The sequence below is a fragment of the Heterocephalus glaber genome, unplaced genomic scaffold (genome assembly GCF_053883595.1).
Source record: "Heterocephalus glaber isolate CG9 unplaced genomic scaffold, H.glaber_assembly_v1.0 deba00001600, whole genome shotgun sequence".
NCBI lineage: Eukaryota > Metazoa > Chordata > Mammalia > Rodentia > Bathyergidae > Heterocephalus > Heterocephalus glaber.
The window spans coordinates 25,013,831-25,158,009 of record NW_028258372.1 but is presented as its reverse complement, the minus strand read 5'-3'; the positions used below and the strand labels follow the sequence as shown (position 1 = coordinate 25,158,009).

General features: G+C 34.2%; 1 pseudogene; it reads left to right on the top strand.

Annotated features, from left to right (window-relative positions):
- The first annotated feature begins 58,207 nt into the window (after positions 1 to 58,207).
- LOC101696696 (26S proteasome non-ATPase regulatory subunit 5 pseudogene) lies at positions 58,208 to 93,572 on the top strand (annotated as a pseudogene).
- Positions 93,573 to 144,179: the final 50,607 nt, after the last annotated feature.

Sequence of the window (144,179 nt, the reverse complement as noted above, 5' to 3'; positions counted from 1 at the left end):
AAAAACAAGAAACAAAAGCAAGTGTAGACAAATGAAATTATATCAAACTAAAGAGTTTGTACACATTGAACAAAACAATGGCAGACTGCAAAGGCAACCAACAGAATGGTAGAAAATATTTACCAAATATTGATCAATAATGGATAAATTTCCATAATAGTATATAAGGAATTCACAAAACATAACAAAAATGAATAATTCAATTAATAATGGGAAAATTGTCTGAATAGACACTTCTTAAAAGAAGAAGTACAAATAGCCAAAAAATGCATCAAAAATGTTCAATATCTTTAGCCATCAGGGAAAAGCAAATCAAAATTTTAATGAGATACTATCTCACCATATTTGGAAAAGCTATTATCCAAAAGAAAAGGAGAGAGAGGGAGAGGGAGGGAGAGAGAGAAAGAGAGATAAAACTACTGTCAAGTATAGAGATAACACAAGTCTTATAACTATTGCTGGATGTAAGTTAACACAACTATTTTGAAAAACATTATGAATATTTCTCAAAAACTAAAAATTAGGGGCTGGGGATTTAGCACAAAGTCCTGAGTTCAATCCCTGGTACCAAAAAATAGAAATAAAAATTAGATCCACCATAAGTTGTAGCTATCCTCCTCTTTTGTATATATCTACAAAAAATGAAATCAACTTACCAAAAGAACACCTGCATACCCATTGCATAATGATTAGCATACATTAAATGAGAGATAGTGGTTATAAGCTCTTGCACATGCTTCTGAAAATACATGTAAATTGTCATTGCTACTTGGTACAAGGGTGATAATAACCCTGGGAAAGAATTACTTGTGAGCTCTCCCACTTTTCCTACTAGTATACTATATTTGAATACTGTGGTGATGATTCTTCCATATACACATATTAAAAATACAAGATGAACTTTATGTTCATTCTTTTTTCATTAATAAAGTACAGCTTTCCCATTTAGACATTGTGTATAGAAATGATTTTACACAATAAGAAAGTAAAATATCTAGGAATCTTCAAATTAGTAGTATTTAAGGATGATTACAGTGACCCTAACACATAATAGGTTTTTAAAATATACCTGCAAGTGTTTGATAGGACTCCTTTCAACAGATGGAACCCAATTTTTCTCTCCTTGAAAATGGAATGGATTTAGTGATTGAGTTTAAATAAATAAAATATAGCAAAATATGTTACTACTGAAATGGGATTATATAAAAATGCTGTGTCTTTCATCAGGTTCATTCACTTTTTCTCAGATCTCTTGCTCAGAGAAAACCAACTGCCATGTTACATTATTCAGCCTTTAAATAGACCGATATGTGAGCAACTAAAGTCATACAAATAGCCGGCAAGAAATCTGAAGAAAATCATATGAATGAAGTTAAAAAAAATACAATGTTCTGTACTTGATGCTTCAAATGAGACAAGAACTCTGACTGACAGTTTTCATGAGAAAATATAAGCCACAGGCACCCAGCATAGATGGGTGCTGATTCCAGACTCTCTGAAACCATAATATAATTAATGTTTGTTATTTTAATCTGGTAAGATTTATATATAGTTTGTAACATAGCGTTATACAACTAAAACATACAGACTTTATGTATTAATATAAGTATGATATAAAAAGGAATTAGAAAAATAGAGTTAGCAAGAGTAGATACACAATATCTTTCATGTGAGGTTGGAAATACTGAGCATTTATCACATTCATTATCAGAAAAGGTTATTAATAAACAAATTAATTTTAGTATCTAATTAAGTGAAGTAGAAATATGAAGGTTAAAGGTCTGAGCCTAGAAAAATTCAAATTATAGATTCAACTTGAATTGAAATAACACAGTCATTCACACTTTCACATTATGCCGAACAAGTTGGTCCAATAACATGGGCAAAAGCCTCATTAATTTGCAAGAATAACATGGTGCACAGCAAATTGCATCCATGAATTTGTGAACAGACATAGTTCATATAGTAATGAAGTTTTGGTATAGACTCACAGATGAAAGTCATTTTCACAGATTTACTAATGAAAACATTTTGTGTGTTTTTAAAGACAAAAGTACTGAATTTTAGATGACAAAGATTTTGCCATGCATGAAAGTTATAGAAAATTTTGATTTTAATGAGTACACTGTAAAATTTAGGTTCTATCAGAACATGTATGAAAACTTGGCACCATAAAACTATAAGTGAATCATAAAACTTTAAATCGAGTAATTTCTAATGAACAATGGAATAATCAGTTCATAAATTTTATGGTTCTCCAATTAGGCTTTGGTTGATAGACCAGGCTAAAGTTTAAAATTGAGGGCTCATGACGTCTAAAAAACATGAAAAATTGAAAGTAGCCTTTGTTAATTGATTCCCATTAACATACATGAACATAAATTTTCTATATTCAATAACATTTTCACCATATTTGCTTTATTGAATAATTTATAACACAGGAAATTTGATATTTATTCCTATTACATTATTATAAAAATTATATCACAATACTTTATTTTCTAAATAGAAAATTTTAGGAATCCATATCTTGAGGCCTATCCCGCCTTTAGAAGCCATAATTTTTTTTAAAAAAATGTATTTTATTAGTACAACTCAAATACACATAAAGATCACATTCATCAAAGGGAATTTGTACCTGTACGTGGTACATATTGATTGCTCTTTTTCTACCAATCCCTTCCCTTCCATTCAACCCCCCACCTCTCCTTATTTACAGAAGCCTTCTTTCTTTTATTTTCCTTCTTTTCTTTTTTCTTTTCCCTTCCATTTTCCTCCTCCCCCCTTCCCAGTCTCCCTTTCCTTTTGAACAATTTCTTCCTATATCACATTATCTATTATACATTTTCACATATAGTATTGCAGAATTTGCAAAGTTTCTGTGTTCCATGACAAATAATTTATTAAATTTACCAAAGAAAATGCCCATTTATTTGCATATAGCTGGCCATAATGTTATTTCAGGTTTACTAAGGTATCATTGACAATTAAATATTGTATATATTTAAATAATTCAACTTGTTGATTTGATATAATATATAGTGATTAATTGCAAGCTAATTAAAACTGAAGATCTACTTTTCATGCAAATTATAGTCACAGTGCTGCATATTAGCACAGTAGAACCTGTTTATCTTGCATAACTAAAACTTTGTACCGCTTGACCAACATCTGCCCATTTTCTTCTCAGCTTAGACCACCATTCTACTATGACTATAAGTTGACTAGTTCGATTATGTATTATATATATATAAATGAAACGATGCACCATTTGTCTTTTCTGTCTCTCTTTTTTTTTTCACTTAGCATAATTCCCTTTAGATTCTCCCATGTCATTGCAATGGTAGAATTTGTTTATTTGTAATTCTAAATAATATTCCTTAGTATATATGTACCACACTGTCTTTATCTTTTTGCCTGTTGACAAGCATTTAGATTATTTCCAAATCTTGGACACTGTGAATGAGATGGGAATGATAAGTTTTGGTGGTTTAAGTATGGTTTGTTTCCCAAGGGTTCACAGACTGTTGCTTGGCCTCTGACAATATTAAGAAATGGTGGAACTTTTGAGAGGTGAGGTGTAGTCATAGATAATTAGGTCATGGGGTTTCCATGGCTGGAATAGATTGAGCCCATCTAAAGGAACATTATTTCACCTTTGTCTGCTCTGGGCATCCTTGTTAAAGATCAGATCAGTTGACTAGATACATGTATTTGTATCAGCTGACCATTACACTGGGCTACATATTTGTTTTTATGCCAGTACTACAAGCTTGATTATTATAGCTTTGTTACATATTTTGAAATCAAGAAGTATTATGCTTCTGGCCTTGTACCCTTTTTTCAAGATAGTTTTGCTATTTGCGATTTTTTATGGGTTCCATATAAATTTTCAAATTGTTGTTTTTCTTTTAATTTCCATGAAAATATCATTGGGATTTTGATAGACTTGGCAATGAATCTATAGATCACTTTAGGTATTAAGGCTGTAATAACAATATTAATGCTAATCCATTAGCATAAGATATCTTTTCATTTATCTGTGTCTTTTCAATTCCTTTCACCAGTGTTTTATATTTTTCATTGTACAAATCTTTCAGCTCATTCAATTTGTTCTTAGTATTTTACTCTTCTTTGTATGCTGTTGTGAGTGAAATCATTTTACTAATTTCCTTTAATAACCCATTGTTTATAACAGCAACATGATTGATTTTTGTATTAGTTATAATAATTTTTCATTAAGTCTTTAAGTTTTTGTATGTACATAGCCATGTCATCTGCAAACAGATCAATTTTTCTTCTTTTCTACTTGTTTTTTGAAAATTTTTTTTCTTATCTATTGCTCTATCCAGAACTTCTAATGCTATGCAGAGAACAAGTGGTAGGAGTAGGCATCCTTTCCTTGAATTGGATCTTAGAGGTAAATTTTTTAGTTTTTTCCATTAATTAGCTGTGGAGTTTTACACTGAATGAAAGAATAAAATATTTCCAAGCAATTTCAGGACAAGATGATTTCATCTGTAAATTTTACCAAAACTTACAAAAATAATAATGGCATTACTTCTCAAACTCCTCCAATAAGTGTAAAGAGAATCCTCCCAAACTCATTGCATGGATAGCATATCTTTGGTAAGAAAAGGAGACAAAAATATGACAAAGAAAAAAATGTGGACCAGTGTCCCTGATAAAAGTAGGTGCAAAAATTCTCCAGACCAGATTGCCAAGCTGAATTCAGTAGTACATTTAAAATGATTACACACAGTGGCCAAAGTGGACTTATTCATGAGATGGAAAAACGTTTCAAAATATACAAATAAATGAAAGTAGTAAAACACATTAAGAAAATGAAAGAAAACTACATAATTGTATCAATAGGTGCAGAAAACAAATTTTCCAAAAAGCAATATATATATATATATATATATATATATATATAGCTGATTTCTCAACTTTACAATTTCATTTGTAAATGCATTTTCTGAAAATTGATGTTTTTAAAATAATGTTACTAGTTGTCATATAATCAATATGATTATATACTTTGAATAAATTTTGTCATATATTTCACTATAAAATAGCATGTAAATTCATTCCAATCCCAGTAGAAATTGCTGATAAGAAGGATTTAGAAACCTCATATAATGTCCTGCAAGACCTACCTCAGATTCTAGAAGTTATAAAAACATGCTATTGCTTTCTGTTCTTTGTTTGGTTTAATATCTGCTTCCCATGAAGAAATATAATAAATATCTCCAATGTAATTTGTTTTACTTGTCTTCTTGAGCAGTTAAGAATATCTTTGGTTCTGGTGTTGGATGAAAATTTTAAAACATATGTTAAGGGAAGAAAAATGTCAAAAGATATAAGGAATAGTGTAGGCACTGAACAACAGTAAATCAATTTGTGTCCTTTGAGTACATCACAAAAAAGACAAGAAAAGTAAAGTCTATATAAAAGGTTGCAGAGTTTAGACATCTCTCTTCAGACCAGATAAATGCCCAGATAATCTTAAATGTCCTAGGACATTCTAATATAAAATTTTCTTATCTTTTATGTAGAAATGCTAAGAATATTCACCTAAATGAATTATTTAGATTATTTGAGAAGAATTTATCATGATCTAGCAATCTAGCATACTGTTGGAAAAAACTTGTTACCTACTTATTATCAATATTAATTTGTTAGAATAAAACCTTCTGACAAGTTAGACTTAGCACAGTTTACTTTAATAAAGAACAATGCATTTATTGGGCAGTACTCAGAACCAGAGAGGTTCGCAGAGCTCCTGCCAGCAATATAAAGACCCAGCTTTCATATGCCAGGTGAGGAAGCTGAGAAATCTTATCACCGCCCACACCTGAGTGTCTGCCTTATTTGATAAGGTGTGATGAGGCATTCACTTTCTAAGGTTACAGTGTGATGAGCTGGCATAGTCAGGTTGCAGCTTGTTCCATGGGAAATCAAGGTATATGGGCAGCCTCAGGCCCAATTTAATTTAACTTAACAAATTAATACTCTTATGGTCGTCAGTAATATAAAATACATATTCTATATTTTTCAATTTTAAACAAATTTTATTTTAAATGACATATAATTGCACATAAGTGTGAGGCATGGTGTGTGATATTTCTGTACATGGGTTCAATGGGTAATGATAAGACCAGGGTAATTTGCCTATTTTTAAAAAGTATTTGTGAATAACCTGAAATGTTGAAAAATTAAACAAGGTAGTGACAGAATGGTGATGTGATTTTAAAGATTCTTGACACAAACCCATGTTCTTTTTGTGTGGCATAATACTTCCTTCTCTCTTTTTAGAAGCAAAAGAGAATTTATCAATTCATCAGCATTGCACAGCCTTTTGAGTTTGATCATGAGATTGTCAGAATGGATATAAATTGCCAAGATAGTTATCTTTTAAGTGTATAGATTTCAAATTACCCTGAAGAACGACCAGAACATTAAGGTAGGAATATACTTTAGATATGTCTTTGCAAATATGTGTGTGTAGGTTTGTGTGTGTATCTCTCATCAAAATGAATGACAAGCAAGATATGTCAGTTGTTGCAATGACAAAATAGACAGTATTATGAAAGCTTACAAATCCAGAATATATATTTATAAGAATCTTTTTCACCATCTGTCTCCAAAGTGTCAGACTCTCTTAAGTGTCTGCCACACGCAGCCAGTGATGGGCTGCTGTGATTCATCTGTACGTGTGCCACATGCCAGTTGCTTCACTGATACTAATTTGAGGATCCTGATTTCCAAAAATATCTATGCAATGGTATGAAGTATTTTTCACTGATATGTGTGCGTGTGTTTAAATGACTTATATTTTGGGCTGACTCCCATCTCCTACCTCCCAAAGATGCAAATTAAGCTGATCTATACCACTCACCCACTATATTCTTGTTTAAAATTTATCATAATTTTAGACTATGTCACTGCTATTCCAAAATTGAGTAGACTAATTGTTAATGGGGTTACAATTGTTGACTTTAAACTGTATTTAACCTTCAAGATTTGTTTTTTTAAAAAAGTTTGCTTAAGTGGAATAATGAGAGATTTGCCTTTATACAGCTTAAAGCATCAAAATCAGTAACAAAAAAGGTATTCTAAATGAAGGATGAACTGGAGGATGAGAATAAATGGAGTAGATAGTAAAAAGACAGATACATGTTATCAATATTTGATGAAGGATAGAAATGTAAAGCAGCACCAGTAGGAGATTGAAAAGTGTTTGGATTTAAACCTTTATTCCCGTGACTTATAGCATGTTCATAAATCCCGCAAACACAGTTTACTCCTTTGTAAAATAGTAACAACAAACTCATCAGTGGATTATTGTATCCCTTCCTTCAATAGGACATGACTTTCACAGTGCACAACAGACACTCCTCACCCTATGAGGCCTCTCAGGCCCACTCCCTCTTTCCTTAATAATAAATAGGGAATTGTAAATTACTTTTATTTTTATATTACATCAATATATTTTTGTAATGACCACAACCCTTTTCAAAACTAGACTTAATTAGAACTTAGTAAAATGCTATTTAAGTCCAAAGAACCTATTCTATCAAAGCTAGAATGTCAAAAAACACTGTGCATTAAAGGTATTTTAAGAATATTGAAGTCAGTGATTTATTAATCTCCAAATTCTGATTCTTAAATGAATAGGAGTCTCTGGCCCCTGTGTAATGAGTAGCCATAAGGTGGCAGGACATGGACACATTTATGTCTTCATGTGTCTCCGCTGAGTGTTAATTCATCTTCAGCTTGAATGAATTCGGAATACCAATTTCCTTTGCAAATGGAAAATGAAAGGAAATCTTTGACTATGTTTTTGTTGTTTCTGAGATAAAATGAGTTGGTTTTTATCTGATATACTGCATAGCAATTGCACACAGTGACAGATTGTTTCTTGAAGTTGTTTCCAGGTGATGCTCCTGACACGACAAAGGAACTCCAAAGAACGTACAGGTTTCATTTTTTCATAATGGTAACATGAACCAAAAGAGTAAAACATCTTAAATTCAATGCACTGTTTACCCTTCCCAACCAGTAGAATTAAGATAGTTCACTCGTGGCTTATTTTCTTTATTCCAAACTAAATTTGTGTTCAAATAAAAGCAGAGATAAACTATTTTGAAGATATCAATGTTACAAAAACAAGAGTAAACGACACTCTTTCAGCAAAGAAAATAATTGCATTAGTGAGTCTGAAATGGAGGGCTCTAAAGTTTATTGTAATTGAAAGCAAAAACGTCACGCTGTGATGTGAGGAAAATGCTATGTCAGTAATAATAAGAAAATCTTCATGGAAAATTTAAAACAAGGAGGTCATAGAGACTTCTATACACACACACTCACACTATAAATACATATGCATAGATGTGCAAATGTACAAGATACTTATATTTGCTTAATTCGATATTTTCTTGAATCGTACATGCATATGATAAATGAATACATATGGGTGTGTGCATGGTTATCCTTCATCAATATTAATAAAGAATAACAAGATGAAGTGCTGCATGAAATTCATCATTTTAAAAATCCCTAGAAAACATAGTAGACTAATATAGAACATATTTTACTATACAGTATGTATTTGGAGCATTAATACAATAGCTATCTTTTCTCTCATTGCACTACAGCATTTACCTTCAGCAGGCAGGCAATACTGTAAAATGTTAAGTAGCAAGCCTATATTAAATTATTAATTTTATACTGGAACTACCTAATGTAAAAGCTATTATTGTCTATGGTGTGGAATACAATGAAGAGAGAGAAAAGGACTTTTTATCGTGTCTCCTTCATGCACTCATTCTTATATTCAGCAAGCATCTACGGAGCCCTCCCACATAGCTCACCTCCTAGGTGCTGTGGCACGTACTTATGAAGCAAAGGCACACAGAAGGAGCTATGGTTCTTCTCTCGGCTGCCCCTTTGGACATACACAAGTCAGGAAAAATTCACTCAGATATATTGATATGGCACTTCATTGCTTTTTTTTTTTTGGTACCGGGAATCGAACTCGGGTCCTTGAGCTTGCAAGGCAGGAAGCGGAACCACTGAGCTAAATCCCTGGCCCCACCACTTCATTGCTTTTAAAAATTCTATTTTTATTTTCTTATAAAACAAGAAATGGCCTTCTAAATCTTTTCATTCTCCATACCACTTACTGACTTAGTGTCAAGATACTAAGATTACTTAAGGGAAACTTTAATTTGGGTGGGGGAAGTGATGAAGTTATCTAGTCTTCATAAATGCCCTGTATATGCTTCTGTGAGTGTAGAAGATTCAGTAAAGGGACATTCAAGGAAGTTAACATAGTTTTTCTTCATGTTTATTTTTCTTTTCTATTTAAAATGAAAACCTTTAGTACATGAAGAACGTGACGATTGAATGACATTTTAGAAATAAAATCATAAAAACTCTTAAGGAACTACTCTGAAATATATGCCTCAAATATATAGCTAAAGAAGAATTTTGTTCAATAACAAATGTTTGTTACCATTGAGTGTACTTTATCAAAAGCTAACACTATTTTAGTAAAACATTCTACGAGGGGTCAAGAAAATCAAACTTCCTTTGTTTATTTTTATTTTCATATTCACTTACAATTTGTGTGTGTGTGTGTGTGCATGTGTGTGAAACTGGGGATTGAACATATGGTCTTTGCACTGAGCTACATCTCTAACCTTTAAACATGTATTCATTTATTAATTTTAAGATGAGATCTCACTGAGTGGCCCAAACCGCAGACAAACTTGTGATCCTCTTGCTTCCTCAGCTTCCCACAGTGCTGGAATTGTGGCCTCCTCCACTGCTTTGGTTAGATTAATTCCAAAGTTTTTAAAATTCTTGATGCTAATTAAATAGAATTGGGTTTTTTATAGTTCTCTTTATGAATTTTTTCATGATTAGTGTACAGAAGTTCAAGCATTTTTGTATGTTGACTTTATACCCTGCTATGTATTGAATTCATTCATTTCTTCTTATATTTTTCCTGTACAAAATCTTTAGCGTTTTCAACAAATAAGATGGTGTATTGTGTATACACAGATGATTTCACCTTTTTCTTTCCTGTTTACATGTATTTTATTTGTTTTGTCAGTTTGTTGAAGTGGCAAAGACAGAGATACTTGTCTTTGTCCTGATATTAGGAGAAAAGTTTTCAGTCTTTCACATTGAATATAACGTTATCTGTGGGTTTTTAACAAAGGTCCTTTATTATGTGGAAGTGGTTTCTCTACTCTTAGTGTGTTGAGTGTTTGCATTATGAAAGTGTTTTTGCTTTCATCAAATGATATTTCTGCAGCAGTTATGATGCTCATGTTGAGTTTTTATTCCTTAATTCACTTAATGCAATATATTACATTGAGTGATTTTCTTGCATTCCAAGAATAAATCCCATTTGATAAAGATGTATAAGTTTTTTACTTTTTAACTGAATTCAGTTTGTATTTTGAGGATTTTTGCATCAATATTCCTAAGGAAATTCAATCTAATTTTCTTTCCCTATAGTAGTTTTGTTAGCCTGACACAAATCTATTTCACAAAGGAAAATCAACCTAGATCTTTCCCATAGTAATATATAAAATTACATGCCTATAGATTATAAATTTCAATGTGAAAACTATTTTTATTTATATATTAATTGGTACATTTTAGATATACAATATTTACATTTATCATCGGATGTTTGTTCCTGAACATGATGTATCATAGTTCTTATTATTTTTCCCTTTACCTATGCGCCCTTCACCCCCACCACCCTTCCCTATTTACATAGACTTTGTTTCCATTTATTTTTCTTTCACATAATTTTTCCTTTCTTTTCTTCCCTTTCCCATTGCCCTTCCACCACCCCTACTGCTTTGGACCTTTTCCTATTTCAAATTATCAATTATTCATTTAAATCATTTTCATCCTTATTTACACTTTCAGCTTCTCACACTAGAGATACTATTCAGTATTTACACATGTGTGTCTTATTTATTTCACTTAAGAGTATGGCCTCAATATGCATCCATTTAGCTATAAATGTCTCTAGTTTTTCATTCTTTATGGCTGAGTAGTACTCCGTTTTATAAAAAACCACATCTTCTTTATCCAGTTTCCAGTTGATGGGCACTTGGGCTCTTTCCAAACCTTAGCTATTACAAACTGTGCCACTATAAACATAGGTGCACATATATCACTGTGGTATGATACTTTTAATTCTTTGGGGAAGATACCCAGCAGGGGAATAGCTGGGTCAAATGGGACTTCCAGTTCTAGTTCCTTGAGGTATCTCCATACTGATTTCCACAGTGGTTGCACCAGTCTGCACTCCCACCAACAATGGGGAAGCGTTCTTTTCTCCCCACACCCCCACCAGCATTTGTTATTGGTTGATTTCTTGATAGCAGCCATTCGATGTGGGGTGAGGTGGAATCTCAGTGTTGTTTTCATCTGCATCTCTCGAATGACCATTTTTTAAATATATTTATTTGCTGTTTTTACTTCTTTGTCTGAGATATGTCTGTTCATTTCAGATGCCCATTTTTGAACTGGGTCTTTGAATTTGGGGAGTCTGATTTTTTTCAGTTCTTTATATATTCTAGATAGTAGATCTTTGTCTGAGGTACAGCTGCTAAAAATTTCTTCCTATATTGTAGGTTGTCTCTTAGCTCTGTTGGTAGTTTCTCTTGCAGGGCAGAAGCTTTTTAAAAAGATGAGATCCCAGTTGTTGATTCTTTGTGTTAGCTCCCATGCTACTGAAGTTTTGTTCATAAAGTCTTTTCCTATGCCAATGTCATTGAGAGTTCTACCTAACTTATCTTCCAACAAGTTTACTGTTTCTGTCTTGATATTTAGCTCTTTAATCCACTTCGATCTTAGTTTAGTGCACGGTGATAGGTATGGGTCTAGATAGTTTTAATCTTTGGCAGGTTGAAATCCAGTTTCTCCAACACCATTTATTGAACAGGCTATCTTTTCTCCAATGAGGGCGATTGGCTCCTTTGTCAAAGATGAGGTGGCTGAGTATGTCTGGAGTTGTTTGTGCATCTTCTAATCTATTCCACTGATCCTCAAGTCTGTTCCTTGCCAGTACCATGCTGTTTTTATCACAGTAGCTTTGTAGTATAGTTTCAAGTTGGGGATTGTGATACCCCCAGCCATGTCTCTGTTGCCTAGAATTGCTTTTGCTATTCTAGGTTTCTTCTTCCAAATGAGTTTTTGGATTATTTTCTCTAGTTCTGTGAAGTACATTGTTGGAATTTCAATCAGTATTGCAGTAAATCTATATAGTAGTTTTGGAAGTATGGCCATTTTCACTATATTGATTCTTCCGACCCTGGAACAAGGGATATCTTTCCATTTTCTTACATCCTCTTCGATCTCCTTCTTCAGAGTGCTGTAGTTTTCAGTGTAGAGGTCTTTTGCTTCCTTTGTTAGATTGATTCCTAGATATTTCATTTTTTTAGATGCTATTGTAAAAGGAATTATTTCCTGAATTTCTCTCTCAATGGGTCTGCTATTTGAGTATAAGAAGGTTATTGTTTTTTGAGTGTTGACCTTATATAAAGCTACTCTACTGAATCTGTCAATTAGGTCTAGAAGACTTTTTACAGAGTTTTTTGTGTCTTCTATGTAAAGTATCAGCAAATGAGGACAGTTTCACTTCTTCCTTTCCTATCTTTATTCCTTTTATTTCTTTCTCTTGTCTAATTGGTATGGCTAATGTTTCCAGAACAATATTGAACAGGAGTGGTGACAGCAGGCATCCTTGTCTTGTTCCTGATGTTAGCATGAAAGTTTTCAGTTTTTGACCATTTAGTATGATGTTGACTGTTGGTTTTTCATAGATAGCCTTAATCAGGTTGAGATAAAAACCTTCTATTCCAATTTTCTGTAGCGTTTTTGTCATGAATGGGTGCTGGATTTTGTCAAATGCCTTTTCTGCATCTATTGAGATGACATATGGTTTTTGTCCTTGACTCTGTTAATATAGTGTATTACATTTATTGATTTATGGATGTTGAAGCATCCTTATATCCCTGGGATAAATCTAACTTGTTCAGGGTGTATGATCTTCTTGATGACACTCTGTATTCTGTTTGCCAGTATCTTGTTGAGGATTTTTGCATCTATGTTCATTAGGGAGATTGGTCTGTAGTTCTCTTTTTGGGCTGGGTCTTTCCCTGGTTTTGGAATCAAAGTAACACTTGCTTCCAGGAATGAATTTGGAAGCCTTGCTTCCCTTTCAATTTCCTTGATGAGTTTAAAGAGTAATGGTGTTAGTTCTTCTTTAAATGTCTTATAGAATTCAGCAGTGAAGCCATCCAGACCTGAGCTTTTCTTTGTTGGTAAATATTTTATTACATTTTCAATTTCACTCATTGTTATTTGGGTGTTTAGAATTTCTATATCTGCTTCATTTAACATTGGCAATTCTGATGCATCTAGGAATCTGTCCATTTCTTCTGTGTTTTCCATTTTATTAGAGTATAGGTTCTCAAAGTAGGTATTGTTGATCCTCTGAATTTCTGCTGGAACTGTTGTGGCTTCACCTTTTTCATTCTTAATTACATGGATTTGAGCCTTTTCTTTCTTTTTTTTGATAAGGTTGCCTAAACGTTTATCAATTTTATTTATTCTTTCAAAAAACCAGCTCTTCAATTCATTGATTTTTTGTGTCATTCGCTTAGTCTCCATTGCATTGATTTCTGCTCAGATCTTTATAATTTCTTTTCTTGTATGAGCTTTGGGTTTGTTATGCTCTTCTTTTTCTAGGAGCTTGAGGTTCTGCATTAGGTTATTTATCTGAGTTCTCTCTGTTGTCCTAATGTGGGCAGTCACTGCTATGTATTTCCCACATAGAACTGCTTTCATTGTGTCCCACAGATTCCTGTATGTTGTACTGGCATTTTCACTTACTTGTAGAAACTGTTTAATTTCTTCTTTAATTTCCTCTGTGACCCATTGGTTGTTCAGGAGAGTGTTATTCAATTTCCATGTGTTTGTGGGTGTTTTGCAGTTTCTTATGTTATTGTTCTCCAATTTTATTGCACTATGGTCTGATAATATATAGGGGATAACTTGAATTCTTTTACATTTACTTAGATTTGCCCTATGAGATAGCATGTGATCTATTTTGGAGAATGACCCATGTGCCGCACTCTATAAACGTCTATTAAATCCACTTGTTCAATAGCTTGGTTCAGTTCTAGAATTTCATTGTTAATTTTTTCCCTAGATGATCTGTCTATTTGTGATATAGGGGTGTTGAGGTCCCCCACTACAATTATGTTATTTTTTATTTGTTTTTTCATGTCCATTAATATTTGTTTTGTACAGTTGGGGGCATTCATATTTGGTGCATAAATATTTAGGATTGTCATCTATTCCTCTTGGATTGTTCCCTTCACAAGGATATAGTGACCATTTTTGTCTCTCTTAATTAGTTTTGGTTTGAAATCTACTTTTGTCTGCAAATAAGATTGCTACCTCTGCTTTTTTCTGGGTTCCTGTCACATGGAGAACTGTTTTCCACCCTTTTACTTTCAGTCTATGAATTTCCTTTTGAATTAGGTGTTTTTCTTGTATACAGCATATTGCTGGGTTTTGCTTCTTAATCCATTCTGTCAGTCTGTTTCTTCTGATTGGTGAATTGAGACCATTAGCATTGATAGTGATAATTGAGTGGTATTGACTCATTCTTGCCATGATGTTTTATTGTAGTTGGCTCATTTCTTATTTTTCCCCCTTTCCCTTTAGTGCCTTACCTTGCGTGGTGTCTTTTGTCTGTTGGTCCCCATGGAGTTGTGAGCTTCATTGTCTTTTTCTAGGATATTGCATAAAATTGTTTGGAATGCTGGTTTGGTGTTCATGAAATTTCTCAGGTGTTCTTTGTTGTGAAAGTATCTAATTTCCCCATCGATTTTGAAAGATAATTTTGCTGTATACAACAGTCTAGGTTGGAAGTTATTTTCTTTTAGGGCTTGAAATCATGAAAGGCTTTCCTTGATTTGAGGGTTTATGTTGAGAAATCTGTCATGATTCTGATGGGCTTTCCTTTATAGGTAATTTGTTTCTTTTCTCTAACTGCCTATAGAAATTTGTTCTTCTATTGATTTTCTGGGATCTTGACTATTATATGTCTAGGTATAGATTTTTTTTTGATCATGGCTGGGTGGAGTTCTATATGCCTCACTTATCTGTGTGTCCAATTCTCCACCTCTGTCTGGGAAGTTTCTACTGTTACTTCTGTGAACAGTTTTATTATGTCAATTTTACTTTCTCCTGTTTTTTCATGGACTCCTATGAGTCTTATGTTATTCTTCTTTGCATCATCTAGCAGTTGCTGGATTGATTTCTCATGGTCCCTTACTATCTTTAAGAAATCTCTGTTTTCATGGTCCTTAACTGTGATCCTATCTTCTATATTTCATATTCTGTCTTCAGATTCTCTTAGTCTGGTCTGCATGCTTTCAGTGGAGTTTTTAATCTCCTGAATATCTGTTTGAATCTGTTTCATGGATTCCATTTCTTTCTTATGCTGGCCATTCATGGCTTCCAGCATGTTTCTGATCTCATCTATTTTCTTGTCTGTTTCTGCTCTAGAGCCTCTAATCATGTCTTTCACTCCACTCACCATCTCTGTATTTATCTGGGAGATTATTTTTGTTTTGAATTTTTCTAGATCCTCATGTATTGCTTTGTTACTTCCTGTACTATCAGTTTAGGGTGTCCAGGTGGTTGATTATGTGACTTTTCCACCTCATTTCCCCCAGAATTTCCTTTTTATGGCATGGAAACCTGCTTTTGTGCCTTGCTTAAATGCCTTCTCATTTTTGTTTTTGGTACTGTCCTTGGATTAATTCCTGGGTTGATATTTCAGAATTGCTTAATGCAGGTATCATTTTGCTTGTGTTTAGAACACTTGTGGAATGATTGCTTTTCAGAGGTGTCTTCCAGATATGGCTTGTGTTTAGGTTTTGAGGCTCTAATGACTCTGAGGCTATTTTATATTCCTTATACCAGGAAGGAAAACTGATTAGATCAATCACAACATGTTAAGCCAAATGTTACAATCAGCAATACCATAGCATCAAGCACAGCTTAGAAAATGACAATTTGTGGTAGTTATTAATCTGTCACATTTGACTATGTGAAGTGTAATCCCCTGTGCCTCTGTAGTGTGGGACCAGGTAACAGAAGAGCTGGAAGGCGGGGGGGTGGGGTGGAATTGGGCCTTGCAGGTGCCTGCACAGCTAAGTGGAACACCAGATGAAGGCAGAGCTCCAAGCTGTACCGGGACTTCACCATGCCATGGGCAGGAACCAGACCTGTGAAAACTTATAATAGCTTCTCATTATATAAAAAAGAGTATTTGAATAATCTTGGATAACCAGATATTATTTATCCATTACACAAAACGTACTATATAAAAAGCACAAATTAATTTCTGAAATTAAAAACATATATTCTGGACAATAAAATAATTATAAATAAAATTAAAAGGCAAACTAATTGTAGACAAATATACTCAAAATATAAATATCTGAGAAAGACTCTATACTCAAAATATGGGAAGAACTTTTAGAAGTCAATAATAAAAAACAACAGAACAACAAATCATGGGCAAAAATCTTCAATAGATATATTTTTCTTATTTCAAGTGAAATAAGAACCAAGATATATCATGTACAGGTATAAATTCCCTAAAATGTACCAGTAAACTTTAAAAAAAGATTTGAAGTAGATGGTTAAATGATTCAAATAAATGACAACATAACATCTTGGCAAAAATATGCAGCAAATAATCACACATTTCTCGTGGTGGTACAAAATGGTTCAGTAATTTTGGAGAACAATTTGAAAGTTCATTTAAAAAATTGTAATATCTATATCCTAACCTTGCAGTTCTAGTTCTATGTATGTAGTCAAGAAAAAATAAAATATGAAAATGAAACACAATATCCATAACAGCCTTATTAATAATACTATCAAACTGGAATGGTTTAGATTTCTATTAACAAGTGAATGGATAAAGTGTGACATATTTATATTTCATTTTAATATTATTCAGTCATCAAAAATCAAACAATATATGCAATATGAATTTATCTCTAAAATAGTAAAAGAAAAAAAAAGAACCCCTCAAAAAAAGAATACACAGTGAATTATTTAATTTTTTTAAGTACTTTTTTATTTTCTTTCTTTATTTAATTTTTTTTTGGTACCAGGGATCGAACTTGGGTCCTTACACTTGCAAGGCAGGTGGTGAAACCACTGAGCTAAATCCCCGGCTTCTTTTTTATGATTTATAGAAAAGATAAATCTATTTTAAGTCATTAAAATGAGAAAGTGGGGCACAGAACACGCCAAATCAGCCCACTGCAGACAGGCAGGTCTGCGGATGCCCTACCAAGGTTGCAAGTCCCGCAGAACATGCCGAATCAGCCAGTGCCTGACAGCAATCCACTGGACACACACCCCGCCCCCCGCCCCTCTGTACAGCCACATGGTTCCACACTACAAAGACGCAGAGGACACCTGACCACCAGACCACGGTACTGAGTCCTGCTGCTCCCAGCCCAGAGATAGGGGCTTCCTGACCACCATCCCTCCCACTGCTCCCAGCCCAGAGGAAAGAGCATTCGGACCACCTTCTGTCCCACCCCTCCTGTCCCAGAGGAAGGGGCTTCTGCCCCATCATCTGTCCCGCTGCTCCCGGCCCAGAGGTAGGGGCTTCTGAGCCACCATCCCACTACTCCTGGTCCAGAGGAAGCGGCTTCCTGGCCACCATCCCTTCCACTGCTCCCAGCCCAGAGGAAAGGGCTTTTGGGCCACCATCCCTACCGCTGCTCCTGGCCCCTGTCCCATCTCTCTCAGCTCAAAAGAGGTAATCCCTGCAGGTGCCAACAGCACCCCACCCCCAGTCAAAGTGAGAAAACACATAAATAAGTCTCAAAACCAGACTTCCAGATCACCTACAGCAACCCCAAAGGGAAATGAGATGGAACACTCTGATACTCAAACACCTGGACCAATGAACTGGCAACAAAAGGGGATCTGGAAAAAATGATATCAGAAATACTTTCTTAGATAACAGGAGAAATTGTGCTTCTAGTATAAGACATGATTAATAAATCTAGAGAGGAGCTCAGGAACATAATGGAATCTCAACATAGGAAACAAATGGAATCCATAAAATAGATGCAAATAGATTTCCAGGAGATGAAAAACTCCATTGAAAGTCTACATAGCAGAATGAGCCAATGTGAGGATAGAATTTCAGATATAGAAGATAAGATTGCAATTAATGACCAGGAAAATAAAAATTGCTATAAAATTATAAGGGAACATGAGAAATCAATCCAGTAGCTGCTTGATGATGCAAAGAAGAATAACATAAGACTGATTGGTGTCAATGAAGAAACAGGAGAGAGTGCAGATGACATAAAAAAAACTCTTCACAGAAATAATGGCAGAAAACTTCCCAAGCAGGGGAAAACAGCTTGACATACAGATAAGTGAGGCATATAGGACTCCAAATAGACTTGATCAAAAAAAAATTGCACATAGGCATATAATTGTTAAGATTCCAGAATCTCAACAGAATAACAAAGTTCTCCAAGCAGTCAGAGAAAAGAAACAAATCACATACAAAGGAAAGCCCAACAGAATCACAGCAGACTTCTCAACACAAACCATCAAGGCAAGAAGAGCTTGGAGTGACATATTCCAAGCCCTAAACAAAAACAGCCTCCAACCCAGATTGATGTACCCTGCAAAACTATCTTTCAAAATTGATGGAGAAATAAGATACTTTTATGACAAAGAGCACCTTAGGAACTTCGTGAATACCAAATCAGCACTCCAAAGAATTTTACACAATATCCTAGGAACAGACATTGAGGATCACAACCCCAGGAAGCAAAGCAGAATGAACCCATCTGACATGACAAGAAATTAAATGCAGAGGGAGAGAACCCAACAAAAAGAAAAAGTCATGGCAATGACAAGTCAATATGTTTCAGTTATAACCATCAATGTTAATGGTCTCAATTCACCAATCAAAAGAAATAGACTGGAAGAATGGGTCAAAAAGCAAAATCCAACAATATGCTACATACAAGAAACACACTTAATTCAAAAGGAAACTCATAGACTGAAAGTTAAAGGGTGGAAAACAATACTCCATGCAACAGGAACCCAAAAAAATGCAAGAGTAGCTATCCTCTTTGCAGATGAAGTAGATTTCAAACCAACACTGATTAAGAGAGATGAAGAAGGACACTACATCCTTGTAAAGGGAAGAATCCAAGAGGAAGAGATGACAATCATAAATATCTATGCACCAAGCACTAGTTCACTCAACTATATAAAACAAATACTAACGGACATGAAAAGTCATATATGCACTAATACAATTGTAGTGGGGGACCTCAACACCCCACTGTCACAAAGAGATAGATCAACTAGACTAAAAATAAGTAATGAAATACTAGAACTCAATCGAACTCTTGAACAAATGAACTTAACAGATGTTTACAGAGTCTTCCATTCCACAAAAGCAGAATACACATTCTTCTCAGCTGCACATGGGTCATTCTCAAAAATAGGCCACATACTCATACATAGAATGTGTTTAAGTAAGTGCAAAGGAATTGAAGTTATCCCCTGTATATTATCAGACAATAGTGTGATGAAATTGGAGATCAATACCACAGAAACTGGAAAAATTTCATGAACACATGGAAATTGAACAACACACTTCTGAATAACCAGGGTCACAGAGGAAATTAAAGAAGAAATCAGTCAGTTCCTTCAATTAAATGACCATGACAATACAACATATCGGAATCAATGGGACACAATGAAAGCAGTCTTATGAGGGAAATTCATAGCAGTGAATATGCATATTAGGAAAACAGAATGAGCCCAATTAAACAACCTGATGATGAACCTCAAGCTTCTAGAAAAAGAAGAGCAGGACAACCCCACAGCTCATACAAGGGAGGAAATTATAAAGATCAGAGGAGAAATCAATGCAATGGAGACTAAGGGAATGATACAAAAAATCAATGAAGCCAAGAGTTGGTTCTTTGAAAGAATCAACAAAACTGACAAACCTTTAGCCAACCTTGTCAGAAAAAAGAAAGAAAAGGCCCAAATCCATGCAATTAGGAATGAAAAGGGTAAAATTACAACAGACTCAGCAGAAATCCAGAGGATCATCAATACCTACTTCCAGAACCTATACGCCAATAAGGTGGACAACACAGAAGAAATGGACAGATTCCTAGATACATATGAATTACCAAAGTTGAAAGAATAAGACCTAAAAATTCTGAACACCCAATGTCAACCAATGAAATTAAAAATGTAACTAAATATTTATCAACTAAGGAAAGCCTGGACCCTGATGGCTTCACTGCTGAATTCTACAAGACATTTAGAGAGGAACTGCTGCCACTAATTTTTAAACTCATCAATGAAATTGAAAGGGAAGCAATACTCCCAAATTCCTTCCTGGAAGCAAGTTTCACCTTGATCCCCAAAGCAGAGAAAGACCCAACTGAAAAAGAGAACTATAGGCCAATCTCACTAATGAACATAGATGCAAAAATCCTCAATAAGATACTGGCAAACAGAATGCAGAAGATCATCAAAAAGATCATACACCCTGATCAAGTGGGATTCATCCCAGGGATGCAGGGATGGTTCAATATACGAAAATCAATTAATGTAATACACTATATCAATAGAGCCAAGGACAAAAACTATATGATTATCTCCATAGACACAGAAAAAGCATTTGACAATATCCAACATGGATTTATGATAAAAACCCTACAGAAAATTGGAATAGATGGTCTCTACCTCAAACTGATAAAAGTCATCTATGAAAAACCAACAGCCAATAACATACTAAATGGTCAAAAACTGATATCCTTCACACTAAAATCAGGAAGAAGACAAGGATATCCACTATCACCACTCTTGTTCAATATAGTTCTGGAAACATTAGCCATGGCAATTAGACAAGAGAAAGAAATAAAAGGAATAAAGATAGGAAATTAAGAAGTCAAATTGTCATTATTTGCAAGTGACATGATACTCTATACAGAAGACCCCAAGAACTCCACCAAAAGTCTTCTAGGCTTAATAACCAAATTCAGTCAAGTAGCTGGTTACAAGGTCAACACACAAAAATCAATAGCTTTCCTCTACACAAATGACAGACTCACTGAGAGAGAAATAGGGCAAATAATTCCTTTCACAATAGCATCCAAAACACTGAAATACCTAGGAATCATCCTAACGAAAGACATCAAAGACCTCTTCTCTGAAAACTATGGCACTCTGAAAAGAGAGATTGAAGATGATATCAGAAAATGGACAGACATCCCCTGCTCCTGGGTAGAAAGGATTAATATAGTGAAAATGGCCATACTTCTAAAACTGCTATATAGATTTAATGCAATTCCAATTGAGATCCCAGCAGCATACTTCATAGATCTTGAGAAAACAATCCAAAAATTCATTTGGAACAAGATGAGACCCAGAATAGCAAAAGCAATTCTAGGTAACAGAGACATGGCAGGGGGTATCACAATCCCCAACCTGCAACTCTACTACAAAGCTACTGTGATAAAAACAGCATGATACTGGCAAAGAAACAGACCTGAGGACCAGTGGAACACATTAGAAAATGCAGAAACAACGCCAGACACACTCAACCATCTCATCTTCAATAAAGGAACCAAACAACCTCACTGGAAGAAAGATAGCCTTTTTAATAAATGGTGCTGGAAAAATTGGGCTTCAACTTGCCAAAGATTAAAAGTAGACCTATATCTCTCACCATGCACTAAACTAAAATCAAAATGGATTAAAGATCTAAAATATTAAAATAGAAACTCTGAACCAGTTGGAACAGAGGTTAGGTGGAACTCTTGAAGACATCGGTGTAGGAAAAGATTTTATGAACAAAACCTCAGTTGCCCGTGAACTAGCACAAACAATCCACAAGTGGGATCTCTTCTTATTAAAAAGCTTCTGCACAGCAAGAGAAACCACTAGCAGTGTGAAGAGACAACCCACAATGTGGGAAAATATCTTCACCTGTTCTTCCTCAGACAAAGATCCACTATCTCGAATCTATAAAGAACTTAAAAAGATCAGACCTCCCAAATTTAAAGACCCAATCCAAAAATGGGCATCTGAAATGAACAGACATTTCTCAGACAAAGAAGCAAAAATAGCAAATAAATACATGAAAAAATGTTCAACATCACTGGTCATTCAAGAGATGCAAATGAAAACAATGCTGAGATTCCACTTCCCTCCAGAAAGAATGGCTGCTATCATGAAATCAACCAAGAACAAATGCTGGCAGGGCTATGGGGAAAGAGTAACCCTGCTCCACTGCTGGTGGGAGTGTAGACTGGTGCAACCACTGTGGCAATCAGTATGGAGATACCTCGGAGAACTAGGACTGGAAGTCCCATTTGACCCAGCTATTCCACTGCTGGGGATCTTCCCCAAGGAATTAAAAGAATCATACCACAGTGATACATGTGTGCCCATGTTCATAGCAGCACAATTTGTAATAGCTAAAACTTGGAAGCAGTCCAAATGCCCAGCAACTGGAGACTCGATAAAGAAAATGTGTTTATTTAAATAAAATGGAGTACTACTGAGCCATAAAAAATGAGAAATTAGAGACATTTATAGCTAAGTGGATGCACACTGAGGTGAAACTCTTAAGTGAAATAAATAGGACACACATGTATAAATACTGAATAGTTTCTCTGGTGTGAGAAACTGAAAGTGTAAATAAGCACTAAAATGTATAATAGGTAATGTGAAATAGGAAGAAAAGGGGCAAAGGGGAAGGAAGTGGGAGGGCTAGGGGAAAAGATAGAAGGGAATGGGATTAATACAAGAAAATGGAAAAATAGGAACAAAATCTTTGTAAATAGGGAGGAATGGAGGGGTTGAAGGGAGGCCTGGACAAGGGTGAAAAATAAAAACCAAGAGGGATTATGTAAAGGTGCAAATTTCCAATGATGAATGTCATTATACTGTATACCTAAAATGTACCAATGATTAGAATGAATAATCGATAATGTAAAATAGGAAGAAAAGGTCCAAAGGGGTAGTGGTAATGGGAGGGCAGGGGAAAGGAAAGAAGGGAAAGGAAAAATGATGAGAAATGGAGAAAAAGGAAATAAAGTCTTTGTAAATAGGGAAGGGTGGAGGGGGTGAAGGGAGGGCTAGGAATGGGGAAAAAATAAGAACCAAGATGCATTATGTAAAGGTACAATTCCCAATGAGAAATGTAATTGTGTTGTATACCTACAATGTACCAATAAAAGAATTTAACAAAAAAACAAAAAAACAAAAAAAGAAAGTGGGATACCTCTAGCTTGATGTTGAGGTAAGAATGAGAGATTGAAAAGAAGTACAGTGGAAATTTTCAGAATGATAAAAAATTTTCTTGGTTTTCATCATGATTACCTGGGTGTAAGTAACTGTCAAAATTTCTAAAGCCAATCATTTGAATGTGTGAATTTTCTTATATTTTATACTACAGAGGTGGTGGGAGAATTCCTTCTCCACTGTGGAGAAGTACGAATACTAAGTCTAACTCTCCTATATTCAGAAAACACTGATACATACTGGATATAATACTAAAGCACAATTTTTCAAGAACTCTGAGAAGTAACTGAAATCATATAGTTCAGAGGGAAGTTCAGAGTTGGAAGGAATTTTATCCAAATTCATCATCCGTTTGTGCAGTTGCGCCATGAGATGCCTCTACAGAGCTGCAGGATAGAGTGGCTCAGCAGCTGTTTAGCCAAGAGAATCAGGACAGGAACTGAGGCCACTAGACAGTCGGTGAGGTGGGCTCTGGAATGGAACTATCCAGGGAAGAAGGACCTCCACATCTGTGCTCACTCTTTTTGTGTAAATTCTTACCTGTACATTTTGTATAAAGACAAATGAACTTGCAATCTCAAAATGATGTTAGAGACAGGAAAGCAGGTTCCCCCCTGAGGATTCTGCAAAAGAAGATTATCCTGCCAATATTGTAATTTTGGTACCCATCTTGGACTTCTGAGTTTGAAACTATATGAAAATAAATTTGTTTAAAAATGGATCATAAGCTTAATGTAAAAGGTAATACTATAAAGCTTTTTAAGAGAAATTGTAGTAGAAAACATTTTCAATCTTGAGATAGACTAACATTTTAATACAAGAAAAATCTAGAGAAAAATAGTATCTTATATACTATATGTATACACATATTACACACATATATTTCTGAGATTTTTAGAAATTGAGAAAATCAAATGAGAAATTGGAAATACATAAAAAATGAAAAAAAAGTTTTGTGTCATTAAGTATTAAAACTCACATAAAGATAGAAAGTAAAACTTGAAAAACATCTCCTAACATCAAGTCAAGAGAATGAACACCAAATACTAACACAGAGCTGGGAAGTTTAAGAGCAATGTTTGTATGAACCGAGTCCTCAGCATGCAGGACCGATGCAGTCACAGTGTGCATAGTAGTTGTCATGTTTCCTATGTGGTTCTGTGGTCCCATCTGCTGCTAACAGTGAATCACCATTGCAAATAAAATAAATTTTCAGTGCATGTTGTATTTTTTGAAAACCCTATGAGTAGTGTTCCAAGAAGTAATATGCTTTGGGAGAAGCATATGTCTTTAAATTGGCAATTTCAACAAGTAATTTTGTACTTAATGTTATTAAACTCACTAGGAGATCAAAATGTTACATTACTAAAATACTATCCAATGCAGCCCACTGGTGGTTTTTACCATTTGAATACCCACTACTGGCTATAATTCTTAGTAAATATTTTAAAAGAAAATATTACAAAAATCAGATGTGTATGTTATACTCTGACATAAAATCTTAAAAGAACCTTAAATTTTAGGTTATCAAAGCAGTTTTCTTTTAATGGTAAAGCCTACTGATGGCAACCATACAACATAGTTTCATCATTTAAATACGAAATAACTTGTGTCTGCATCTTTATACATTAGCAATCCATTTACTCTGAATGGTATTTTCATGGACATTTGTAAAAGCAAGCAGTTAGGAAAAATAAACACATCTCACTCACTCACACACACACACACAAAGGATTTGCTTACGCTCTAGGATATTGAAAATAAAAATGCCCCTCTGTGAAAAGATTTGCATAAATTCCAGAATAATAAAAACAACATGTCCGTCATTGGTGCATATGTGCTTACATTTCAGAGTAATGAAAAGTAATGTCTCTCTGGAAGGGAGAATGGGCAGATTGGGCAACAGCCTCCTATGTAAAGATCAGTGCTTCTGACATCAGCGATCCTCTCCTGTAACACATTCCACTGTGTGTATACAGAAACAGGCAGACTGTTTTGCATTGCCCTGTTCCAGTAACTGACACAAAGTACTGCTCGTGGCTGCTGGTATTGCTGTAAATAACAAACCATCTTTCATATCTGAGCCCAAATCCTCTTGCCTTCTGACATACACAAATCAGTATCAAGCTAATATTTATTAGATCACAAGCAATCTCAATGTTTTCTGTTTTCTACCTTAACATTAAACTTAGGGTAATGGATTTTTTAATCTATAAAAAGAGAAAATTTGAAAACTGAGAATGAAGAGCTAATGAAATCGGAGCTGCACCAGTCAGACATAGTGTCCTACAAACATCAAATACAATGAGTTTCTCTGTGTAAAATGCTGTGGACCAGTAAGTAAAATGTGGGTGAGACATGACCCCCGGATTTAATCGTATGGAGGTCATTAGTGACTTTGGCAAGAGCTCTCATTGTGTAATAATACAAACAAAAGCCTGTTCAGTGTGGGTTCAAGAGAATGAGGTAGAGAAGAAATGATATGATTAAAAAGATATCCTTAGTTTAAAGTTGGGGGTTCTAGGTGTCAGTAAATTTAGAAAAATTTCACCTGTAAAGCCTTATTGGTAAGTAGTGATGCTGAGAATATCGGATCCTGTTGCTTCCCATTCTCTGTCCACTACAACATGTGCCTGACACACACAGAAGGTTAGAACTGTCAGGGTCTTAATTTTCTTGACAGATGAGAATTTTGAAGTCATTTGTGAATTAATAGTGTTATTCTGAATTATGATTGAAATGGACTCTACATTGGCTAGCTATATTTTTGTGCTAATGAAGATATATTAGATTTAAAATGATGGCTAGGTGATTTACATTTCGATTGACTGAGAATTTAGGGTTACTGCCTAGGGAGAACCCTAATTCTCATATATTATGATTGACTGCTCTTTTGATAGGATGATGTAATTTGATTTTAGCCTGGTCTTACAGTGGACTTTAGGGTTTTTTCCCCTTAACATTTTTAATGAGAGTAGTATTTATTTTGGTCCTTGCATAAATGATGTGCCAGAATGGCCATTTCATGCCACACAGCTGCTCTCAGTCCCAGTGAATTTTGACTAATGCAACATCTGCCTAGTCTGTCTTGCTCTTGCCCATGTATTAATACCCAGCTTAGTTCAGCTCAGAGAATCTCTCGAGCATACAACAAATAAGTTCCAGTGACTTAGAATCTTCTGCTTTACCTAACACAGGAGTTTTTGCTCTTTTGTTTTCCCCTTTTGGCTAAATTTAAATCTCTCATTTTTCTCAGAAAAGTTCAAATAATTAAGAATTATCTTTTTTTTTTTTTTGGAACGGGGATCGAACTTGGGACCTTGCACTTGCGAGGCAGGCAGTGAAACCACTAAGCTACATCCCTGGCCCATACAAATTATCATATATTTTTAAGAGGCAAATGTTTCTTTTTTCAAAAAACTTCAGATTCCTCTTTTATGAAAAATGTAACTGCTTTAGAAATAATTTCATAGGTATATATAATTTATGAGTTTACGTTAGTTCATTAAAAATAATTTCATTTCATAGTAAACTGGATAGACTTTATAAGTCATTCTAAAAATCACTGAATTTTGTGAATGTTGTCTTATTATATTTTAAGTATATATCGTTTTATTACACACTTTGGAACAATTCAAGACTTTAAACATTATGAAGTACGATTTTCTTTCATGAAAATTATATCCAAAGAAGTACATAGAAACCAAATAAAAATGAATAGAATATAACAGTAACTTTAATCTTCTATAACACAGATTCCTTATAAGGACTGTATATTTAACTAAACAAAAAAGTAAATAACATTAATGTTTCAGAATAATTTGGCATATATTAATTTCTGCTTTGATTTTATCTTTTAATCATATATTTTCTTTCCTGCCCTAAGAATTCAGTCAACTCCAAGAAAATCTTCTGAAGGACAGTTTTTTGCTAAAGACCAAAAGTTATTAGTAGGCAATCTGTCAATCTGGCTTTTGCATTTCAGTTTTCTCTGTGTGTTTATGAGATTAGGTTAGACTAGAGAGGTGAATAACAGAGGCATTCAGAAAGAAAGAAATTCAACTTATCTCTAGAGATTGAACTGTGTAAATACTCCTTGGATAGCCAGGACCCATAGGCCATGCCTTCTCAGTTCCCTGAGTTGTGGCAAGTCCTCCTGGTAAGTAGAAGCTTATGCGGAGGATGAAAGGCTAAACACTGAAGATGAGAATCCTCAACCTCAGGAAAGATCAGGAGCTATGAGAGAGTGAAAACCAGTGCTTGAAATTTTAGCAGAGCAATTAGACAAGAGAAAGTAATGGAAAGGATAGAAGTAGGAAAAAAAAGAACTCAAATTATTCATATTTGCAAACAATATGATACTATAATTAGAATACTCTAAAGACTCTACTTTGGTTCATAAATAAATTCAGCAAAGTTCTAGGATAAAAAAATCAACATTAAAAATAAATGAATTGAAGGGCTGGATTTAGCTCAGTGGTGCCACCACCTGCCTCACAAGCGCCAGGACCTGAGTTCCATCCCCGGTACCAAAAAAAATAAAAATAAAATAAAATAAAATAAATAAATGAACTGAAAAAGAAATCATGAAAATGAGTGCATTCAGAATAGCTTCCAAAAATTAAAATGTCTATACATCAACTAAACAGGAAAGTTAAAAAAAAAACAAAAAAAAGAAAAACCTCTACAATGAAAATGTCAGAGCATTGAAGAAATTGAAGAAGATTGTAGAAAATGAAAAGATTTCTCATGCCCATAATCAGCAGAATTAATATTGTTAAAATGGTCACAATACCAATCTACATAACCTCTATCTAAATACCAATGACATTCTTCACAGAAATAGAAAAAGCGATCCTAAAGTTGATGTCAAAACACAAAAGACCCCGAATAAACAAAGCAATCCTAAGCAAAAAGTGCAAGCCAAGAGACATCACAATAAATTTCAAATTACAGTAAAAATCATATTAACAAAAACACTATGGTACTGGCACTAAAATATACACCTAGATTATTAAAACAGAGTAGAAGGCCCAGAAACAACCCCATACAACCACAATCATCTGAAATTGGATAAGGAAATGTTGGAGAAACAGATAGCCTCCTTAACAAATGGTACTGAGAAAACTGGATATCTATAATCTAGTTTTCATGAAACCAGATCCTTATCTCTCAACCTGTACAAAAATCAATTCAAAATTGTCCAAAGATTTAGATATAACATCTAAAACTTTGAAAATGCTAAAAGAATACATAAAGGAAATACTGGAAACTGTAGGCACAGGCAAACTTCCTAAATGAGACTCAAATAGCTCAGAAAATCAAAAAATAGGATTACATCAAAGTAAAATATTTCTGCACAACAAGAGAAACAATCAAGAGAGTAAACAAACAGCCTACTGAATAGACGAAAATCTTTTCCACCAACTTTTCCAACAGTGGATTGACATCTAGAATATATGAGGAACTCAAGAAATTTAATATTAAAAATCAAATAAATGAGCAAGTGAAATGAACAGACACCTCTCAAAAGAGAAAGAACAAATGGCAATGAGTACATAAAATCTTTAGCCATTTTGGAAATGCAAATCAAAACTACAATGAGAATCCATCTCACTTCAGTCTCTCTGGCTATCATTAAGAACACACACACACAAATAAATCCTGACAAGGAGATGGTGTAAAGGAACCCTTGAACACGCTTGGTGATAATGCAAATTAGTGTGGCCATTATGGAATATAAAAATTCCTTAAAAACTGAAAATAGAGGTATCATTTGATCTAATTATATCATTCCTTGAAATATACCAAAGTAATTAAAGTCAGCATGCTACAGGAATTCCGCTTATGCATATTTTCTGTAGCACAATTCACAAAAGCCAAGACATTCAACAGCCTAGAATAAAGAAAATGTGATGTATGTACACAATGGAGTATTATTCAGCTATAAAGAATAATGAAATTTTGTCATGTGTAAAAATATGGGTGGAAATTGAGATCATCATGTTAAGCAAAATATGTCAGACACAGAAAGCCATATATTCCATGGTTTCCCTTATGTGAGAAAGCTGAAATACAAATAAATGAGTGAAATAAAGGAGAGATGGTAGGAAACAGGAACTTTACCATTTAGAGATAGGGACGGGGACAAAAGAGATAAGGGATAAGGAGGTAAAGGAATCAAAAATGATCAAGATATGCTATCTACATGTACCAATCCCTAAAATTCAGTACCACTATTATGAATTATAAAGAATATTTCATTCTAGTGTCATATAACCTTCATCATAATCATATAAACATAGATAAACCATTCTCTTTTTAAAGGATTCATAGAATTATACTCAAGAACTTTTGGGCTGGAGATAAAGCTCCATAGTACAGGACATGCCTAAGGTGCTCAAGTCTGAATTTGATCCCCAGCTTCACCAAAACAAACAAACAAAGAAGTGAAACACCTTGTCCAATATGAAAAAGAATAAGATTCAAAGTCTGTCCAATTCCAATGTCTTTCCCTTACATGCTACGATTTTACTTATTTTGGAAATACCTACTGTGTGTCATTTCCTAGTGTGGGTTTTCAATTGGAGTACTAAGACTGGTTTTTCTTTGACTATTTCTTCCTGTGATGCAGATAAGAAGAGGCATTTTGTTTGGTTTGGTATTTAAGCCTGTCAACCTCTCCATAGAACATATGTAATATTTTGCTACCCCATGCCTTATGATAAAATATTGAACTGTTAAGAAAATGTGCAATTTTAAAAACTCTGCCAGCAACCAAATGAGAATCTTAATTTTGGAGGGCCATAAGTAGGTAGTCTATGTTCATTCCATAAGAGTTGTTGCTTATTGGTGTACTCTTTTTTTCAGTAACGCAGCTAACATTTTCTCTCTGTCTTGTGAAAACATGTGTTAATCTCTCAGTTGGTTCCTAACTCATGATGTCATCAAACCCTGCCAGCTGTGCCTCAGTAGCAACGTTCAAATTCCTGTATGAAAACTCAGTCATTAGCTCTTCACGTGAACTTGTTTGGCTGCAAATGATAGAAATCAGAGCCTAAATCTAACCTTGGCCATGAAGATAGAGTTAATCAATCATATCATAAGACAGACTGGGACGCAAACTGGTATCAAAAACACTGAAATCATGATCTTTAATCTTCTAATCTCTCATCTGAGCTTATTTTTATACTGATTTAATTACTCTTACTGTATGGTGATTTTTCTACCTGTGGTGGAAAACATGACCATGATACTCCTCATACATGCATCCATGCTCCTGCCTTATAGGTCTTATAACCTGAAGACAGAGCAGTTAGATGTTAAAAAAAAATTCAAGAAAAGTATTCTGTTTGAACTTCAGCCAAATACAAGTTTGAACTAATTAACTGTAACTAGCCAAAGTAGAGTTTGCTCAGAATATGGCCATGCCTTAGGTGGCTGCCATGAATGTGAGGAGAAATAGATAAATAAATCCATCATATGGATTTCTTTCCCTTACATACTATCTCTCTCTCTCTCTCTCTCTCTCTCTCTCTCTCTCTCTCTCTCTCTCTGTCATTCATTTCTAAAATAGTAACAGTGTTCTGGTGATGAGGAAGAGAGAGGATGAAACAATAATGAAAACAACTAGAGCTTATACTTTTCAGTCTGCTAAATAGTTTAGAGGCAGTAATTCTTTTAGTCCTTACAATCTGCTTGTAAGATATTCCCTACAGAGATGAGAAAAGTATGTGACTTGACCAACATTATCACAGAGTTCATAAAGTAAGATAATATTGGAAATCAATTTAAAATTTGGCCTGAGTTGGCTTAATGACCCATTGCTTACACAGCCTCTCTTGATTCTACATGTCTTCTGTTAATTTGATAAAAATTGTGAAACTAAAAATATTGGGACATTTTCTTCTTTTTTCTGATATCTTTAACCTTAATGTACATGTAGTTCTTCACTGCATGAACCACTGAAATTAAAACTAAATGTCATCTGTAGCTGCACATATGATCTAGTTTGACTTTAAAAAATAATATTTGGAAAGCACAGCACTGTTTTTCTCATTTTATTTTTAATAAAAAATCCACTCAGAGGGATTTTTAAATTTTATTTCTCAAGATTTAATTTCTCACCATGTAGGTACAGTTGTTTCCTAGATAATTCACTAGTCTACGATATAAAAGTTTTCTGTGTAAAGCTGAAAACCATACAAATCAAAACATGTAATTATTAATATGTTCAATGGAAATATCACAAAGTGTCACTTCTGTGCCCGATATTCCATAACATTTGGCTTGGCAAACTGGAGTTTGGGCTTGCAATCCATACCAAGAATATAGTTTTTATTCTCTCTAGAATGATCAAAACAGCAAACATAAGTGTCACTAGTACTACGTGGTGGCTACAAGGAAAATTAGCCTTGGGATGAATCAAATATACAAAATAGTAAATTAAGAAGATCAAAAAAAGACAATTACTGAGTGATATCATTGAATCTTTATGAATAAAGTCACTCAAACTTTGACATTCTGAACATGAAAAATAATAAAGATTTTTACTGTGCAACTCAGTTTCTTTTCAAATATATCCTTGCTGTTTAAGGGCATTTGTGCTGGACTTGCCGGCTCTTTCAGTCAATATGTCCTTTGGCCATCCACACATTATTTTTCTCCACTGAAGCTAATTCCCTTTCCTGCCCAACATTAATTGGCTAATTGGCTCTGTCTGTTTGATTACCTGAGCAGTTTCTGAGAATGTTCCCTCCAGAGTTGAAAACAAATTTTTCTAATCTAATTAAAAAAATATTCACAAATTCAAATATTTTTGAGAGAAAGTTGGGTGATGAAATATTATATGTTTGCAAAGGTGAGAGATCAGGCCATGTTTCCCAATATCAAGGTCAGTCCAGTGACCCACAGAGAGTATTTTGTAAATTTAAAAATCTGTATAAATATAATAGAATAAAAAGAAAATATCAGAACACACGATGCATATAGTAAGGGAAATTATGGTTTTATAGCATTTGTGTAGGGGGGTAATAATATAAAATACATTTTTCACTGTGGGTAGCTTTCACAAATTAAAAAATATTAAAGCCAATAGTATATGCTTAATTTGAAATAATCAAAGTAAAAACAAAATATTACTTGAACCAAACAAAATACACATACAGGTGGAACTCAGCCTAGTTCAGATCATCTTGTGACTCCCAAATCAAGTTCTTCATGTAAAATCTAATTTACTTCCTAATAAAAGATGATCAAAAATGTATATTATGGGCTTTCTTTGCTCTAAGTGAATACAATCATCTTGTCCACAAGTAATATTGAAACAACAGTTTTTTCCTTCAAATAGATTCAATGTACATTGAAAATATTTATTTATTTATGACCATTAATAATTCTAAATTCTCAAACAATGACAATAAAACCACTTCGGTAGATTGATTTTACTTAAGGTAACATTTTAAATCAAATATCCTGGTCCTCTTCCTCTGATTCAGGCTCATCTTTCATTTTCATTAGAATGACAGGGAGTTTGGTTACTTCCTTACTGCTCTAGTTTTTTTATTTGAATTTGTTTCTCTCTTTGATAGCAACAAAGAGAATGAATACAAGCTTTTAATTATTTTTTTCCTGCATCTTTAGTGTGCTTTTCAGTCTTTCTATTCTGAGATAGCTGCTGACTTTACAACTTTTTATCATCCCTATTAGTTTCTATTGCTATTTTCTCAGCTCAAAGTTCTCGAAGTCCCCTCCTGGAAATGTCATTTAGAGACTACATTCCCTTATTTTATTTGTAACATGAACAGATTTAAAGAATCTGAGATAGTGATTCAAAGACTTTGGCTTGAAAATTTTAGCCTCTCAGAGCTTTGAGAGAATTCTCTTTCAGCATCATTCAACCTTGCATCCAGTGAATACAATGTTCTCAACTTGCATCATTCAGTTCACATGCCACATCAGTTGACTCAAGGAGTCTTTTATCATTATCATTAAATCCTTCATCTCCCCAGTTCTTCATTTTGTGTTTTCGTTATATTCCCTCTCATGCATCAGTAATCCCAAAGTTTCCAGACCCAGCAAGTTTCTGGTGCTCACTGAATCATCACTTCCTTTTCCTTTCCTGAGTGAATGGCTTCAGACACTGATTGTTTCATAGTCAATCTCACCCAGCAGAGCCCAGTCTGGTGTCCTGGTGGATCAAAGTCACATTCTAATATTTTGACTTCTCACTTGAAAAAAAAAAGGTGTGTGGGAGGGGCCAGGAGGAGGGTCGTATGTCATTTATGTGGAAGGTATCCCTTCCCGGCTACAACATTTTGAAGATGCTAATATCTTCAGCTTTAACTTCTATAGCCTCTTTTCCCATCCCTCAGATGCAGCTTATCTCATCTTTGTTGCTGATATTTCCCTTCTTCTCAGTGGGATCCATTTCATCTTCCTTACCTCAGTCTCCCACCAGTATCTTCTCCAACCTCTTTTCTGGCTGCTTGCCCTATTCTTCCCACTGTGCCACCATTCACTTCGATCCTGCCCCAGTCTTCCTCAGGTTCCTGGAAGATGAAGAGCTAGTGTTGCTTCTAAAGAACATGTGTCTCATGGACCTGAAATAGATGTGTGGTAGTTTGGGATGTGGATTTTGTTGAGGCAAATGACATCCATGGGTTAATCACAGATTACAGAATTAGAAGGCAGGGTCCTGGCAAAAGTGTTGCATTTCTCGATAGACAGATGTTACAGCTAGATAGTGACTCTGAAATGCAGTGACTCACTTCTTCGAGCTTTGGGTTCCAAAGATATTTCTGTTGTTCAGGGTTTTTGACTGTAATAAGTTGTAGACCTGTCACAAAGAAATGAGCTCCTCCTTCTCTGGGTTCTTAAGTCTCCCCAGTGTCCTTCTAGACATCAATCAGTGGATCGATTTAGTAATCACACACCCTTAATCACAGCATCACACACTTAATACACATCCTAGATCCAGCCACCTACAAAAAGCCACACCTGAGAACACATGAGACTTTGTGGGGGACATCTAGACACAAGTCACAACACATGACTTTTTCTTGACCAATCATTTTATACTTTGACTGAATTTATAATAATAAAATTAAAGAAAATCTTGTATCATATATCTACTAGTGACATGTGTTGAATTAATATTTTATTATAACTTGAAAGTTCTAATTAAACTTATGTTAGTTTGATACTGACAGTGAAATACATTATTTATAAAAGTTTCTGGAATATATGTTCATTTTATAGAAAAAAGTGATTTATTTTTATTTCAAAAAAGCCACGAGAGAAATGTTATAACTATATTATGGTAAAGGTCTCTTTTCCTGCTGATATAATTAGGTAGATGTTTCAACCATTCAATCTGGTTAATACTGTCAAATATTATACAGTTTAAAATATATCTTTGAAGAACTAAGCATTATGATGTTTGTCATTCTAATTTAATAATTGCAATGTAAAAATCAAGAGACTTGTAGAGTATAGAGTTGACCAGAAAGTGCCAATTTACAATTATTTTGTTAATGGTGGGCAGAAATAGTTTGCTTTTGCCCTCTTTAATTATTTCAATCTATAGATTTATTAATGTTTTTGTATTGCCATAGCTATGAAATATATACAAATAGCTGTTCACCTCATGGCAGACAGGAAGCGGAAAAGGCATAGGGAGGAGTCAGGGAAGGAGATAGAACCTTCTGGTTCGAGCCCACAGGTGATATGTCTCTTCCAACCAAGCCCTTGCCAAGAGTAAGGCAGCCGTAATGCCCCTGTGATCCAGTCACCTTCCCCAAATCTTGCCTGTGATAGCACGAGGTTATTGGAGAATATCAATATCTATGTCTAGATCAATATCTATATCTATGTCTATTCTGCTCAACCAGGGTTTCCTCTACTTTTTAGTCCAGGGAAGAGACCTTAAAACAATTTCCTTCTACGTTCTGATATCACACATCTCTGTCTCTTCCCTGCTGCTTTATAATTCCCAGTGAATACCCACTTGGGTTTACACAGGATACATGCTTCCTTCTGAGGTTACCTTGCTGTTCCTCAAGATCCTCTACACTATATCTGCTGGAGCTTTTGATTATTCATACCCAGGGCCTAACAGCACTTTTTGTCCTGCTCAGATACAAAAGAACATAGGCCTCCTTCAGGAACTACTTTCCATGTCCGTGATGCCAGACTTTGGTTGTAATAATATCTGGTGATGGATATGACTGTAATATCTTGACTATTTAGAAGATAATTAGGGCTACTGAAACCCATAAGCACACTGAGCCTCACTTAAAAACTAAGAAAAAAAAAATTCTTCAAAAGCTCGAGATCTGAGGATTAATAAAATAAAAATGCTTAAATTGTGGAGTCACTTTTGTTATTATTTCTTTCAGCAACAATACTACCAGTATGCTGTTTGTACAATTTCTCAGGTTCCACACACCTTTTCTGTACTGTTATTCATCATCAATTGTATTCAAAGTGTGATCAGAGACAATCCTATTGGTTATCATTAGTGGACCAAATGCTCTCCAAAGAATGTTGTGTGCATTGTCTTTTGTTGTTCTCAAAAGCAGAACCCTATCCTATTAGTGTGTCCCAGGACTATCCTTAATTGGAGACAGAGAAGATCTAAGTAACTCATTTAAGGTCACACTGAAAATGACTGAACAGGAATATGAAATCGAGCAGCAGAATTGCAGACTCATGCTCTTAAGCACTTTACCCTCTACAGTTTTGTTTCCCTCTATGTCATGGTCCTCTTGGCATCTTAGCTGAACTGTATAAAATTGTCTGTTAATAAATATTTTCTGACAGTGATGATGAAAACATCAAGAGATGCCACAGGTAGTTCTGGCTTCAGGGGGAAAAAAGTGACAACACAAAATAGCATTATTTAAAAAGGGTGATCAGTATTTTGTTAAGCATCTGATATAATTGAGTAAGTAGTCAAAAGGAAGCTCAGGGAACACGGGTCATGGTCACATGGGTGGACAGCAAAGAATATTTCTGGAAGAAGAGAACAGTTGAGACTGAAGGGATAAGTTAAATTTTTCCACACTAAAGGGTCTTCATAGAGGGCAATCATTCCTGGCAGAATGAACACAAAGTCAAACGTAGAACACAGCCTGCCTGGGGAATTGCAACTCTGAAGGATTGCTTTTCTACAACCATGACTAGCAGGCTAGAGTCTGAAGTGATCATCCTTTGGAGAGGCATTTTATAACTTTCTGTGAAACTCTCACCCTCTGGCAATGACCAAGTTTGATTCCTAGATGAAGATTCTTCCTGCCTTATGACCAGAGTTGAGAGATCCATGGGTGGGCACTTGACCCAAATTGGCACATTCGGCTCTTTCCTTAGATTTCTCAAACTGAAAGCAATGAAATGAAAGCATTGCCTTGTGGGAGTTTTAACTTTTAAATCCTTATAACATGAACACTCTGTTTTTCTCATGGAACAGGATAATTTGCAACATGAGAGAAGCAAGGATGAGAAATAAAGTAGAAAAATCTGTCTCCCCAGAAACAAACATACAAGAGGAATGATGGATACTTATTATTTTTATGTCTTATGCTTGATCAAAGAACATCATAAAACAAAGGGGAAAAATATTAAGATTTAGGACTGGTCATCTTGGCGAAAGAAGATACCATAAGATTCAATTCAAGTGAGTTGCATTTATCTTTATGGACATAAATTCTTTGGTGGCAAAATCAACTCACAATACTTGTAAAGAAATATAATCCATAAATCAGGCATATCCTTGTTACTCATAGTTGGAATCAAAGTACAAAGATTTTGCGTATAACTCATGCCCTGCACTTTTATTGCCTTCCCCATTACCAACATTTTCAGTGCAGTAACATTACTGTAATTGATGAACCTACATTGACACATCATTATAATCTATGGTTCATATTTATATTAAGATTTGCTCTACTTACAGTACATTCTATTGATTTAGACAAAAGTATGATGATATGAATTATTATTATTGTATGTTCATTGTCCCCAAAATTCTCTCTACATTTTTGTCCCATCCCCTCAAACCTCTAGCAACCACTATGTTTTTATTGTTTCCATAGTTTTGCCTTTACCAGACTGTCATATCATCAAATCATAGAGCATCTAACATTTCAGACAGGATTTTTTCACTTAATACTAATGTATTTAAATTGCCTCTATGTCTTTTCTTGGCTTGAGAGCTTTTAAAGAATTAAATAATACTCTATTATTTGAATATACCACAGTTTATTTATCCATTCCCTTACTGAAAGATGTCTTGGTTGTCTGCAAGTTTTGGCAATTTTAAGTATAAGCTATATTAACTATCCTGTGCAGGCTTTTTGGTGTGGAGATAGGTTTTCAAGTCCTCTGGGTAAATAACAAGAACTAGTGACACCATGCAATTGATGGGTCATATGGGAAGAATATGCTTTGTTTTCTTATAAACTGCCAACCTCTATTCCAAAGTGATTGCATCAATTTCATTCCCATAATCAGTGAGTAAGATTTCTTGTTGCTCCACACACTAGCCAGGATTTCATGTTGTCAGTGTTCTGGATTTCCCTCATTGAGTAGATATGAAGTAATATGTCTGCATTGTTTAATTTTCATTTATGTGATGACATCTTTTTATATTCTTATTTACCATTTTTATATCTAGAGAGCTCAGAAATAGACCAATAAGTAAATACATACTCTGTATGCATACTATATACTTTGTCAAGTGATGTTTCATAAAGGAAAAAAAAATATTATACAATGCAGAAAAATGGCCTTTCCTGTAATCAGTACTGGAACAACTAGATACCAATAAGTTAAAAAAAAGTAAATATTTTTTTCTCTTAAGTTCTTTTATTGGTACATTTTAGGTATATAATTTGTTTACATTTATCATTGGGTGTTTGTACCTGTACATGATATATCTTGGTTCTTATTTTTTCCCCATTATCTGTGCGTCCTTCACCCCCTCCACCCTTCCTTATTTACATAGACATCATTTCCATTTTTTCTCTTTTCTCATAGTTTTTCCTTTCCCTTCTTTCCTTTCCCCTTCCCCTCCCTTTACCCCTGTCTTTGGACATAAAAAAAAAAGTAAATCTTGATACACACTTTACACCTTTCACAAAATTAGCTCATAATGGACCACAGACCTAAGTGTGAAATTTGAAGCTATAAATCTCCTAGAAGATAATATAGAAGAAAGTCTAGATGATCTAAGTTGGTTGATGGCATAGCACACAACACCAAAGACTTGAACAGTGAAAGAATTGCTGAGCCAAGTATCATTAAAATTGAAGTTTTCTTCTCTATAAAACACATTTTTATGAAAATAACAAAAGAGAAGTCATATGCTGGGAAAAATATTAGCAAAAATATATGCCTCATAAAAGACTGGTATTTAAAATACTAAAAGAACTCAACACACAAGAAAACAAAGAACAGAATTTCAAAATGGCCCCCAAATTTGAAAAGATACATATCAATTATGTTATCTGAAACATGATTTAAATTGGTTTTCTTTTTTTAGATAGATTTGACTCTACTCAGTGGAGATAAAAGGCTTAGTGTCAACAGTTTGGGAAGTGCTCATAGAAGAAGCTAAGTGCTGTTATTGGAGTTAGGATACATAAGGCTGCAGAGCTTATGTTCCTCTTCAAAGGTTCAAATCCAAGCAGTAAGACTTATGCAAATGGATGGCTCTGCTTCTCTCTCACAGAAAAGTGGTGAGTGATATGAAAATATTGTTTTGTTTTGTTTTGTTTTGTATCAGGGATTGAACTCAGGCCCTTGTGCTTGTGAGACAGGTGGTGGTACCACTGAGCTAAATCCCCAGCCCAAGAAAATATTGTTTTATATTCAGGAATTGTTTCTTTTTCCTTAAATTCTTTTATTGGTACATTTTAGGTATACAGTACATTTACATTTATCATTGGGTACTTGTACCTGTACATGATGTATCTTAGTTCTTATTTTTTCCCCATTCCTTGTCCTCCCTTCACCCCCTCCACCCTTCCCTATTTACAAAGACTTTATTTCCATTTTTTCCTTTTCTTATAATTTTTCCTTTCCCTTCTTTCCTTTCCCCTCCCCTTCCACTTCCTTTACCCCGTTGGACTTTTTCTTCCTATTTCAAATTATCAATTATTCATTTTAATCATTTTAATCCTTATTTGCACTTTCAGTTTCTCACACTAGAGAAACTATTCGGTATTTACACATGTGGGTCCTATTTATTTCACTTAAGAGTATGGCCTCAATATGCATCCATTTAGCTATGAATGTCTCTAATTTCTCATTCCTTATGGCTGAGTAGTACTCCATTTTATGAAAAAACACACATTTTTCTTTATCCAGTTTCCAGTTGATGGGCAGTTGGGCTGTTTCCAAGCTTTAGCTATTACAAACTGTGTCACTATAAACATGGGTGCTCATATATCACTGTGGTATGATTCTTCTAATTTTGAGGGGAAGATACCCAGCAGAGGAATAGCTGTGTCAAATGAAACTTCCAGTCCTAGTTCTTTGAGGTATCTCCATACTGACTTCCACAGTGCTTGCACCAGTCTACACTCCCACCAACAGTGGATAAGGGTTCCTTTCTCTCCACACCCTCACCAGCAGTTGCTATTGGTTGATTTCTTAATAGCAGCCATTCTTTCTGGGATGAGGTGGAATCTCGGTGTTGTTTTCACCTGCATCCCTCGAATGACCCATGACGTTGAACATTTTTTCATATGTTTATTTGCTTTTTTACTTCTTTGTCTGAGATATGTCTGTTCATTTCAGATGCCCATCTTTGTATACTCAGTAATCTTTAAAGTAAGAGATAGAAGAGGCAGCATTGTCACTGAAGCCATGAGACTGGGTATGCAACTGAATTTGACAAGGAAACCTTATGTTTCGGGTGGCTTTGAAATGCATGCTAGTTTGTATGAGCACAAGATGGTTAGATAAGAATATAGTGTTTAAATCTCAGAGGTCTTAAGCCAGGAGGAAAAGAATCAAAACTCATAGTGTTTCAATGGTAATTATTGCAATAAGACTGCAGAGCTTGCTCATGAGAGCATATGGAACACAAATACATAAAGTAAGGTCAGCCCTTGCTAGCTCCTTATTAAAAAAGAATGTAAGTATCTCCTTAGATTAGGTGAAAGAGGTGTTTACTTAAAATTTAATATAAGTGAATGTATACTTTTAAATATTTTTACTGAAAACTCCTGATATTTGAAGTTAGCCATGATTTACATACCTCTTTCTTTCCCTTATTCTGGAGCCCACGTAAAATCTAATCATTGTGATTAAAGAAGTGAATCTACTGTGCCATTTTCACTTTCTTTATCAATTACTTTTAAAGCCTATTTCCCATTTACTGAGACCGCCATTTTACTCCCTGACTGCCTAGACTCTAATGAAAAGTAACAAGCTTGGGAAGAGACATAATTTTAATCACATAAGATTTCCAAGGCTCCTTAAATAATACTCCAAAGCAAACTGTAGAGTTCCCTGGGCCAAACGCCAGCTCTGCCAGCATCTTTCCCAGGTTCTTTCATTTGAAGACATTCCCTCACTGCACACTTCTGTCTTGACAGAACTCTTTAAACTTAGGGCAAAAAACTTTCACATGGAATAATTAAGCTGAGCAATGCCCCCTCCCCCCAAACTAATCTTTGGCACCTGTAAATGTCACCTTACTTGGAAAAGTGTCATTTCAGATTGATTACATTAAGGTTTATAGATAGGAATTTATCAAGGGTAAACTGGGTGACATTTCAATGCCGTCTCAAATATTCACACATACCCAAAAAGGGTGATGTAAACATACAGTACAGTGAGATTTAAGATCTTGGACTTGAAGTTTGGAGTCTCATGACTACAAGACAAGGAATGCAGAAGGCCACTAGAGGCTGGAAGAGACAACAAAATGCGGGACTGTCTGTCCCATGGAGCCTACAGAGGGAGCCACCAGCTCTGCTACGCCTAGGTTTTGGCCTACTGACATTGGCTTTGCACTGTAGGTCCTCAGAAGTGTGAAGGAATAAATTTCTTAAATTTTAAACCACTAAGTTTGGGGGCATTTGGGATAGAAACCATAGCAATCATATACACATGATATAAAAACCTGCATTTTATGTGCTCCTTTCCTGTTTGCTCATCATTTATATTTAATTGGTTTTTCTCCTTATAAACCTTTCACAATACTTTTTTAAGTCCTAATTTCAAGCTGCTTTCATTTCAAATTCAGCCTTTTCCTCTGTTCAATTCACAATATGAGATTTTGTGAAGGTTGTTCTAGCCTAGTGTGACAAATCCAGGACATTCCTTTCTTAATCCTAAATTACTGAGAATAATAGTGTTCAAGTTAAGAACTTAATTACTTAAACATAAATATGATTCATTTTTGTAACTTCCCAAGGAAAAAATTTCAAAATTGAAAAGAAACTATAGCAGTAGCCAAATTTGAAATTAATCATAATTTTATATAATAAATAATAATTGATTTTTAGAAGTACATAATTTATGTACAATAATATATATTTCTTTATAAATGCATTTTAGGTATGACTAGAAGACATACATGTGTGGGGGGTGGTTTCATTTTGAACAATTATTTTAAGAAAATTTTACAAATTCTATGAATTTTTCCTCAAATAAATTCAAGGGCCTTAGAAATTTGAGGAAGTATGTTTAGCATGGTCAATCAATTATTATGAAATAATAATATGCTTTTAATAAAGCCATATAGGATCATGGTTAGTGACACAAACATTGTAAAACATTTATGTGTCAAGATATTTTAGAGACAAAAATAGCCAATATAACTGAAATATTTGATCAATTCACTTAGTTGCAACAACAAACTGGTAGGAAACTGTCACTTAACTGGGTAGAGAAGTTGACTTTTTATGTGAAGAATGGTATTCATTAGGTAGTTATGCCTTTTTAAAAATAGATAATCTGTAATTTCTTCTTTCAGGAATTCCTCATAACAGGTGTTCTCAGAGGAGTTCTAAAACAGATGTGAAATCTCACAGAATTCCCCTAAGAGGTTTATCACAGTCAAACTCACAACCACTTGGAGAACATGCCATCATTCAAATTCTTAATAGTACAGTGACTACAAAATATACATGACTAACTAAAAATAATAAGCGAAGATCCCTCAGGAACCTGGCTACAGGGATCTCACCGGAATAGAAAAAAATTAATGACCCATGTAAATAGAACAATAATCAAATTTATGAATATAGGAAGACATTAATATAATTATATCAGAGGCACTGTATTTAGAAGAACATGGTACTGGGCTGGGGATTTAGCTCAATGGCACTGTGGCTGCCTCACAAGCACAAGGTCCTGAGTTCCATCCCCAGTACAAAACAAACAAACAAACAAACAAAAAGAACATAGTACTGTGGAGAAAAGTCAATTGTCTTGATAAGCAAGTCAAATCATTATTTTAGAACTAATAAAAATGCTTACCCTGTCTTATATGAAAAATGTATCTAAAATTTACTTGTATTACAACTTAACTGAAAAGCAGATCTATGAGTTTTTTGTGAAAGATTTTCACCAATGTTCCATTTGGAGCATTACGATGAATATATTCAACAGTATTTTAAAATCAATATTTATTTATTTTAATTATCTTTAAGTTATTCAAGGCCAAAAATGAAATATTGAAAGGGATGTTGAAAGATAAAATAACTTATGAAAATGGAACAAATTGAGGTGAGAACAAGATATACCCTTGACTCCTTCCATCTTTTGGTTAAAAATAACAAATCTAAAGTCATTTAGTGAAACACATTTCTAGTTCAACAAAATGCAAACATAATTTTCACTTCCAATGAAGCTTCTTGTATCTAGTCAGTTTAATTATCTATAACCCTTGAATGACATTTTTAATCCTTTGTGGCTTACTGAAAAATCTCTGTATAATATAACTAAGTGGTGTGTTCACTAAAATGTCAGAAATATTTTCAATTCCAAATATTACAGCATATTTTTAAACATGGTAATAGTACAATAACTGTGCCAGGAGGGTATAATTACCAACCATTTAAATGAACAATTGTCAAATTATTCAGGATGTTCATGCGTAATATCTTAATTAAGAAACAAAGTTATTTTAGGTCCACCCATAGATGAAAATAAAAAGGAATGGAAACAATGAAAAATGCAAGTTTAGAAAGCTTATTTAATATTTTTTACACATAACTGCAATGCCTTTGACAGGGCACTTCAAAAATCATTATCATTGACAGCATATTGCAGTTTACACAGGATTTCAAAAAAAAAATGTGACAATGACTGTACTTGACTCAGATCTTCATAGTAATTGTTGGAAGTATATAGAGAGCCTCGGTGTGCACCCATGCTCTGTTTCAAAAGTGGTAACTTTTCATAGTACTATAACTGCTACCTTTGGTGACAGTCTTACTTCTTCATCACCAGGCCCTACTCAGTTTTGTTCTAGAAATTGTAGGAACCATTCTCAGCACTTACGTAGGAGTTATGTGGGTAATTAGCGTTCCTCAGCAGCCGCTGCTGTAGATTTGAACAGTAGATGATATTGGCTACAGAGGGACAGCTTAGGCTAACATTGCCCCTTCTTTTTTTATTATTAAAATATGGAAAACTTTATTTTTTCTTTTCACTTTTTTATTTTAATTTGTTTCCTTTCTTAGTACAACTTGGCAGCACATAATGTCGACATCCATCTTAGGGAGTTGGTACATGTATATAATACAGCTTGTTTCTTTCTCATTTTTTTGATTTCCTTCTTATCCGGTTCCTCCCTCCACCTCTAAATTCCCTTTCCCTATTTCCATTCTTGTTATTGTTATTCTGAGCTCATGTTTATGATATATAGTGCACATTCATTGAGATTTTGTAGTTTCCTTTACATAGCATAGCTTAATTCTACTTATTTCCCCTTGCCCTTTACTTCTCCCCCCACTCTTCATCTCCTGGACTCCTTCTCACTTTCAAGAGATCTATCCTTCAAGCTATCCTTTATTGTGATCTTTGTTTGTAGTTTGCCTTACTCAAATGAGATACACATGCGATATTTAAGCTTTTATGACTACTTTATTTCACTCAGTATTATATTTTCCAGATTCATCCATTTTCCTACAAATGTCTTGAATTTACCTTTCTTTATAGCCAAGTAGTATTTTGTATAAATACCACATTTTCTTCATCCATTTGTCTGTTGGTGGGTATATTGGCTGTTTCCAAGATTTAGCTTATATGAATTGTGCTGATATGAAAACTGGTATTCATGTATTTGTGTAGTATAATGTCTTTAGCTCTTTGGTGAAGATATCTAGAAGGGGAATAGCTGAGTCACATGAAATTTCTAATTTTAGTTTCTTGAGAAATCTCCATATTGATTTCCATACTGGTTGCACTAATTCACATTTCCAGCCACAATGTAGGAGGGTTTCTTTTTCACCATAGCCACAGCAGCATTTGTTATTCTTTGACTTCTTGACAATTACAATTCTTTCTGGTGTAAAATGCAATCTTAGGGTTTTTAAATTGGTATTTCTCTAATGTCCAGAGATGTCAACATTTCTTTCTTAAATTTGTTGGTCATTTGTAATTCTGAGAAATGTACACCAATAATGAACTCAGTGAGAAAGAAATTATAAAAACAATACCATTTATGGTAGTATCAAGAAAAATTAATTACCTATGAATTAACCTGACCAAGGAAGTAAAAGACCTACACACACACACACACACACACACACACACACACACACACAAAACCACTTTAAAGATGATTAAAAACATCAGAAAATAGAAAGACGTCCCCCGCTCCTGGATAAGCAGAATTAATATTATTAAAATGGTCATACACCCAAAACTCTTATACAGATTTAATGCAACCCCAATCAAAACATAAGTAGCGCACTTCACAGATCTAGAGAAAACAATCCTAAAATTCATACTAGAAACCAACAGTGATAAAAAATAATGTCACAGTACTGGCATAAAAACAGGCACATGGATCAATGGACCTGAATAGCAGATACAGAAACATATCTAGACACATTCAGCTATTTGATTTTTGACAAATGGAACAAAAGCATATGATGGAGGGAAGATGGCCTGTTTAACAAATCATGCTGAGAAAACTGACTGTTAGCAGAAGATTGAAGCAGGTCCCATATCTCTCACCATATACTAAACTAAAATCAAAATGGATCAAAGATCTAAACATTAAAACAGAAACATTGAATCTTCTGGAAGACAAATAGGTAAAACTTGCAGTCATGGGTATAGGAGTGGAATTTTTAAACAGAAAGCCAAATGCACCAGAAACAATAATAAGAATCAACAAATGGGACTACATCAGATTAAAAAACTTAACAAAGGAATCACTTAGTAGAATGAAGAGACAATCTATAAAATCGGCAAAAATATTTGTCAGGTACTCCTCAGACAAAGGACTAATATCTAGTATATATAAAGAATTCAAAAAATTAGACCCCCTAATATAAAGGACACAATTAAGAAATGGGAAAGTGAAATTGCCCCTTCTGGCTCTGTTTGAAAAAGGCAAACTGAAAATTGTTGCCTCTCTGTTTACCTGCCACAGTGGCTAGCTGTCTTTAGCAAACCGACTTTCCCTTTAAACAACTACATTTCTTTTAATCTATGTTACATAGCTGAATTTGAAATTTAGGAGCACCAAATTGTCACAAAAAGGACTAAACACTGTAATACTCAAAGGATGAAATTATCACACTGGAAAATTAAAAAAGAAAAATCTAATTATATGTGGTTTACAAGAAACATTTTAAAGAAACTACCAATTGAAGATAAAAGGATATTTAATGATAAAATATTCAAATATCAACATAAGAAAGCTGATGTGCCTTCATTAAGGTGGACTTCAAACCAAAGAAATAAAGGACATTTCTCAGTGACCAATGCATTAGGTCAAAAAATATATATACTTCTAAACATGTATGTATCTTAAAACAGAACTTTAAATTCATTAAGACTTTTTAACAGAATTTAAAGCAGATACAAATAAATCAATAACCATGCACATGTGAAGACTTTGATAACCTTCTTAGAATTAATAGAACTTATCCAGAGAGAGATGAAAAAAGCAATATGTAAGATAGTATTAAAAAGCATGACCAACTAACTTGATATTTATAGAATACTATACCAAAAAATTAAAGAATATATATCTTCCATTGCATAGGAACATCCACTAAGATAGAATACGTGCCAGACTGTAACATGCATCTCAATATATTATAAAAGATTAAAATTACATGGAACATGCTCCCTGAGAAGCACACAACATGAAAAACTAGTAACACTGTAAGATACATGGCAGAAGAAAGTTTAGTAAAATCACTGCAAAAGAACTCATTAGTCAAAAAAAAAGTCAAAAGGCAAACTAGAAATATTTTCAAACAATGATAATTAAAACACAGTGTAGGGCCAGGGATTTAGCTCAGTGGTGCCGCCACCTGTCTCCCAAGCTGAAGGTCCAGAGTTCAATCCCTGGTACAAAAAAAAAAAGAAGAAAAAAGAAAAAGAAAAGAAAAACACAATATAAAGATCTTGGGGACTGCAACCCGTTTAATAGTTAGAAGAGGAGCATAAACTTAATGGTCTGAGGTACTACTTTAAGAAGATAGCAAAGACAAATAAATTAAATGAATGATACCAGAGTCACAGAAACATTTTATGCTGGGAGGAGGAAATGATAAACCTGGACACCTATCTTAATTCATATACAAAAACTGCTTTGAAATAAAAGTCCAGGAAACAAAAGTCATAAGGGAATATCTTTACTACCTTAAACTAAGCAAATATTTCTTAAGTAGAATAGCAAAAATTCTAATTATTAAAAAGAAATTATTTTGGGGCTTCATCAAAATTAAAATTTATCTTTGAGTTGTCACAAAGAAAATGAGTAAGCCAAAGCAAATGCATTTATAGTTCATATATCTTCAAAGGGTCCATATCAAAAGTACATAAAGTCACACAAAACAACAATTTAAAAACCACCCAGACATGAAAATAAGCAAAATATTAAATGAACAACTCAGCAAAGAAAAATATGTAAATAAACAATATATACAAAAAAGAAGCTCAATAACACCAACAAATAAGGAAATCCTTTATATTAATTGTTACTTTAATGGTACAAATTTTCAGAATTCAATGTGATAATGTGACCCAAGGAAACACATAATTAAGGCACATGAAGTCTCATTTCACATTCACCAGAATTAAAATCAAAAGACAATACAATTGCAACTGTCAGGAGCATATGGAATAACTGAATCTCTCATGCATCGTCAAGGGAAGGGTAAGGTGGCTTAAACAGATTTCTCTAAGAAAAGTGTAAGCCTATGCCTCCAGAAAGACTCATAATTTTTAAAATACCACAGTTATAAATAGCTAAGAGCTGAACCCAGAAAAAAATAAATCTCAACACCCACAACCATCAAAAGAATAACTATACAATGGAATATGATTCACAATAAAAATCAATTAACTAATGATGCACTTCACAATAAGGATGAATTTCAAAAACACGATGTGAAAAATGTTAAATACTAAAGAAAGCATACTCTATGAATACACAAACAAATATATGCAGTTTTGTATATATTGCTGGAGTTTTACTTATAATTATAGATGTTAGCAAGCCTTTGTCTTTTTGAAGAATGACTAAATATGGATCTCATATTGCTTTCTTAGGTAATGAAAATACATGAATGTATACTACATCTACAATGATATCTATACATACATATATATTAAGTTGTCAGAACTCATCTACCTGGATTCTTAAAATCCATGCATTTTGTCACATAAAGCAATACCTCATTATACAATTTAAAACTTAATAGATTTAGTCAATATAGTTAATAGAAAAGAGAATCATATCCTAGAAGGCAAATACTGGGAAGGCAATGTTAAGAAAAATGTTTAGACTTGAAAAACAGAAATAAATGCACATTTCATAAAAATACATATTCAACAATATGTATATTTGTATATAAAAATATATGTGGCACATGTAAGAAAAGGATCAGTGATAAAAGTGACTATTGTATCATCACAGGAATTGATTAAATAAACGACAATAAAATGTCAAGTGTGGGGACAACAAAAATCATTTTCAACCTGGAATTATACTGATATCTAAAATTCAAAAACTGTTAGTGAAATGAAAATAGAAGTTATTGCCAATAGGCCAATTCTAAAGGAATTACTAAAGAAATTTCCTTATATTAAAAATATAACTTGACATAGCCATGAAAATACAAAAAGTAATGAAGAGTAACAGAAGAAGTAAATGTGTGGCTAGCTATAAGTGATTATCATCTGCAAAACAAAAGCAATAATAAAAGTGTCCTGTGGGATATGAGATAAATTAAAAATTAACATTTATAATAACAATAACACAAAAGGCAGGAATAGTTAAATAGAATTACAACATTCCAAGGTCTTAACACTGTGAGAAAAGTTGTAGAAATAATTTATATTAGACTGCAATAACCCTTGAATGCATGTGGTAATCTTGAGGGTAATTTAATATATACAATAGTGCATAATAATCATAACAAACAAGTTAACAAAAAATGTTATATTAAAAATTGTCATAATTCCAAAATAAATCAAGAAAGGGGAAAGACAAATAATTTATAGCATGGGGGTGAATCGAAAGCAAATATTAATGGTACGATAGCAGTCAATGGACCCAATGTACCATATCAATAATCATATTAAATATCAATAGATTGAATAATAAAAGTAGAGTAAATACAAGAATTCATCTTCTAACTTCACCATATAGTTCTTATACAAGTCTTGCCTAAAACATTAGCAAATGGAAATGTTAAAAGTGAAAGGTGCAAAATGTTACATAATGTAAACTTTAACTAAAGTAAGACGACTATGATTATACTTATACCAGACAGTTAATTTAAAGAAATATTACTCATGGATAATATAGACATTTCATGGTGATAAAGGTATCTGTTCTCAAGAAAGACATATTAATCTTAAATTTGAATATATCTAACTACATAGCCTTAAAAGTTTAAAACAATATAGCAATTGTTTCAAGATGGTTTGTGCTAAAGAATCTAACAGTTGTTAGGAAGATGATATTTGAATTTTTACTTATTAATTCACATACAAAATCAAAAAATAATGAGAATTCAGGAGAACAAGGCTATGTCTCCAGCTCTGCTACTAACTAGCTATTAAAACCTCTAGATATATCACGTACAGGTACAAATTCCCTATGATGGATGTTGTCATTACGCATATCTAAAATGTACCAATAAATGTTTTGCTTCCAAATAATAAAATACAAAAATTAAAAAAAAACTTTCCAAAAAGATCTATCTCTAAATTTCTTTAAACAAATTGGACTCCATGCAGCCCTGATACGCTGTAATTGTAGAGAAGGAAAACTAGCAGTAATGTTATGCTTTTCATACAAACATTTAAGATATGCCTCATAAACTGTATATCACAGACTCTGTACTAATGTGGTCCCATGTGATCAAATAGTGCTAATATTTCTGTACCCCCATCACCTTTCACTTCTGAGCCTTTCTAGTGAAATGCTGTTCTTTGTGGTCCAAGTTATATCAGCCCTCTTATGTATCATGGCCCTACTACAGGATGATAATCCCAATTATTCCAAACAAAACACTGAATCTCAGAGAAACTAGATAATTTCTCTATATTCTGGTAGATACCAGGCCTTGTAAGTTTTCAATTCTTTAAGTAAATTGGCTCAAAATTTAATTCAATTTTTTGAAAAATGTAATGAATAAAATTATTAGAATTCTTTTTTAAATTTTGTTTCACAGAAAGAGTTCAAAGTTTAGAGTTGAAAAGTTCATTGCATAATGACTTTACAAATTCTTTTTTTAAACACAGACATTGATTCACTGGTATGTGAAGTAGTTTCCAATAAATATTTGTTGACTGTATTAATGTAGTATAATTGCAAAATACTGCATAGAAAGCTCAGATTTTGCCACCAATTAGCTATATGATTTCTGACTTCAATTTCTCTAATTATAATTACTTCAAATTTACTAGCTTCAAATACTAGTTTCAATGACTGTGCTTCTCTAAATCTAAGTAATTTGCCCAGGGTCACATATCCATCTGATAACAGAGCTGGTATTGGAACCAGATATTGAAACATTTTCTTTCAAAGCAATTTTCTTTTATGCCAACTGCACTTTTAAACTGAAGAATATATGCCTAAAGGGTTCATTTTATAAAACTGGCTAGTATTGATTTAGTAAATCAGTTTCAATGATGAAGCCTGCAGTGCTAGTGCCATCTTTAGATTAAATATTGCACAAAATTACCCAACTGGAGCATGATGTCTAATAGAGACCATTTACTGTGCCTGTACTGTGTGCCAGACAATATTGTAAATGCCTCACAACAACACCACGGATCCACAAAATAAAATGTGATGTAGTTCATAGTAGGATCTTCATTTTATAATAAAAGGCATTTGTAGGTATTTGTACACATACACACGTACACGTATATGCAAATAAGTTACCCTGAGTGGTATAGTTAGTAATCAGCAAGATAAGAATTCCTCTTATCATGGTACATTTAGTTGTTTTATTTAGAATCAGGATATTAATTTCATTTGTTCTTTTAGAGGGAAAGAAAATGCAGTGCATGTTAGAAGAGTTTCAAAAGTACACAATTTTGCATATATCAAACTGCTAATCCACTAACAACCTGTGCATGTTAGTCTGCAGAGAGTCCTAGATCAGTAGTAGCTGAGGGGTTAAAGTATTTCAATTACTTGTAACAGTAAATAAATGTGGAGGAAAAAAAACCCAAATTAAAATGAAACTACCTTCCAACAGAGAAAATATTTTTCAAGAATGAGAAGAAATTAAGCTCTTAGCTTGGATGAAATGAAATGTATTCAGAAATCAAATGCAATGTATTGTTTTAAAAATCCACTAAACTAGTGATGCTTTTCTCTATTGCACCTGACATTCCTTTCAAAATATCACGGAATGCTGACATGCCATCATTTAACAGAGATTGCTTGTCAACAGTGAAATATATTCTTAGAGTGTCTTTTACTATTAACAGTCCTCACAGCTGTGAGAAAAAGGAAGAAACTTCCACCCCTCCCATCCTCTTTTATCTGTCCTTTTCTGAAATGTCAACTTGCAGTAATCTTTAATATGTAGAAGACGACTTCATCAAGCCATAAACACCATTGAATTCATAAAATGACCCTGCTCACTGAAATACCAGAAAGCTAAGAATGAGGTGTGGAGTTCACTGTGGCTGTAAAACTCTTCTTATATTTTCAAAAGCCAACCAGATAGTCTCTCTTCGGTTTGTAATATTTTCACTTATAAAGGACTTTGCACATTCCGCTTTGAAACAAACCATTAAATAATGTGGAAATTATTGCATAAATAATAAATGAACAAGGAAATTGGGGTCATTTAATTTTCTTTAAAAAGAATGGTCTCTGGGCTGGGGATTTAGCTCAGTGGTTCCACCGCCTGCCTTGCAAGCATGAGGTCCCAAGTTCGATCCCCAATACCCCAAAAAAAACAAAGTAGTGGTCTCTGGATTAATCTTAGAAAGTCCTTGGAGGAGCAAACTTCATTATTTTGTCCTATAATGTTCATAGCCTTTCCATTTATTATTTCCCAAAGTAACCATAGTGTAACTTTATAAACTATATGTATCTAAACATGCACTAATATTTTTAATAGAATTAAATAAATTTAATATAAGTAATATATACTATAAAACAAGAAACTTTTAAAGACAGAAATTTTTCGAATAGTTACATTAGAATGTAATTACGTTATGTTAACCCTAAAAATTTTTAGCTTTAAATATTTTATTTCTTAAGTGTTTATAAAATACCAGTAAAATTAGTTAAAATTATATTTTAACATAACATTACACAGACATATAGACAACAATTTCAAATCAACATAATACAAATTGAAACAGGAATGAAGCCTCATTCCTGATAGATGAAGTAATAGTGGTTTTCATTGAACAAAAGGCAATATAGTCATTAAAATGATGATATAGATTTCTACTTATCGAACAATTTTCCTAGTGCATTATAGAATATGGAGATCAAATTTATGCTGTATGTACCTATATAAATATAGGTTTCCAGTTATAGACTTGTATCACAAGATGATCATTTTTCACCTTGTATGTCAGCCAGGATTCACTGATTCAGCAAAGAAGAATCAGTACGTGTGTGTGTGTATGTGTGTGTGTGTGAGAGAGAGAGTGTGTGTGTGTGTGTGAGAGAGAGAGAGAGAGAGAGAGAGAGAGAGAGAGAGAGAGAGAGAGGCTGGGATTTCAAGGCAGTGGCTTGCATTATGAGGTTGGTTGTGAGAGTCTGAAATCCGAAGTGCAGCCTCTCTGGAAGAGAAGTTCACTATCTAGTTGGAATCCCTGTGCACAGTCAAAGCTACTTTCTTATAAGCAGTATTTCTTCTACCTCTTTAAAGAAAAGTCAGCTCTATTTTCACGCTTTCTGATTAAGTTATATCCATCCATATTATCCAGGGATGAGTTCCCTTATTTAAAGCAGTTGACACCAAGTATGGTGGTGCACACTTGTAATTGCAGCTTTCTGGAAGACTGAGCCAGGAAGATCACAAGTTGGAGCCTAGACTGAGCAACTTAACTTAGCAAGATGCTGTCTCAAATAAAAATGATCTGGGGATATAGCTCATTGCAAAATGGTTGGGTTCAATCCCCAGTATTAAAAAATGGTCAATTGATTGGGGATTTTAATTACATCTGCAAGCAATATCCATTGAATAACTGAGGACTGTAACTAAACCAAATGGACACATAAAATTCCATCACCTCTTTTAGCAACTGTCCTCTCTTGCATGAATCATTACAACTGACACACAACTAGACTTCTTGACTAAGCATTGTTCTCGTTTAGTCACTTTTTAATACATGTTTGACATAGTGATTCTGTTACTACCCATGAGAGATTGATACCCCACTGCTCAAATCCTCCAGTGGCTTCCTAGTCAATTCAGAATGAAAGTGAAAGTTACATACAACAGAAAATCTTGAAGACAGTAAAGGCATATAGACACATACGTAGGAAGAAGATAATGGGGACAAGTAAATTCTCATCTGAAACTATGCATATGAGGTATCAGTTCATAATTCTATCCCCTGTGAAAGTATCTTCCTAAATAATAATGGCTAAATAACAAAGTGCATGTACAAACAGAACTAAGAAGGAAAAGCATGTAAAATAATTGACTAAAAATTATTTTTGTGTGTAGCATTGGTGCTTGAATCCAGGTCTTTGCACTGAGCTATATCCCTGGCCCACACTCCCTCTATTTATTTTTAGTTTGAGACAGTGTCTCAAGTCACATAAATTGTTCAGGCTGAGCTTGAACTCATGATCCTTCTCCCTCAGCCTCCAGAGTAGTGAGATTAAAGGAATGCAGGACCATGCCTTGTGTAAAAGAAATTATTAAAGCAGAAGAAACATGACTCCAAAGTACATGAATCTCAACAAGACAATGAAAGTGTCTGGAAAAGTTAGAAATAAAAGTGAGTATAGAGGACATTTTTCTATTTTTCTAGTTGTTTGAAAGATCATTGACAATGATTTTCAGTGAATTTTTACCAGTTGCAAGTACTGTAATTCTTTGGTGTAGTTGGTTGGTTGATGGGGGAATACTCTGCATTTGCAAGGCAGAAGGCACATGGGAAATCTCTGCATGTTCCATCTGTTCAGTAATCCTCTAGATCTCAATCTGCCCCAAGACAAAGGCTGTTAAAGTTTTAAAAGATAATTTATTGTCTAGAAAAAAATGTATAAATTTACAATTTAAAACAATGGAAATTTATGAAAATGATATCAAAAAATAGGAAAGAAGATTTCAAAGTATATTATAAATATCTTACACTATGCATAAGTCATGCTAGACTATGAAGAACAAGATGCATTATGTAAAGGTACAATTCCCAATGAGAAATGTAATTGTGTTGTATACCTACAATGTACCAATAAAAGAATTTAATACAAAAAATATACAAAATTTAAAAAAATATATATTTTAAACTCAGAACAACCATAACAGTAATACACACACACACACACAAACACACACACACACACACACACACATTCTGTTGATTATGTTTCTCTGTAGAACCCTGACTAATGCCAATCCCCCACATCCCTTTCTTTTTTCCTTAAGGACTTTAGCTCCTGTATTTCCATGAAATACAAATGAAAATACTACTAGGATTTCCAATTTCCAGGTTGAAAACTTATTAAACAGGAGAAATTCAAAATTGATTAGGGGCTTATTAAAATACTGACATTAAAATGATGATTATATAGCCTTCTAGTGAATTCAGGTTTTAGTTGGGAAGTGGAATGAATAATTTAAGTGAAAATTCATGTCATGCTCAGTAATATTGCAGTCAATCAACTTTTGTTCCTGCAGCCTCTATTTCTATTTTCATCCTTGTAACCTCGCAACTTGTTTTATTTTTCTTTTTCTTTTTTAATGAATGCTGACATAAAGATTTTCATTCTACTACATTTAATAAAGAGTCCATTTTATTTCATGTTAGAAAGATAGCTGAAATATTTATACTTCACAACCATGAGAGTGCTGAGTTTTGGAAATGAGTTAAATATGAGCATGAAACCACTACTAATTTATGTCCCATGAACTACTACATGATTCTCAGGTTGTCTCACTATATTCAGACTTGCTCTTCTAGCTTTCACAAGGAAAGCGAATTTTGCAAAAGACTCCCCTCACCATATGGACCCCTTGTCACTGGCTTCTGACTGTTTCACAGCCTGAGAGTCTGCTTTCATGTCCAATGTTCTCTCACCTTCACTTTCCTATTCTTTCACTGGCTACCATTCTTTGTTTTTTCTTGCTATACTACTTAATTTCTCAATATTCCCAGTTTTCTATATTTCTGTTCTTCCCGCATTTTCTCCCAAAGTGATTCATTCTCAGACCTATTCTCAGTTTCCTTTTCTAACAGGAAGTTTTCTAATTATCCCAAATCATGACCCCATAGCTTCATTATTTCACTTCTATACAGAGTCTACTTAAAGGAAAACCCATTTTATGTTGGCAGGGTTAACAATTTTAAAGAGGATAGAGCATGTGAAATGAAGGTCTGATATGAAAAAGTATGTTTGAATATTTGCCTGTGCATATAATGATATAGCTTTTACATTTCAAAAACTCTTTCAATTATTGTGGAACTTGAGAAATATTTAGTGCTCAGTAGATTTTTCTTTCTAGAGATGTTCTCCTAATCTTCTTCATTCATGTTTTTTTTCTCCAGTTACTTATAAATATAAGCAAATAGATCAGAATAAAAATGATGAGTAGGAGGAAAACATAAGTACTCAATAGATTGTAGGGAAAGCCTAACTTTAAAAATAATTATGTATATACATATAGGATATAAATATTATGTTCCACTAAACATACATAATCTATAGATAATAAAGCCACATAAATGAAAAGATACCTTTAGAAGCAGCTATAGCTAGAGTCATTATGCTTTAATTTTAAGGTGAATTTCTGGTTTGGCTGAGATTATGTCAAATGAGATGAGGTATGTCAATTTGCACTATGGGTAAAGTTATTTGAATATAAAATTAAAATCATGTGAAAATGTTCCAAATTGAGAATGGGGTTACTTTCACACATTCTTTCTCCTGTTGTTTTTATTTGCTCTTGATTAAAATTTGGCTAATGGTTTTGCAAATTTTCTAATTACTTTGTGTAAAATGAGTTTTGCAGGGTAAAAGAAAAAATATACATCACTCAGAATATGAGGAAATCAACTGATATTTTCTAGTGAGGAATTTCAGATGTCTACGAAAGCTCATCCTAAACTAAAGCAGGAGGCAATGTTTTAGTAAATACCTCTTGTTTACTCCTAGGACACATTTGTATGTTTGTGAGATGAGCCTGCTTCATTATTGTGCTCCCATTAATCAGAATTTTATTTCCCTCATGGGCAAAACCACTATAGCTTTCCTTAAGTTCAAAGTAATGTAGGCCTATTACTAATCTATCACAAAATCTTTCCACTCCTCTACATTCATATTAATATATTTATACATGCCTTGACTCTATTCATTTTTATTGTTATTGTTAAATCAGCCATGGGAAGTTCCAGTTTCCTCAGTTATGACTTCACCAACAAATTGTAGCTACCAGAGATTGAGAAAAATTCAGGGAGACTGCTATTCAAAGAATCTGCTCACTCCTATGTACTTCTATGTTCTTAAAATAGGCTATACATTCTACCTTCCTGGAAGGTTTTTAAATATTTATATATTGGTCCTATCACTAGAGATTTTTCATTTACTATGATAGCGTAACCTGGAGATCAGAATCTAAGACTGGTTCCAGATGATTCTCATATGCAGCCAGTATCCAGAATCATTGTCTAGAACCTTTCTTTCTCTCGTCATCTTCATCTCACAGGTGTCTCTAATATGAATGCTTTGGAATTAGAGATGTTTTTGATACATTGTTATTAAGCTAACATTATATTGTTAATATTGTAAAGATGTATAACTTTTTAAAGTACAGTACTGAAATTTATTACATTAATCATCTTTATGAAATATAATAAATAATAGAAAAATTTTCTAATTCTATCATAAAAATATAAGGTTGATCATTCATTGCATAGATAATTAACAATAAGCAATGTCTTGATTTACAGATGACAATCATCTAGAGAAATCAATCTACAAGTGCTGATGCTAATATATAAAGAATGGTAAATATTTTATGGGGAAAATGCACAGATTATTTCATCTAGGAATAGCTGTGTTTCACATTAATTATTAAAGAGAAGTGCTTGATTTATGTATACATATGTTTAATTTTTTAACACATGATACAGATAAAGGCATTACAATTTATTAAGTTATTCCACACTCCAAAAGAAATGTTAAATTTGGAGTTATGCAGGACCAAGTGGTTTAATTGGCTAAAGAATGAATGCTTGCAAAATATGCATAAAATGTATATAATTAAAGGCTAGAAATATTTCTCACAAGTGAAAAATCCTGGAGTAGTAGTGCCTGTGCAGAAACTGTCAACCTAAAACACTGTATTAGATTGTCACAGACAGTTCAAAATATACAGAAATAAGTATAGTGAACGATTTTTTAAATCCATATAGTAAAAACAATGGATTTTTCCAAGTATAAATGTATAAATAACCTAACAATAAATTTTAAGTTGTGATTATTATATTTAACAGTAAGTGAAAAGCTAGTCATTCATACATTTCAGCACAGTCTTGAACTTTTATAAAAGAGGAACATATGTAAAACCAATGTTGTTTCATATTTTAAAAGATTTAGACATATTCTATTCTAGAATGTTCTAGTAAATTCTGCATCTTCATGTATTATTTATCTCCCTCTTAAATTTTTTCACTGATCTACTAAGTAATCTCTTTTATTCTATTTTTGTCATCTGCTAAACTAAGTGTAGAAATTGAACATGTCCTAGAAATACAAGATTTTTCGTATTTATAAAATCTATATTATTATCTTTAATATTTAATTCTTTGTTTGTTTTTTATCTTTAATATTTTTAATGCACTCATTTTTATTAGAAAGAACAGTTATTGCAAATAGCCAAAAATGAAGGGACAGAACAAACAGTCCTGGATGGAACCTCAGGTGGAACTAGAAATTGATTATGCACCGGTCTGTGCCAGGGCTCCCAGGCAGGCTAAGGGGGACTGGCTGCTGGAGCTGTGTGAGGAACAGGGATAGATTTCTCAGGCCTAACTTCATTTGTGTTCCCGAACTTGGTACTACCAATCCTCTTTGCAGCCACTGACCAGAAGGTGAGATATTCATATATTTTTTCTTTTGTGCTTGTACTGTTTTCTTGACCTCCTAATTCTTTATTACCTCTCAATTCTTTATTATATTTTTTAAATTTTGAGCTTTCTGTTTTTGAATTTTTGGTGACTTTTTTTTTTTTTTTTTTTGAGACAGAGTCTCACTATGCAGTTCAGGTTGGCCTTGAACTCACTATGTAGACCAGGCTGGCCTCAAATTCATGGCGATCCTCCTGCCTCAGCCTCCCGAGTGCTGAGATCACAGGCGTGTACCACCATGCCTAGCATGGTGACTTTTATGTGTTTTTTAAAATGTCTTTGAAATAAATCTTATGTTATGTTATATCATATAATGTTATTTTATATTATTGTTTCATGCTAACATATTCAAGTTGTTGAAGTTTATTTGATACTTTTCTTCTCTCTTAATAGTGTAGACTTATGGTTTCCTTTTGGATATATTTTATATTTCAAATTTTCTTCAAATGTCTGGAGATCTTTGGTTCACCATTCACATTTACTAATGAGAAAGTAAAGTGAGAATAAGAAGTTCTGTGCTATATATCTTTAATGGATTTCACTGTCAAGTATTATCTTCCTCCTCCCTTTTGTTTAAGGACACCAAAAAAAACCTGGAAGGTAAAATTGATATGTTACTTGTCGATATAATTGTCAGTATTTTTGAGACAATTTTGGTTTTAATATACTGAAGAGAATATAGTGCATAGAAAATCTGAAAGTGTAGAGGGAAATATTCTATACATTGATTTACACTGCCTTGAAATCATGCAATTTAATATTTACTTCAGGAAGTTAAGTGTAATTATTTCAGATGTGAGAGTTTGCCAGGAATCCACTCTTAACTACGTGCTCAAATGATCGTGTTCAGAGAACTGCACGTGTCTTGATGTTCTAAGGTAAACGTCCCTCACTCAGACATTATTACTGGCATCTGCACCTTTTTTGTGAGGTACTTACTGAGGAAATAATTATTGCTCTCTGCCTTGTATCCTAAAAAAGCTAATTTTTGCCGGGGATTTAGCTCAGTGGTTCCGGCGTCTGCCTTGCAAGCAAGCGCAAGGACCAGAGTTCCATCCCCGGTACCAAAAAAAAAAAAAAAAAAATAGATCATCTCATGTTTCCTGAAATTATGTCCAAATTTAGACAGAAAATAAACATATCTGCCATGACAGTATGAAGACATATATTTATTTTTACTATATCTTGAAAATGCCATGAAATGAATTATATAATTTTAAAAATGTAAGCATCCCAAAATTGAAAAGATAGAAGAAAAATCACCTGAGGCAAGATATATCAGCAAAATTGGCTAGTTGAAAAGTATAAATATAATGAGTGGTAGATTTAGCCAATTAAAGAAATTTAAATTTAAGGCAGAGTGATCCATGCCCTACACCCGAAATAAGTCTCAGGATCTGGAGACACAGATATCTCTCTGAGATAGGCAACAAGGGGACTGTCCAAAAGTTTATATAAGAAGCAATAAGGTATTCACAAATACTCTGGTTAGCAGACAATACAGCTAAACCTTTAACACACTCAGCAGATAACAAAATATTGTTCCCTAGCAACTTGAATGAGAGATGCTCTGAATGAGGCAAGGCCGGGACTAATTAAGAGTGGAAATAAGTGCCATAATAAAAACATGATAAAACGGAAATTTGCACTAAACAGTGGATTTTCTTTAGCCCTTCTCAACCTTGTTCCTAGAATGGTAGACAGTCTTGAAAATCCAGCTGTAGACACTCAGTAGTTTTACAATTACAATTTAGATGATTAGTATACAAATAAATGTCAAAAATAAAGTTAAAGATTGATGAAGAAAGAAAAATGCCTCGGCTTCAAAGAAAATAAAAGCTTACTGATGAGAGGATACAGGAAAAAAATTAGCCCTTTTTTTTTTGGTACCGGGGATCGAACTCAGGACCTTGCGCTTGCAAGGCAGGCACCGGAACAACTGAGCTAAATCCCCGGCCCAAACATGAGAAGGTCTTATGTTACATACTTTATAAAGTTTTTATTATGTTAACATCCCACATTAATACAAAAACAAATGGACATATTTCAAAAGATTCAAAAATTTAAAACATTAGCAGACACAAGGAATAGTGAATGGAACACTATTTTAATACTGAAACTTATTTATTGGAATTATTGCAAGAAATTTTCCATCGGAATATTTAACATGAAAATTCTGTATTACACCATAGTCCAAAGAACTGGCTCCCTTAGATTCTTGTTACACAAAACAGAGTAAAAGCTCACATTCCATCCCTTGTCAATCAAATGGAAAAACATTTATTCCAATAGTGACAAAATTTAAAAGTCTTATTTTTATAATAAAATAAATATTTCACATTTTTTCCTGATTATTAGTATAAACAAGTATTATTTTTATATATTTTTGCTGGAACTCTTCCATAATGAAGGACCAAAATGACAGATCTTAATAAGATTCAATTAATACTATTGCATTTTATATCTTTTAAGTGCAATATTATTAGTATATTTAGGCATTTTATTGGCACCAAAAATTGATGTTCTGATATTAGATCTTGAGCACAAGATGTTCAAATGCATATATTATTTTATTCTTTTTAATTTTTATTTTTATTAGTACATGTTTGCAAACACATATTGAATATAATGAATATATTCATTGCAGGGAGTTTTATATGTACATATTCCAACTTAGTTGTTGGAAACATATTCATTTTATCAAAAATTTTACAAATTACAATACTAAAAAGGCCTTATTTTATGTACTTCAATGGAACCAATTTGTGATAAGGTGTTTAACTAAAAGTTTTATGTAGCAGACGCCTCTGCCCAGTACTAGCAGAGTGCAAGCTTTCTCCCTTCCATAAGTCAGCTGTATTACTGGAAGTAGTCCAATCAGCTGAGTTCATTTCCAGCCAAGTTCAACTTGGCTCCAACTAAATTCTTCCCAACTAAATTCATTTTCCCATTCCCTATAGTTTTATAAAACCAAATTATAACACCAAATTCTACAAAATAAGTTTGATATAAATGCTTGTAATTGACATTTTTTGTTTGATTTCTATAAAATTTGGTCATTTTCTTTGTCAATCCAGCTGTACAAGTAAATGTTAAGAAAGTATATAAATTGAGGGCCAGGGATTTAGCTCAGTGGTTCTGCCACCTGCCTCGTAAGTGCAAGGACCTGAGTTTGATCCCCAGTACCAAAAAAGAAAAAAAGTATATAAATTGAGATAGAAAGGTATTGTCAATTTTAATGTATTTCTTATTAAGCAAGTGGGACTGTAATGAATAACAGTTTTTTTTTTTTGCTTGTTGGACATTCTGTGGATCCCTCAGATACAATCATAGAATTTAGAAAACAAGACGTAATGCTTCAGTTACCTTTACACATAATGTATGTAATACTGGAGGAGTTATATGTTTTTGGCAGGAAAATTATCAGAAGAGTATGTTCAGGGTCCTAAAGTTGGATTATCTCTAACAGAGTAATTCACCATCATGATATTTTATTAATAAAATGAACTGAAATGATATGCAACTGTTTCCCTGGTCTTAAATACGTGATTAAACAGGGAACAATTTTTAGTCCCAGAGGTATTCCATATTTTTAAACAAGGATTTTTAAACTTCCATTTACCAAAAATTTATTCATATCATTAATGATTAGTCCAAGCTAGCATTCGTGATTGCAAGTGAAAAAACAGATACTGAACAACTCAAGCAATAGATAATGTGAAATAGGAATAATGGTCCAAAGGGGAAGGAGAAGGGCAAGTGGAAGGGGTAGGAAAAAGGAAAGAGGGGAAAGGAAAAAATATGAGAAAAGGAAAAAACAGAAACAAAGTCTTCGAAAGTAGGAAGGGGTGGAGGGGTTGAAGGGAGGTCAGAGGAATGGGGAAAAAATAAGAACTAAGATATATCATGTGAAGGTACAAATTTCCAATGATGAATGCCATCGTATTGTATACCTACAATGTAGCAATAAACTTAATGAATTTAAAAAGCAGTGGATCAGCTGACAAAGCCAAGTACACTCGTCTTCCCTTATTCACTGGATCACTTCTGCAGTTTTACGTACTTGCAGTCAATTCCAGTCCAAAAATATCAAATGGAAAGTTCCAGAAATAAACTTACATTGTGCATCATTCTCAGAAGTGTGATGAAATCTTATTCTGTCTTGTGGAAGACATGAAAAATTCCTTTGTCTCTGATAAGATATTTTGGGAGACAAAGATCACATTGATAAAACTTTCATTGAGCCATGTTGCAATTATTCCATTTTATTATTATTTTGTGATTATTGTCTAAGTATGCCTAATTTATGAATTAAAGGTATGTGTGAATTTAAAATGTAGTATACAGAAGGTAGTATTTAGAAGATCTTGAGTTTCAAGCATCCCCTGGGAGTTTTAGAATAGATACCATGCAGCTAAGAAAGGAGGAAGCCCAGAGATGATGGAAATTGATTTGGATGCTGGAGAATTCTTTTTCTCTCACTTTCTCAGCTACTTCTCTGTAGGACTTCTTCACTCCCATCAACAAGTGGACAAGTATTCCTTATGAGAAGGAGGGCAACTTTAAGCAACTTACAAAATTATATCCTCCCAACCTTGGGGCAGTGAAGATAAAACTCATAATCCCAGTGTGAGCACAAAAATCTTGGCAGTAAACTTTTATTGAGCTAGGACTCTTTGGTACTGTTATGGGCTGGGTCACATTTCCCAAAAAATTTTATGTTGAAGTACTAACCCCTGATACCTTAGAATGTGATTGTATTTGGACATTGAACTTTTAAATATATGTTTAAATTACAATGAGGCTATTAGGATGGATCTTTATTTCATATAAATATTGTCCTTATGAGACAGGAACTCTGGGCACAAAGAGAGACACTGAGCAATAAACTATGCCCAGAGAAGGAAACTGAAGACAGGGAAGGAAGTTAACCATCTGCTAACCAAAAAAGGCCTCAGAAACAAATGTATCTGTTGATATCTTGATCTTGGGCTTTCACACTTCAAAACTGTGGGAAAATGTAGTTCTGTTGTTTAAAGTACTTGGCCTGTGATATTGTGTTTTAGCATTTCTAGTAAACTGACATGGTTACATAATTTGTAGTGAACCAATTCTCAATAGTGCCATGGCTGAGAAAGCCCCATGTAAATGATGCGCATATTAAAATTTATGTTCTTGTTGTCTTATTAGCATCTCGTAGCTTACAAGAGCTTCTTTTGTTCCATACTTTATATTCACAATGTTGAATACTTTATATTGACAATCTTCTTCATTTTGTGATGTTTACAAGAGTCTGACTCTATTTGTTACTGATTTCTGATGAACTATGTGGATATTTTTATTGTTTTTGCAATTTTTCATATCTGAGATTATATATATATATACACCTATGATTTGGAAAATGTTTAAGGGTTATTCTCAAAGGTTCATATGTTCAGATGTTTGTTCCCAGTATGGTGATGTGAAAGGTGTTGGAATTGTATAAGGGTGGAGCCTAATGGAAGATTTTTAGGTCAGTTCAAGCAACTGACTCCTCATGAGACCCCTTGGTATCTCTCCAGAGAGCTTCATTGTAAAAGCCTGAGTCTGGGATCACTCAGTGCTTCCTGGCTTTCTGTGTGATGAATAATTGTTCACTCCACATGTGTTCCTACTGACACAGTTGTATGGAGAGACACAACACAGGCAAGGTGCTCACAAGAGTCTGTGTCATGTCTCTCAGACTTCCAGCATCCAAAAGTATGAGCTAAGTAGTCTTTATTTACTCAGTAGCCTGTCTCAGGTACTTTGTTTTAATAACATAAAATTGACTCATATACAATGCCCTCCTATAATACAGCATTCTATTTCTCCTAGGCCTCAGCTTTTCCCCTTTTCTTATGTACAGGACCATTACAAATAAAACTTCAGCCCCCAGGAAGCAACAGCTGTGACAAAGGGAAACCAGATTTTTACTTCCCTTATTTCTTTCTCTCTGTCCCCTTCCTAATTTATTTTCCTTTCTTAATGGTAAGTCATGTGTATTTTATTATATATATTTATAATATATTTTACATATATGTAATTGTTGTCCACAACTGACATGTAAAAACTTTCTTTAATGGAACATCCTTTCTGCTTTTCAAAATTTGGATTAAACAGTTTTAAGTGTCTTGTTTTGAATGTTGTCATCTGTCAAATGATTAGGAAGACAAAGGGAAAGAAGAGCCCAAGAAAAATGCAGAGAATAAAATCTTCTTTACTTTTCTGACTTTGGGAAAAGAAGTACACTTCTTGAGTAAATTTCCAGAATAACTGAAGCTTAACTGATGCTCTCCAAGGCTATTGAGGAAAACTTCAAACCTGCATGACCCTGTCCTTTACCACTCTCCAAAAACACTGATCTCTGAAATTCTCAATGCAATTGACCCATAGCTACAAAGCAATCACTAACAGTTAATTGGAATTCAAATCTCTTAATAGCTTTTTTTGTTCCTTTGGCAATTTATGCTATTATTTTAAAATACCATTCATATCAAAATGAGACCTTAGGAAGGCAGCCATTTATTTAGGTTGTGTGTACATTTTGTATGAATTGGACAAGGCAAAAGGGATGATTTATGACAGTGTAAAAGGTATAGATGTGTTTTGGTATTACTGTGCGTGCCAATTCCATTTGTGAGTGTCTTGGGGGTGGTCCCAGTGGAGAAACAACCAAGATGCCAGCTTCCCAAGCTGTCTACTCAGTAGCATTCCCCTCCTCTGTCCTCAGAAGATAATGAGGCAGGTGTGATCAGGGCACCAGAGACACAGGAAAAAGAAACAGGTATGCCCACAGTGATACATGTGTGTTCATGTTCATAGCAGCACAGTTTGTAATAGCTAAAACTTGGAAACAGCCCAAATGCCCATCAACTGGAGACTGGATAAAGAAAATGTGGTTTTTTATAAAATGGAGTACTACTCAGCCATAAAAAATGAGAAATTAGAGACATTTATAGCTAAGTGGATGCACATTGAGGCAATACTCTTAAGTGAAATAAATAGGACACACATGAATAAATACTGAATAGTTTCTCTGGTGTGAGAAACTGAAAGTGTAAATAAGGACTAAATGTATAGTAGGTAATGTGAAATAGGAAGAAAAGGGGCAAAGGGGAAGGAAGTGGGAGGGCTGGGGAAAGGATAGAAGGGAATGGGATTAATAAGAGTAAATGGAAAAATAGGAACAAAATCTTTGTAAACAGGGAGGAATGGAGGGGTTCAAGGGAGGGCTGGGCAAGGTTGAAAAATAAGAACCAAGAGAGACTATGTAAAGGTGCAAATCTCCAATGATGAATGTCATTATATTGTATACCTAAAATGTACCAATGATTAGAATGAATAATCAATAATGTAAAATAGGAAGAAAAGGTCCAAAGGGGTAGGGGTAGTGGAAGAGGCAGGGGAAAGGAAAGAAGGGAAAGGAAAAATGATAAGTAATGGAAAAAATGGAAATAAAGTCTTTGTAAATAGGGAAGGGTGGAGGGCGTGAGGGGAGGGCTAGGAATGGGGAAAGAGTAAGAACCAAGATGCATCATGTAAAGGTACAATTCCCAATGAGAAATGTAATTGTGTTGTATACCTACAATGTACCAATAAAAGAATTTAATAAAAAAAAAAAAAAGAAAGAAACAGGTATGCAAGAAAGAAATGAAAAGGCCGGGGATTTAGCTCAGTGTCACCGCGCCTGCCTCACAAGCCCAAGGTACTGAGTTCAATCCCAGGTACCAAAACAAAGAAAAGAAATGAAAGGCTATAAGGATGAACTAGAGGAGGAATTCCTATTAATCTGTCCTTATTGTATCTATAGTGAAGAGCTAACTGTTTCTTGAATTTCCCTCCTGTTCTCTTTGGCAAGTAGAAAGAATATTCTCTTTAGACAAGAGTAAAGGCAATAACTCTTGCAAGAAAATGAAGGAAAGCATATCACAAATCAAACAATACAAAAATAGGTTTTCATCTCTGAATGTGATTTGAGAGTGTTTATGTAAACCTAATGGGGCAAAACATCTCAGCAAAACTTAATATAAATTAACTGCTCAATTTTGTGAGTTTTAAAATTTCATGTAAGAATGGCTTCATTGTAATCCTGCTATGCATGCCCATTAAAACAAATTGCATCAAATCCTAACTATTTATAGGTCAAGGATTAAACAGTTTGTCAACAGATGCTGAAAAGTTGAACAGAGATGTGGAATGAATTTACTCCCATGAGGACTTAAAAATTTCATAATAGTTAAGGAATAGTTTTCCTGATTGAAGAGGAAGAGATACTGATAAGACTCCATTGAGACCTCTGAAGGCAATTAAAAGACCCAGAGACTGGGTGGCGAGTCACCCCATTCACCAAGGAGCCTGCACTCAGTTGCTGTCACAAGATTAAACCTCCCTGGAGGGCCTAGAGATTCCTAACTTTCTTCCCCGTGTTTCTTAGGCAATGAAGATAAGTCACAAGATGGCTAGATAGTTGTAGGGTCAAATTGGGAAAAAAATTAATTTTAGGCACATCATAAATGATACTATATTTTCCTAGGCAAGTATTTGAGTTAATACTGTATCTATTGTAAGTACATTTAAGATCTGAATTGCATAGAATGCTTAATTCCTTATATTTAAATATTAATGTACTATAAATGACATCCAAGCCTTATGCTAAAGCCAAATAAAACCCCAAAAGTCTTACCTTGAATCAAAAAGTTGCTGTAAATTACTTCAGGTTTGATGCCTTTTTAAAGCATATTTCAAAAAGAAAACTCATTTCCCTCTCCAATTCTATAGCAGTGGGTTTTAAATGATGCAAAGAGTATGGGAAATATCCAAATGGAAATTCAGCAATCTTATGTGAAAATTAAATCTTTTTTGTGTAAAATATGAATTAGAAAAGCAACATTGCACAGCATTAGTTTCAAGTATTAATTCAGGTGGAAGACCCAGGAAGGGTTCATTGTTTTCAAGAGGAGGTGGCCTGAAGAGGTTGGGCGAAAGGGCAAGGTGACTTAAAAAGAGAGAGAAAAGCGATTACATTAATTTTAATAGCACAATAGCAGTTTTCAATAAGCTTTATGACAGCAGAAAAGATTGATTTTTTTGTACTTTTTGCTAAAACGTGCAGTGTCCTAAACTACATTTTACCAGAAATCTAATGCCTATAATTTATTGTATCCCATATTCTCAATGTTAAAAGAGGAAAGAAGGCAAAAGTCTGAGGGCTTAAAATATAATGGACTGTAGATTCATTGCTAAAACTCAATTGGAGTCCTGAAATTTCCTTTTAATTTTAAAATGCACTTAACAAAAAATTAAAAAGCACAGGAATGGCTATAAAATGGTGTCAGAACACTATGTTCTCTATATTCCTTCTATAAGAAGTGATTTAAGTTTGCTGAATCTCAAAGAGGGACTAAAGGGCTCCTAGCTTTAATAGAAGACATGCTGTTCTGAAAAAAGACCTCCAGTCTATTTGAAACATTTTACTAAGCTATCTACAAAAAGGCAAGAGCCATGTTTTTCTTAGGCAGACTTATTATTCAGTCTAAAGCTAACATCACCCTATTGTTTCCTGGAGCTTGTTGATAGCCTACAATCAGAATAATACTAGCCAGGTTTTCTCTGATATTCTCTATGTCCTCAGACAGCACAAAGCATTTTTTGGTTTAGAAAAATATTTTTCTGCACAACAGATATATGGTCCTGATAATCATAATAATGTCTTCAATAAAAGTTTTAAGAAAATATGAAAATACCAGAGTCTCATCTGGAAGTGACTTAGATCTTTTACTTTTCTTCAAGCTTAGACTATACCATCAATATAAACACCCTGGTGAAAGACATGAAAATCAGATTATTCATATAAATTATTGTCCAGAAAAAAATTAGTGTTTTAGTCATTGTAAGGACAGTGAGAAATTATAGTCTCTTCAAAAGAGAGCAAAGATGATAAAAATTTGGAAGCCACAACATATAAGGATAATCTTCCAAACTTGGAAATGTCTTTGCTGAATAAGAAAAGATTTGAGAGAGGTGGTAGAGGGGTATGATTAGTGACTGCTTTTTGTTTCAAACATGGGAGAGAATTCTGGCTAGCTTGTGATAGCAGATCCAGGGTAAAGAGGTAGCAGTTATGAGGAGGTAAATTACATGACAATTGGGTTTGTTTTTGTAATAGAAAAGGGTAGTTTTAGGAATATATGTCCTCATCACTGGAAATCTTCAAGAAATCACATGTTCAGAAAAGTAAAATGATTCCAATAATGGCAGCAGAGATGGAATGGTATTTATCCTTCCTGCTTACTACCTAGCCAACATTTTTTATTCTTTAAATTTATTAAAAGAAGAAATTGTTACTGTTATCTTATAAAAATTCTTTTAAATATAAGATCTCTCATATATTTGTCACTGAATATACCAAATATACTTCGACACATATGTATCCAATAGCCTGTATGCTCTAGATGGTTTGCTAGATAATAGGGATAAAATGGGGAACAGGATAAAGAGAGTCCTGGCCTTATGATGATTCTCTTCCTTTGGTGCTAATCTTCAATTTGATCAATATGAAATACAGGCACTGTTGTAACAGAAACACATGGTAAGTGTTCTCAGATGCATTTATGTGTGTAGAGGTGGGGTAGGTGGGAGGTTGTGTATATTTTGTCTGAAGATACAGAATCCAAGTTAATCATGTAGGCTAAATAGTACTTAGACAGTTTAAAAGGAGAGAAGGATTAGAGGAAGGGATGAGCATGAGGCATAAGTCACCCAAGAAAAGGGAACAGAATTTTTTTCTTTCTTTTTTTTTTTTTTTTTGGATACGGGAGATCGAACTTGGGACCTTGCACTTGCAAGGCAGGCGCCAGGACCACTGAGCTAAATCCCCAGCCCTGGAACAGATTTCTTAAAGCCCTCAAAATAAAAGAGAAATTAGAAATGCTATTCCCCTACTGTGTATCTTCCCCAAAGAATTAAAAGAGTCATACCACAAAGATATATGTGCACCTATGTTTATAGCGGCACAGTTTGTAATAGCTAAAACTTGGAAACAGCCCAATTGCCTATCAACTGGAGACTGGATAAAGAAAATGTGTGGGTTTTTAAAAAAATAAAATGGAGTACTACTCAGCCATAGAGAATGGGAAATTAGAGACATTTATAGCTAAATGGATGCACATTGAGGCGATACTCTTAAGTGAAATAAATAGGACAGACGTGTAAATGCCGAACAGTTCCTCTGGTGTGAGACACTGAAAATTTAAATAAGGATCAAAAGGTATAATAGATAATGTGAAATCGACAGAAAAGGTCCAAAAGCACAGGGAAGTGGGATGGGTTGGTGAAAGGAAAGAAAGGAATGGAATTAATACGAGCAAAAAAAAAAATGGAAACAAAGTCTTTGTAGATAGGCAGGTGTGGAGGGGTTAAAGGTAGGGCAGGGGGTGGGGAAAAAATAAGAACCAAGAGACATTATGCAAAGGTACAAACGTTCAATGACGAATGTCATTATATTGTATACATAAAATGTACCAATAAAATTAATTGTAAAAAAAGAAATGTAAACATCCTATGTGCACTTGTGGAACTAAAACAAATGAAGTGATTATATTACAAAACATTTGTTAAACTCTAAGCTCCCTTGATATCAACTTTCTATATAACTACTGTGTTACAGTACCCAGCAGATGAGCTATTAATGAAATATTTGTTATATAAAATTAATTAACATGAGCTGTTCAATAAATATTGTACACAAGTGAATTGGTTTGTATTTTAAGCAGAGAGTTAATGTTAATGGAAGCTAAAGTCTTTAAAAGTGTGAAGTAGAGAAAAATCACATAGTGCCTAGAAGAAATGCTAGAATTTTGGGCTTGATCCTAAGAGAAATTAAGGACCAAAGCAATGGTTTTAGCCAAATAATGCCAGCAGTTATTACTTTTGTAAAGGACTTACATGTATGAGTACAGGGAGAGAGCACATTACAATCAATTTAAAATATAGCAATCTGGACCTTTTAGAAGGACTTGCATATCCATTATACCTTGTCACAGGCTTCTTGGTAAAATCATTCCCACTATCAGTTTCACAATATATGGGTCAGGTATATTTACCTGTAATACATAGGACTGGTCTTATTGCTTCTATTAATGAAAACATAAACTCAGCCTTTTCTTTTTAGTGTTTATTAACTCAATATGATTGCTTTGGTTTTATTTTAAAAGCTGAGTTTCACTTAAGGAAAAATGTTGAGAGATCTAATCATATATGTTTAATACCATGGAGATTAATGAGCATTGAAAGGACATAAGAGTATCATTTCATGCACAAAAAGACACCATCTACTGAATGGTACCCTCGTGCCCTGGAAGAGTTAATTTATCTATCATGGATGAAGAGTTTTCTCAGAGGCAGTAGTTTTCTTTTTCCAGCTACATGCTCTTATTCGAATAAAAAACAGGATGAAAGAAATAGACAGAAATTATCTATCTTTCATCTATTGATTAGACTTAATATTAATCTCAGTAATTGCTAGTGATGAAGACAGATTTATTCCTGCAAAAATGGTGGAGTCTTTGCTTTCAGAGTTAACTTCTTATTTTCTTTTTACATATTTATTAGTCTTTTACAAAGTACCCAATTAATCTTCAGAGTCAAATTAGCAAGTCCATCAAACATTTGTCTCATCAAGTACAGGTACTGCCAATTCTAGAATAAAGTGACACTTAACCAAATTTATTCTTGAATCAGGATCATTGTTTATGTCAACTCAGTTTAATCTAGCAAGCTTTATAGTTGATTGATGGGCATCATTTATACCTCAGCCACTTCTAAGAAAGAATTTTATTTGTTCACAGTAAGTAATGTACTCACTTTTAAACATTCCTTTTTTCTTTTCCAGTAAAACTATAGTTAAGAAAAATGTCTTATGCAGCGGAGTGCAGCTACCAGTGGAAATACAGAAGAATAATAGTCCAACATTCTGAGAGGTAACAAAATAAACCCTTCAATAGAAACTCTAAAGAACTAAAAAAATCGATATCACTTAAGAGTAGTATTGGCAGAATACAGTAGCATATAGATGACTTTTAAAAGAGGTACAATGAAATTAATATGAGCTGATCATTTAGGCATTGAATATAAAAAATAACTATCTTCCAAGTTTAAAGTCATCGCTGTCATGTGAAATAAACATTACAAAGTCAGCGTGCTGATTTTCATTTATACAGACTGAGAATACTAAGATGCAAAGCTGGGCTCAAGGACAATCTCCATTGTACAACAAGAGCTTTCTTTGTGCCAAACTCTCATTGTTTTCTCCTATGAATTTCAACTTTCATTCCAAAAATTTTAGTTCTCTTTAGTCTTGTTTAATTTATATTTAAAGCCATAATGGGGAGTTGTGGGAAATTCTGAAAGAAATTATCTTATACTTATAATAATCCTCAGTTACTGGAACTTAGAAAAATACCCTGCTATAAGGGAAATTATACTACAGACATGTTTCTTTAAATTTGGAGTTGTATGCTCTAATAGTGTTGGACAGGCATGTAATTTAGTGATAGTCAATATCTTCAGCTCTAGTTGATATCATTCATTGTGCCAACTGCTTTTGACAGAATCTTACATTTTGAACTCAATTTCATTTTTTTAAGAAATATAAGAATATGAATGTGTGGTTCTGAGCTGAGAGGTCACTATTATAAGCAATCACAACTTTTACTTTCATATCATTCCTTACTCAACTCAAATTACTACTGATTTATTTTACTATGAAAACTATTTAGGTATTAGAAAAGTTATAAAATAGTTTAGTTAAATTAATTAGTTAGCTGAGTCCCAATAAAGGCATCATCTACATTCAATAATTATCAAAATTTTTCATACTTACATTTATTTATTGATCTATCCATCATTTTGCTGAGTATTTTAAAGCAAATCATGCCTTCTCATCATTATAAACTTTACTATGTATATCTCTAAATGTATATTTTTTAAAAAGTAACAGTAATATTACTATAATAAATAAATTAAAATTATTCTTTGATATCATGCTATGTCAGTCCCTAATCAAATTTCCATGGTTATTTCAAAATATCTTTTTACAGTTGCTCACTGGCTCAAATAAAGATCTGAAACAGAGTTCACATATTAAATGCGATTGTTATTTTAAGTCCTCTGATCATTCTAGAGAAAGCCATTGCAGTTCCCCTATTTTTAATTTATTTTAGTTTCTCTTTGTTGAGTCAGTTGTCTTCTAGAAAGTTTTATTTTGTGATTTGTCCATGTGTTTCCTCATGATGTCATTTAACTTGATTTTCTTAAGTCATCATTCCCATTTCCTACACCTATAAATTAGCTCAATTCAGCTTCTATATTTGGAGACCAATACTTCCTGATTAGTACTTTGATGGGTACATGATACTACATTAGGAAGAAGTAGGATCTGTTGTCTTATTTTTCAGTTGTTGCCTAATGCTTTTATGCTGTGACATCTAGTCTTTCTGGTTTAGGTTTCTCAATAATCTTATATTTAATAGTTTCGCCTATTGATTATTCTTAATTCAATTATCAAATTAGTTATATAAATGATTATTTTATAATTTTTATTGCTTCATTTTGGCTAGAGTTAATTTATTTAAAAGAATAACTTCTCAGAACTATTCTAATACCATAAAATTCAGTTAGCATGAATTTGGTGCTCTAATTGCTTTTAAGAATTTCTATTTATTTTTGCTTGTCATTTGACTTCTGTGAGAATCACTGTGTACTTTTGAATGTTTATATATTCTCTATGTTTAGTCGTGTGCATTTGTTACTCTTCTGAATGTCAATTGATCTCTTTTTTGGCAAGTTTGAGCTTTTTCAGGTTGGTCCATCTCTTCTTTTAACAAAAGTTATCATTTTCTTGCTTTCAGGCGTAAACTTACCTAAGCTCATCAAATGTCCTACCGTAAGCCTAAAATCAACCATTCAAAAAGTCATTGCTCATCTTGGAAAGATGATTCTTAGAACTACAATATGGGCATTATAAGTCCTACACTCATTCTCAGTGCTACAGAAACAAGCACTATGTGTGCCTTCTATTTATTGTTCTCAATTCAGAACTCTCTTCATCATCTATATACATTTTCAATGGTTTTAATTATTGTCCTTGTAGACATCAATAGTACAAGTACACTTTGTAAGTACAGTATATAATGTAGAAGTACATTATTTAAACTCAGAGCCAAGATTCAAGTAATATCTTTTTTTTTTTTTTTTTTGGTACCAGGGATCAAATTTGGGTCCTTGTGCTTGCAAGGCAGGGGGCAGAACCACTGAGCTAAATCCCCAGCCCCTCAAGTAATATCTTTAACAATTCAAGTTCTCAGATTGCAATAATGTCACGAATAAAAAAGCAGATGGAAAGAGATACTGTAAGAATAAAGTTACTTGTGAGGCAGTAAATTGTATGCTTTGGAAGGTAGTAAGATTAACTTTCAAGACCCTTATTCCAATCATTTCCATGAACATTGGCAATTACGGTGGCAATAAAATATGTGATTTTGTTCGGGAATCCTGTTTTCTTTTCAAAAGTAAAAAAAATAATAATTCCTATAATTTTTGACAGTAAAGGCAACTTATAAATCAGTTCTTTTGGTATATCAAGTGGAACATAATAGAAACATTACCAGAGTAAATCTCAGATAATTTAGGACTTAGAAAGATATTAATAAATATCAAAGGCAAAACCCTTTATATAATACAAATCTAGAAGTCAAATGATTTCTCACAATCATGGGAATCCATCAGGATCGACACCTCAGCTCATGTCTCTCCTCTATGACACAATGCTCTCTAGAGAGGAAGAAAGCATGTTTTATAGCCTTTCAATCTTTTGTATCTGCTATAATACTGCCCTAAAAGAAAAGGTCTTATTATTTTTTACATTTTTTAACATCCATAATGTTCTCTTTATATTTTATTGTATTTCTAAAAGGACATGTATGCATGTATCATATATAATCTGTGTATAAATATGCATATACGCATATAAATAGACATATTCATATATGTAGTAAAATGATTAAATGTTTGGAAACAAACAATCCTAAAATAAGTCTCTTATCTGTGAAAGTTTTACAGTATGTAAATATGCACTTATTATTTGACTAAGCTGGTTTTCTCCTTCAATATACTTTCAGAATTAAATGAATTGGTTTATAAGAGGTATGAGTAATCACATTTTGTGTTGTCTTATTAAACAATTTGGAAAACTGACCCAAATTCAATCACTGACATACAAAAAGAAAATTACTTTCTAGATATCAGCCTGACTTTCATCCTTCAAAGAACACTCTGACATTAGATGTTGATAGTTTAGCAGAAATTCCAGAGCCCAAGGCTGTTTTACAGCAGCTGTTTTATTGATCCAGACCACATTCAGTTATTTGTCATGGTCTTTTCTAAAAATTTAACTTGCTTGTGTTCAGAAGTGGAAGAAAAGAACAACAAATGCTTGCTGTTGCCTCATAGCAAAATAAAGTCCAAACTCTGCCATTATCTAGTGACTTGAGACTTTCATCATCTTCAACTCAAATATTTCAATAAGATAAAGATTTTCAAAATTACTTAGTGGCAAGGTATTATGGAAAATGATAAATCATAGAATACCTTACTATCTATATAATCTTGGGCACATTCATTAGTGTTTGTAAGCTTTTATATCCTCATTTGTGAAATCATAATAACACTAGATTATGTACAATAATATTTTTCTAAGATGATACATGTACCAAGGCTAGTTCATAAAATTTTTTTGGTTTGATTTGTTTTGTTTTGTTTTTGAGACTTCTTTTTTTTAATTAATTTTATTGGTACATTTAAGGTATACAGTATAATGACATTCATCATTGGAAATTTGCACCTTTACATAATCCATCTTGGTTCTTATTTTTTCCCCCTTCCCCTGCCCTCCCTTCAACCCCTCCACCCCTCCTACAAAGTTCTTTGTCCTCCTACAAAGACTTTGTTTCCATTTTCTCTTTTTCTCACATTAATTCCATTCCCTTCTTTCTTTTCCCTTATTAGGTAGCCCGGGCCAGCTACAAATCTGTTCTGTAGCCTAAACTGGCCTCAAACTTGTGATTCTCCTGCCTCAGCATCCCAAGTGCTGGCAATACAGGAAGATAAATTTTAAAATTTGTATTTTAATTATTTGGTGATAAAAAGTATTTCTAAAGAAAGAAGAGGAATGAAAACATGCTTGGTGTGATAAATGCTGTTTAGAATGTTTCCTGGTCATTATTCAATTTAATCATCCCCAAAACGATAAGGAGCCATGGTCGTGTAACAAGATCCCTTTCATAGAGAAGCTTATGGTGGCTGAAATAAAGGGAACAATGCATTTAGAGTAATGTATATGTAGACACACATACACATATAAATTATTAGTGCCATATAGCTGGTTTATGACATAATTATCACAAATGGCAATATATGTCCCAACTACATCCAATGATATTAAATGCAAATACCTTCCTAAGCAAAATAAATTAATTTTCTTCTAGAGATGAATATATTCTAAACAAGTCACTCAAACAATATTTTGTTTTATGTATATACCTTTAAACCTACGCTCCGTTCTAACTCCACCACTTAATTATCAATGCACAAGTTATATATATATAATATATAATATATAATATATAATATATAATATATTATATTTGTACATTATATATTATATATATTATATAAAACATATATATATACATACATAGTGTTTGCATTGTAAATGAAAACATTTCTGTGATTAAAAAAAATCTTTCTGAGTACCTGTAAGAGCCTAGGACAGTGGACAGACAAATGTAAATGACCTAATATGGGAAGAGTTGTATAGAAAAAGTGACCAGTAGAATCCCAATATGCCTTATACATAAAATCTTTCCAGCATAAACTCGAAATGAGGTCACATAGATAATATATCAAGTAAAGATATTTAAGGAATTAAATACCTGAGGAATTTTCTTTGTTTTAAGAAATATTGAACATGTTGAGAACTTATGGAGAAAGCACATCACATTCACCAAATTATAGACATTATTAGACATTTTGACACTCAAAACTATAGGGTTTTGATATGAAGTACTTTGAAATTAAATAATGGTAATGACAATAATGAAAATGCATTAGTTTCTTATCCTGAGTTTGACAGGTTTTATGTGATCATTGCCTCCTATAATTTGGACACTCCCAGGAGATGGATCTGTTAATAATACTGCATCCTATGTGAGGATGAAATCAAGATTGAAGAAGGAAAGCAATTAAACCAGGTGGTCAGTGTTGTGTTTGAGCAAACCAAAATCTGTGGAAATGTAACACTGAGGAATGAAGAACACCGAAAGAACAAAATATAAGATTGTGAACAAAAATTACCCTATGCAATGTATATGTCTGTAGAGATTTGAAACAATAATAACAAAATAGAAAATTTAATAATATAAAATACAAGTTAGAAATAAATACAGTGATATATGTTGGCTTATGCTGTATCTGTGATAAAGTACATAGTGCGTTCTTTGCTCTAGAAGATAAAGATGGAGACCCATTAATTATTTTATATATTAGAAAAAGACACATACAAATTATGTAGGGTGCATAAAATTAGAAGAAGAAGGAAGGAAATATATCAACTTTGAAGAAAAGCATCACAGAAGGTTGATTTTACAAACACCATGAGAACACGAATACTTACTTCCCAAATCTAGCACTCTCCAAACTGGAAAGCAAGAATAGATAGACAGTCAAAATAGGACATGTTAGGAGCAAGAAAGCATTTGGCACTTCAAAGAAGTGCCACCATCTGAGCTCAAACTAACTAAATCTCAATGCACTAAAGGGACTAAAGATTATAGTGCTTTGTTTGTCATGTATTAAAAAAAGTGTTAAAGGCCAAAGGATCACTGTTTCATAGCATCTTAGGCTTCATTTCCAGTGTGAAGAATGTAGAAAAACTGAAATGAAGTCACAAGATGTTCTTCAAATCTTTACCCATAATAAGTTAAAATTTCCTTCTTTGGTCCTGTAAGCTCTTACATGTATAGATTTTATTATATTGGAAATAATTCATTTTGTAATTAAAGTTTTAAATACATATACATACTTCTCTCTCCTATGGTTGTATTCAGAATATTAATGTACAAAATATGATGATAAAATGTGATATTTAGTTTTCCTAACTATTACTGTAAGAAAAAAACACATTTCCCTAGTTACCCTCAAAGTACTCCCCTTGAACATGTTTATCCCATCATTCTTGCCACTTACTGAAGCAGGTCTGGAAGTCTTCTTTTGTGAGTGTCCTAAGTTGCACTGCCATCCCTGCTTTGATGTCCTGAGCCAATTCAAAACATTTACCTTTCACAGTCATTGTAATTTGGGGGAAGAGTCAAAACTGACATCATGCCAAATCCAGTGAATAAGGTGGACAAGGATACACTGTAATACTTTTACAAGCCTGCCTTCATTTGTATTGTACTTGGCAGCAGCATTCACTATAATTTTTATCACACTTTCTGAGAATACTAATGAAAAGGGACCTCCCAAACTGCTTCAGAAAGTAGCAAGAACAATGGGATAAGTGTATCTTAAGTGAGAGGTAGTATTTTGAGGAAAATTAATTGCAATGTGTCTTTTACTATGATAAGTTCTTTTATTTATACTTTTAACATATATTTTGATTACATTTTTTATTTTTAAGTATTGCTTACATTATGGGCCCTCCAGTTTGGAAATCTTTATCAAAAATCAATAAATAATGGCTAGAAGAAGATCAAAAGTTAATTCTGATTTATGTAAATGTCTGAATTTACAGCCAGGCCAGAGTATAAAGCATGAGTTTCTGGCTTGGCTTTGTTTGTTTTTTATTCTCCTATCATTTGAAGTGTGATCTTTTTATTTATGGTCATGGTCCATTCACTTACGGTATCCACAGTGCAGTCAATAAGAAGAAATGTAGAAGTGAAGTACATGTTGTTTCCTTTTAAGCCTTTGTAACAAACTCTACTATATTCATATACTGAGAAAAAGTTAATTAAATTGGCATAACTGTCTGCTTGGTAGAAATGCAAGTGTAATCTCTAGATAGGAATTCATGTGTCTGGTAAATGTAAGGGATGTTGTACTTAAATCAAGAAAGGAGAAGAGACCTGAGAGATTTAATTAGAAGACTCTGACACATCATATGCAGAAAAAAAGAAGTATTTCCCTAAAACCAACATAATCTTCAAAGAATCATCTGGGTCTATACCATGACAATTTTTCCATATTATACTGCTGAATAGTTGTGTCCTGAATGAATCCACTTCTATGTGTTTTGCTTCTCCAAATCCATTGACCTGCTTTGAGATTCCCTAGCCACACAGGAAAATATGTGCCCAAGGATACATCAGACACCAATTCCTGCCCTCATAAAACTAATACTAAGCATTACAGTTATCAAAAATTCCCAAGGGGTTAAACACCAAATACTGAGTCAATATGTAAGGAAATGTAATTTGAAGAAAAAGATTTTCTGGAAGTAGTTCCTAAGAGATGAAATTGAAGATCATATCTATCGTTTCACTACTATAGTTCTCATTTTCTTTAAAATGGATGTGACTGGATTCATTGATTTTTAAATTTTTTTCCAGGTGTCCTATCCTGTCAAATAATACATTGCTGTCTAAAATGAGTTAGTATGGTGCTGCCGAGGTTGATTGCTTAAAAACTTTTTATTTCATTTAATTTTGGTACTTTGTTAAAACTTTTAAAACCCATATTTTAATGCAGATTCTATAAGTTAAGACTAGTACTCTTGCAAAATCATTAAGTTCAGTGGTATTATGATGACACTGATAAACATATGTCTATTTTATAACTGGATCTTTATACCAGAGTTAATTCTTTTTGTTATATTCTATAAAAGGTGGCAAAAATAGTTATATATTCTCCACATATAATAACTCCATAATTTGGTTTCCACTCAGAGACTATTAAAATACCTGACCTCAAAGATGCTGTTAATGTAGTTTTGAAATTCAATTTTGATGTATTGATTTTTTTCCTGGGGGATAAGAACTATTTCAAATGGAAAATATGATTTGTAGTTTATTCTTTACTACTTAGCAAAAGCCTAAAGGTAATTTTAATAAAATAAGATCTAGTTGTAAAGGAAAATGAAAATCAGAATTAACTTTTGATGATAATCTTGCTGGTTGTTAGAATAAGCCAGTTAAAGTCACTTTGGCAATCAGTTAATGCTTAGGGGAAGGGAATAATGATGTGCTTTCATTTGAGATATTGTTTAAATTAAGAAAATTGCTTCACCCTGTACCATTAATCATGTCATTTTCTAATAGTTACTCACCAAAGTGTGCAATTGTAAGAAATGTGAGATTTTCAAATTATATTTTGTAAACCAATATAACTAGTCTTGAGGAAAAAAGTTTAAGTAAAATGGGAAAGAACATCCAAAACACTCAGAGATAAAAGGCATCTCTCCTTCGTCTTAATATTCAACATTTTTATGCAACAGATTACACTGTAGTCATGTGTGTGTTTCCTTATTTTTTTCAGTACCAGGCACAGTGTATGAAACATAGTAAGCACTCAACAAGTTGTGTGAAATTAACTTGAATTGGATCTTAAAATAATAGATATGGTATTTAAACTGAAATTCTGCATTAGATGTACTAAAATTCAACTTGAAATATTTGTATGTTTTTGATATATTTTTTCTGTAGTTAATTATGGTCTAATAGTCTTTCTCTTACAAGTCAAGAGCTTATTATTCTGAGTATCATCTGGCAAATCTGGACTTTCTATTATTATTCTTGCTGCCTTTATTTTGCTTTCTTTTAAAAAAGTTTTTCACTGAAATCTCTGCTCTGCTACAGAGGGAGATACTGTCCTATAGTTTTCTAATTTGTCAGTACCATTTTGGCCTTCTCCATTTCTCATGGAAGTAGTTCTTTTATAGTAACTTATTTAAAATATGCCATTACCATGTTGCTGTTCAGAGGGCAGTCGCTGTCCGTCTTGTAATCCAGCATCTTACAGTGCCTGGCATCTAACAGGCACTTGATAATGATCCTCAAAATGTAATGCTTATACTTTACAAAATTACATTATTATGTATTAATTAAGCAATACTTGTCAAATTTTAGATACAACAGGAGGACAATTATACAGAAGGGAAAAATACTCTTCTTGGATTGGCTACATTAGTTAAATCCAAAACTCACCTTATCCCCTGGAGATTTACTCTAGGAGCACATACAGTGTACTTATTCTGTTGCTTCACACCTGCACTGTTTCCAGGAGCAGAGACCCTCGCATTGATTAGAGTGTGCAATTTCAGGAGTTTATGAGAGGCTTTCCCAGTGCTGAGAATGTCTTGGAACCATTCTGAGAGCCTGAAAAAACTGCTATCAGCACTCTTTCTAAGGGACTGGCAGCAAAATGAAGGAACTTCATTTTGTGTTTCTCATTTTTATACTTGCAGAGTCAGCTTGCCTAAGTTTATTATTTATAAAATGTAAATATGGCATTTGTGTGCAAAAGGTTAAAAATGATTATCTACACATAATATAAGCAAATTAACCTTAAAATGTAATTTTTTCCAAGGCAAAAGAAACTCAGAATTTTGATTCAATATAAATGTTTTGACTTAATGTAGGACATAAGATCTATTTTTTCTCTCATAAAGATCAAAATAATTTATACCATCCTCTTAAGAATTGAACTGGCATCATCCATATAAGGCATCATTTTCAATTTGAAGCTATTTTTCTTTTATCAATATGTCTAGACACTATCAGTGCAATCTTTTTAATGATTCAATTGATTGTGTTTACAGGGGTTGGATTCATTCCCATTTCTGAATTTAACATCTGAAGACACTTCATTACATTTCCTAGTAGTGATTTTCTTCACACAAAATCAACCAACTGATAAAACACTTTCAAGAATTCTTTTTTATTCTTGCAACTACCTCATATAAAAATTGCAATTAATCTTTATTTATAGCTTTGTTCGCAATTGTATCTTTTTCTTGTGAACAATATCCTTAATTTTTCCTCTAAGGTATTTCCACAAGTATATTAGAAACATAAGCTATGACTCAGAAAACCTAATTTTTAAAAGATTAATCAGAATGCAAAACCCTACTTTAAATCCTACTTTTTAAAAAAACTACTTTAAAATATATTTTGCTCAGATTCAAGTGTTTTAATTGCTGTGCAATGTAAGATTATTTGATCATACAATGCAAACAAACAACACAGATGCAATAGATCCCAGAGGAATTAAGTGGATAAAGGAAGATCATAATCAATATGAGCACCTTAATTTAGAACTTGCGTTTTAGAAGAGTAGTTGTCCATTTTTCAGTTTTCATGGTCATTACTCAGAGCCTAATTCCTTGCTTTCTCTTTGCTGGATTTTGCTCCAAGGCCCACCTTTAAATTGATACTTATTTTTATCACAAACTACAGTTCTAAATGAAAGTAATCCTACCAGGACTTTGCTCTACATGAAAGATCCTAAAATCAAAGTAAAATTTCCAAAGATGAGGTAGACAAAGAGAAACAAAAACAAGCAAGCCAGCACTCTATGTCAGTGTTCAGGAGACCATGGAGTGCTGGGGATCCATTCAGACTCACAATCTCCTAGCCTATTCAGGAGAGCACCTGCTACCCAGCCTACTCTTCAGTAGAGCCCTTTACATTGACATGATTTGTTAGTACCAGAAGAAAATAAAAATGCAGACCCCTTTGGCCCTTGTTCAAAAAAGAAAAAAAAAGGTTTCCTTTTCTCTCTGGTTTCCCCCTTGACGACTTACAGTGTATTGTATTCATTTAATCCTGCACCCTCTCAGACACAGACACACAGTATTTGAGCAGAGCTTCCCATTCCTAGCTGTCCAGGGCCTCATCCAGAGTCTTGATAGCTAGAATGTGGGCACCTGGCCATTATTCTCTCCATATCACAGTTATGCCTGAAGAGGATGGCTGGTGGTCACTGAGCAGGGTCAGGAAAGCGGGCAGCTGAGAGCCCATTTTGAGAATGCAAAGGGGCAGCAGGATGAAGGACCACATTCAAGAGCAGAATCCAAGTCCCTAGGAGGTCCTCAGCAGTCCCACTGACCACTGACAAAACACAAATTCAACAATAAAGTTATTAAGGAATTTCCAGGCAAAATCAAACTCCAAGAATGGGGCCATATGGGCCTATGCTATTTGAAAACTCTTGAAGCAGACCCTGACTGTGGGTGATACTGTGGGAAAATTCATGAGCAAGAGGTGGTGAGAAAGGATGAATGAGTAGAAATAGTGATGGTAATTGACTACTCTAAATTGAGTCTTTTCTACATTTGAAGTATGTATTGAGACTAGAATGATGTTGCCATTATAGCCTATCTCATAAAAGCAGAAAAAAATCCATGATCTTTTCAATCACAGACAGACTAGAGTTACAGAATGGAATGAGACTATATCCCTGAGTGGAATATTGGGCCAAGTGAACCCATCTGCTTCAGCATGATCACCAGTAGCTCCTGGGGGATATAGAGGTCAAATCTGCCAACTCAAACCAGAAATAACTATTTTCACAACATTATCTTCATCAGAGAGGCTGTTCCTTGTCCTATTGGTGTTTAAACATTCCTGTGCTTGAGTTTTGGCTCTTTTATATATTTTAAATAAAATGTAAGTTAATATGAACAAACTGAAAAGTTATCTCTCAGGAAAAAGTTGATAGAGGCACCTACTTCCAATATCTTTGTAGTTTTGCTTAAGGTTTTAGGACAGATAGTCCTCTCCTCTTCTGTGCAAAACCTTTAGTTTTTCTCATTGTCCTTTAGAATAAAATCCAATTGCTCTTTTCAGGTAGCTTTATGTACCTTTCTCCATTCCTCCTTTATAACTAGATTTGCAGTATCTCCCCTTGTTTGCCGGTATCATAGCCCGTAATGATGGAATGTGGCTCTTTACTATTTCCCCATTAGTCTTAAGTTCCCTGAAAGGAAAAAAAAAATTCTTATTTATTAATCCCCAGGACCTCACAGTGCCTATCACATCAGAAGTTTAATAAACTAGTGGGATGAATATATATTGATTTTAGAATTTTTACTCTGGATAAATATGTAGGTGTCATAAGCTGATGAGATTTTGGAGAAAGGAAATATCAAGAATATTCATAACAGTATGAAATGCATTCTAATCCCAAGAGTAGCACCAAGCACATTTTGTCTTCCTACCTGGTAGAGAGTGGAGAGGGGATGGCAATTGGATTTCTATCAGCTCCTCAACAGGTGCAATCTCTAGGTCTACTGTAGCCACACCTACTGTTCCTTCCACTGTGGAATCTGCTTTCCCTTATATTAGGCTAGATCACATCAAATGCACTTTAAAGTATACAAACAGCCGCTGTAACATTTGCCACAACTCAACAGTGGATTTTTCCCAAGAATGCTCATCAATTTTAAAGCACTTTCACAGCAAAATTCAGAACGAAACATACAATTTGATAGTAGAGGTGACTTTGGCTGAATAACCCAAAAATTTCAAAATCAATGCTTTGTTGCTTTGGCATTAGTTTATCCACTAGTAGAAAGAGATTTCAAAGAACACCAGTGGTGACTTACCTTGTTTTGACTCTTCTACTTGATACATCTACAGAAATGTTGTGACACTTCACCATTTGAAATACAACTTATTCTTGTTATTCAGGCCAGTTTCCAACAGTTTTGGCTTCCTAGTCCTGGCTTAATAAATTTTACTATATCTGAATATACCCACTATGTCATTCAATATAATAATGTAAGAAAATTCACTTATTCTGTTATTTAAAAGGAATACAAGGAAACTTTATATCAGTAACACAACTAGAAAACAATTAAAATTGTTAAAAAGAGAAACCATAAAAATAAAGTAGAAACAGAAATATTCAGTTAAGAAACATTATAAAATTTAAAACAAAGAAAATATAAATTAAGATGATCTGGGCTAATGACCCAATTTAAAGCAAATGAGAAATTACTTTTCAAGAATAAAAGTATCATTTGCATGTATATATGTTAACCAGGTCTTCATCTCATTTGTGTATTTTTTTTAAACAGTAAAATATTTGACCATCTTTTTGTATATATTAGTAGTAAAGGAGCACATTCCTTGTCATACTTTTATGGAGAAGTTTTAGTAAGGGAGGTTCTCCCTAAGTGGTCTCCAGCCTTTCTTAGCCCCAGAACTTTCTTTGCCATTGGGAGGTGAACTAGCTGCAAGCTTGTCAGAAAGAGCTCACTTGTAGTGGGCAACTTCGGCCTTTTTCTTGGAAACAAGCTAAGCTCAGAGACCACTGCCCCTCCTGGGAGGTACACCTGCTCCTTTTGGTCAGTTTTTCTCCAGCATTACCAGCACCATCAGGAAAATAAAGATTCTGCTCTGCTACTCTGGGATCTGGTTTTCACTCTCAAGGACAACCTATCTTCCTTCAATGTGGCCTTTGTAGAGTATCAGGAGAAAATTTGTTAAATCTAGGTAATTTTAAGCCCACTTATAATTTAAACCAATTGACTAGCACTGTTTTAAGTCGGGTCCTCCCATCTGTGATACTAAAAGTGATTTATCGGTTTTTGACCTTCTCGTTTTTTATTTGTCAAGTCGTTCAGAACCAACAAAAAGAAGATCAATTTTTGGGAAATGGCTTTCTGTGATTCTCAAGGTATTGGACAGTAAGAATGAATTTCTAGCCAAAATGATATGATCTTATTGAATGCCTTTATTCCAAGAAAATAGCCTCAATTCTTTCTAGAATTTATTCTTCTGAGAGTATTAATTTATTTGGTCATGTGCAAAAGATGATGAAAATAAAATTTCTTATCCACGTCCACCTAATTTAGGAAAAATTTAAGGATAATTTTCCAAACTCTTATAGTGTGTCTCTATAATGCCAAAATATTTTCAGGGAATTTTGCAGATAAATTCATAATGAAGTGATTCAAAATATTTTTAAAAATGTATAAAACACTTTTGACTGAGTACAAATGTAGTTAGAAGGTTTATTACCACAGAATCGAGTATATAAGATCTGGTACAATAACGGTAATTATAGCACTTTGCATGTATCAACAGCGGTCTAAACTTTAGAGGGTCTCTTAATTTTAATAACTCATAAGGTTGATACATTTTTTCTTTCCAGAAGATTAAATGAAAGCTCAGAAAAAATAGACTCTTGTGTAAATTACACAAACTGTAAGTGAAAAAACCAGTTCAAGTCCAGCTGAAATCTGTGTGACCCGAGGTCAAACATAGATTGCTGCACTTTCCTTCTCTGTGGAGCTAAGCTGGATCTGAAGCAACACAGTACAAAAGCGCAGCTTGAGCTAGGGCCTGCCCTCGAAATAAAGCTTATTCAGAGAGCCAATGGGATGGAGAGGGCCAGGGAGCTTCATAGGAGTGAAAGGCAATGAGCCAACACTTAAGAAAGGGCATGGCATGCACTGAAATCAGGCAAGAAGTTCTGCTCATTTGACTAAATGAGTGATAAGTGAGTGAATAGGTTAATCGAGATGATGTGGTCTCCAGAGTCTGACAGAGGGTTTTATCTGTTGTGGTAAGTGGTGGGAAGGGAAGGAAGAGAAGTGACTTCAGTGAATTTTTCTATAACCCAGGCAGAAAGATAGGCACATTAAAATTATTCTTATTTAATTCTCATTGCACTCTGCAAAGGAGATTCTTTAATTTCTGATATTTAAATGGAGTTATAGAGAATGAGAATGTTTAGCAACTTATTTTCAATTGTACAAGTAGTAATCGATAAGTCATATTTAAAATATATCCCCAAGTGATCCACCAAAGAGAAGCAGTTAGGAAGTAGAATTAGTAAGGGGGATTGTGTTCCGTGTCAGTGAATTCACATTTAGGGTAGCAACATGCTACCTTGCGGCAAAATTCCATTTATTGGTGAATTGTAGCTCTGTGGCCGTGTCACTGGGTTTCTGGGCTGCTGTGGATTCCTTCTAGAGAGTCTTTCCAGGTTCTTGTTGAATGCAGTATTGGACAAGACAATTGAAAAGAGTAGCAAGGTGTTACACTTACTAAAGGTAGAAACAGAGCTATGCTCTGCAGAGCGAATGGAGACTAATTCAAGGTAGGAAAAGAAGTATGCTCTGTAGAGTGAGATCTGGCCACTGAGAAAGGGAGAGCACATGGTTATGAGGTTAATGCTCATGGTCTGTAGGATTCCCCCACTCCTCGGGCCTGCATCATATTAAACCATCCAATCAAAACCCCACTTGATCTTGGACCAGAAGAACTGAAGATAGCATTTTCTGATTGATCCCAGGTGCGTGGTTTGGGAAGTGTTTTTCTGTGCACGTGTCCTAGACTGTGTGGCTGATAAGTCACATCCGCTAGCCCAGCCAGCTGGCCACACCCTAATCTCCAGCTTCAGTCCTGTGTGTTTTCACGGGATATTTGGACTTGAGATATGTGAAAATATACAGAGAATGTTTAAATAAAGTATTATTATGATAAAAGACATATGGATTATTTTAAAGCTCAAAATTTTTATTTAATATAAAAACTTGCATAACTCCCACAGCTTTCTTTACTTGAATGCGAAAGCAGTTCTGTTGCTGTCAGAATACTGCTGTCATTCTATCATGGGAGAAGTCAGCCAGACCATGGAAAAGAGACAGAGCAGATTTACTAAGTCAAAAATGTATTCTATATTAAGAAACTTTAGATATTTACATCTTTAAAACTGGCATTCACTTTATTGTTTAAATCAATGTGGGTTGAATTTTCTCAACTGCCAAAAAGAGAAAATCTGATGTAGAATTTTATCTAAATTATTTTGTTCAGAAACAAACCCTAAAATGTGAGTTCCCTTGGCAGGTAGGGAAGAGACAAGAACTAGGACCAAAGTGGCCTTGGTGTTTTCCTTTGCTTGACTAAACTTTGGCTACTGATCTCCTTACCCAAGAACACTTACAATAGAAAAGTTATCAATCCTTCTTCTGCCCATTTAATATATAGATTTTTTAAAAAATTTCCTTCTAGCTTTATAACCCAGGAATGTCTTTCTCAGGGATGAAAAAGCCATTCTTTCAAAATGTAAGAATCAAGAAGACAGTGCCTCTATCCTCCAGTCTTTGTGAAAGGGTACTCTCTGTCTCTGGTGGCTCTTTGTTCCAGGCTGTAAAACTTTCTCCTATTATATAAAGATACAGAAACATTTATTTTCCTTTGAATAAGGACTATCAGGAAACACAGACAGCTTATGACATCCTCCCTGTCCCTGCCTCCTCAGCACCAACAGCTCTTAAAATCTTGCCTGCCTTTGTTTTGATCAAATTGAGCTCAAACTTAGTTTTGATCCCTCTTCCCTATTGCAGTAGCAGAAAAAATTGTCTTCTTTTCCCACTTAACTTTTTCTGGTACAATTTTTACATTGATACTGGCCACTGAAGTCAGCAAGCTTGTTAAATGGTCAAACAAACTTTAATGAAACTGTAGGCTATTAGCCTTTGGGATTCAGTGGAGCAGAACTAGGGGATTGGATAGTGAGGTTTTTAGGATAATTAAATATGTTAGCTATTTTGTACATGTTTTTAGTAAGGGTCTACTAGAAAGCAGTATACTAACATTGAAACTAAAAATAGAGAAATAATAAAATATGAAATTGCAGAGAAATGTTTTTTTCTGCCTGAGGGCTGCAATTCAAGGTAATCTCTGGTCCATTAATTTGGAGACCTGAAGATAGAAAAGCAACTTCTCCAACCAAAAGTCAGATTTGTATGAGGTAGGTTGGTGAGAGATATACTTGGAGATAAAACTGGAAGCCAAGAGAAAGCTGACCCAATAGGCCTTTTCCAAGCTTTTAAAGTATTATTTGGCTGACAAAAGAAATAATCACTCCAGTTTTAATGTAGCCTGGGGGGGGGGGAGGACTGGTTAGCTGTGTTTCTCCAATTTAAAGGTTTATTTCTAAGTCAGATACCAGGTGTTTGTTAGATACTAGAAATAGATACTGCAGTGTTGTTCTACAGAAATTTTAAGCTAAAATTCCAATAATTTGAACTTCTCATGCTTTCATACTTGAGGCTTTATCATAATACCAAAATATTTAGTTTTGATACTAAAAGTACTATTCCTATTTTTGACTCACATTGTGACTAAATTGTGCTACATTAATTATGTGTTATAAAACCCAGACCATTCCCATTCCTCAATGAAGGATCTGAGTATTAAAATCTTAAGGATTCTGCATATTTAATTACAAAATACCCAAGTCAGTTATTTAGCTATAATCTATTATGGGTGGAAAGTATATAATCTTCTTGATAATTTGCTTGATAAATGTATTTGTCTTTTTAATGAGCTTCTTTGTTAAGGTGGTTAGAATGATTAATGTGCCAGAGCACATCATCAGTAACCTTGAAAACCAAAAGTCAATATTTGGGAAAAATCCTTACATGGTGAAATGCACTGCTTAAAACTGCAGAAATCTCCATGGGGATGCTAGCCAGTTGATTAGCAGACATGTTTGACATGTTGCTATTTAAACAGGATTAAGTGTACTGGGTAAGTGATGAGGAGTAAGGCAGGCGGGCGGGGGGGGGGGGGTGCTGGAAAAGCAATTATAACACAAGAATTGATAAGCTCCATTATCTCCAAACGGATTTGATAATTCAGATTACTAATTGCTCTGTCAGTAGGCCTGGAAGAATATAGAGTAAGAGCTATAATTTCCTCAAAGAAAAATTACTTAAAAGCAAATACACATTCCATAGCATAACTGTAGTTAACTTTCACTTTAATCAATTACTTAACCCTAGGATTGGACATTTCATTTTGTGTTTTTGATGGATGAAAATTATTTATTCTAGGATATAATCATTTCATAGTTTAAGAAGTTACAGGAAATAAAATACATAACAATGAAGCAGAATGAGAAATTCATGTTTTAAACAATGAAGATTAAACATTTCCTGTTGTTTTGCACTTTCTCCCAAGTGTACCAGAGCTCTGTCTAGCCAAAAAACGAATTGGATTGACAGCACTCAGATTCACTTTTGCCAACCTCTTATTTCCTTTCCTACTTTTTCTGTCCTCTTATTACTAAGTTAGGACAAAAATTCTCTCACAAATAAATTCTTATAAAGATAAAGGAAGAAAGGATTAGAAAGATAAAGCATATTCATATTATGGTAGAACTTATTTCCTTCACATTTACAATTTTTTCAGACTTCAGGCAATCAAATGAGTTGAAATCCAAAATCAAAAATGTTTAGATAAATTGCTCAGCTATTTTGAATGAAGGTACATAGGAACTACTGTTTTATCTTTCTATACACTGTTTTTAGTTAAGTATGTCAAACTGCTTGGCACCGTGTTTTCAGCCATGGCACTTGAACAGAGCTGTTCTGGGATTATGCACCTCATAGCACGCCATTTGGAAACAGCATAAATTTCAGAATATGAACTCCTGAGCCAGACTCCCTGTGTTTGAATTTTAGTTTCTCCCCTAACTAGTTGTGTGACCTAGAAAAAGTGGGTTCATATTTCTGCCTCAGGTTCCTGGGGTAGAACAATGCCTGTCAAAACTAACACCCCGTGAGAAAGCACTCGAGATAAAATAAACAAAACTTTGGCTTTATTAAGTTGGTTGTAGCAAAACAATCCCCATAGCATACTAGATGAAACCATTAGGTACTTTGTTTAAAGGGAGTCAGAAAGGTCTTATTATACTACAGAATTTCATTTAGAAGATGATTGAATGAAGCAGAGATATGTTTCGGTTGAGTACTCCTGAAATCTACAGACAATTTTATGTCTGAGGATCTTTCTCTAAGAGTCACAAGAGAACAGTGGGGCTAGAGTTGTCCCTGGGGAACTGCAGCAGTCACATGTATCAGCTGGGAACAAGAGATGTCTTGTAGTAGTTAGTGGTTATACTGGAGCCTCTGTTTTATTCTTAATGTAGGCATGGCTATGGAATGGTCCTCATAGTCACATAGAGTCCTCATCAGATATTTGATATTGTACCAAATTAGTCATGTTCAACAGAGTACCATGGCCAAATATGGAGGAATAGCTAGCTGGTAGATCTCAGGGCTACTTCATTTTTCCCCTGTATTTTTCTTTTGTCTGTCTTTGTTTTACTTTCTCAGTATTTCTTATGGCCAAGTGTTGTTAAAACCAGGCTGCAGGATATTGTTGAAAACCCGTTGATCAAAATCCTGTGCAATAATGTTTTCTCCAGTTAAACTGAAGTTAGTCTTTTCTGTTACAGAATACTTTATCAGGAAATGGCTACATTCTTAACTTTAAGGCCACTGGAAAGGATTCATTAGTCACCTTCAATATAGGTTTTTAGAGAAACAAAAGGACTATCAGTTCTTACAATAGACAGAAGCCAGAGACCTAGATCACCAAATTCTAACTACAAAATAAATCACCAAGTAGAGATAGATCAAAGTCAACTGTGTTCTACAAACTTTGGTCTGTTATGGATTGGTTTGTATAGAATTAACATAAAGTTTTTGTGGAGTATGTTGTCTTTCTCAGCTAACAAAATGAAATTGAAGGCTAATATGATTCTCCATTGCAACACAGGATAACATTTATATACTAGTCAGTTGAGTCTCCAGAGAAAAGTTGTATTAGTCTATTTTCAGTTGCTAATAACACAATACTACAGAGTGGATAAGTTATAAAGAAAACCTTATTTATTTCCCAGTTTTGGAGATTCAAGGATCCATAACTTGTGATGGCTGTTTTGGTGGTAGAGTCTTAAAGTTTTGTAGGGCAACACATAGCAAGCGAGAGGGAGCATGAGTGTGTGTCACTTGGTCTCTCTCTCTCTCTTTCTCTCTCTCTTATAAATGTACTAGGATTCAATCATGGCAGCTCCACCCAATGACTTTATCTAATTTTAATCACCTCCCAATGGGCCCACCTTTAAACACCATAGTTAAATTATATTTCTTTCTTCTCAATATCTCACAATGCAGATTAAATTTTAACACATGAACTCTTGAGAGAAACATTCAGCCCTTTTCTAAACCGTAGCAGTTGGCCTTCATAGAAGAAATTGTTCTAAAACATACAGAATGTATTGAGAATTTAAGAAGCATTTATAGCTGCAAAAGTGAGACAATATTTAACCCTGAAGAGCAGATCTTCCAAGTGAAGTTGAACAAGGCTTGAAAAAGAAGCAGCAGTCTGAAAATGACATAAAAGGAGAGTCCTGCTACTAATTTTCACACCTATCAAGCTGAGTTTTGATGCAGGCTATACTGATCTCAGTAGAAACATATTGTTGGCATGTAGTTAGTCTATTTCTAATGAGATTTGAAGTTTGTATTCATAATTAAATAAAATGTAAGTACTCAGAGGAACATGACAAAGAAAATCAACTTTCTAAAAATTTAAGAACATTAGTTGAAGTTTGATCAGTAAGATCAAGTTAGAGGCTGACACATTTAGTAATGATTAGAATTATATCAGTAGCTATGGTCTAGAGACAAAAAACAAAAAAGAACAAAACAAAACAAAAAATACTCACAACAGAGTCTTGTTTGTCCTTAACTGATCATTAAGAATATAGGCATGGAAGTACAGGAGAACATATCAAATATGCTTTAAGTGATCACTAGAGGACAGTGATATATAACAGATAAAACTAATATTGTAGGAAAGATAAATAAGTGAAGAAATATTGGAAAACTAGTTCTATTTCAGCTTCTTGGTTAAAAATTGCCCACTGGACAGGCACTGTCTCTGCTGAAGTAGGTAGCGCGGCTAGCAGCGCTCTGGTAGAACTGAGTGCGCTGCAATCCGTGGTACAGGCTGTACCGCTTAGCGAGCTTTCAGAGCAGGTGGCAGAATTGCGCCTTGGCCCCCTTTTCTGCCTGCTAAACAAGAACCATCGAGAACAGACTGCTTTGTGGGTATACATTCTGGAGAGATTGCTTCAAGCTGTGGAGCCAGTTCACGTGGCCAGGAACCTCAGGGTTTACCTACGGAGGGGACTGACTCACCCTGATGATTCTGTAAAACTCCTCACTCTGTCCCAGGCTGGAAGAATTGTTGAAAATTCTGATGCTGTTACTGAGATTCTAAATAATGCTGACCTACTAAAACAAATTGTTTATTGCATCGGTGGAGAGAATCTATCTGTAACTAAAGTGGCTATCAAATCCCTGTCAAGAATATCACTAATGCAAGCTGGACTGGAAGCTTCATTTGAAAGCAATCTACTGGATGATTTGAAAAATGTAATGAAAGCAAATGATGTTGCTCGATATAGAGTGTATGAGCTAGTTGTAGAGATTTCTTCAGTGTCACCAGGATCTTTACACTACTGTACCACAAGTGGATTAGTGACTCAGCTCCTGAGAGAGCTGACTGGTGAGGACATGCTGGTCAGAGCCACCTGGTCAGAGATGGTGACTTCCCTGGCATATACCCTGCATGGATGACAGTACCTTGCTCATGAAGAAGTAATTGACCAAATTTCTAATATAATTGTCAGGGCAGATTCAGACCCTTTCTTTAGCTTTTATTTGCCAGGAATTCGCTTTGAATGGTTGCTCATGAGAATAGGACATCAAGCAAAGAATACCTCCACAGATCTAAAAATTAGATGCTTGGATACAATTTCATCTCTTTTGTATTTACCACCTGAGCAGCAGACTGATAACCTCTGAGGATGACAGAATCCTGGTTTTCCTCTTTATCTTGGGACCACTGGAGCTCTTCCAGGGCATCAGAAATCAGCCCTTCCCTGAATTACACTGTGCTACCTTAAAAGTGTTTACGGCCATTGCAGACCAACCTTGGTCTCAGAAACTCATGTTTAACAGTCCAGGCTTTGTAGAATATGTGATGGACCAGTCAGTAGAGCATGACAAAGCTTCAAAGGATGCCAAATATGAACTGGTGAAAGCACTTGCAAATTCCAAGACAATTGCAGAAATCTTTGGGAACCCAAATTATTTAAGGCTTAGAACTTACCTGAGTGAAGGTCCATACTGTGTGAAACCTGTTGCCACAACAGCAGTAGAAGGAGCTGGTTGATTTCTTCTAGAGTCCAATATAGAGGAACAAGTTTTGAACAAATACTTCTCCAAAGACATTTGCCTTCACCCATATTTTATAAAACAGAGACATCTCTTCCCCTAGAATATCATGGAGTGTCTAATGTAACTTTATCTTCACCATTGTTACATTTCTGTATTGAAAGGCAAAGTGGAACCAGGAGTTTGGAATACATTAAGAGGAACCAAACATGATCATAAAAGAAGTGTTTTTCGGATTCTTGTGGCTTCCTTAATCTTGCAAGAAGATGGAAGTTTTGTTCTAAGAAAATTTTCTTTCATGTACTCATAGTCTTATTTTAAAATCTGTTTTAAATGTAATGAAACCAAATTATTTTGGAATTCTTTCTCATTTTCTTTCTTTTTGCTTTTTTTCATCTGATTCCACTTACATTCAATGTCTTAAATGTATTTGAAAAATAAGTAGTTTGGAATCCTAAAATTCTGTTCTGTATATGAAAAATAAATACTTTCAATAAGAAAAACAATTGCCCACTGGTGTTGCCATCTAAACTTCAGAGATTACCAAAATTATGCTCCTACCCTCTTTCTGAGACAGAAATAGGGCCTCTATCTCTTTTGATGATTACTCAGTGGCGCCCTCACCTGCCTTGTCAGTGCAAGGTCCTAAATTTGATTCCCAGTACCAAAAAATGAATGATGCCAGGTCCTGAAATTGACAGTTGTAAACTGACAAGAGGCTTTAAAAGGATTTACATACCAAAATGCCAAAGACTTAAGTCAGAGGCCAAAGAGAAAGCTGTCTAATAAGTTTGGTTGAGCTACAGTGCCAAGGGAGTTTTGGTCACTGCCTCTCAGGATGGTTGGATCCTGGAGGATCCAACTCTGAAACGGCTCTGCTTAACATTTCCCAGGAGAGTAGAACTCAATGAAACAAAGGAGATGGCTCTGCCTTTTTAATTGAGAGAAATAAATCCAAAATTCTGTATGTTGGAATTTTAGTGTTGTATGAATTGTTAACTATACCCACTGATAATAAAATCCTATCTATTCTGATTTAAAGGCAAATATTTTTATTAAATTTTATATGATAAAGGCCTGTCCATTGAGGTGAAAGGATGGAGATTCTCTCTCATTTTGCAAAGTTCGATTTCTTGAAAAAGTTGGTGTTTCTACCTTAATAGTAACACTTCATGTTTATTAGATAAAAGTTGTTTCTATCCATTTTGGCATACTACAGGAATAGTCACTGATCAAATATGATGTTTCAATGGAGCATGGGGTAGTCTTCTCTTAACTTATAAAGGGGACATTCAGTACATCAATGGTAGTAGAAAGCCATTAAAGTTCTAGGTCTACACAACACTCCAAATGAAATTTTTGTAATTATTAATGTTGGGCAGTCAGAATCTTGAATCTTGACCTGCGTGAATTCATTCACCAACCTGCCTTCAAGAGTGTCTTAAAAGCCGAGACACCCAAAGTTAAAGGAGGAAAGATTTACTGTATCTCACAGTTTGTAGAGATTTCAGTTCAGAATTGGCTGGTAGCAAAGCAAGGTGGGTTTACAGAGGGACATCACAGAGGAGAAATAGTTCATGGCAGGCAGAAGGCAGAAAGCAGAAAGGCAGCAAGCAGTGGAGTAGTGAAGCAAAAGCAGCAGGAGCAACAACCTTCCTCTCCCTTTTATCTCTTCCAGGTTACTCACCCTTTGAGTGATACCACCCACACCCAGGGTGAGCCTTCCCATTATCCACACCTAGAACTATGTCAAACCAATCAGTGGACTAATTTAGTAATCACACACCTTAGATCCAGCCACCTCTGAAAAGCCCCACATAGAACTTTTAGGGGGACATCTAGACACAACCCATAATGAAAAGTAAATTCAGAGCTCACTTAGTCTAAGCTCTTCAAACATGCTGAAGCACTTCAATTTATAGGGGTGGTAGAAAAAAAACCCAGGAAGTATTTATATGAGGACTCGGTCATGCTTTGGCCAAACAATTGGCCCAGAAAAAAATGTTAAATCTATTTTTTTCTGAAATTTCTTTGGTCCTTGGGTTGGGTAGAAGTGTCACTCTCAGTATGAAGATGCTTAGTATCAAAAGTGTGAAATAGTTTAGTTTTAAAATTTTTAACTTTTAAAGACAGTTTCAACTTCTCTGTCTTATAATTATGAATATATTCTTACTTGTACTAAGTAATATGGTAGATAGAAGCTACATATATTTATTGAATACTTAAATGTGACCACTGCAACTGAAGAACAGAATTTCTATTTTACTCAGGTTTAATGAATTTAAATTTATATTTAAATAACTCCATATGTTTGTTACAGTTAAGTGGGCCAAAAATAGTACAGGTTCTTGTATATGACAAGTAAAGAATTGCCAAGCATGCACTTCAAAGTATATAGCAAGTAGCTACATTTATTTAAGATCATGGGGTGGTAGCAGGAATAGGGAGAAGGGTGAAGGGAAAAATAAGATGAAAGGAAAAAGAGACTCAAATGCAAAAGGGGAAAATGGCAAAAGGAAAAAAGAGGCCTCAATAACTCTGGCTTCTGGTATTTATAGGGTCAGACACCACTGATCCAAGGTGCCTCTCTCTCTCTCTCTCTCTCTCTCTCTCTCTCTCTCTCTCTCACAATCTACATAATCTCATAAGGTTAAAACTTGATAATCACTGGGGTGGTGTGGCATTTATAGTTGAACAAGGGGAAGGGGATGACTCAGCTCATTTGTTTCTAACTGTACTCGGTTCATGGCTACTATTTTAAAGATGTAGGTCTAGAGTTCTTAAAGCTTTCCCAATTTTTAGTATTCTGTCTGTAGTCTCTACTTTAAAGACTGAGGATAAGGACAATAAAGTTTTTGAGTAAAAGTTCTAATAAGATTCCTTAATGAAAGTTCCAGTCAAATGTAGTTTACCAGCAAATGAAATTCTCAATTAATCCCCAAAATAAGCCATATAAATGAATGAATAAATAAGACCAAAGCATTCTAGAGCATATCTAGGATTTGTATAAACAATCATTCTTCTTTTGTCTTGCTATGTGGTAGATCCATTTTAAGTCAATTAACCTAGCTATCTGAATTAATTTAACTCTTAAGAGATAATGTTTAAAAGTGAATTTAAAGGGCTGGGGATTTAGCGCAGTGGTTCTGTCACCTGACTTGCAAATGCAAGGCCCTGAGTACAATCCCCGGTACCAAAAAAAAAAAAAAAAAAAAGTGAATTTAAATCTATGATAATCTTCCTGCTGGACAATATCCAGTTTGGGTTTTACAATATGAGGTATTTAACTAACAAAATTAAATCAGGATTATCTCATGGAGACTCCAATGTTCTGAGTAAAGTATAGATAATGTATTAAAAGGTTAAACAATTGAATGATTTTTATTGCTTACCTAGAGGAAAGAGATTGATGCCTCAGACTGTTGCAGTGGTAGGTAATGCTTGGGGTTGCAGAAAGGAACTGGGTGGGTATTAACCTATCTTCAGATAGTTTAATTTATCCCACAGATAATCTCTGATTGATGACAGTGTTTAAATATGGACAACTGGAGACAAATATTTGGAAGGCAATTGGAACATAAGTATTTTTTTTACCATAAAAGTAAATATCTTATCAATACTATAGAAAAAATTTATCTCAATATTTTCAAATCATTAAAATTTAGAGACTATTAAACCTCATACTCTTTTCAAAAGAATAAATAAAGGGAAGAAAAAAATCTATGTAGGTCTACAGTTCAGAAAGCCAAAACATAACGTAGGCAATAAAAAAGATATTAAGGATTTTAGTATTCTGAATTTGCACAAGAATTCAGAAAAAAGGAAAATCAGAACTTGTCAGTGGAAACAATACATGAACACAATACATTATAAAATAGTACAGAAAATATTTCAACAAAGCACTATATCAAGAAATAATGCTCATTGGTAATTAAGAAGTTAATATATTTATTAAGATAAAATTCTGTTATGTAGACACAGGATAACAATCTTTCACAAAAAAGGCTGTGCACATTTTAATATCTGTAAGGAGCATAGCTATTTCAACAGTCCACAAATAATAGAAATTAAATCCTGTTCTGTAGTTAAATTAAAGGTAAGCACAGACACATACATAGGAAATGTTTTCCAATTGTCTTACCATCCTCTGGGATGTTGCCATTTAACACTCCAAATGGAAAAAGCATCTTGGCCCCTACCACAGCTACATTCTAGAGCATGAGAAAGGCAGAGGGAGAGTGAACAGCATCCTATGTAAGGATGACAACTGAAAGTTGTGCAAATCAATTCTATTTGAGTTATTTCATTGCCTACAACTAGTCTGTCAGCAAATTTTAGGTACCAAGAAGGTACCTAACCTTCTAAATCTAACCAGATTTTATGTGCCCTTCTAAAACCAGCAAGTGGAGAAAAGAAAGGGCTGATAATAGGATTCTACTGGTGATAGTTCTTGGCTGCCTGATAGTAAGAAGCTTTGCTAAATAATTAGATAATGTCTATATATTTATATACATTATGTATATAAATATAGAAATATTTATTTCATCTCTTGATGAGTGAAGTTTCCCTTTTAAGTAAATTTATTTCTTTTTTTTTCACATCCACCATGTCTTTACTCAGGTCCAACCATAAAACGATTCATACGTCGTCACTTCTTAACACACAGTAAGTACTCAGCCATATGCACAACTGAAGTAATTAAGGAAGTGGTGGCAAACATCCTGCATTGCTGGGTAGCAGCTTGGCTCTCAGTTGTATCATAACAGCTCCTGCTGGGCTAAATAGACTCTGAGAAAACAAATGTGTTGGTGGGCAGCATGAGACTTCAAAGCCAGCTTGACTATTTAGTGTTCCAGTACCCAAGCCAACAGTCTGTCTAAGTACCTCTTTGGGAAAGCAGAACTCTACCTTGGGAGAAAAGTTACATATTTTGCAAGTGAATTTCCAAAAGTGAAAACTATGGAAATATTGTTTGAGATTTTATATTACTTTTCCCTGTTCCTGATAAAAAATTTCCTTCTGGGGGAAATAGTTTTTCAAAGAAATATGATAGCTGACTTGAGTAAATACATCTTTCTTAAGTAATTCTCTGATTTTGAGTTCTTCACAATCATGTCACACAAACCATTTCTATACACTTACCCTAAAATTAACCTATTGCAAGGGCTGTAAGAAGTTCCTTCATTGCTTCATAGTTTTAATATTTATTTTCTTTACAAAAATGCATTACCAGAAAACCATCTAATGACCAACTTCTGCATGAATTTAAGATTATATAAACAACAGGATAAGAAATAATTCAAATTATAAATTGTACAGGGATAGGATTTCTTTCTCTTTTTCCGTTTTGTTCACTACTTATCACAGGTCTAAGAATATTGCCTAGTTTATAGGAATTACCTAATATTTTTAATAAGTACCCCAAATTGTTCATATAAAACAGAGCTCATGAGTAGACATTGATGTATACATTTTGTCTTAGGCTGAACAACTTCCTATGTGACATACTTTTTAGTAGGGCTGAAGATCATAGGTATAGAGATTCAGAAGACAAATAAGGTGGATGGTAGAATGGAGTGGTATCAGAAATGTTCAAGACCAATAAATATGCATCAGAATGGTGTCTGCTCTGTACTTACCTATTAGAAACTTCTTCCGGTCTGTGAAAAAGAAAAAAATGATATAGGCATTATGTCCACAGCTATTTCTGTAACATAAATTACCCTACTTTCCAGTGCCTTTCAGGATTTGCAAGTGTCTGGGCCTCTTCCATTTACTGAGATTCCTGTCATATCAAAAAGTTTAAAAACTACAGCAGGGTTAAATATCTGGTACATATTAAATGCTTATATTTATAAAATAACATACTTAAAAATTATACACAAATAGACATGCTGGTTTTTATACCTATGCCTCATTGGAAGATAAGGGCAAAGTTTACATCTGGGCCCCACTGCAAATGTGAGACATGGGCCAAATAGTCCTTTGGCAGCTCCTCAGATAAACCCCGACCCTGATAAACTCCTGGCTCCAACTCTCCTTTCTCTCTGAAGACTTCCCTGAACTGCTGGGTAGACTTAAGAGTACTTTCAAATCTGTTCATTTGTTTTGCTTCCCTCTAAAACTATGTCTGCACAACATTCAAATAATTTGTTTGGTTCCATAGCTATTTTACCATGATTAAGAAATCTTTGAACACTAGAAAAATGAGCAGCATAGACTATTCCACCTTCACAAAAAAAAGTTCAAAGAATAAGTGAAGTACGAATGAATGAATATTGGTCCAACGTTCTTTACCTACTTTCTCCTCTTTTTCTTCTCCAACTCTGCTTAAATCCTTCAAAAGATGATGATAACACCAGGGCAGTTTGCCAGAATAGATTTTCCTACCTAAATATCTGACTTTATCCCAACATTCATTTATCTTTCCAGAGTTAGACAGAGAGGTGGAGAGAAGATGGTTAACTGATACAGGGATGCAGTTAGATAAAAGGAGTAACAATTTTTGATAGTACAATAGTATAACTATGGTTGAAAATAATTCATTCTACATTTCACAGTACAAAGGATTTTGCTTATTTTGTTTATTTTGTTTATTTGCTTTATTTCCTGGCAGTACTGAGAATTCAGTCAAGGGACTCACATGTGCCAGGCAAGTACTCTCTGTATATAGAGAAATATACAAAGTATATTTATATATTATGTAAACAAAAGTGACAGCACTAATTATTACTGCTAACAATCTTTGATAATCAAAGACACTATAGAATCACACTGTTACTAAGTTCTTTCAATGTAAATGAAATGGCAAATGGTATAAAGACAATCCAAGTAGAATACTTTCAGATAAAAATATATTTCCTTACAGGTGAACCTTCCAGACTGCCATACCACCACCTCCAGCAACCAGGAGCAGAGCTGCACCCAGGGCCAAGGAGGTGAGCCACGTGGATACCAGAAGGACCCCCTCCCCCATTGAAATGAGAAGACATGTAAATAAATTTCAAAACCAGATTTCCAGATCACTAAAGCAACCCCAAAAGAAAACGAGATGGAACAACCTGATACTCAACCACCTGGACTCCCTGAACTTGCAACAAAACAGGATCTGGAAAAAGTAAACTCAGAAATAATTTCTCACATAACAGCAGAGATTGTCCCCATAGTGCAAGACATGATAAATAAATCTAGAGAGGACATAGATTAAAAAATGGAGGAGCTGAGGAACATGATGGATTCCCAACATAGGAAACAAATGAAATCCATAAAACAGATGAAAACATTTCCAGGAGAATAAAAACTCCATTGAAAGTTTACATCACAGAATGAGCCCATGTGAGGACAGAATTTCAGATATAGAAGATAAGAATGCAATTAGTGACCAGGAAAAGAAAAATTTCTTTAAAATAGTAAGGGACCACGAGAAATCCATCCAGCAACTGCTACACAATGTAAAGACTAACCTAAGACAGATCGGAGTCAATGAAGAAACAGGAGAGAGTGCAGATGACATAAAAAAAATTGTTCACAGAAGTGATAGCAGAAAACTTCCCAAGCAGGGGAAAAGAACTTGACATACAGATAAGTGAGGCATATAGGACTCCAACTAGCCATGATCAAAAAACATCTACAGATAGGCATATAATAATTGAGATTCCAGAAACCCAACAGAAGAACAAAATTCTACAAGCACTTAGAGAAAATATACAAATCACATACAAACGAAAGCCCATCAGAATCACAGCAGACTTCTCAACACAAACCCTCAAGGCAAGAAGAGCTTGGAGTGACATATTTCAAGCCCTAAAGGAAAACAACCTCCAAAGCAGATTGATGTACCCTACAAAATTATCTTTCAAAATTGAGGGAGAAATCATTATATTGTATACCTAAAATGTACCAATGATTAGAATGAATAATTGATAATGCAAAATAGGAAGAAAAGGTCCAAAGGGGTAGGGGTATTGGGAAAGTCAGGGGAAAGGAAAGAAGGGAAAGGAAAAATTATGAGAAAAGAAAAATAATGAAAAGAAAGTCTTTGTAAATAGGAAAGAATGGTGGGGGTGAAGGGAGGGCTAGGAATGGAGAAAAAATAAGAACCAAGATGCATCATGTAAAGGTACAAGCTCCCAATGAGAAATGTAAATGTGTTGTATACCTACAATGTACCAGTAAAAGAATTTTTTTAAAAAATTGAGGGAGAAATAAGATACTTTCATGACAAAGGATACCTTAGGAACTTCATGAATACCAAACCAGCACTCAAAAAAATTTTACACAAAATCCTAGGAAAAGACAATGAGAATCACAACCCCAGAAAGCCCAGAAGAATGAATCCATCAGGCATGACAAGAAATTAAATGTACAGGGGGGCAAATCCAACAAAAAGAAATAGTCATGACGATCATAAGTCAATATGTATCAGTTATAACCATCAATGTTAATGGTCTCAATTTACCAATCAAAAGAAATAGAGTGGCAGAATAGGTCAAGAAGCAAGATCCAACGATATGCTGTATACAAGAAACACACTTAATTCAAAATTAAACTCATAGACTGAAAGTTAAAGGGTGGAAAACAATACTCCATGTGACAGGAACCCCCCAAAAAACAGGAGTAGCTATCCTCTTTGCAGATCAAGTGGGTTTTTTAACCCACACTGATTGAGAGACAAAGAAAGACACTACATCCTTGTAAAGGGAAAAATCCAAGAGGAAGAGACAACAATCATAAATGTATATGCACCAAACACTAGTGCACCCAACTATATAAAAAAAATACTAACAGACATGAAAAATCAAATAAGCACTAATACAGTAGTAGTGGGAGACCTCAATACCCCACTCTCACAAATAGATAGATCAACTAAAGAAAAAATTTTAAAAAACAAAATACTAGAACTCAATCAAACTCTTGAAGAAATGAATTTAACAGATGTTTACAGAGTGTTGCACCACACAAAATCAGAATACACATTCTTTTCAGGTGCACATGGGTCATTCTCCAAAATAGACTACATACTCACTCATAGAACATGTTGAAGTAAGTGCAAAGGAATTGAAGTTATCCCCTGTATATTATCAGAGATAGTGCGATGAAATTGGAGATCCATAGCAAAAGAAACCACAAAAATTTCATAAACACATGGAAATTGAACTACACACTTCTGAATAACCAATGGGTCACAGAGGAAATTAAAGAAGAAATCAGGCAGTTCCTACAATTAAATGACAATGACAGTGCAACATATCAAAATCTGTGGGACACAATGAAAGCAATTTTAGGAGGGAAATTCATATCAGTGAATGCTCATACTAGGAAAACAGAGCGAGCCCAATCAAACAACCAGATGCTGAACCTCAGGATCCTAGAAAAAGAAGATCAGGACAAACTAAAAGCTCATACAAGGGAGGAAATTATAAAGATCAGAGGAGAAATCAATGCAATGGAGACTAAGAGAATGATACAAAAAAATCAATGAAGCCAAGAGTTGGTTCTTCAAAAGAATAAACAAAATTGACAAATCCTTAGGCAACCTTATCAGAAAAAGGAAAGGAAAGGCCCAAATCCATGCAATTAGGAATGAAAAAGGTGAAATTACAACAGACCCAGCAGAAATCCGAGGATCATCAATTCCTACTTTGGGAACCTATACACCAATAAATGGAAAACACAGAAGAAATTGACAGTTTCCTAGATAAGTATGAATTACCCAAGTTGAATGAAGAAGGCCTAAAAATTCTAAACCACCCAATATCAATCAATGAAATTGAAAATGTAATTAAAAACTTGCCAACTAAGAAAAGCCAGGGTCCTGATCTTTTCATTGCCAAATTCTATAAGACATTTAGAGAGGAACTACTGCCACTAATGTTTAAACCCTTCAATGAAATTGAAAGGGAAGCAATACTCTTGAACTCATTCCTTGAAGCAAGAATCACTTTGATTCACAAAGCAGAGAAAGACCCAACCAAAAAAGAGAACTATAGGCCAGTCTCACTAATGAACATAGATGCAAAAATCCTGAATAAGATATTGGCAAATAGAGTGCAGAAGATCATCAAGAAGATCATACACCCTGAGAAAGTGGGATTCATCCCAGGGATGCAGGGATGGTTTAACATATGCAAATCAGTCAATGTAATACACTATATCAATAGAGCCAAGGGCAAAATCATATGATCAACTGAATAGATGCAGAAAAAGCATTTAACAAAATCCAACATGCATTTATGATAAAAACTCTACAAAAAGGAAAAGATTTTATGTACAAAACCTCAGTTGCCTGTGAACTAGCACAAACAATCAACAAGTGGGATCCCTTCTTATTAAAAAGCTTCTGCACAGCAAGAGAAACCATGAAGAGTTTGAAGAGACAACCCACCATGTAGGAAAAAATCTTCACCTGCTGTTTCTCAGACCAAGGCCTACTATCTCAAATCTATAAAGAATTTTAAAAAATCAAACCTCCCAAATTTAAAGATCCAGTCCAAAAATGGATATCTGAAAAGAACAGACATTTCTCACAAAAAGAAGTAGCAATAGCAAATAAACATGAAAAAATGCTCAACATCACTGGTCATTAGAGCAATGCAAATGAAAACAATGCTGAGATTCCACCTCATTCCAGAAAGAATGGCTGCTATCATGAAATTAACCAATAACAAATGCTGGAGGTGCTGTGGGGGAAGAGGAGCCCTGCTCCACTGCTGGTGGGAGTGTAGGCTGGTGCAACCATGGTGGAAATCAGTATGGAGATACCTCAAAACTAGGACTAGAGGGCCCATTTGACCCAGCTATTCCCCTTCTGGGTATCTTCCCCAAAGAATTAAAAGAATCATACCACAGTGATATATGTGCACCCATGTTCATAGCAGCACAGTTTGTAATAGCTAAAACTTGGAAGCAGCCCAAATGCCCATCACCTGGAGACTGGATAAAGAAAATGTGTTTTTTTAATAAAATGGAGTACTACTCAGGCATAAAAAATGAGAAATCAGAGACATTTATAGAGAAATGGAAGCATATTGAGGCGATACTCTTAAGTGAAATAAACAGGAATTCACATGTGTAAATACTGAATAGTTTCTCTAGTGTTAGAAACTGAAAGTGTAAGTAAGGATTAAAAATTATCATAGATAATGTGAAATAGGAAGAAAAAGGGCAAAGGGGAAAGGGAAGTGGAAGGGGCAGGGGAAAGGAAAAAAGGGAATGAAATCAATATGAGAAAATTAAAAAATATAAACAAAGTCTTTGTAAGTAGGGAGGAGAGGAGGGGTTGAAGGGAGGGCAGAGGAAGGGGGAAAAGTAAGAACCAAGAGTTATTATGTTAATGTGCAAATTTCCAATGATGAATGCCATTATATTGTATACCTAAAATGTACCAATAAAATTAATTTAAATATATATATAATTCCCCCTTAGTGTGTTCATTTCAAAGCAAAGTGCCTTCATCTATAACAGAAGCATCACGTGGGAGCATGCCAGGAATGTAGATTCTCAAATTTGAAACTTGTGGATAGGTATAATCCAAACACTCATATTTTAATAGGATATCTGCTTATTTCTGAAGCATTAGAGTAAGTTCTCTTACCATAGGGCTAGGTATCACTATAAACCATTCAAGTTGTATTTATTAGTTTAAACATTGTGGAAAGACATTTTATAATAAATATGTTCATACCAGTTGCTCAATAATTCTTTATCCATGACTTACCTTAAATTAAAATTTGAAAAGTTTGTAATAATAAATGCATATTTATTTCATGAAAAGTACAATGCCAAATAAATGGAGCTATATTCTCAATAGAAAGAAAATGTTATATCAGTGAGGATACAGCCAAATCATTCTGTGATTAAAACATAGATGTTAGCACTATTTTTGTGAACATGAAAACTGTCCAAAACATGTTTTTCAATTAAAAAACAGATTGCAAAACAGTAGGTTTAAGGAGATTCTATTAATGTAATTATGCATCTGTTTGGTTTGAGCAATTATACTCTGGGTTAAAATTGTAATTATGAAACATTAATTTAACACATGTTTAGAAGGAAAAACAGGGTTGAACAATTCAAAGTATAAAATGAAAGTTCTCAAAAGAACAGAGTCAGAAATTAGCCTATCCAAAACCAACCATTTTAAATGCTTCTCTTATTAAGCCTACAGTCATTGTTTATAAATTCTAAATAATATAAATATATTATTTGATTTTGCTTAATCAAGTTTAGACTGTAAATATTGAATCTTTACCTTGAAAAAATAAAGAATTAGCTCATTTGCATTCCCCTTAAATCATATTTTTCCTACTCTGAATATATAAAATATCAAATATCTTAAAATAATCATGTACATAAGCTTTTGATTCTTGACCAGTCAAATTTAGAGGCAGTTCTTCATGTATACGACAAAAAAGTAGCACCTTAAACTTCCTTGTGCCTGTTTCATCCTTTTCAAGCCTCATTTTCTACCATCTTTGTCATTATTTTTACATTGACCAGGCTCAGAACACTTGGAATTCTATTCTAAAACAGTAATAGTTTTAAATATTGAAATATATAAATCAATGCTATTTTACATTTTGTAATTACAAATCAAGTATAATTTAATACTCAAACAATTTGATTTGCTACCTTGAGCCCATAGAGAAGGAAAAATGAAGTTGCCTTATCTGCCCATGATGCTAACCCTGTGCCACTTCAAAGAGCATTCTATGAGTAATTGAGTAGAACAAAGTAATCCGGTCATATTTTGACCATACTTTTCTTGAAGAGCTTTTGAAATTTTTCCTGGGGTTTCTGATTTTCTTTCCCTTTCCTTATGCATCTACTTTTATTTTATACTTACATGGCCATTTTTAATTAAACTCTTTATTACATGAAATCCATGTATTTCTAAAGGGGATTCTTCTTAGAGGTCTAAATCTTTCTGGTAAAGCATGAAATATTGCTCTAGGGGTGGACCAAATAGCTAATCATTAACCTAGAAATTATTTTCTGTTTCTACTGCTTCTTTAATCTTATATATTTCTCTTTTTGGATTATTGTTTTCATTTATTTATCATACAATTTTTTCCAGGAAGGGTTCAGAAAAGGCAAGTGTTCTGGGATCATACCAATATGAAAATTGATTTTGTCTTTATTCTTCGTCATTACGCTCAGTGCCTGTAAAATTCTAGGTTTACAATCATTTTCCCTAAGTGCACTGGAAATATGTTGGTATTGTTTTCTAATATCTGTGGCTGCTGATGAGAATTTGGATGACATTTTAATTTAGTTCCGTTGAAAGTGCAGTTATCAGACATCACATTGCCTAGGATAGTCCTGTGCTGTACTCGTGCTCTTAGCGACTTCAGTAGCAACCATTTAGCTATAAAATCATCCATGAGGGGGCTGGGGATTTAGCTCAGTAGTTCCACCGCCTGCCTCGCAAGCTCAAGGTCCTAAGTTTGATCCCTGGTACCAAAAAAAAAAAAAAAAAAAAAAAAAAAATCATCCATGAGGAAATTATAAATTACATATCATTTTGGAAATTATCTTAATCTTTTACTTCTGAAGGGATTTGAGTTGTGTGTGGTAAATTTTCATGACATTTGGCACTCAAATTTGGCATAAAAAGATTTGAAGTTTTATCATTAATTGTTGAAAATGTTCTACTTACTGTTATTATCTCACTATTTTACTAAACATTCTCAGTTATCTCTTTGATTCCAATTTATTGATTATTAGATGTCTTAAAATGATCTCATTTGTCACCTTTTCTATTCTATCACTCTTCTGTATTTTTGCACTCACTGTTTTTGTAGTGTATATTCTCAAAATTTTTTTGATTTTCCATCATTGCATTTTGAATTGACTTAATTTTTTTGCCAAATACATTTTCATTTTAAAAGCTCTCTATATCTGTTTTTCATAATGAAACACATGTATTAATCATTTAATATAAACTTTTAAGTTTTCATGAATTACATATTTACAGCTTTAAAAGGGTACTGATTACATTTTTTTATTATTCTTTTTACTCTGAACTTCTGTTCCATCTCAGCTTAGTCATATTCCTTATTTATCTGGATGCTTTTTTTTCCATTAAATTTATTGGTCCATTTTAGGTATACAATACAGTTACATTCATCATTGGGATCTTGCACCTTTACATGATGTATCTTGGTTCTTATTTTTTCCCCATTCTCCTACCTTCTCTTCACCCCCTCCACCCTTATTTATAGCGGCAAAATTTGTAATAGCTAAAACTTGGAAACAGCCTAATTGCCATCAACTGGAGACTGGATAAAGAAGATGTGGTTTTTCTATAAAATGGAGTACGACTCAGCCATAAAGAATGAGAAACTAGAGACATGTACAGGTAAACGGATGCATATTGAGGCCATCCTCTTAAGTGAAATAGCACACACATGTGTAAATACTGAATAGTTTATCTGGATGATTTTGTCCTTGTTTTATCAAATATCTGTCATATTCTACATGTCTATTCATATTTTAAAATGAAGACTAAATTGATTCCTAGCACCAGTTGGTGTCAGCTGTCTCTGTTACAGTGTAGGGACACTATTGTCGGCCTATAGATGCCTCCCCTCTTTTCTGCATCGTGCCCCATCGTGGATGCCAAAGAGCAGATAGACAATTATGCCAGAATGTTCTCTTTGCTCAGAAACACTGGTAACATTAAAAGCCCAACTCTCCCCCTGTGTAGTAGCATGCATACATTGCTCCAGTTTTTGCCTGGGGATAAAGACTGCTGTGAGTTACATGGCACACAGGGCTGAGAATCATCACTAGGTAACAAGACTCTTCAGTAAGTACTTTGATCAGTCTTTTTTTAGTCAGACTAGTATTTCTGCAATTCCTTTTCAAGAATTTGGTGTGGATTCTCCTGTGCCAGGGAAGCAAATCTACTTCACTGTTTCTCTTTTAGGGGACCTTCTATTTTGATGCTATTTGTATGTCAACAACTACCTCCCAACTACTTACCATTGTCCACAAATTCAAGTACAGCTTTGGCAAATCAATGACATCGTGTTTCCTTCCCTTCACTGTCAAACATTTAGACATATAAATACTTTGTATTGACATTTCAACAAGATTGGGGAGAAAAAAAGAAAAAATTAAGCATGTCATTAACCACTGCCTTCTTATAAAGGAATAATTTAGTGTTTGGGGAAAGACTGTCCTGTATAAACTATATGTGCTAAAAATTTGTAAAATGCCATGTTCCGTGTACTGCAAAGCATGCCAGGATGTCTTAGTCTTTAACAGCCATTTTTCAAAGTTAATTTTCAATGAAATGAGGATTAAAAAGTTCTTTTCCTTCCACGCAATGTTTATGGGACACACATATTTTTCTTGTGTAAGAAGCCAAAACTGTTGGACTAATAAAATAAAATTCAGCTCAAGCTTGTAAAGAACAAGAATTTTCAAAGTTATACTACTGAGTAATGTTAGTAAAGCATAAGGAACTTTGAAGATCTTCGTATTTCATACAAAATTCCAATTTAATTAAATTTCATTAATACCCTTCTTAGTTCAACCAAAGTATTGTGATTTACAAAATTAGTATTTTACTAATTCTACACAGTTATTGAAATATTTTATAACAGTCCCTTTTATTCCATAAAAATGGAGCTAAATGGCAAAATGGATAACCTGTGGTAACTTGGGGATTGCTTTAAATAATAATCCAAACTTTGGGATTCTATTTAAACTCCCTGCACTGTTTTGAGATAACTGTGAAAGTAGTTTCTTTATGAGATTTCTGTTTAGATTAGAGATTCAATGAGAAAAACTGGTTGACAATATTTCAACATTTCTAGCTCCCGTTTCACTTATTATCTGAAAGCACTGAGGGATCAACAACAAAAAAGTAGCAAAAATGGAATTTTGATTTAATTTTTTGAAGTTCTAAAGGCTTTTTTGACTCAAGACAAAATTTGAAGAAATGGCTGTAACCAGCTTTAGCATGTGTATTTACTTCATTTTGTTCCACTTGCAAAATACAAACAAACTACCAACAACTGAATAAAACTGCTCAAACATTACTTTTAAGTTAATGTTAACATTTAAACTAAATTGCTGAAAGTAAAATTTAAGTCTGATAAAATAATTTTTAAAATGTATTATATGCCAAATACTTTAGATAGATCACTTTCAAAATGTGGCATATATTTGTTTGAAAGAGAATATTACTGGATTTAGTTTATTCTGATCTCTAAATGGCAAACTTTTATTCACATGAAGATATTAGAAACACTGATATCTGCTACTGACTCCAAGCTTCTCTGTGTGTCAGAGTACTTTCCTCACTCCCACGCAATGAAAAGAAAGTTCTCCAGAGGAAACTATAAAATTTTCTTTCACTCTGAATACAAAAATTTAAAAACAAGATAAAGAGCAATATCACAATAACCACACCAAAATGAAAGGATGGATATACCTGTAGTTCTTCTTTTACTTTGTTCACTACTGGTTGAACACCATGTTCAAATGTAACAATTGCCTATACAACCTTACCTCAGCCAGGATTTAACCCTAAACAGTGTTTAAGGAAGTAGAGGTGGTGGTGGTGTGTGTGTGTTTGTGTGTGTGTGTATGTTTTCTTGTTGTTAGGTATTTTGTAGTGCCTTGGACTTAAGAGTTTTTACAAATTTTATAAATTTTAAAGACCTTGATCAAACATTATTAGCCCCATAGTATAAATGAATATTGTATGACAGAATATTTTTGAATTTAGAAAAAAATCATCACACATTATTGACAAGGCCAGTTTCGCACAGAGCTGCCTGCAACAGCCTACTTTCACTATGGCTTTAGCAGTTTGAGTAACTATGATCTCTAAATTTCATATTTTCTTATAATATTGATTCCTTATTTTCTTCTTTTGAAAAGCAGTCTGATTTACTGAATATGCTTCTATAAAGACTTTAGGGAGGAAATATGTCTTGTTTTACACTACCATATATTGGAACACAGGTATCATGGAAGAAAAGAATCTATTGTTTAGCTCCTGTAATACAGGGGTATACAAGTAATTCATTAAAATATTTTAACAAACTGCTCAGCATGTGGTAAGAATTTCTCAAATAGCAGATATTTTTATCATTTATATTATGTTTCCTCAAAATTATTAAGGTACAAATCATGATCATAAACACAAGAACCTGAAACATAGTTTATGTAGTATATCTATGCATTCTCTGGTTAACAGTTTCAAAATTGGGGCTTAAAATTAGCTGTGATTAATTCAAAAGCCAACATATTCCTTTAACAGAGAAGGGTCTCTCTGTGGTAGTTGTTTCTGTTTTTGGACCCAGCCACCATGGAATGAAACCTCTAAAATGATGAACCAAAGAAACCTCTCTTCTCCCTTAAGTTATGGGTGTCAAGTATTTGTTTCAGCATTAGGAAAACTGACACATTATCCTATTGAAACCAGTTATGAGAATAATGAAAAGCAATACCTACAGATGTAAGATAGTGTATATGAAGGTAACTATAATAGAACTATGATAAAGTGAGATATATTGCTAATACAAATGAAAGAAATAGTTTTCTTGTGGCCTCATGGGATCTATGGTAGAATGAGTTCAGCAAACCTGTCTGCACAGGAGAGTTAGGTGGAATATTGGCACTCAGGTGGACATGCCCCATATTCAAGACCCCCTGTGAAAGGTTAATGTCATACTTTCAGTGCTTGAGGACCTGACCATGCAATAATTTGAAAGTATTTCAGTGATATCAATAGATATTGAGAAGTAAGTATAGAGAAGTAGTTAAAATAATAAATTTTGGATTCACCTGATCAGCTGTATTGAAAGCCTGGTTCATTCATCTGCTATGATGTTTTTAACAAGTTTTTAAAAAATGTATATGCTTTTGCTTTCTTACTTGTTAATGACAAAATCTATTTGTACTGAGTTGAACACAGCCATCTAAAGACATATCTCCAAAACCAAATACCTAGAAATGGTCAGAGTTATCCAATTTGGAAAAAAGAGTCTTCACAAATGTAATGAAATTATGAATCTTGAGATTTTCCCCAACTTTTCAAGTTGCTCCTGAGTTCAGTGACAAGTGTGCTTAAAGAAGACAGTGTGATAATCTGAGCTAGATAGAAAGGAGAAGGCCATATGAAGGTAAAGGTGACTGAATGATGGAGCTGGAAGCTGAGAAACTCTTGGAGTCACCAGAAGCTGGAAGAGGCATGGGTGGATTCTCCCCCAGAGCCTTTAGAGGAATCACACATAGCTGAGAACTTCTGGGCTCCAAAACTATGATAAAATAAGTTTTGTTCTCATACACCACCAACTATATGGTGATATGCTATAGCAGCTACTGAAAACTAGTATACTATTTTATATGGCCTAGTATATAAGTGATAAATATTTATTACAAATTATTTTTAAGACACTAGGACACACATGAGTCCTATATAAACAAACAAGAAAGTCTTTTACTTTATTCATACTGGAGTATTTCACTTAGTGTTTCAAAATTGGTTTTGTTAAACAATTATTTATACTGGATTTATAATATGTCAAGCATTATGCATAGTTCTTAGAACACAGAAAATAAATACAATAGTCCTTGCCCTCATAGACTTCTATGATGAACAAAAGTAAGAAAATGTACTTGTTTATTTCAAATGTTATGTAATTTTAATAGCAGAAACAGATATAAAGTGGTTTAGGGAGGAGATGAAGGACACAACTCAGCCTGGTTTAGGGAAAAGATCAGGAGAAAGGATTCTAGAAGGCACAAGAGGATATCTTATCTAAGCTGAGAACAATACTTTGTCCTTGAAAAGTTAGATCACAGAAATGAGTATCAAAAGGACTTGAAGGGCCTATAAACAAGTTTTCTTAAAACATTGATTTTTTTTGTTCACACATTGCTAGCTCTCTATTCTATTTTGAGGGTATATTTAAAGGGTTGACTCCATTCCAAACATCCTAATTGAATATTTGGTTTTACCTATGTGTTTTGACAGGTTTTTTTTCTTCACAGTAAAATTCTCACAATACAGCAAATACACGAATATTCATATAATAGATTAATGGCTTTTATTGGTGAGGGTTGTGAACACATTTCCCACTACGAGCTTAGTCTATATATTTATCAAAAGTAATTATTGACCACCACTGTGTGCCAGCCATGATCATTGCAAAATATAACTATTGTATGAGAAATAAATGAGGATATTCATTTTTCTAGTATATTATGAAATGAATATTTTATTCTATGATTAAGAATATAGGATCTAATGTATTAGATAGGCTAATAAAACTACATATAGGATATTGTCCATACAGAAATTTGAAAACCAGTAGCTTGCATTTCTTAGTTTTAATACAAGAGCTTTGGGTTAGACAAATGTAGTAAGAGACTAGAAATAAGAAGGATAAAAATATGTTGTCAAAAAATAATAAAGTCATTTCTTAAATGTTGCAGAGACAGCAGCTGGATGACTGATATCTGATAGGAAAATATTATAAAGATCATTTCCAGAACACCTTTCTCATCCTGTTATACTCTTAGAAATATTAAGTTAGGAGTCAAATAATCTGAAATATTGAATCATCTCAGAAAGGTTTATGACTTTACAATACTGAAAATAGGGATCTCTAAAGGTACAGATGGAATAGAATATATAAAGCTACATAGCAGTGGCTGTATATGAGAGATTGACTCACATGATTATGGAAGATAGAAAGCCCCACAATCTATTATATACAACTCCTATATACAACTACTATAGAAAGCTGGTGTTGTACTTCATATCGGAAATAGTGGAACAGCGTACACCCTTGTTTGAGCCCAAAGGCCTGAGAATGATGAAAGCCACTGATAGAGGGCAGGAGGATGTGAATGTCCTAACTCTAGAAGAAAGAACAAAATCACCTTTTCTCTTCTTTATTGTTCTACAGAGGCTTTCAATTTATTGGCTAATACACACTCACATTTGTGAGGACAATTTTCTTTACTCAGTTTACTGATTCATTTGCTATTCTATTTCAGAAATACTCTAAGAGAAACACCTAGAAATAATTTTTATCTGGCCATCCATTGGCCCAATCAAGTTAATACGTAAAACTGACAACCACAATGAAATAGGAGATTAGGGTGTGGCAAAGCTGACTGAGGAAGTAAGTGTGACCTGTTAATTATAAGATCCCAGAACACATGTGCAGAACATTTTCCAAGGGCCTGCGTGTGGACTTACAAGAAACCAAGTGGGTCTTTGATAGGATAGCTTAGACCTGATGTCAGCCTGAGTCTTGCAATCCAGCACTCCCTCTCAGGTCCCATATATAGAAGTGCTCATGGGTTTCCTCAAAATTTGGACACTATAAAAGACACAGATGCCAAGAAGAGATTGCTATCAGAGCTTTCCTCACCATAGTCCACCCTGCATCCTCCAGGGTGTACTTTTATCTTGCTTTGTCCTCTTTTTCTCAGCCCAACATCACTCTGAAGAGCCGGTTTCTCCCTCAATCTTCACTTTTACTTTTTCAAGTAAACTTTGTCACTGCTTTTTTGCTTGTTTCATTCAATTCTTTGTGCGAGACTAAAGGAACGTGGAATCCAACCCCAGAAGGAGAGATGAGCAACTCAAAACCTGGGCAATGTTTATTTCTCAAGGCACTTTTAGAAGGAGCTACCCAATAACAACAGTTCTTACCAATAAAAATCTTGTTGAATAAAATGAAAAATCAACCATATATACAGAGTCCATATAAAAATGTACACACACTTCAGGAAAAGAAAAATAGTATGAGTTTTTTTTTTAACAGGAGGTGTTACTCTCAAATGGGGGACCCTAAAGGATGTTGTATTATCACTGAAAACCCACCATACTGCCAGCCCTTAGAGAAGAAATTGAAAATACATGTGCAGCTATCTCAATGACTAAGGTTACCCAACCAACAGTTTGCTTCATTAATAAATTTCTAGAAGCTAATGGCCATGACTTTGAGCACCTCTTATACTTACAGAGGCCAAAGGTAACTTGTATTAATCTTATACTGTCTCAATAAATTTAGTATTAAAATATTTATAAAAGTTTTTCTTTCCCTGAAGTGTGTATACATTGTTAGTGGATTTTGTATATACATTTATATTTCTATAAATATAAATGTATATGCACAGAAAAGAATCAATAAAAATGACAACTGAAAATCTCAGTCAGTGAATGAGAAGACTTAGATTAGCTCAAACAAGATTATCCTTCCTGGTGAAATGTATTCCAACTAATAAAAATTTGATTCCTTCTGCAAATTTAGATGAAAATGAATTACAATAGGATAAAATATTTAACTATAAAGTATTAAACCATAAAAATGTTAGAGAATACCACACATGAATTTTTAAAATACAATCTTTAGTTTGGGAGAATTTTCTAATCATGTTTTAAAAACTGGGAATCAATAAATGCATTTAGCTATATAAAAATTTAAAATTTACCTATTTTTCAAATGGCTACTAAAAATCACTCACACTCATTATTCCTCATGAAAAACTAAAAATGACATACCATTATATACCTACCAGAATAGACAAAGTTAAAAAAATTGATAATTCTAATTGTAGATATGTCTATTGGAAGTTTCATATATTCCCAGTTAGGTTTAAATTTGTACAGCTTCTTTGGGAAACTACAACATTATCCTATACATTTGATGAAACACATATGCTTCCCAACACTTCCATTTGAAGTGTATAACTAATAGTGAAATGTAGAAGACCACACCAAAAGCCATGCATAAGCATCATTATAACAACATCATTTTTAACAGTTCAAAATTATAAATAATCCAAACTTTCATTAAGTTACTTGAATAAACAAATTTTAAAATGTTTAAACAACATATCATTTAGTGTTTTTGTTACTTGTCTCATTGAGATAAAATACCCAACACCCTTAAGTTAAAGGAGGAAAGATTTATTTCAGCTAACAATTTGTAGAGGTCCATAATTGGGTGGCTCCAAGGCAGGGTGACATAGTAGAGGGACATTATAGAGAAGAAACAGTCCATGACAGGGCAATCAGGAAGCAGCAAAGTAACAGCAGCAGCAGTGAATCTGTCTTCTTTCTGTCCCTTTATCTTACATCTAAGCTACAGGCCTAGTAATTGGTGCCACCCATAGCCATGGTGGGGCTTCCATTATCAGTATCCAGAACTATGCTAAACAAATTTAGTTATCACATGTTCTTAATACTAGTGTCACGCATTCTAATCCAGCATCACCCAGTCATGATTCAGCCACCTCCCAAAAGCCCCACCTATGAGTGCATGGCTTTTGGAGGGGCATCTAGATACAAGCCCTAACACCTAGAAGGAATATGAATGAACTACAACTTCATGTAATAGCCTGGATAAATTTCATAAACTCAATCTTGAGCAAGAGAACATACACATAAAGAAGTTTCATTTATTGTTAGTATTAGGTACGGGAAAGGAGGCATTGTATTTAGGAGGAACAAGGATGTGAAGGATTTTTCTCCTGTTGCTCATATTCAATTTCATGGCCTGGTTATTGGTTACATAGCTGCATTTACTTTCTAATTATATGTTGAACAACATACTTAAGATTTGTGAGCTCTTATTCATATATATTAAACTTCTGCTAAAATGTTTTAAAGAAACTTCCTTATGGGAGAAACACTGTAGGAGAAATAATGGTCATAGACTGGATTATGTATCTCCAAAGTCTATATATCAAAGATTTAACCCCCAATATGGCTGTATTTGGACACTAGGCCTTTTGAAATTTAACTAGGTTAAATGAGGCTACAAACGTTGGGATCTAATTCCGGCCTGATTAGTGTCCATATAAGAAGGGAAGACCCATTATGGACACTTATGCCTGACGAAAGTCCATGTGAATATATTAAGTGAGAAAGGAGCTTCTGTGAATCAAGGAAGAGTCCTTGGAGAAATTATACCTGCCATCTCATTTCCAGCCTACAGAACTATAAAAACATACACTTCTAATGTTTAAGCTACTCAGTTCTGAGGTATTTTGTAGTGCTACAGCAGCAGTAGAATATAATTCAATAAACCAAAGAAAAATATCACAGTATGACACAATGAGTGTATATTCCTACGTTATATGTAACACAGCATAGTAATATATGCATATACACAAAATGAAAGTTAAAATATATAATGTAAAATAAGCTTAGTATTTCTTGGAGGAGAAAATATATTTAGATAATAATAGAATAATTATAAAAAAGCAACTTGAACAAGTTGTGTCAAGTATTGTTCCAAGCTGTTAATACATATTACTTCATTGAATTTTGTAAGATCTCTACAGTATTGTTTTAGTCACTCTATTGCTAAGACACAGTACTCAACACTGACACTGACACTAACACAAAGGAGGAGAGGCTTATTCTGGGTCAGGTTTACAGTCCATGATTGGTTGGCTCCAAGGCAAGGATGGCATGACAGAGGGGCATAGCAGAGAAGCTGTTCATGGCATGACAGGAAGCAGAAAGACAGCCATAGGAGGGAGGATATAGAAAGAGAGATAGAACTTTCAATGCCATGCCCCCTGTGATCTCCCTTTTCTGACCAGGCCATAACACTTTCTTTTTTTTTTTTTCCTTTTTAAGATTTACTTTTGTTTTTCCATTAAGTTTATTGGTACGTTTTAGGTATACAATACCATTACATTCATCATTGGGATCTTGTACCTTTATTGATGTATCTTGGTTCTTATTTTTTCCCCATTCCACTGCCCTTCCTTCACCCCCTCCACCCTTCCCTATTTACAAAGACTTTGTTTCCAGTTTTTCATTTTCTCATATTTTTTCCCTTCTTTCCTGTCCCCTACCCCTTTCATTTCCCCTACTCCTTTAGAACTTTTCTTCATATTTCACAATATCAATTATACATTTTGATCTTTATTCACACTTTTAGTTTTTCACACTAGAGAAAATATTCTGTATTTACACATGTGTGTCCTATTTATTTCACTTAAAAGAGTATGGCCTCAATGTGCATCCACTTAACTATAAATGTCTCTAGTTTCTCATTCTTTATGGCTGAGTAGTACTCCATTTTATAAAACACACACACACACACACACACACACATCTTTATCCAGTTTCCAGTTGATGGGCACTTGGGCTGTTTCCAAGCTTTAGCTATTACAAACTGTGCTGCTATAAACATGGGTGAGCAACTATCACTGTGGTATGATTCTTTTAATTCTTTGGGGAAGATACCCAGCAGAGGAATAGCTGGGTCAAATGGGACTTCTAATGCTAGTTCTTTGAGGTATCTCCATACTGATTTCCACAGTGGTTGCACCAGTCTGCACTCCCACCAACAGTGGAGAAGGGTTCCTTTCTCCCCACAACCCTGCCAGCATTTGTTATTGATTGATTTCTTGATACTAGCCATTTTTTCTGGGGTGAGGTGAAATCTCAGCATTGTTTTCATCTGCATCTCTTGAATGGCCAGTGATGTTGAACATTTTTTCATATGTTTATTTGCTGCTTTTACTTCTGTGTCTGACAAATGTCTGTTCATTTCAGATGCCCATTTTTGAATTAGGTTTTTATATTTGGAGGGTCTGATTTTTTTTTAGTTCTTTATATTTTGTAGACAGTAGACCTTTGTCTGAGGAACAGCTGGTAAAAATGTTTTCCCACATTGTAGGTTGTCTCTTAACTCTGTTGGTGGCTTCTCTTGTAGTGCAGAAGCTTTTTAATAAGATGAGATAGCAGTTGTTGATTCTTTGTGCGAGTTCCTTTGCTACTGAGGATTTGTTCATAAAGTCTTTTCCTATGCTGCGTTCTTCAAGAGTTTTACCTAATTTATCTTCCAGCAAATTTAATGTTTCTGTTTTAATATTTAGATCTTTAATCCACTTGATTTTATTTTAGTGCATGGTGAAAGATAGGGGTCTAGTTTTAATCTTTGGCAGGTTGAAATTCAGTTTTTCCAGCACCATTTATTAAAGAGGCTATCTTTCCTCCAGTGAGGATGGTTGGCTCCTTTGTCAAAGATGAGGTAGGTGAGTATGTCTGGTGTTGTTTCTGCATCTTCTAAACTATTCCACAGATCCTTGGGTCTGTTTCTTTGCCAGTACCATGCTGTTTTTATGGCAGGGTCTTTGTAGTATAGTTTCAAGTTGGTGATTGTGATACACTCTGTTGTTATGGTTTGGGTCTAGATCTCCCCCCAAAGCCTCATGTGGTCATAGGTTTGATTTAGAGTGCATGAAGCTGGAATTGAATCATGGTGCAATGCTAGGCTCAAGGGCACTAGGATTAAGGGTGTGAGTGCTACTCTAAGTAGTCTGAATAAGATAAAAGGGGCAGAGAGACAATGTTAACCTCTCTCTTTTTACCTTTGGTGCCTTGTGCGTGCCATGCTGTTTCTGCTGTGCCATGCCTGTTTGTTGTCCCTGCTAGAGTTGGCTGATTATGGACTGAAAACTCTAAGAACTGTAAGCCAAATGAATCCCTTCCCCTTTCACCTTGGGTGCTGGGCATTTTGTCTCAGCAACAAGAGGAAAATAGCTAACACACCTGTTGTGTCTCTGTTGCTAGAATTGCTTTTGCTACTCTAGGTCTCTTCTGGTTTCAAATGAATTTTTGGATTGTTTTCTCTAGTTCTGTGAAATATGATGTTGGGATTTCAGTTGGGATTGTGTTGAATCTGTATAGCAGTTTTGGAAGTATGGCCATTTCCACTATATTGGTTCTTCCTATCCAGGAACAAGGGATATCATTCTATTTTCTTATATCCTCTTTGAACTCTTTTTTTTAGAGTACTGTAGTCTTCAATGTAGAGGTCTTTTGCTTCCTTTGTTAGATTGATTCCTAAATATTTCATTTTTTGGGGGTGCTATTGTGAAAGGAATTGTTTCCCTAATTTTTCACTCAGTGAGTCTGTTATTTGTGTACAAGAAGGCTATTGATGGGCCCGAGATTTAGCTCAGTGGTTCCACTGCCTGCCTCACAAGTGCAAAGTCCTGAGTTCGATACCCAGTACAAAAAAAAAAGGCTATTGATTTTTGAGTGTTGACCTTGTATTCAGCTACTCTACTGAATCTGTTAATTAAGTCTAGAAGTCTTTTAGTGGAGTTTTTTGGGACTTCTATGTAGAGTATCATATCATCAGCAAATAATGACAGTTTACCTTCTGCCTTTTCTATTTTTATTCCTTTTATTTCTTTCTCTTGTCTAATTACTGTGGCTAATGTTTCTTGAACATGAGTGGTGATAGTGGGCATCCTTGTCTTGTTCCTGATTTTACCATGAAAGTTTTCAGTTTTTGACCATTTAGTCTGATGTTGGCTGTTGGCTTTTCATAGATAGCCTTAATCAAGTTAAGATAAAAACCATCTATTCCAATTTTCGGCAGAGTTTTTTCATGAATGGGTGTTGAATTTTGTCAAATCCTTTTTCTGCATCTATTGAGATGATCATATGGTTTTTGTCCTTTACTTTGTTAATATAGTGTATTACATTTATTGATTTACATATGTTGAACCGTCCTTGCATCCCTGGGATCTGACCAGGCCATAACTCTTAACAGCAAGCTAGCTATAATGCCCTATAATCCAATCACTTTCCAAAGGTCCTACCTATGACTGAATGATGCTTTAGGCAGACATGTGGATATATAATATGTGGAGAGCCAACAGCTCTATAAGTATTAAGATGGACAACTTGGATTTCCTATGAAAGGGTTAAGTAAAATATTGTAGAGCTTGTTGCCCAGCTCTGAAGAAGTTAGGCATAGGAGAAAGTGATAAGAACAGCACAAGGACACGGAGCTAGGGAAAAGAAAACACAGGACTGTCTCAAGGCCTGGGGAATTTCCAGATGTGCCTTATGTAAGATGTTTTCTATTCTTGAGTGCTATAAAAGAGAGCAGTAAAGTCAATAAAGTAGCTCAGATGCTGGGAGCTCCCCCAACTCTGTCTCTTTGCCTTTCTTTTTCTTCATCCTCACTCCTCCATTCAGGTGTTGTTCGACAAGTGATGGCGGGCTCCGTCAATAATATAACATTGGCCCTTCAACTCAAAAGACTCATGGGGATCTATTTATGTAAAATGTATTTATTTTACTCTAGGAGTTACCAAATCATTGTTGAAAAGTCCAACTCCAAAGTCTTCTCTGAGACTTGAGGCAAACTCTTAATTGTGAGCACCCATAAAATTAAAAAGGAAAATTAAACACTGCACCCAGACAATGGCATGAGGTAAACATTCCCATTCCAAAAGGAAACAATAGGGGAATGAAAACCAATTGTACCAAAACAAGACTGAAATTCAGCTGGTCTAGCATTAAATCCTGTAGCTTTGTGTTGAGCACATTATGGTTAGATGTAAACACCAAGTGGCTTAGACAACCCTACCCCTACAACATTGCCTGTGGTTGTAGCAGTCACAGCTTTGGTCATTTCTTGTGGGTTTTCCTGAGGCATTCTATATTCCTGGCTTCTTCAACTTCCTGGGACCTCATTTGCATTTCTTCTTCACTTTCACAGCTTTGTGCACTGCCCCCTCAGGTCTTCTAAAATCTGAGTGGAATCCTCGAGGTCCCACAACTCTTATGTTCTGTATGCCCATAAACCAGCACCATGTGGATGATGCCAAAGTCTGCTGCCAACTAGAGAAATACCTGCGCCATTTTGCATCACAGCCTCTGAGTTCTTGGATGACTGAGCACTGTGAAACAAATCCTTAAAACCAGTTCTCCAGGTAACTCTTCTCCAGCATGGTGCCTGAGATTCTCTTCTCAAATGAAAGCTATATAGCCTTGAACCATTGAGCCTTTGATTGATGAGGTCTTGCTAATTCTTGAAATACCTTCAAGGCATCATTTTTATTGCCTTGCTGTAAAATACAGTGATACCTCAGTTCACAAACACTTTTTTGGCAAAAAATTTGGTTCACAAACAAAAATATTTGGCAAAATTTTGTGCTTCTTTGCAAACTCTGCATTAGGTGATGAACATGACTACAGCCATCTTCCACACATGAACACAAATATGGTCATCTTTTCAAGAATCATGGAATGAACTGAGTTCATGAACCAAGGTACCACTGGACTTGTCTTCTTTTTAATTCTAAAATTTTTAGCAAACAAGCTGTCTTCTGCTTCACCTTTTCAGGTGATCTTTCTGGCAAAACACAAAACTTTTAAAATCATTCAACTGAGCCATTTGATCTTGATTTTCTGTTTGGATCTGGCTAAAAGACACCAACGGTATCCATTCCACAGCCTGAATATTGGGCTGACTTAAATTTTCCTTTACCATATTAACTAGTGTGCCACCCTTAGACTCAATCTGAGGCAAAGTCTTGGAACATAAGCAAAGTATAGACAAATCTTCTGCTGGGGAAAACACATATGTCCTGGATTTCATCTGCCAATGGAGCACTTGTTAAATTGAGTCTTTTCCATTTCTATTTTATCAGCTTTCTGGTCTTCCGAGCTACAACCAGAATCTCCCATTGAACTTGGCTCACAGAATTCTAGGGTCAGGTCTCCAGGGGGCATCTGCAAACCTTTCAAACTCCTTCTGAGAACTTTTTCCAAAGATTTCTGGGTCAAAATCTATCTTAGTAAATTTCTTTGTTGCTGAGATAAAATACCCAACACTTGCAACTTAAGGAAGGAGAGGTTATTTGGGCTCATGATTCACTCCAGAGTCAACTGACTGGGCAGGATGGGATGGCTGAGGGGCGTGGTGGAGGAGAGGTGCTCATGGTATGGCAGACAGGAAGCAGAGAGTCAAGAGGAGAGCCAGGAAGGGATATATATCCTTCCAGGCCACATCTCCAGTGACCTTCCTTTTCCAACTGAGCCCAAACTCCCAACAGCAAATCAGCTATAGCATCCCTAAAATCCATTTTCCAAAGGTTCTGACTATGATTGCATGAGGCTTTAAGGGGACATCCGGTTATAAACCAAAACAAGTATGTATTAACGTGCCTAATTTATGAATGAAAAAGATGAGATACAGAAAAATTAACTACCTCATACAATATCCATATCTATTGACTGGCGAAGCAGAGTTTCAGTCTAAGAGGTTGACTCCACAACTCATATTGCTAACCAGTCTTATTATACCAAATGTGTGTGTAAAAGCACTGAAATGCCATTTTTCACCTATCAGATATGCAAAGAGTAAAACACACTGATAATGCCCACTGTTGGCATTCTAATGCATTTTTATCAGGAATATAAATTGCTCTGAGGTTTTTAGTGGGCAATTTAACAATTTATATCAAGTCCTTTTTATAATCACACAGACAAGAAACAATGTAAGGACAAAGATATTTATCACAGTATTGTTAATAACAAAATGTGATACACTATAAATATTCATCAAAACAGAACTGGTAAGATAAATTATGATATGGCTTTCAAATGAATGATTTGCATTAATTAGGTATAATGTAATTGGTCTATATTTATTGACAAGAAAAGCTACCTGTGACATTGTTTCATGTAATATTTTATTCTTCATTTTTTTCTTCTAGTTGACATGTCTTTTAAAATCTTTTTTAAAATCATTAAAGATAGTTTAAAATTTGTGTTTGAATTATAAGGTAATAAAGTTCATTTATTTATTCAAAAATAATTTACTCCATCTCTGCTATGTGCAAATCTTCTTATAGGTTTTTAGAACTCCACAGTAAGTAAAGAAGATCCTCACAAAACTTTCATAACTGAGACAGGTGCATGCCTGTAATACCAGGACTCAGATGGCTGAGGTAGGAGGATGTAAGTTCAAGGCCATCCTGGCCTACACAATGTGTTCAAGGCCAGCCAGGAGTACATAGGGACCCTAACTTAAAAATTAAATAAGCTTTAATCTCCAAAGATATTCAAATAGTATCTGAATGACAGAATTGAAACACATCATCCTTCATAGAGAGTAAATTCACTTGTAATGATTGAATAAAATGATTTTTGAGAATCTTTCCATGTCTGAAAGTCTCTGAATCTATAATTTAAAGAAAGACGCAGGCAAGGAAATTTAGTTATGGTTTAACTACAGAGTTACTACTTTAAAGTATTTTTAAAATATTTTTAAGATGATCAAAATTTGATAATTTATTCAATCATTAAAATTGCATGTGTCTAACTGTGAATAGGTAAATGGGGTATTCTTTTTTTTTTCCAAAATGAGCCAGAAGGGGAAAATGACTAGGTTAAAAAAAGAAATAAGTTCTGATATTTGGTATAGATAATTTTGCAGTCATTCATGTTTTAGAAAAAGGTAAGTTGCTCTTTATTTAGAATTTTAATAACAGGATTTTTGGAATAAATTCAACACTTCATAAGGTTCACTGGTATTGATTTATCATCTTAACCTTAGTTCTTTATTTTCTCTCTCTCTCTCTCTCTCTCTCTCTCTCATCCATCTTTCTTAAGATTGGCTTTATTAATTGAGAAATTATTCTGACTGTTTCTTAGTATGTTAAGTAACAGTGGCCACTGGACTAAGTTCCCTTTAATATTGCTTAGAAGAGGTGCATTCCAGGGCTGGGTCTAGCACAGAGGTAGCACTTATATAGCATATGCGAGACCCTGGGTTTGATTCCTAGCACCAAACACACAAAAAAATTATTTTAATTAAAATGTTGATATATCCATATAACTGTGTTTTAGTGGTCATTATTCACTGTTATTTTGTCTAAGAGGTAAATGTGAAGATTAGTACTTTTCAATCCAATTCTGCTCATCCATCATTCTATTCAAAAACATTTATTGAAGGTCTTCCACATTCTAAGTATTTCTCTGAGCTTACAGACATGAACAACACAAAATATGGTCTTTATCCAGTTTTAGGATTAGCACAATGTTGAGTTCCTAAAATGAGGGGAGAAGTGTTCCTTCTCTTTTCTGCTTTAATTGTTTGATATAATTTATCAGTTAAAATGTTTATGAGCCTGCTATTGTTATATAGGTAGGTTTTCAAGCTAGGAATATATTTTCTTTAATAGGTGCTATTTAAATTTTATATTTTCTCCAGAGTTAGTTTCATTAATTTGTCTTCCAAGGTACTTCTTAGAAGTTGACAAATTTATTTCAAAAAAGATTTTTGTAATATGCTTTCTATATCCTTTTAAATTCTGTGAAATCTGTGGTAATGTCTCTTAGATCTTAATATTGTAATTTTAAAAATGTATAACTGATATTGTGTAACAGGAAGAAAAGGTCTAAAAGAGCAGGGGAATTGGGAGGGGTAGGGGAAGGAAAAAAAGGAAAAGGAAAAATATGAGGAAAAAAAATGGAAACAAGGTCTTTACAAATAGGAAAGGGTGGAGGGGGTGAAGGGAGGGCAAGAAAAAGGGAAAAAAAAAAAGAACCAAGAGACTCATGTAATGGTACAAGATCCCAATGATGAATGTAACTGTATTTTATACCAAAAATATACCAATAAACTCAATGGGGGAAAAAAAAATATGGTCTGCCATTATGGAGCTTTGGCTTGAATGATGGAAATACCGAGTTACCAAATACAGTTCTGTTTGTTATGTTTTGAAGCAACCTAAGTATAACTCTCATTACTTCATTAGCTACTATGAAGTAAGTATGCAGAATTCATTATATCATCGTTTCTCACAAACATTGAGACAGATATAAATGAGATAAGGGAGAACTGAGATATTGGCTCCAAAAGTAACCTGGCTTACAGTGCATGGGGCAGAATTTGTACTAAAAAACTGAGTTTCTCACACACCAAATCTCATATGCTTCCCACTATGACTTTTATTTTAAATTAACTGAATATTTTTACCTGAAATGTTCTCATTTAAATATGATTCTAGACGGGCATATAGAAGCTCAGTGATAAAGCACTGGCCTAGTATGCACAAGGAACTGGGTCCAATTCTCAACACAGCAAATTAGTTGTAGTCCTTGACTACAATATAATTGCAGTCCTTGATATGTGTCTAAGTAAAAAAAAAAGTTATGATTATTTTTTCCATTAAAATACATCATTCTTATTTTGGAAAAATTTAGATAGTAAAACTTAAAAATTGATGTAATTACAAATAGTAATGTTAACTAGTAAAAACAGTTTGGCTTACATGATACTAGCTATGTAACTATAGTAATATAAAGTATAATTTTATTTTATTTGGGGTTTTTTGGTATTGGGGATTGAATAAAATATAATTTTAAGTATCAGTAATGCTTTCTAACCTGGTTTTCCACTTAGATATACAGATAATCTTTCTATTTAAATAAATATATGTTCATTTGTCATTTATAGTAGCATCATATTACTTTATTTCATTGGAGCCTATTATTTTTCTATTAAAATAACTAAACAGTTATCCAAAATACACAGCTATTTCTATATTTTAAAATATATTTTATAGAAGAGTTATCAGTTAGAAGCTATGCACATTTTTATTTTATTATACAAGTTGTTGCTCTAAATGTCTGCACCTATTTACACACTTAACTGCAATGTATAAAACTGCATGCTAAAGTTCAGTAATTACAGTATTTTTGCCTGTCAACTTGATGTGACTGCATTTGTATGTAATTAACATTTTGTATTAATGTCACTCAGCAAACATCAAATTCAGATATCTTTTACTGTGGATACTTCTGAGTGCTAAAGATGCAATAGCAAACAGGATTAGCTGCAGATCTAATCTCACTACGTTGAGTTCTGATACAAAATCAAACCAATTTATCACAATTGTTATTGTAGCGAGCTCAGTGCTCAGAGCAATCTCACTTAAGGGGTTGTGGAGCTCTAACCATCGCAAACAAAGTACTACCTAATGGATCTCCTTAGATCAAATCTCCCTTTTCCTCCTTCTTCTCCAGGCCCCTGAAGCTCCTGTCCCAGGACCTTTGCCTTTGTTCTCCTCTTGCCATAATGTTTTTCCTGCTGATTTTTCTCCTCTCAAAGCTACACACATTTTACTTCATCTGAAGCCCACTGAAACCACCCACTCTCTATCATGTTCTGTCCACAAATCCTGATTTTTCTTCACTGTATTTTTCATTGACATATTATATATTTATTTGCTTACTTATATTTGATTATTCCTCTTTCCATTAATAATAAATCCATCTTAACAGAGACTGTCTGTTTTTCCCTTCTGTTTTCCTGGGGTTGGAGGCAAAAGTACTGAGAAAAAACAAGGTCTTGTTAAATATTTGCAGAATGAATGAGTAGAGTGCAAAGAGGGAGATTGTAAAAAGAAAATTAAAAAAAAAGAAAAGGAAAATAAAAATATGAGAAGGGACTAATAAGAAACTCTTTAAATTAAAAGAAAATGAAATTCCAGCTTGAGTTATAATGAGATAGGGAAGGGTCATGGAATGAAAACAACTTGCAAGGGTCCCAAGTCAGGCGAAAGATGCTGAATCAGCCCACTGCAGGCAGGCAGGTCTGTGCATGCCCTACCGAGGTCTTGAGTCATGTGGAAGATGCCGAATCACACCGCAGCAGACAGGCAGGTCTACCCATGCCCTACCGAGGTCCCAAGTGGCACAGAACATGCTGAATCAGCCCGCTGCAGACAGGCAGGTCTGTGCACGCTCTACCAAGGTCCCAAGTCATGTGGAAGATGCCAAATTACCCCACTGCAGACAGGCAGCCACCTGGTTCCACACTACAAAGACGCAGAGGACACCAGACCACCAGACCAAGGTACTGAGTCCCCCTGCTCCCGGCGCAGAGGTAAGGGCTTCTGAGCCGCCTTTCCACTGCTCCTGGTCCAGAGGAAGGGGCTTCCAGGCCACCATCCCTCTCGCTGATCCCAGCCCACAGGAAAGGGCTTTTGGGTAAACATTCCTAGAACTGCTCCTGGCCGCTGTCCCACCTCTCCCAGCTCAGAGGAGGTAATCCTTGCAGGTGCTAACAGCCCTCCACCCCAGTTGAAATGAGAAAACACATAAATAAGTCTCAAAACCAGACTTCCAGATCACCTACAGCAACCTCAAGGGCAAATGAGATGGAACACTCTGATACTCAACCACCTGGACCCACTGAACTGGCAACAAAAGGGGATCTGGAAAAAATGAAATCAGAAATAATTTCTCAGATAACAGGAGAAATTGTGCCCCTAGTGCAAGACATCATTAATAAATCTAGAGAGGAGCTCAGGAACATGATGGAATCCCAACATAGGAAACAAATGCAATCCATAAACAGATGCAAATAGATTTCCAGGACATGAAAAACTCCATTGAAAGTCTACACAGCAGAATGAGCCAATGTGAGGACAGAATTTCAGATATAGAAGGTAAGATTGCAATTATTCACCAGGAAAAGAAAAATTGCTTCAAAATTATAAGGGAACATGAGAAATCAATCCAGTAGCTGCTAGATGATGCAAAGAAGAATAACATAAGACTGATTGGGCTCAATGAAGAAACAGGAGAGAGTGGAGATGACATAAAAAATCTCTTCACAGAAATAATGGCAGAAAACTTCCCAAGCAGGGGAAAACAGATTGACATACAGATAAGTCAGGCATATAGGACTCCAAATAGACTTGATCAAAAAAAATCTACACATAGGCATATAATTGTTAAGATTCCAGAAACACAACAGAAGAACAAAGTTCTCCAAGCAGCCAGAGAAAAGAAACAAATCACATACAAAGGAAAGCCCATCAGAATCACAGCAGACTTCTCAACACAAACCATCAAGGCAAGAAGAGCTTGGAGTGGCATATTCCAAGACCTAAAAGAAAACAGCCTCCAACCCAGATTGATGTACCCTGCAAAACTATCTTTCAAAATGGATGGAGAAATAAGATACTTTCATGACAAAGAGCACCTTAGGAACTTGGTGAATAACAAACCAGCACTACAAAGAATTTTACACAATATCCTAGGAACAGACACTGAGAATCACAACCCCAGAAATCAAAGCAGAATGAACCCATCTGGCATGACAAGAAATTAAATGTAAAGGGGGAGACCCAACAAAAAGAAAAAGTCATGGCAATGACAAGTCAATATGTTTCATTTATAACCATCAACGTTAATGGACTCAATTCAACAATCAAAAGAAATAGACTGGCAGAATGGGTCAAGAAGCAAACTCCAACAATGTGCTGCATACAAGAAACACAATTCAAAAGGAAACTCATAGACTGAAAGTTAAAGGGTGGAAAACAATACTCCATGTGACAGGAACACACAAAAAGTAGGAGTAGCTATCCTCTTTGCAGATCAAGTAGATTTCAAACCAACACTGATTAAGAGAGATGAAGAAGGACACTACATCCTTATAAAGGGAGGAATTCAAGAGGAAGAGATGACAATCATAAATATCTATGCACCAAACACTAGTGCACTCAACTATATAAAACAAATACTAATGGACACTAAAAGTCATATATGCACTAATACAATTGTAGTGGGGGACCTCAAGACACCACTGTCACAAAGAGATAGATCAACTAGACTAAAAATAAGTAATGAAATACTAGAACTCAATCGAACTCTTGAACAAATGAACTTAACAGATGTTTACAGAGTCTTCCACCCCACAAAATGAGAAAACACATTCTTCTCAGCTGCACATGGGCCATTCCCAAAAATAGACCACATACTCACACATGGAACATGTTTAAGTAAGTGCAAAGGAATTGAAGTTATTCCCTGTATATTATCAGACCATAGTGTGATGAAATTGGAGATCCACACCAAAACAAACTCAAAAAATTTCATAAACATATGGAAATTGAACAACACACTTCTGAATAACCAATGGGTCACAGAGAAAATGAAAGAAGAAATCAGATAGTTCCTTCAATTAAATGGCAATGACAATACAACATATCAGAATCTATGGGACACAATGAAAGCAGTCTTATGAGGGAAATTCATAGCAGTGAATTTGCATATTAGAAAAACAGAACGAGCCCAATTAAACAACTTGATGCTGAAACTCAAGCTTCTAGAAAAAGAAGAGCAGGAAAAACCTAAAGCTCATGCAAGGGAGGAAATTATAAAGATCAGAGGAGAAATCAATGCAATGGAGACTAAGAGAACAATACAAAAAAATCAATGAAGCCAAGAGTTGGTTCTTCCAAAGAATCAACAAAATTGACAAACCTTTAGCCAACCTTGTCAGAAAAAGGAAAGAAAAGGCCCAAATCCATGCAATTAGGAATGAAAAGGGTGAAATTACAACACACCCAGCAGAAATCCAGAGGATCATCAACACCTACTTCAAGAACCTATACGCCAATAAGATGGACAACAGAGAAGAAATGGACAGATTCCTAGATACATATGAATTACCAAAGTTGAACGAATAAGACCTAAAAATTCTGAACAACCCAATATCAACCAATGAAATTGAAAATGTAATTAAAAACTTATCAACTAAGAAAAGCCCGAGCCCTGATGGCTTCACTGCTGAATTCTACAAGACATTTAGAGAGGAACTGCTGCCACGACTATTTAAACTCTTCAATGAAATTGAAAGGGAAGCAATGCTCCCAAATTCATTCCTGGAGGCAAACATCACCTTGATCCCCAAAGCAGAGAAAGACCCAACTGAAAAGGAGAACTATAGGCCAATCTCACTAATGAACATAGATGCAAAAATCCTTACTAAGATAATGGCAAACAGAATGCAGAGATCATCAAGAAGATCATACACCCTGATCAAGTGGGATTCATCCCAGGGATGTGGCAATGGTTCAATATACACAAATCAATCAATGTAATACACTATATCAATAGAGCCAAGGACAAAAAACATATGATTATGTCCATAGACACAGAAAAAGCATTTGATAAAATCCAAGATGCATTTATGATAAAAACCCTATAAAACATTGGAAAAGATGGTCTCTACCTCAAACTGATAGAAGCCATCTATGAAAAACCAACAGCCAATATCATGCTAAATGGTCAAAAACTGAAATCCTTCACACTAAAATCAGGAACAAGACAAGGATGTCCACTATCACCACTCTTGTTCAATATAGTTCTGGAAACATTAGCCATGGCAATTAGACAAAAGAAAGAAATAAAAGGAATAAAGATAGGTAATGAAGAAGTCAAATTGTCATTATTTGCGGATGACATGATACTCTATATAGAAGACCCCAAGAACTCCACCAAAAGTCTTCTAGACTTAATAACCAAATTCAGTCAAGTAGCTGGTTACAAGGTCAACACACAAAAAAAATAGCTTTCCTCTACACAAATGACAGACTCACTAAGAGAGAAATAGGGCAAATAATTCCTTCCACAATAGTATCCAAAAAACTGAAATACCTAGGAATCATCCTAATGAAAGAAATCAAAGACCTCTTCTCTGAAAACTATGGAACTCTAAAAAAAGAGATTGAAGGTGATATCAGAAAAAGGACAGACATCCCCTTCTCCTGGGTAGGAAGGATTAATATAGTGAAAATGGCCATACTTCCAATACTGCTATACAGATTCAATGCAATTCCAATTGAGATCCCAGCAGCACACTTCTTAGACCTTGAGAAAACAATCCAGAAATTCATTTGGAACAAGAAGAGACCCAGAATAGCAAAAGCAATTCTAGGCAACAGAGACATGGCAGGGGGTATCACAATCCCCAACCTGCAACTCCACTACAAAGCTACTGTGATAAAAACAGCATGATACTGCCAAAGAAACAGACCTGAGGACCAGTGGAACACATTAGAAAATGCAGAAACAACGCCAGACACACTCAGCCATCTCATCTTCAACAAAGGAGCCAAACACCCTCACTGGAGGAAAGATAGCCTCTTTAATAAATGGTGCTGGAAAAATTGGGCTTCAACTTGCCAAAGATTAAAACTAGACCTGTATCTCTCACCATGCACTAAACTGAAATCAAAATGGATTAAAGATCTAAATATTAAAATAGAAACTCTGAACCAGTTGAAACAGTGGTTAGGTAGAACCCTTGAAGACATCGTTGTAGTGAAAGATTTTATGAACAAAACCTCAGTTGCCCGTGAACTAGCACAAACAATCCACAAGTGGGATCTCTTCTTATTAAAAAGCTTCTGCCCAGCAAGAGAAACCACCAGCAGTGTGAAGAGACAACCCACAATGTGGGAAAATATCTTCACCTGCTCTTCCTCAGACAAAGGTCCACTATCTCAAATACATAAAGAACTTAAAAAGATCAGACTTCCCAAATTTAAAGACCCAATCCAAAAATGGGCATCTGAAATGAACAGACATTTCTCAGACAAAGAAGCAAAAATAGCAAATAAATACATGAAAAAATGTTCAACATCACTGGTCATTCGAGAGATGCAAATGAAAACAATGGTGAGATTCCACCTCACTCCAGAAAGAATGGCTGCTATCATGAAATCAACCAATAACAAATGCTGGGAGGGCTGTGGGGAAAGAGGAACCCTGCTCCACTGCTGGTGGGAGTGTAGACTGGTGCAACCACTGTGAAAATCAGTATGGAGATACCTCAAAGAACTAGGACTGAAAGTTCCATTTGACCCTACTATTTCACTGCTGGGGATCTTCCCCAAAGAATTAAAGTAATCATACCACAGTGATATATGTGCACCCATGTTCATAGCGGCACAGTCTGTGATAGCTAAAACTTGGAAACAGCCCAAATGCCCATCAACTGGAGACTGGATAAAGAAAATGTCATCATTTTTATAAAATGGAGTACTACTCAGCCATAAAAAATGAGAAATTAGAGACATTTATAGTTAAGTGGATGCACATTGAGGTGATACTCTTAAGTGAAATAAATAGGACACACATGTATAAATACAGAACAGTTTCTCTGGTATGAGAAACTGAAAGTGTAAATAAGGACTAAAATGTATAATAGGTAATGTGAAATAGGAAGAAAAGGGGCAAAGGGGAAGGAAGTGTGAGGGCTAGGGGAAAGGATAGAAGGGAATGGGATTAATATGAGAAAATGGAAAAATGGGAACAAAACCTTTGTAAATAGGGAGGAATGGAGGGGTTGAAGGAAAGGCTGGGCAAGGGTGATAAATACGAACTAAGAGAGAGTATGTAAAGGTGCAAATTTCCAATGATGGCTGTCATTATATTGTATACCTAAAACGTACCAATGATTAGAATGAATAATTGATAATGTAAAATAGGAAGAAAAGGTCCAAAGGGGTAGGGTTAGTGGGAGGGGCAGGGGAAAGGAAAGAAAGGAAAGGAAAAAGGATGAGAAATGGAAATAAAGTCTTTGTAAATAGGGAAGGGTGGAGGGGGTGAAGGGAGGGCTAGGAATGGGGAAAAATAAGAACCAAGATGCATTATGTAAAAGTACAATTCCCAATGAGAAATGTAATTGTGTTGTATAACTACAATGTACCAATAAAAGAATTTAATAAAAAAAAGAAAAAGAAAAAGAAAACAACTTGCGAGGAATTGCAATGAATGACATGAGGGAAGAGTCAGAGCAAGCAGTCATGGATGAGGCTAAGATTCGTAATCATTGATAGGATTTCAAGAAATATTAAGATTACTGCGAGATGACTTGATTTTTTTTTTTTTTTTTTTTTTTTTTGGTACAGGGGATCAAACTCGGGAGCTTGCTCTTGCGTGGCAGGCAGCAGCACCACTGAGCTAAATCCCAGGCACAAGAGATGATTTAATATTTGAAATAATTTTTTACATACATTTATACACTAACATTTCAGAGAATTTTAGACTATATTCTTCAAATGTTGACATTTGCAATTGTTTTTTCCATATTGAATTACAATATATCTAAAACAGTACCTTGATTTGGTACAATTATCTCACATGTTTTATACGTTTGGTCTATTAGTCTGGTTTTCAACCTATATATATTATAATTAACTTTATAAGGTCATATAAGATAAATAAATGAAACTGATGCTAGAAAAATAAGAGTGGTGAAGGGATGGAGAAAAAAAAAATTGAAATGTGTAATGTACATTTACCAATTCCCTACAGTGAAGGTAATCATTATGTACTGCACACATGTACTAATAAAAGTTAAAAAATGTTTTTTCCTACCTCTTTCTATATAAAAGTATGTAATATTTCTCATATGATGGTCATAAATCTAAAATATTTCAATGTTTGTTTACTAGAAGTATACACCTCATAAACTTGATATTTCAAATATCAAATTTGGAATTTAACATTGACACTATTTGATGGTTTAACTTTGTAACCCATATTTTACCAGTTGTTCCAACAATGACCTTTATAACTACAGCCACCATCACAAAATCCATTTCAAAAACTAACACTGAATTACACATTGCATTTACATTTCACACCTCTTTATCACTTTAAAGTGGAACAGTTGCTTTTCTTTGTCTCTCATGGTGCTTAATTTTCTTTTATTAGATTTCAAATCAGTTGTTTCATAGAAAATGTGATGTCAGAATTAGATTGAGGATTTGAATTTGGAGCAAGAATAAACAAAGAGAAAATAAGTTTAAAAACATACTTCTTTGACTCTGATTGTTGAATTTAATCCTGGCAACTTGCTGTCAAGTTTCCGTTACTCTTTACATAATTAACACATATTTCAGAAGATAAGGTATCAATGAAATAAAGAAAAAACAGTGCAGGTGGCTATATTTCTCAGGGTAAGAAACATAGCTGGAGAAACATAGAACGGAACCTACAAGATTTGTATATTTATGCATATATGTATATGTTTGAGCACCTGAGCATGATTTATTATAAAAAATATGCTCACACAAATACTGCAACTGAGAGGTTTCAAGACTTGAATTTGGCAAGCTATAGACACAGGAGTGTACACCTATCATCCAAATCCAAATCCGAAGGCCTGAGAAACAGGAGGCCCAATGATATAAATTCCAGTCCAAAAGCCCCAGATGTTTCAGTTCCTGTCCAAAGGCTGGATAAAACCAATATCCCAGCTAAAACCAGCTGGGCAGGAAGAGTGCCCTCTAACTCTCAGGAGGGTTAACATTTTGTTCTATTTAGGCCTTCAATTGATTGGAAGAGAGACACCACATTCAGAAAGATAATCTACTTTACAAAGTCTACTAATTTAAATGCTAATTTCATTTAAACATCCTCACAGACACACCCAGAATAATGTTTAAACAGATATCCAGACACTCTTTGGACCAATCAAGTTGAGACCTAAAATCAACCATCACAGCAGCTATTCCAGTTTTATTAGTTGAATCAAGGCTGATTAAAGATCAAGGATAGCCATTCCTCCCAATAAAATGATGTGGATTGTAGCTCTGCAAAAACAGAAGCTACATGTCAGGAATTTGAAAATGATCAAGGGACCAAGGAAATGAAGATAGAAAGTGTTGACAACTCAAGATGTTTGTGAGGAGAGACAGATGAGAAATAACTGGTAACTAGAGAAGAGCAAGGAATTAAGAGTAGATATGTTAACTTGTGTTGTAGGGTAGATCTAAGATGTCTCCGAGAAGTCTCATGTGTTCAGAGGTTGGGCTTTTAGAAGGTGATTGAATCATGAGGGCACTATCATGAAGCATAGCTTAACCCATTGATGATTTCATAGCTGAATATGCTATTAGGATGTAGGTCTCTTTGAAGGAGGCAGGTTATTGAGATGTGAGCTAGAATGTTCTTACCCTATTTCTCATTTCTTTTTTTGTTTCCTGACTGTCGTGGAATGAGCAACTTCCCTCTCCCGTGTTCTTTACCATGATATTTTTTGCCTTGGAGCCGGAAAACTATGGACTACACACTCTGAAACTGTGAGTCAAAGTAAACTCTCCTTTAAATTGTAGGTATCGAATATGTGACAAAAAAAACATAAACTTTTGTTTTTTAAGTGGAGCATCATGTATAATTGCTTACAGGAAATATCAAGTAAAACTGAAAAGAGGTTGAATACTTTGGATAGAGAGTATAATATATGATTACTATTATAATACATATAAAAAGGTATGCGATTCATATCAATGGAAGAGGAGCTTGTCTTCAGCAGGAGAGTGATTTGTTTCAATTTATCATATAGAAAAGGTAAAGATAAGACCTAAGCACACACATTTGTGTATTCAACGTTTAAAAATTAAGGCAATTTCTATTCAGTGGCTTTGGGTCTGTGAACTAAGATCTAGGGTAAAGTGCTTAAGAAAGAAATCCCTTGTGGCAGTCTAGAATTGCAAGTAGCAGAGCTAGAAATAAAACAACACATGTAAATAATTATATACAGGCATTATGCAACATTGTTGTGATAATTGAAGTAATGGGACTAGAATAAATACCTATATTTTTAAAAGTCAAAATAAATTATATTAAATTTATCTCAAGATATATAAAACTATTATAATGAAAGAAGTAAAGCTATTATGGTTGACTTGGAGAAAATCCTATAGTGTATTACTATGTAAGAAGAGAAAGCAGTACAGTTCTATTCAATTAATGTGATCCTTATTTTTCAAGTGAACAAAAAATGGCAAAGAATTATGTAGGCACGTGTGTGTGTGTGTGTGTGTGTGTGTTGTGTACTATGAGAATGGAAAAATGGAAATCTAGAAAAGAAATATGTTAATATCAATTTCCTTTTGAGTATTAGATGAGAAGAGTGGAATTGTGAGGGAATGGTAGGGACAGGGGAACTGTAAAATACAAAAGATACTTTGAGGGAAAATATATGACACTAAGCGTTTCAAGCTAAGTCACTCACTTTCTTATATATGCTTTGAAGGAATATCACTAATATGCAAATGATGATTACTGTTTGGTGAGGACATTACTTTTTTTCAAACATAATGTTTTGTATATTTTGTAATAAAAATATAGTGTTCTTTATATGATGAGAAAATGATTAATTGATCTATCCCATTGTGGAAAAGGCAAATAAATGATTTTTTCCAGTATATGAAGTCAATTAGTCAACTTTTGTTTTTTGTTTTTTTCTTTTTTTTTTTTTTTTTTTTGGTACTGGGGATCGAACTCAGGACCTTGCGCTTGCAAGGCAGGTGGAGGCACCACTGAGCTAAATCCCAGGCCCTGAAGTCAATTTTTGTTGTAATATTACTCTTATTCTTTTTTTTTTCTTACTCTTAATAGTTAACATCATGATTCAGCTGATTTACTTGAGTTTTCCAGTTTCTTGAGACTATCACAGAACATACAAAAATAATAAATTTTATTTTCTCCTTTTCACCTTTATTTCTGTTTTTATCCTTATTATAATAGTTTGAACTTGCAGCACCGCTACTAAGTAATATGAGAATAGCACTCGTGCTTAACTTTCCCAGTGTTAATGGGAGTGCTTTTGAGCACATATCTGTTAAATTCTTGGCTGTCTGAGATAAAGTCCTTCATCATATTAACAGAGAAGTCTTCTATTACTTGTACAAGAAGCATTAATGTTTCAGAATGAATGTTGAATTTCAACCATTACCATCTTTTGCTTTGCTTTATTAAAACAAAATATTTCAATGTTTCCAAATATTAGATAAATGGAATATTTCTAGAATAAATACATATATTATCACTGATTATATGTAAGGTACCACTGAATTGTTCTTATTTATATTTGATTTATGACATGCATAAATGAAATTAGTTCATTTTGTTGTATTACAAATATCAGTGCTTGTGATTTACTTTATGTACAAAAAAAAACAAAAAAAAACTAGATTCCACAATTATTTTCTGAATGGCCTGTTTCCTAAATAAACTGAACAAATTGATTCATCAGTTTGCTTATAGGAATGCATGACTCTGGAGCTGACTGTAACCTTTGATGCTGTTTATTCCTTGACAGTTCATTAATGTGTTACAGATTAATGACATTGTTTTAATGTTCAAATGACATCACTTGTTAAAGCCATTTTAAAGACATTTCTAACAATGGTGGGTACAAGAAACCAGGGAAAGAAGGGGCTAGGAGGGATGGAGAAATATCTATTGGTGGGTGTTCATTTGCATTTTAGATAGGTGCAATAAGTTTTGATGTGCTAGGGCAAAGTAAAGTGAACATAGATAACAATAAGGTTCTGAACATTTCAAAACGCTAAAAGAAAGGATTTTTTCATTAAGTTTATTGGTACATTTTAGGTATACAATACAGTTGCATTCATCATTGGGATCTTGTACCTTTACATGGTGTATCTTGGTTCTTCTTTTTTCTCCATTCCCCTGCCCTCCCTTCACCCCCTCCATCCCTCCCTATTTATAAAGACTTTGTTTCCATTTTTTTTCTCATATTTTTTTCTTTGCCCTTCTTTCCTTTCCCCACTCTTCCCACTTACCTTACTCCTTTAGACCTTTTCTTCCTATTTCACATTATCAGTTATACATTTTGAACCTTATTTACACTTTTAGTGAAAGCTGTCATCATATAGAAAGCAGAAATGTTTGAGGAGCTAAATATATGCTTAGCCTGACTTCAACATTTTGCAAGGTATATATCTATCAAAACATAGCACAATACTCCATTAATATAGACTTTTTGTTTTTATATATCACTGAAAAATAAACTTAGAAAATGTTAAAAATGAATAATATTTGTAAGTAATTTCTATGTTTCCAACTTACCACATAGCCTAAGAAAACAAAAATATCCTAATACTCTCATGTAGTGGAAATGTATAGAGTGACCAAATTAATTGATGGCCAAATAGCCCCAGTAAAGAGCAAATGAGCTCATAGGGCAGAGATACAGAGTTCATAAAGAACTACATATAATTCTATCATTATTTTAATCAAATTTTTAATTCACCTTATATAATTACCAGTTATTACTATTAGCTTGAAGCACAAGGATACTTTTCCAGGGATTCTCTTTATGGAGAAAAGATGTTACTTTATTTAAAATGTTTACAGTCTACCAGTATAATGCTTATTATTATAGAGAAAATTATAACACAATTTTCATTAAGGATATGACATTCCATGGTTTTCCTTACAGGCTAAATATGGACAATAACATGATTTTGTCCTTTACTGGTCAAATACTTTTTATTATTCCATTTCCCTTTGGTCATGTTGTCAGCTATACATTCATGTTACCATTCTTTGATGGACTATTGTCTTGAAGACATTAAAGCACTGTGATGTTAAATCTTAAATGACTCAGTTTCCTTTTTGTTTGTGCTCTATCATTGAATTATCTCTTCCTGTTGAACTGCATATAGGAATTTCTCTGTAAACATAATTTCTATCAACATATGAAAATATTGAACTTCTGTAAAATGATTACAGTTCATCTTTGAACTTTCATCTTCATATCTGAGTCTCTTTTCCCAGTAAAAATGCAATAAAACTAAATTAATTAGAAATGTTTTTGAGCCTGAGTGACTATAATCCTATCACTTAAAAGGTTGAGGCAGGAGGATTGCCACAAATTTGAGGCCAATGGACTACATACTGAGTTCAAAAATAGCCTGAACTACATAACAAGACACTGTCTCAATAAAAAACACAGAACTATTTTTAAATGATAGTTGCACACCAAATCATAATTTTAGAACCCTTACTAACAACTTAAAATTAAATATTTTACCCTATAAATATGAATATTTAACAAAGGAATACTTCAAATACATTTTTCTATGCTTCTCAACAGTGTGTGAACTTTATTGTCTCCTCCCATACAGATCATGTTTTTAAAGTATATTTTGCCATTTTTAACAAATACCATAATCCTTTGCAATAAAACAATTAAAGCATTTTATCTAAGTTCTGTTAACTTCCTTTTTAATATAGATTAATTTTGCTTGTTTTTCATATAAAACGTCCATGTTTATTAACTTGCCATTGACTCAATTTAACAAACTTACTGAGTTCTCAGTTGTATTGATTATCTAACATCAACACAGCAGCGAGGATGATCTTCACTGGAATATGTCATGTTCCTTCATTTACTTGCTTCAAGTACTTCAAGGATTTCCATCTGCCTTGCCTTTATATATCATCCTTTTAAGAGATGGAAAATTCACTGGAGAATAGGAATGGGGAATAAGAATAGTTCCTGAGAGACAGGAGGGATCCCAAATGGGTTGCCCTATATAGCATACTTTTGCAAAAGTTTTTTACCCTGTCTTTATGAACTTTCTACATGGCTTTTCCTCCTACTGTTCTTCTGGATGGCTCTCTCTTTTCTAAAACATGCACAGACTAATAATTATTTTCTATCCTGTCAGTCTCTATTCCACAATCCTGAGTTTTTATTCAGAGAGTATTACAAAATTTTAAAAAACATATTGATTTTCAGTTTGCATATTCTTTAATCTGAGTAGGTAAAAGCTGATATGATAAAATTTCATGTATCTCAATAAATATTTATATTTAAAAGCAACCTATACTATTTTATCCTCAAAAGAAAATACATAGGCACTGTTATTTGGAAGAGTTTGAAAGTTTACAGAGAATTGGTTGACTATTCATCCTTCAAGTTATTGATTATTTAATGACTACTATTTTATTAAAACATCTTAGTATATCACCTGATATGATGATGAAGTATTTGCTATGTATAAAAATTGGATAAAATTCAATTCTAGATGGCCAAATAAGGAACTTTAATAATGTAGAAACTTTTATTTCTCCTCAAATATTGCAAATTTGGAGGTGGCTCCAAGGTTATTAGACACACATTTTTAAAATTTTTTCTGCTTCACAGTATTCAAGCTCTCCAGTGCTCCAGATTAAATATTAGAACTCTAAAATTATTCAAAGAAAAAGGACAGGAAGTAGAGTAAACATAATTATATCTCAGATGAACTCTTAAGATGTAATCTTGTCTAGAAACTTCTTACATTTTACTGTAATACCTTGTTACAAGGAGTGCTGGAAAAAGAAATCCTTTATTACTAGTTTTATCAGATAAATAAAGAAATAAGTAAACAAATAAAAACTTACATTGTAGTTCATAATAAGAAGAAAACAACTATCTCATGCACATAAATCCTAATGGTTTTGAATAATACCATTTTAGAAGTGTTTACTATAAAACTCCCACATATGGCAAAATCAGGACATTTCCTTGGATAGTGAGAGGTGAGAAGTACTCCTCATCGAAGAAAATATTGTGAAGATTTTATTTTCAAAATTTTTATCCAAATACTGTTAATTCAGTATAAATTTCAGGATAAATATGAATTGTTTTAAGCATTAGATTGTGCATTGTTAAATGATTTTAAAGAGTGAAAAAATTCTTTGTCAAATAAAAAATATTCATTTCCATCTGCAACAAGTTTTATTTATGATCTTGCCTTTGTTGAATATTTTCTACTTAAAGCTGATTTTGTTTCTAATAACTGTGACATTAAATTTTGTTTTACTCCTCCTTTCACCTGACAGGATTCAGACTAATGGTGGTACCAAAAAAATTTACATTTTAAATAAATATTCTACTTTTAAGGATGCAACTATTCATATTGTTTTAAAAGACTGCTATGATAGGCTGGGAAAAATATGCATATTTAAGATAGTTTATTTGACATCACCAGGTACCAAGTAGTACATTCATTTAACTTCTCAGCAGTTCATTGGCATTTTGGTGGAAAGACGTTATGGAGGCTATTTAATTAACCTCCAATATTTCACTGGCATAAGAAACTGGCCCATCTGCCAGAATCATTAGCAATTTATAAGCTGAGTTCAGCAACAAATGGGCATAAATTCAATCACATGTAACCTTTCCAATAAATGACACCAGTCAATTGAAATTTAGTATGAGGGGAATCACAGACTTTGATATTCACACTAAATATCTAGAGAATTAGATTCTGCTTGCCAGAAACTTAGATATCATTTTGTAGATAATGTGCAGAATTTTAACATAGAGAAATGATGAAAAAGAACAGAGTAGTTCCTCTGAGTGTTATCAAGAAATATGAGAGGTTCAATATTTGATAATACCTCATTTTCTTCAATAGGAAAAGCTCATATTGTGGGACCTAGAATGATAACTGTGATTACTGAAGAGTAAGTATCATAAAACATTGATGAGCACATTTGGTTTAGTATAGAGTTCTGGTGAGGGAGTGTGGTTGGCAAGCTTCCATTACGTACTTATGATGGAGAACCTGAGAAAGCAATCAAATTTCATTTTCTGCATCCTTAGTGTTAACGTGAGGTTGTACTTAAATAGAGTAGAATGTAATTGATTTTAGAAGGTTGATTAAATTATCAATAGCCTGGTATAAATGTAGACTGAATGATATTAAATTAATAATACATTTGTTTCATAGTCTGGGAATTTTGGAAAAGTTAACAAAGAGAGTAACTCAAGGATTGCACCTATAACATATTAAGAGAATTCAATACTAGTTGTTTAATGTAAACACTAATACTATCATTTTGAGTTGTTAGATTCAATATATTGCCTGACTGTCTCAAGTATAATCCATTCAGTAAAAGACAGAAGATAATCCTGATTTACTAAGTGAGAACAAAGTACTTTTACAATTGTGTAAGTATATCCCCCAGAGTCTCATGTGTTTGTAAGGTGATTGGATTGTGGAGGTGCCATACTTATCAGGAAATGGGCCCTGGTTTGGAGGTAGGTCAATGGGGCATAACCGGATAGAACATATTTTTGTCTTTGACTCCTCTTGACTTGCAGTCTACAATGGGGTGGGCAGCTATCCTCTGCCAAGGCCTTTATCCATGCTGCCTTAAAGCCAACTAACCATGGACTGAATCCTTGGAAAACCATAAGCCAAAATCAACATTTCCATCTTTAAATTGCCGATACCAGGTATTTTATGCTGGCAATGAGGAAGTGACTAATACATATGATTGCACTTAGTAAATCTTGCCATCAGTATTTGTGGCACAGAGTTGGAGAGGAAGCATTAATAGAATTTCAGAACAACTCACATCATAAGGCAGAAATTTTTAATTGTTTTGAAAGTAATTCTTACATCCTTATATATCATCTGAATATATAAGTATTCACAGAAATATCCACAAAAATGACTCAACCCCCCCAAAAATAAATAATTACCATAGTAGAGTTTAATTAAGCTGCTATTTCAGATGAAAAGTTCATGGAGGAATTTCCATTAGTAATAAACTCATGGGCAGGATTACAGCTAATTTGTGTTCATATATTCAATTATTTTTCTGTGCATTCAATTATTATTTATATTAAGTACACAGAAAAATAATTTTAGTTATGAGTTGTTCATCTGTACCAACTGTATTCTTTCTTGGTTAAGTTTAAACAAAATTTTACCAGGATCAATATTTGGAATTTTACTTTTCTGACAGAAAGGAATTGTGCTAATTGGAATATGTTTATGTCAATACATTTGATTTCCAAAATACAAAGAATTATCAGAATTGCATGAATGGTGATTTTGGAAATTGAAATTGCATACTGATTTTGTTTAACATGAGCATATTGTGATTGAGAAGGGTGAGTCCATGTATTAACCTAAACCTATCCACGCTGTGTATCAGTTAGCTTTGTTACACAACAGAACACCCTAAACCTAGTGGTATAAAGTATTGTTTTTTATTTACTCATAATTATCTACATTGGCCAGCTGGTTCTTCTAGTTTTGAGCAGCAGAGCATGATCTATGCTGTGGTCCTTTATGCATCTGTAATTAGCTGGCAGATTGACTGGCAGGTTTGGTGTATGATTTAGGAGGATGATTTAGGATGGTCTCACATATATCTTCAATATTTGAGCACTGGCTGTCAGCTGGGTACATCACTTCTCCGCATGGCACCTCATCTTCCAGACTGGACTCATTTACATGATGGGTACTGAATTCCAAGTGCAACAAAGAGCAAACTCCAGGGTCCAAGTTCTCTTGAATATCTGCCTGTGCACATCTGATAAAATTCCACTAGCCAAGCAAGTCCTAGTGTACCACTACAGAAGCAAGTTGGGAGAGATTTTTTTTTAAATCTGCTCCAGATCTAACAACTTATTCTTGAAATTATCATGATTACCAATACACTTAAATATTAAAAAGAAAAACTTTATATTTTTTTTTTTTAGTATTAACACTTTTATGGCAGGGCTGTAATTCACAGGTTTTCAAGCGGCTCTGAGCCACCATTTGTGACTGACCCATCATGAGGCATGGGACAGTCCTATCAGATCATACAAGCCACCTGATGGGAAAATCTGCATGTACTTCCAGCATTTCAAGCCATCAGGAATGTGTTAAAAACAATCATGTGCTCAAAATTTTCTTTTTGATTATATTTTAAGTTAAATATTTATCAATCATATAATTTAGTAGCAGCTTATGTGAAGTAAAACAGTGTATTTTGTGTAAATGTGATTTACTATCCTTGATACTACCATTCACTGTTTTCAATGAAATATGTGTAATAAACACCATAGCTGAATAGTTACCTTCATTTGAAACTGAGTTAACTATTGAAAACATGGCTTATGGGACTGGGGATTTAGCTCAGTGGTTTTGCCGCGGGCTGCTCAAGAGCAAGGACCTGAGTTTCATCCCCCATACCAAAAAAAAAAGCATGGCTCATGACAAGGAAATAATATATACTGAACACATGGCTGGATCTCCTACTCACCATTAGAACTACTTAAGAGCTTTGGGTAGTATTCAATCACTAATGTCCACAGACTAATATCCATTGTTCATGATCTGTCTTCATCTGTCATCTCTAGCCTCAGATTCCACTATTTCTTCCATCCAACTT